We start from the raw sequence: 121,112 nt of genomic DNA, 5'->3' as shown, positions 1-121,112 counted from the left end.
ATGAATGAAAGAATGAATAATAAAATGCATACTATAATAGATAATGGAATATAGTAACAGATCAGCATGTACTCACATAGTAAAGTTTTGAATGACAGATTAATTTAGTCTTTACATTTGTCTCAAACACTGTGTCATCTGTATCTCATTTGTTTATAGCTATAAATGTAGAAATTGACAAAGCAGTATAAATGTGGATCTTCTTTGCTTATCAAAAGTCAGAGCTCTGAGTGGACGGTCATTGACTGCTTGACAGCACCATCAAGTGGTCACCAGAAGTTTAGAGCAGTTTGCTCTCTGACCCCACACTGTACACTGAATTGATTAAACATTGAAAGGTATTCACTGTCTGGCAAAAGGTTTAGATCGCTTTTATTGATTCAGTTGTTCTATTGCATTCTCTGTTTTAATTACAATTCAGCCAGTTACAATATATCAGAAATCATCTGATGCAAAACAGCAATGAAAAAGTTTTTATCTATGACAAATACAGTACCAGAAAGATCAATCCTAATGAGCACTAATTGACCAGAGACATCCATTAAGACTGGACTATCTTAACTTGGCCCATGTCTTTGGTCTACCTTTGGCCATGGTATGTCTTGATTTGTCCAGTAATAATATGATTTTTATTCATATTTGACAGCTTGGATACAGAACAGCCATATTTGTAGACTGGTTTTCTTTTTTTTTTTCTTTCCAAAAACACATTTTAAAACCTTCCCTCTGGCTGAAATATAGATATCCAATTAATATCGACAAAGACATAATTTCGATAATTTTAGATGTCTTTCTGCTCGCTGGGATTAAATTATTGATGTTCTTGCTTAGGTATTAAATGACTTCATCCTAGTAAAGCAGATGAAAACATCTTATTTTCGTCACTTTCTGTCACCTTGCCTTTATATGCAGCAGAGTATTTTAGCTAGTGGCAATGTGGAATTAAAATACAAAGAACACTCAAAACATATGCAGATCCTATGTTAATAACTAATCACTATGGCAAAAATGGAGGTATAATAAAAACATATATTTACTAATAGTGTTTTTAACTGTTGTTACAATAATTGAAATTGGGGTCACATTTAAAGGAGCACACCAGCAGTTTTCCAGCTTATCTCTACTATCCACTGTGTCTATAATGTATCAGCAGTTACCACTGATTAGAATTTCGACGTTTTCCAGAGGAACAGAAAACATGTTTATCTGTAATTCACTTATGATGGAAGTGTAGTCATAGTCATAGAGGATAGTCAATAAATGTTTACACATAAATGAAACACATTGTTGTAGAACACTTTCATTAATTCTTCCGCCAAATGTTTTTTTTGTAAATTAAGTTCCAAACTTGTAATATTTTCAAATATGGAACTGCTTGTGTAGAAGGAAAATTGAAGTCATGTTTTACTACTTAGTTAAAGCATAAGAACCAAAAATGACTTTTTAAATCTTTAAAACAGAGTGCACGTAACGTACCTCTACATTTAAATAACAAACAAAATACCCTATTAGCGTCCATATTTAAATAAAATAAATGATAGATTCAAATATATATGATGCATCTGTAGTGTTATACAGCATTTAATAGTTTCTTCCATGTGGATATGAGGTTATAAACAGATATATCAAACAGTGTGAATAGTAAAAACCTGTGATATTGGGTTATGTGATTATTACACCATGTGGTACAAAAAAAAAAGCAAGTATCAAAAATGCAATAAAATAAAATGTACATCAGTGTTTATGCATCATGCTCATGATACTGTTCTATGTCTTCATTGCTGAATGCTTGCTTTAGGATGAACAGGAATAAATAATGTTGCCAGTTATAATCTGCCTTTTTTTTTTTCCTATTGCATTCATCCTCATCCTTGCCAGTGTGATGAATGGATATACTTGAACCCCATTGTGCTGCTCTGCTTTTCCTTGCTGTTACAGTTTGGGGCATGCTATTTCTTTCATTCTCATATATAATTCCATGTTGGCCTTGATTCCTAAGATAAGAGGACGTGATCACTAGCGCATTCTCCACCCTAACAGTCCCCTGTGAAAATGTTCTTTTCTCCAGGGCTTCTCTTTTTGTAGCTCAATCTATCCAATGTCCTCAAAATGGTTTAGGTATATGTGTGTGTTCTGTATACATATATCCATCATCATATTCAGATACTATGTGCAGGACCAGTGTGGTGTATTTAAGCTGGAGAAGAACAGACAATAATTATCTGATGTTTATGTGGTTGTCCTTATCTGTAGCAGGTGAAAACAAGTCTGTCGCTTTGTGTCCTATCCTCGCTAGGACACAATCAGAGCCATGGATTTATGAGCATCCAGATCCCTCTTGGGGCTTAGCACCGTAAACATCTGGGATCAGGACACAGATTTAAGAACATGCACCACTTGCACTTGGTAATTTTGGTCAAGGAAGATTAGACATGACAATTTTTAATTTGTCTCTGAATCCATGTTATAAGATGATAATACCACCACCGTCTTTATATATATATATATATATATATATATATATATATATATATATATATATATATATATAAACAGGAGCACTGATATTTTTATGAGCAGCAAACAAATCAGGTTTTAAGCAATCAGAGAAAGAAGAATCATAAGAGATAAGGATCAGAGAAAGGTTGGGCACTTTACAAAATGAAACTGATGGAAATTATGAAACCTTATGCAGTTCTGTATATGTCTGGTGTTCAAATCCTCAGATCTGCAAGGATTTTACATGATATTTTTTAACATTTACAATACACTTTTTAAAAATTCAGAGCTGAATGATGTTCTTCATCCTACATGGTTTACTGTTTAACTAGAAAGAACATAACTGTGAAAAGTGTGTGATGGAGACATTGTCAAATCCTTTTGTTTTAGTGTGTATCACACCGTCCTGAGACAGCCGTGATAGCTTATCTTGTAACTAGAATATCTGATCCATGCAGAGAGCATTATTACGGGCTTGCAAACCTTTTCTACTTTGCCCTCAGTCTCATAAACATCTCTTATCCTATGAGAGCATGAACTGCCATCTGATGAGTTTTTCATAAGTCTGGACTTAATCAGACAGCAAACAGGAACACAAAAATGACAATATTAATCATATTTCAATAAAGATATGCACAGTAATCCTGATACTAGGCAGATCCCCTCCTCTCATCTTGTCTGTGAGAGCACACACTCACACAAAGTACAAAAAGTCCCATGTATGTATGCATAATGACTGATTAATGGTGACATTTTTACTGCTCCATAATTCCTAACAACTAGTAGAGGTAGAAATGTTTGTCTTTGTGTCCTTGTGTCCTGTATAGACAGAGCCATAGTATGTGTATAAAGCTGCACTGATGTCTGTTTTGGATTCAGTGACGATAGAGAAGGTCATTGAGTTGGCTGTTGAAATTTTTATATAATTTAGTATAACTTTCACTGAATAAAATGCTCTCACATTAGAAAAAAAATACAATGTTCAGAAGGTTACTTGCATGTCCACCACACAAAGTCAGTAAGAGTGTTCATATATATGGTTATAGTTATATTTGTAATGAACATCAGAATGGGGAACCAATGGTGTTTCACAACATGTCTTGGTTGGAGATAAATATCTGATACAGTGGAACTGTAACTGAAAGAACTTTATGCCAAGGCTATAATCCAGAAATGTGCTGTAAATGGATGGTGGCAAGTGGTAAAGGGTGGGGGTTTGAATGACTCATGGGCCCTATAAACATACACAGGCTTTACATTTGGCTCTCCAGCCAGGGAGAGTATTTTGATTGTGGGTGGCATGCTGGCAATTCTGCACTTCTGTCTAGATCACCTGCTCTACCGTTAGGATAGTCACCAGGGTTGTCGCTTGGGATAGTAAAAGAGACTGGATCAAAGGAGAAGAAGTCAAACTCAAGAGGTTCTGGTGTCTCAAACAGCATAGTTCCCAAAGCCATAACTCTGCACAGAACCTGGCTGACCTGTCACTGAAGATGGTGGCATAGTGGTACTCTGTGTTTACAAGGTGGATTCAAGCCCCTACTGGATTTAGTTTGGCACAAACTGCAAATCAGTCACTTCACCGCCTGTAGTCTGCTGGTATTCTGAACCAGAATTCTGCTGCATCTCCAATAACCATGATGAGTGAGACTCAAGCAATCTGTTGTACCTTTTCGTACCTTGTTTAGTCTCTGTGGTCTTGTTCACTGCTTTCTCCAAATTGAAGCAGTGCTACAGCTGCTGACCAAAAGACATCGGATGGCCTCCTTAACCCTTTCTCAATCATGATTTGAGACTGAAAACAGGGGCATCATTACAGGGGGAATAGTGGAACTGACTCTCCCTAGGTGGAGAAGGACTATAAAGGTTGGCATTTTTGATGATTTGGCAAATTTGTAAAACTCTGCTGAAAGGTTTACAGATGTGCTGGGTACCCCGTCCCCATCCTTCTAGTCAGTCAAAACAAAAAGAAAGGAGTACTTTGCTCATACACACAAAGGTTTTCTTGTTTTGTAGTTCTGTGCAAAAAATATTATGTTGTGTTAGTGTTTTGAAGGGAGTGAAATCTGTAATGCTCATCTGTAAATGAGTATTAGATTATTCTAAAGATAATTTACATGGCACTAAAACAAACAGTGTATTTAGCTACAATGAGCAGCACTCTTTCTAGCTATTACAAGGATAAAGCATAGAACAATGACTGAGGGCACAGAGAGGAGCATAAACTGGGCATTTCTGGCTTTTTCAAGGACTTCTCTTTGTTTAAAGGTGGGTACTGTTTAGTTCTCCCAGAAGGGTCATTATACAGAAAAGTAGGGCATCTGAAGGCCCTGGGGCAATCAGGCCTGAGAGTTTTCCAATGCTTCATCAGGAACAAGCAGAAGCTCACTGAATTCAACACAGACTCAATTAAAGAGAAGTGCATCACACATTGTGATCCATTCCTCTTAGCTAGTTAGTTGATCACACTGTACTGGCCAACATACCTGACGTCACAGGATGGCAAAGATGTTACTTGTAAAAGGAGACAGACTTACACCATTAACCATCCACCTGTAAGAATGCACTAACGTTGCTGTGAAATGCCAATCAAACATGTACAACACAGTGAAGTACTGCATTTGAAAAAGGGAGGACCACATGAGTTGTGGGGGTGGGGGTGGGGGGGGGGGGGGGTAGCATAACTCATAAGTTGTAAGTCATTAATTTTCTTTTTCATGTAGGTTACCACTGAAATCACTGCTATGCCTTTTTTTCTTTATCTTTCAGTTCATTTCCAGTCACCAGTGTGTGGCTTTCTGAACATGAGCCAGATGAGATTATTAAGATTCTTAACAATTGTGCGACAGTGCTCTAATATTTAAATGTGCTGTAAGTGGTTTACATTTCAGGGTCAGATGTGACATCAAAGGATTTAAATAGATAGATGTAACTAGCTTTGTTTTTTTCTTTTCCCCGCTGCCAAGAGCAAAGCATTATTCCTTTGAATTTAACATTGATGAGTAGATGACATATGTTCAAATTGGCTAATATGAACAGAATACTTTGTGGATGAGTATCTTGCTTGAAACGTCAATGACATTAATTATAATAATCACTTCCTAACAAGGGGATCAGTGAACAAGAAACCACTGAGTACAGATCAGATGTGTCAGTGCTGCTTGTGCTAACTGAATGACAGCTGGTGTTTGATGTCTTGTAACCTAAATTAGGGAAGGGCTGTATATCTGCATATTTAGTGGTTTCTGTACCCTGTGAAAATCCAGCCTTTAACAATCTTTTGCAAATGCAAATGCTTTCTTTCCATGGGTCTTTCCATGGGTCATGTGTGCTTCCAAACACCTGACTTGTCTATAAGGACATGAAGAGATAGCAATGTGACTTACTCACTTCTGTCCTGTGTGTTACATTTACATTTACATTTATTCACTTAGCAGACGCTTTTATCCAAAGCGACTTACAAATGAGAAAATACAAGCAAAGCGATATATGTCCTGTGTGTTGCAGTAATGACTGTTGTTAGTCCGTTGATCAAGTTCTTCCACACCAGTCTTGGTGATCCATGTCTTCATGAACCTTGCTTTGTGCACAGGGACATTGTTGTGCTGGAACAGGTTTGGGCCTCTTAGTTCCAGTGAAGGGAAATTGTAATGCTACAGCATACAAAGATATCCTACACAATTGTGTGCTTTCATCATTGTAGCAACAGTTTGGAGAAGGGTCACATAAGGGTGTGATGGTCAGTTGTTCAAAAACTTACAGTGGTGCTTAAAAGTTTGGGAATTTTCTATATAGCTGCATAAAATCATCACCTAAAACATAATCAGATTTTCACACATGTAAAGAGAACACTGAACAACAATGGTGTGCATAGCTATGGTTGCAAGGAGAAAACCACTGCTCTCCAAAGAGAATGACCACGGACAAGCCAGAAGGCTATTGGAAAAATGCTTTGTGGACAGTTGAGACCAAAATCGATTATTTTATTTAAATGAGAAGTGTTGTGTTTGGAGAAAAGAAAATATTGCAGTCCAGCATAAGAACCTAATGCCATCTGTGAAACATGCTGGTGGTAGTATCATGGTTTGGTCCTGTTTCTGGCCCAGGACAGCTTGCCATTGTTGATGAAACAATGAATTATGAATTATTCTAGCGAATTCTAAAGGAAATTGTCTGTCCATGATCTGAATCTGAAGAGAAAGTGGGTCATGCAGCAAGACAATGAAACTAAGCACACAACTTTGTTCTACCAAAGAATGGTTAAAGAAGAATAACGTTAATGTTTTGGAAAAGCCAAGTCAATGTCCTGACCTTAATCCAATAGAAATGTTGTGGACAGACCTGAAGCAAGCAGTTCATATGAGGAAAACCACCAACATCCCAGAGTTGAAGCTGTTCTGTATTGAGGAACGGGCTAAAATTCCTCCAAGCCGATGTGCAGGACTGATCAACAGTTACTGCAAATGTTTAGGTACAGTTATTGTTGTATAAAAGGGTCACACCAGATACTGAAAGCAAAAGTTCACATACTTTTGGCACTCACAGATATGTAATACTGGATCATTTTCCTCGATAAGCAAATGACCACGTATAATATTTTTGTCTCATTTGTTTAATTTAGTTCTCTTTGTCTACTTTTAGGACATCTGATGATGTTTTAGGTCATATTTGTGCAAACATATAGAAAAGGGTTCACAAACCTTCAAGCATCACTGTATATAGTGTATAGATCTGGGGTATTTTGTATTATGTATAAAATATTTTGATTTATGCTCATCCATCTTAAAGTAAAAGCGAAACATGCAAACTCAGCGATAGGATGCACTTTTTGTATCACAATCATTTAATTGTAAGACACACGTTGTTACACCATCATCAGTTACAGAGAAATGAGCATTATGAGCATTCTCTTAATAGTTGTAAACATAATGTATGCTAATTATCTTCACAGCAATCTACTCAAATCCTTTACCTCCTCACATTATTGAAAATACACACAGCAGGCTTGAATCTTAATTGGTCAATCAGTATTCATGCATGAAGCACATTTATTATATAAGCCTCAGGGTAAGTGGAGTAACCTCCCAGGCTAAGAAGCATGCTTGACCATGTCTTCATTAGATTGCTGGCATGCTTGTTCACTCCATTAAGCCTCCTTTGGTCAAAGGCAGGATTGGTACTAAAGCCTAAAAGGTCACCATCAGCTCAGACCTGGACCTGGACCATCTCTGAACGGAGTGGATACATGAAACAAATAAGCAGCCTAACTGAGTGCTACATTAAGGAGCTTTCAGTCTCCCCTGCTTATTCAATCCCAAACCTCATCAAAATGCATTTTCCAAGTCGCCACGCTCTGGCTGCCAACTCCACCTGTGGCGGAAATAATTATTCAAACAAAACGGCTCCAGCACTTAATATTTAATGCTGTGTAGACCAGCCAGCATGATTAATTTGAAGTGAACCCCCTCCAAGCGTTCACATTTACAAGGTATTGCATCACTGCTCATCTATTAAAACAGACTACAGAGCAGGAAAGCAAGAGGTTCTGTCTTTCTACTAGTGAAAAAGGAGATTATTAATAATATATTAATTAATTATAAATCCTCATATTTCCTGATAATAATAATTGCAAGTATTGTACACCAATAATGTTGAATGAAAGATTTTAGAATTTAGTTTTTAGCACATGATCTGCAATGCGTTAAATTAAAGTATAATAATACATAGAGATGATATTTAATAATGTAAAAATCACCACAACTATAACATAATGTTTTAGTGTGATGCTTACAGTAATGATCAATTTTATTACTACATTACAGTATTATGATTAATAAACTGTGTTCCTTCAAAATAAATCCAGAAATCTGCAGCCCAAACATCCTCTATACCCTCAGCTTTTTATCGTCTTTTATACAGTTCCAAACTTGTAAAAATGTAAAAACATACAACTCACATTGTTTTTATTTTTGTGTTAGCGATGTAGTTGTTTTCTGATTTCACAGTGCATACATTAAATATGTTTCCCATATGTTTTCATACTACACGGTTCCCACACATTAAATATTTCTTCTTCTTTTTTTTGTATATGGTTTGACCTTTTGTTCTTGTATACTTAATGCTTTCAGTGACTCCAGTTGATATGTTGTCATAGTGACAGGTTCCTCTTTACTTGTGGTTAAAGTTGTGAGCTTCAACCTCAATTGCTACTCCTCCAGCTGTGTTCTGGGCCCTCTGTGTGATTCTTGTGCAGTATATTGAGTATCTCAGAACATATAAATCTCATATTTACTTGGAATCCTATGCATTAGGAAATTACAATACATGGAATTCTGGATTTTTTGATAATAGAAAAAGTTTATTGTCTCCTTTAGGCATTATTGTATTTACATTTACAGCCTTATTCAGAGTGACTACGAATACTATCATGCTAGACCCTGTAATGGGCAGTTTAGTACAGCATTATTGCAAACAATGTACAATGTACAATATGTCCCTGTGATTTGTTCATCTTTCTGCTGCTTATTATGGTATAGTTATTGATATATTCCTGTATATTCACACTGGTACATTTGTATGCAAAGGTTTGGGCATCCCTGACCAAATTACATATTTTGTTGGTTATTTGGAGTGAAAAGAAGTAAACATAACTTCTGCAGAAAACTTAAAGTATTTCTGCCAAAATAAATATAAAGGATAATTTATATTTGAATAACAAAAAAATAAGTTTTTGTGGCATGTGCAAAAGAGCACCATATGAAGTCAGTATTTAGTACATTCCCATAATGTTACTTATAGGATTATGAAATTAGATGATGCTGAAGTTCATCACACCATAATGCCAGCTAACCTTTATATAAAGCCATTGATTGTAAACCTTAGTTTAGACACTTTTTCACTTTTTACCTCTAGCAAAAACTGTAAGCATGAACCTGTCTGAAAATGTCTGAATTTGAGTTTTCACTTGTCAGTGATGTGAATAATGAAATTGTTATTGAGTTGAGATCACTTAGTTCATTTCATGCTCAATGTCAATATCCCACTGTGTGTGTGCAGAAGTGTGTTTATGTAATGTGTATCACAAGGTCACCTTCTGCTTATGCAAATCATGCTTGTGCTTTTTTTTATATGAGTATAAAAAAATAGGCAACTATGCAACAGTGAGACTTGTGCATTAATTAAGCGATTTTTGCTAGACCCCACTGAAGCATCATGGTCAAGTTGCCCACCTGACAAAGAGATTTTCTTATTATTGCTGGGAAATATTCTGAGCATTAATTCAGACCTCTGTGGCAATCTGTGTGTTGACAGCTGACACTAAAGGCGAGGAGCTGCTGATGCTCTGCTTAGCAGGGAGATTAATCCGATGAGATTGTTTGTCAATGAAAGGGGCACAGGAATTTCGACTGAGACTTAGAGCTCCAGAAAATGTGTTGTTGTATGTTGGGATGAGATAGGTTTTCATTTTTCATTTTTTTTTAGATAAACATGTGCAGAATATTTAACATATACAAACCACTTTAAGCTTTACAGTTCTGCTGCTGTTGTTGTTGTTGTTGTTGTTGTTGTTGTTGAGCTTCCAAAATCTGAGCAGTGAACATTGACCTTCTCACACTCCTTTCTAACTTAATGTTCTTGTCTTTCTGTTTCACTGTCTTCACTCATATGTGTTATTGACGTGAATGCTCATCTGAGTTATTTACTGGTGGCTGCTATTAATGCAGGTTTTACACTGCAGAGACCTGTCCTCAGCTTTCCTCTAGTCAGTTCTCCTTCCTCCTCCATGCCTTGCACCTCTGACACTACCACTTAGGCCCTGGTGGGGGTCAGGGTTCATTCTGCCAGGTCGTGTAAGTTTGCGGTGTGGGGATGGCAATCAAGCATGAGACAACTTTTTACTTCCTGGGTGCCAGAGCCAACAAGCCTTTCTCGCCTCCTTTATTAATCCACTCAGCAATCTTAAAGTTAGACGTAAAAGTTTAATGAATTTTCTTTTGCCATGTCGCATTACTGTTGGCATCATTACGGCTTAGGTCAGCAAGGGATGAAAGATTGCACCACTGTTGTATTGATCCTTTTCATCCACCTCCAAGGACAGTGCTGATATGTCTGGTAATTTGTGTGAGTTTTTATGTATAATGTGCACTTGTGTGCCCTGATGTCTTTTTGATCAAAGTTGAAGCCAGTTCAGAATGCAGCAGTACTTAGCAGGTCCTATTTTGGCTGCCAGCATCATTCTGCATTGATTGTAAAGTCCTGATTAATATTGTATAGAGCCTGGTTTACTCAAGTATACAGTATAACCTGTATATCTCATGCACATCACTCAGCTGAGTGCAGTGTTCCAGAAAACATCAGGAATGCCTGGTTTTAAATGCAGATTACATTCTTATTTAACTTGATCTATATATACTTTTTGAGTGTTTTTGTTATCTTTTATTACCTTATTATCTTGTTAAATATAATATAATATATATATATATATATATATATATATATATATATATATATTTATATATATATATATATATATATATATATATATATATATATATATATATAATTCATTATTTTACTGGGATGGGCAGTATGTTGGTGTATTTATGTATTCTGACACTTTTGTTTTTGTTATTTAATATACCTGTGGATATATCCACTCCAAATTTACACACAAAATGTGTTTTGATGTCTTTTGACTACTTGTAAAGAGTATGCATTCATAGGCATATACCAAAATATGTTTATCAAGCAAAATGTACAGGGAACAAATTATTCAGACAGTACAATTTACCAACATTATTAATTTATTGCAAACCTGTTGTTGGCAGTTACAGCTTCAAGATGTCTACAGCAAGACTTATCCTATTACCTTTGTTGCAGCATTGTGGTTTAATTTTGGCCCATCAATCTAGCCAAATTTTCTTCAATTCCACAAGGTTAAAACGGTCCATCTAATGGACTAACTTGCTAATGGAATTCAAGTCAGGTGATTTATTGTATTGTAAGTCATTCTTGAGTTATTTTGATTCTAAGTTTGGGGTCCTTGTCTTGTTGAAACATCCATTTTCTCCCCAGATTCAGTTTCTTGGCAGATGAGATTAAATTCCCACAGAAGTGCTACTGTAAGGTGTCAGAACACACAGTGTTGTCGTACACAGGGCTGTTGTACCCACTACGTTGGACTATTCCACAATTTTACTGCGCATACGCGGAAATGATTCAGGAAGAAAGTAACCAACTTGTGCAAACGCTGGCGACATCAGGTGTAATGTACAGACAGAGCGAAAATGAAGTGAAGCAGTGGGGCTGAAAAAAGAGAAAGTGGGAGGAAAGTAAAAAGTTTTTTATCAAAGCCTGTGAAGTGTTAATTAACAGATTTTGCCTTTGGTATGAAGGCAAATTGTAGTTCTGCAGGAGCTGACTGCTCCAACACTACAGCCAAAGAACAGCGAGGCTGGGACAGGCAGCAGGGTCCATTCTCTCTTTCTCTCTCTCTCTCTCTCTCTCTCTCTCTCTGTCTCTCTCTGTCTCTCCCTATTTTGGGGGGTAAAATGATTAGATGTGGATTCATGTTAGTGTTAAAATATAAAGTTTCAGTCCGGATTCAGGAGTTGTACAGCTGAGAGGTGCAGTTCTCCTACACTGGACCCAGATAATGCCCCCTGACTAGCTACCATGCTGTCTTCATTGGTTTATATTATTTGTCACACTGTTCTTCTGTTTCTGTTTGCCTATTTTACAAACATGACTTGATATATGTTCAGTGCTACTTTAAATAAATATATTTAAATAGCATTTATGTTTCTCTATTGTGTTATAATTTTATTCTAGTAACTGGTGTTAAAAATTGGTCTAACCATCAATGAGTTGGTGTGCTATGATGGGGCGTGTTGTGGGCCGGGTGTGGTGGTCCGCTCTGGCCCAGAAAGTCCAGGGCTACTTTTTGATCCCAGTTCACCACTGATTATTGCTATTAATGCTAAATAAGGTATGCTGAAAATTTAAATATCGATGATAAAATGCTGAAATGAGCGCCCCATTCCTACATTTTACCTGGGGCCCCTAAATCACTAAATCCGCCCCTGGTTTTAATGTTAAATCTGATATTCAATTTAAATGAGCTTCTATTTAAATAAAATTATTATTATTATTATTATTATTATTATTATTATTATTATTATTTTATTATTATTATTAGTAGTAGTAGTAGTAGTAGTAGTAGTAGCAGTAGTAGTAGTATTGTTGTTGTTGTTCTTCTTCTTCTTGTACTTCCTTTTTATTATTATTATTATTGTTATTATTATTATTGTTGTTGTTGTTGTTGTTGTTGTTGTTGTTGTTCCAGGTCACACATGTCTTACTAAAATAAAATTGGAAAAGGAGAGGAAATGCACTGGTCTAGACGCGTAGATTAAATGATATAGAATATGACAATATCGCCCTCTGGTGCTGAAAATAAGACAACATCAACTCCGGGTAAAAACATAACATAAAACTAGTCCATCTGCAAAACAGTTTCCCTGTCTCTGTTGGATTGATAAATTAGTAACATGCAGGCCATAGCCCTGGTTTAGGCCTTCCATCCTAGCATTCCTTTCACTACTTTTAAGCCTTAGTTAAACACGTTTTCATGATTTTACAATTAGCCTCATTTTGCATTTAGGCTATTATTAACCTCTTTTCTTTTACTTCTGCAAGACCTAAGGCCTATTATCCAGTACGCACATGAAAGCTATGTACAGTGATAATTATACTCATGAGATGTGGAACCGTCCACAGTTCCTTAAGACTAATTCTGTGTGATTACATTAAATGATCATATATGATTAAGTATACTCATATGATTTGGAGAATGCTTAAAGGTTATTAGCTTCCTAAATGGATTTATTTGGAAGCCTTTCTGATAGAAACATAGTTGTAGAGATCTGTATAAAATCTTTAAGTGTTTCTTCAGAAGAACAAAAACACCCAATGGTACAGAAAGACAAGCACAGTTTTATCCTGAAGAAATATTATTTCTGGCATGGGCTTATATTATTATTATTATTATTATTATTATTATTATTATTATTATTATTATTATTATTATTATTATGTTTTACATTCAAAGTAATGACAACATCATATATTAGTGGCGATGGAACATGTGAAGACACTACAGCAGCAATCACCACCTCAGCAGCAGAGGGCAGTGTGTTTCCATAAGATGCCATTAGGTTTCTACCTGCTTACCCGTGGGTTATATAAACCATTACCAAACAAGTAATTACAAGTGCAAGTAATTGTGTCCCTTTCTACATTTACGTACTGCAAAACAATTCAAAATTTTAAAAGATTTTTTAAAATGACATTTCCACAACACATTCGAAAGCTATACTGCATTTCATTAGGAGTTATATCTCAATATTTAACCAGCCTCTCTATAATTAAATTCAGTATGTGTCTATATTAGTGCATTGATTTATTTATTGCTACACACTGTACAGTGTTGTGCAGAGTGCTTTACAGCATGGTCTGAGGTGGTGTCCTAGATGGGGGTGTCCATAGTACCTCCCTCGGCTGTTTTAATGAAAGGTTTCCTGACTGTGGCGAGGCCAGCAAGGCATTCTACAGCTCAGAATACCCAGCCTGTGACCCAACGCTGTGGCACTGAGCACAGGGAGGAACACCACACTGGCTCAGGAGATCAGTCGTTATCCAGAACAGTATGTGTCAATTTTAAACATGGAGAACAGACTGAAAGTGAACAAGCATGAATTTTAAACACTGTTTAGATTTTAGATGCACTGCCAAGTTGTCTAGCATAACAGTGACCATGATGTGTAGCATTCTTTCTTAAATTTTAAAACTAGTTATAAACATAGTTTATTATGAAGTTGGGCTGAAGAGCACCTCACTTGACCCTTGGGTCACAATATATGAAAAAAAAGAAAATGCCTAGCTAAAAAAAAAATCCCCACAGGGGAGACGCCTCTGACAATAATAACCCGGAGTGGCAAGTCGGGTTCTGTAGCAGGCAAGCAGAGCAAACCGACCCAAACCAGTCTGATGCACAGGGCAGTGGCCTGGGTGCTGCAGCAGATGGTAGCTGGGGTTAAATTCAGCTCTGGGTGTAACCGTACATAAACAAGCAGAGCAGACCTCAAACAGGGCTTCTGGATGCACCACTGCCTGCTGTTTGGGAAGATGACTTTGGGAATAAATTTATCTGATTTACAACCTGCTGCCCCTCCACATAAATCCTATAGCTGGAAACTGATGCCCTGCAGGTGTGTTCCCTAACAGTGGAAGATGGTGTGCACATGGAAGCATAGAAGAGGAAGCAGAAAGAGATGTATGGCTCTGTTGCTGTTGCATGGGTTAACATGCCCTATTCCCTAGCAATTGACACTCTTTGAAAGACAAAAGAAATGAGTTCAGTGTAGTATATGTATGTTGTTTCAGAATTGTCATGTTGAGGAGCATGCACCTGTGCACCTGTTCCACTAGCTCAGGGAAAGGCAAAGAACTAGTGTGTTCAAACATTAACATTAGCAGAAAGGGGTGTGTGATCCCTTCCTTTGTGGGATGTCCTCTATACCGAGTGGTCGCCTTGGAAACATTCTGTGGTCATCACAAAGAGACCAGTGTGTAGAGGCACAGACGTCTTGGCCCTCATAGTGATGTTCCCACTCCAAGCAATGATGTAATGTTTTGGAATGATCAGAGCATCTCAGTGAGAAGCGCAGCCTTTGTAATGCATGAGTGGTTGCTGTGGATGAAGTTTTGTGAGACAGTTTTCTTGTTTTGGACAGTGTGGTTTCAATATGGCTGTCTATGACCCATGCCAGGCATATGGCTTAGACATCTTTTTTTTTTTTTTTTTTTTAAGAAAAAAAGAAGAATCCCTCACACTCTCACAGTGTAATTTAAAACACCAAATTGATAGTTTGCAGCCAATCCCTGCATCCTCTATGATTTGTGTTCTGTCACTTTTTGTTCTGCTATGGAAATAATTATTTGTCTGTCCCCATTTCCCTTTACTCACCGACCTAATGAGGAGCAAATCCTTAGCCTGTATGAAGGGTTGAATCATGCAAAGTGGGACAGTCCCTGTGTCTGATGTAACACATTACATAATCCAAAAACCACAAATAAACATCCATACGGGATGCCAGTGTGGCCACTTGTAGTAAGAGAAACTGCCAATTTATGGCAATGGGAATTTTTACAAAATTGTAACGTGGAATAAAGTTTAAATAGCCTCTATTCCTGCCTCCCACAAACAGAGTCTGCACCAGGCAAATCTCACTTCACATAGGTTCTTTTCCGTGAGAGCAAGGATATGGATTTCAGACAGGTCAAGTCTCTCCTGTGGCCAGTAAAGCACTGGACCATTTCTTATGCAAATTAAGTTTTCTTGAATTTAAAAAAAATTTTTTTTTTTTTAATTGTTGATTTACTTTAATAAAGTAATCTAAATTATATAACATTTAGAGGTCAATGGAAGTCAAAAAAAAGTTTAAACAATTAAAAACAACAATAACAACAACGGTACATGAAGTTAACTTAAAAAAGAAAAGCAAGTGCTGTAATATTCAATAATTAAATAAACAATTATTTATAGTGGGGGGTACAGTGACTTAGTGGTCAACATGTTTGTCTTGCACCTCCGGGGCTAGGGTTCGATTCCAACCTCCACCCTGTGGAGTTTGCATCTTCTCCCTGTGCCCCAGAGATTTCCTCCAGGTACACTGGGTTTCCTCTCCCAGTCAAAAGACATGTGTTGTAGGCTGATATTTCGGTATTTCCAATCAAGTGTGTGAGTGTGTGTTTGTGATTGGGACCCGCTATGGGTTTGCACCCCATCCAGGGTGTTCCATGCTTCATAGCCCAAGTCCCCTGGGATAGGCTCCAGGCCCCCCAAGACCCTGTGAGGATAAGTGGTACAGAAAATTGATGGATAGATTGATGGATTATTTACTGTGTGATTACACTTTTAATTATACTTGTGTTTGACTATTTGTCCTAGTTTTAAGAAATAATAAACTCCTGAATTTAAGTGAATGAATAAGGAGTTTGTCCAATGAGAGGGACCATATTTATTTGTTTTTAAGACTTTGGACTTAATAGGTAGAAAAACTAGGTGAAGGTCTAATTAACAAAGTAAGAAATAGAATCAGTTCAAGAAATTAATCCAATGTCTGAAATAATGCCCTAATTTATTTAGCCTTTATGTCAAAGTGAATTGTGGATATTATGTAATCTCATGGGTACATAATTAGAGCTGACACTAAGCAGTGCAGTGGGTGGATTTCATTACTGAACTAGACATTCTCTAATATTAAAGCTCTAAAATCATAGTGCACTAAATGGTGACTGGGGTGCGGTTACTAAACCCTACGTTTGTATTAGGATCATTATTCACATTATTGGTTGAAATCATTAATAAAAGTCAGTGGGTGGCGCTGTTAGGCTTGACAATGTTGTTCTTTCTGTTTCATATGAATTTCTGGTTTAGTAAAGCATGGCACCGCTTTGCTTTTTGGATTATACGAGATCTATCTAAAGCACATGGACGCCTTGGACAAAGCCGCTTTGTGATAAGAGCAATTAGTTTCCAAGTGCTTCCGGTTTGCAGAATGACATGGGATATCTACGTCCTAAACCATATAGGTCTGTTGTCGCAGGAAATAGCACAAAGTATGTCAAAAGCCTCCATAGGAAAAGTTTCCGAGAGTCTCGGATTAGTCGGTAGGTGCTTGGATCCGTCTGTTCTATGCAGTTCCATAGTAGACTATATATAGGCGATATAAGGAGTAGCATTAGTAGTAAATTCTCTTGAAAGCAGCCTAGGTGCGTCTCTGAGTCACTAGATTACAGGAAATTTCAGAAAGTGCGTCGCAAAAACTCTATAATCCCCTCCTCTAAACCACCAAAACACTCCCCTTGATCATCAAGCCCCTCCCCTGGAACAACTGTAAGGCATTTATACACATGTGCGACGCTCGCCAAAGCGCGACACTCCCCACACCCAGGGCTCACTGAGCGTTGAAGTGAACAGAGCAGTGCGGCGAACTATCTGCTCTCTCATCTCTATCCACTATAAAAATCTCATAAGAAAAACAAAAACACAACACCAGCCGTGGATTTATTACTGCACACAAGGATCCCTCCCGGTCCGACACAGTTTTTTGAGCTTGAACTTGCTGAAGAAAATGTCGACTTCAGTACTATCTTCCATTTACGACTTCGACCTGTTGTACAGGGTAAGAAAATCGCTCCAAAAAAAAAGAAGAAAAAAAGGATAGTGTGTCCGTGTCAAAGTTGTTTTTTACAGTGCATATCTCAAGCCTCATGTTGACGCTGTAACTTGAGAGCTGTGTGTCGGTAACTAATTTTGGCAATAGTGTAAAGACTAATATATCACTGTAAAGAACTCCTGACTAAATGATTGTGTTGTCTTTCCAGCAGGAGAAAAGCCAAGGCTCTAATGCAATGCACCTGAACAACGTGTTGGATAGGAGAACCGTGGGGATCCCGCTCTCCACCTCCAATAAAAACAATAACAGGTTCAACGCGGGCGGCTACTTCCGGGCTAACTCCATCAGCCACATGGACTCCATCAGCGGTGGCAAGGAGAGCCCTACACCAGCATATATGAATAAGGAGAACAAGTTTCGCGACCGCGCCTTTAGCGAGACAGGGGAACGTGGTCAAGAGCTGCAGGAAATGCTCCAGCCCAAGCCCGGCTCTCAGATCAACTCCACCCGCTATAAAACCGAGCTGTGCAGGCCTTTCGAGGAAAACGGTTCCTGCAAGTACGGCGAGAAGTGCCAGTTTGCGCACGGCTATCACGAACTGCGCAATCTTTCCCGCCATCCCAAGTACAAGACCGAGCCATGCCGCACCTTTCACACCATAGGTTTCTGTCCATACGGCCCGCGCTGCCACTTCATCCACAACGTCGACGAGCGCAGAGCCGCGCCGAATACACAGCAGAGACTCCAGCGAGGCGAGTGCGCGCTCCCGACCGACAAGGAGTCCGCTCCGTTTTTCACGCACAAGGACAGACCCAGGTTGCACCACAGCCTGAGTTTCTCGGGTTTCTCAAGCTCTCACAGTGCCATGATCGAGAGCCCTACGTCTCGCACGCCGCCGCCGCCGCCCACCTCCTGCGCACTCTCGTTCTTCGAGGACTCACTGGCTCCGAGTCCACACTGCTTAAACGCCTTTGGGATCCCCGAACAGGACCTCAAAGCTTTCCTCGCCCCTTTAATCCCGCACGCCCAAAGTGCTTTCAGTGGGCAGGCCTCGTACGGGCCGCAAACGTCGCCTCCGTTCCCAGTGAGCTCGTTAGCGCCACTGCGCCTTATCTCCGACTCCCCGCCGGTGTTTGACTCCCCACCAAGCCCTCTGGACTCCCTCTCGGACCCGGAGAGCTTCGTCAGCGGCTCCCGCTGCTCGTCCGGCACGATCAGTGGCTCCGAGTCGCCCAGCTTGGATTCAAACAGACGCCTGCCAATTTTCAGCAGGCTGTCCATCTCAGACGACTGATTATTATTATTATTATTATTATTATTATTATTATTATTATTGATTCATTGTTGTTGTTTATTATTATTGTTATTATTATTTCATATTATTGTTATTAATATTTTTATTTTATAATAATAACTATAGTAATTATAATAATCATCACAGACGGTGTTTGTTAAGCAGGTCACCCCAAGCTTGAGGGTTTAAAAAAACAAAACAAAACAAAAAAACAACAAATAACCAAGAAGGTGCCTTATAATCAAGGGCTAATCAAGGGCTCTTGTTTTTGTCCGATAAAGTAGCTAAATCGGGAAAAACGTGTGATGTGCCTTGTTTTCACAGCGCCCCCATACGGCGTGTGTCAGTCAGTGCAGTTTTTTGCTGCTGGTGGAATGTCGCTGCATTTATTAAAGCGTTTTTAAGTGCTATCATTGCGCTTTGCTACATGCTATGAAATCTATTTAACTTATTTATTGTCATGTGAAAAGTATGGCCTCTGTGGATCAATTGAGTCCGTGTAGTATTTATCAAGTCCAAAGCAATACATTTATACTTCTTTTTAAATTATGATTATGATCTCCATTGTTAATCTGGAATCACTTTTTTTTTTTTTTCTCACAATAATATATTTTTGTTATATTTGGGGGGGGGGGGGTATATGTGTTGTAAATAAGTTAATAATTTATAAAAATGTATGCTATTTATTTCAATTTTGTTTACGACGTGTTATAAGAGTGGGAGCATCTAAAGAGGCCTCATTTCTGGGTTAGTTTGGGGTTGTTGTTGTTTTTTTTTTTTTTTTGGGGGGGGCAGAGGATCTCTGGGCATTTGATTTGTATAGGATGTATAGGAGTCTTTACAAGGTATAATGTTGAACTAGCCTTCACAATTCAAACCTTCACAAAACATAAGGGCGATACAGACAACCAAAAAAAAAAAAGAAAAAAAAAAACCTTTGTTTGCACATAGTTGCACTATTTCAGTCAAGTGCCAGGGAATGTAGCAGTCACTTATTATCTTGATGTTAACCTTCTAAAATGTGCCTATGGAGTAAATGATCTCACATACTGTAGATCAGTTTAACTAAGGATTATGTTTTAGTGCCTATGTCAAGCAAAATTCAGTTGAATGTAGTTTTTGTTTATGTAGATCAAGATTACATTGATTTAGACTATTTAAATGCTTTTATTCAGTTAAGATCATTTTTGTTTTGGATCATTTTGAATACACCATTCCTTATAACATGATTACAAAAATAAATACAGTTTGTATTTTTACTTCATATAGATGAACTAAACTTGCTGGTCGGGGAAGTACTTTGAAAATATGTTGTATAATGTAGTTAACTTGTGATGATCAGTTGGACTACTTGGATTGGAAGGTAAAAAACAATAAGTTTGAATGTAAAGACAGGTCAGTTTGATTCATGAGGGATTGTGTATGCAGAGGCATCAATTTGTACTTTGAAATATTTTACATTGATATCCTAATAAAGATACCTTTTAAATAAAAGGAGGAGAGTTGAATATTTCTTTACGAATACAAAAGGGATGTGTTTTAGTGTCAGGATGGAGCTCGTTCAAATTGAAAAGAGCTCTTATTGGCATGGGAATGATGTAAATGATTGACCAATCTCTATTCTCTATTCTCTGTCTCCCTACCCTCCCTCATGCCTTTCTTTGAGAAGAACACCTCCTACAAAGTCATAGAGTTTGGTACACTTTCAAAAGGTTGAGAGAGCTAGACTGATCTCCTGTGAATAGCAAGTAGTGTGTGTGTGTGTGTGTGTGTGTGTGTGTGTGTGTGTGTGTGAGTGAGTGTGCATGTGTGTGTGTGAGTGAGTGTGCATGTGTGTGTATGTGTGTGTTTACACTCCAAAGTATGTGATCCGTTTCTAAACCACACATGCAGAATCTTGCATATTGTAGTGGATTTCAAAGTTTCTTCTGCTTCCTTATGAAGATTAAGAAATAAATAAATAAAAAACTGTCAGGCTAATGATAAAGATAAATTAAGTTATCAGAGTCAATTTATCACACAGGAGAGCAATTAGAAAAACAGTCAAATGGGAGTTTGCTTAAAGATAAGGTGGTCAGCAAATATTAACATCCTTAGACCTTCAGACAAAGCTCTTGAACTTTGTGCAAGCATTGCGATGGAGCTTTGGCCAGTGTGAGCTGAATTTGTACAAATGTTTGCTGAAGCTTGTGTGAGATTATGTTCGAATGTCTGCAGGTGTGTGTGTGTGTGTGTGTGTGTGTGTGTGTGACTAAGTGCAGATGTGTATGTGAGGAAAAAGTGGCCGTCAGCCCTTAATGATCCTGGCATTACAATAGCAGGAAACATACTCTGTTCCCTGATTAGGGGCCCTTGGGAACAAAGCTGTTCTTCATTTTTCTTTCCATGGCTTCCACACAAGTGTTTCATCTAGCGTTGCTTTATTTTAGCTCTGCTTCAGTGAGAAGTAGAATATTCCTATTTGACATGCTGAAAATAAAGAATTCTTGAATCACTAGGATAAAACGTTTCTTAAGACTCATTGTCAGTCCTTGGTAGTGTGTGCAAATGCCCACAAAGGTAACAGTTTAAAGTTTTCTGAACAATACAGATCAAAGAACTTCTCTTAAAATAGATTTCTCGAAAGCGCTTTGGATAGAAAAATGTTCCTAAGTGTTCTACTTGGAACCCCCATGAAAGGGAAAGCCTCAGTTTTTATGTTTTTAATTGGTTTTAGTGTGATGCTGAAATATTTTTACTTGTAGGACATTAACATGAAGGGTTCCATAATAGTACGTTGTCCAACTGGGAATGTTGCGTAAGCAACATTGTTTGAACAGTCTGACACAAACTATTACATCATGTCATCATGCATTTTATTAGCATTACTTAAAACGTAACAGCCAAACTTACATAGAAACTTAATCGAATACATCATTGAACATTCTGATAACGTTCTTTGTAAACCCTTAACAAGGGGCATAAAAGATGTGATGGTCACTTATTAGTACCTTATTCAAGGTACAGAACCATAACGGTAGACGTTGCTGACACAGCCAGATAAAAAAAAAAAATCAGGTTAGTACTGGAGTTGCATTCCCACGCCTAGAGGATTGCGAAATGCATGCTTTCAGCTTATCTCTGAGTAGCCATATGTGACGGTTTATTAAGAATATAACTCGTGTTTTAAAGTGCATAATTTGACACGGATGGCAAACCATGATGGGTAGGATGATGTCAGCAGCTGTTATTTGACCATACAGTGTGGATTATTTGCATCAGGTGGATGCAATCACTATTCAAAATAAAGCTTACATAAAGTGGATCTAGATAAAACATGTGGCAAGCTTTCAGGACGTGAACATTATTTATGTGGGTAAAACATAGCATGGCAAGGTTATTTAGTGGAATGGTGGGTAAAGCATAACAGGGCATGAAAGATTTTCATGAAAATGAAGATTTGGGGTGTGAAATGAAGCTGCTACGAGTAATGCTACTTCATGCACTGTTAAGAAATTGAAATAGCACACCAGTACCTATACATTACTACAAACAAGATAAGAATTGGAGCAGCAGTTCAAGAAGCTGATAAATAGGCAGACTAAGAGTCACACAAGGCTTGAGCCAGTAATATGAGACACATCACCAAAAATTATTATTTAGTACCATGTTTTTCAAAGTGGGGTCCAGAGGTCAATAAAACACAGCCACAGGTCTGAAATTTTCTAGCTTTGTTACAGTTATGGAAACCACAACCCACCATTATCAAAGCTATGCCAATGAATAATGCCAAGTGGACTCTAATGAGAATCTTATTAAAATTAGTTCGATGAGTGGAAAGTTAATTTAAAAAAATGATGTACTATTACTGTTATTATTGTACACAATAATACCCATTTAAACAACATGTCTATTCTTTTATATTTGGTTTATAAAAATAAATCTGAACTGAGGGGGCCTGTGATTTTTGAAGGGGGGGGTGTCATAATACTATGCAATAAAATCATAACAATAAGATTTTAAGTATTATTTTTAAACAATATATTTAGTATGTTGTATCCAACACGTATTTAAAAAGAATAATGTGGTTAAGTGGTGTATCTTATGATGATATTAATAGCGAGAAAGCTATCCCTTTCTGAATTTGATATAAATTCTGTGCCTTAAAAACTGCCCCCACCTACAGCTTTTGTGTATCCTCCCTGAAGCATTATTCATGTTATTATTAAGTTATTATTCATGACATCTCTGACCATTATTTGCCAAATCTTCTTGATATATCTGTTATACCTCTGTCAGATGTCACACACTGCCTTTCGTCAGAAGAGACTGAAATGGTCATGGCAAAACACTGGATGATGCAAGCTCTGGTTCTTACATTTGTATATATAATTGGTGCCATGTAAACCTGTTTATTGAATTTCTTTCAAAATTGCAGGCCTTCTGAGCTACCTCCTAAAGGCTCAGATATTTACTCCAAATACCAAAACGTGGACTTCGAAGGCTTTAGGAAGGTGGGGGAGTGCATGGGAGAATTTACGAGAAATTGGGAGTGGTTGTACTTTTAATAAAAGGCCACATTTTCAGGAACAGGATGGCTGTACTGAAGGCTAGAGGACCATGCTTCGGTCTGGCTCGAGCTTATCTTTAGTAGTGGTGCACCTGTGACAAACAAACTCGCTAACTGTGAGTTTCCTGTTTTGTTGACAGAAGTGTGTGCATGGTGTGATCCCTGGTGCCTCCTTGCACAAGGCAAGGAAGTTCCACCCTCCTCCTTCTCTTCCTCTAGTGTTGGAGTCATAGAGCCCTGTGTGAATATTTCCTCCCTTAAAGAAAGCACTGTGGCCATAACCAATTCAATGCAAACTGCTTCTGTGGCAGCCATACAGTTTAGTGATTGTCTTATCTGAAAACAATCAGTACAGAACACAATATCGCACACTGAGTAATGTAAGACTGTTAAGAGTGCTTACTGTGTCCATATAGACATAAGGATAAAAGGTGAAATCATAAAGATTTGCTCAATAAAAAGGAGCTAATGTTAATGTTTAAAGAGTGATAAACTGTAACTTATGGAAGGGAGCTTCATTACGTAGACATACTCTCATCAAACACTTTTATAGGAACACTTGTACAGCTATTCATTCATGTTCAAACAACAGAATGGGGTAAAAATGTGATCTTAGCGACTCTGACCCTGGTACGGTTGTTGGTGCCAGACAGGTTGGATTGAATATTTTAGAAACTACTGATCTTCTGGGATTTTCGGTCTAGTCTAGAGTTTACACACAAAAGAAAAAACATCCAAAAACCATCCAGCAGTATTGCAGTGGAAACACCTTGTTGAGAATGAGAATAGCAAGACTTGGTCAAGCTGACAGAAAGCCTATGGTAACTCCAGTAACCACTTGTTACAACCATGGTGCACACATCTCAGAATGCATAACATGTCAAACCTTGAGGCAAATGGGCTACAACAGAAGAAGACCACATCAGGTTCCACTCCTATCAACCAATAACAGGAATCTGAGGCTACGGTGGTCACACTCCCTGAAACTGGAACGTTGAAGATTAGAAAAAGACCAGTTATTGATGTTTTCAGTTTCAGCGAGCCTGTGCTCACTGTAGCCACTTTTATGCATTGCGATGCTGCCACAGTTTTGGCTGATTAGATAGCATTCTGCGCCCAGATATTGCTCGGTAAACATGAGGAGTCAATGTTACTGTTTAAAGAGTGATAAAGTCTAACCTATGGAAGGGAACTGCATTATATAGATATATTTACAGGTACAAACATTAACAGTTAAGTGCAACGAATCTGCCACTTCATGAGGCACAACAATGAATGCAAGGGCCACTCCACGAGCAACATGCTTCACTTAGGTCTAAACAAAAGGAAAGGAGGTCCCATCTGGGATTTGATTTGACTACTATAGCACAGAACAATTGAACAACCTGTTTACTATAAAAGCCATGTTTTCGGCCTGCAGATGTGATTACTTAATCTATTTGGCTGGAGTGAAATATAGCTGAATGGAGGAAAATGTTCCCATGGTTGTTAGATGATTAGGTTAATTAATATGCAGCTGCACTTTGGCTGCAGAGACTTTCTTTTGAGTTTCTTTTTTCTGTGTGATGTCTCCAACTTGAATGCTAAATAGATCAAAAGGCATAATATGCAGCACAGCACACACACTGCTAGGAGCCTACATTGACGTCAATGTGAAGCCTGCACGAAACTGACCTTGAGCTTGAGGCTGATGAGAGAGAATGGCTACTCTGTTTCACCTGACTTGAAATGAGATGTTCACGACCAATCATTAACTTCCCTCTCATATAGGTCAAAGAAAGAACTACTTGAGACCAGTGTTTGCAGACAAACATAGGAGATCAGTGCCAATTTCATGTTCAAGTTCCCAATAAATAGATTTATTTATCAGTATTATGCTGCACAATTTTCTGTTGTATATCTACTGTACTTCTGAATTTTGTTCAAACTTGAAACTCCTGCATGTTTCATGACTGAGTATTAAATATACGACTGCAATGATGGTGTGTATCTCAATGTGTATGTGTGAGAGGGAGAGAGAGAATCTGGCAGAATGTGTGTAATCTATGACCATGTCAAGTTTAATGTTGTATAAGCATGAACCAGGAAACCTCCAATCAACTGCCTGAGGGCTTCACTTGAAAAATCTGTTGATACTTGTTTAATCCTATGTTGGGCTTTCAAGGCATAGTTGCCATGTCAGGTAATTGTCAGGTAATAATTTCACAAATTATATATATATATATACACTTATGTTTGCTGTTACCTGTAGGAAAACAGCTGGTTCTCTGCAGTGGCACCTGCATTGACTGATCCCTTCATTGATGCATGGTCTGTGTTTAGATGTCTATCAGACACGTTTCACCTGAAAAAACACTCTTTCATTCAATATTCTTACAGGTGCAAGATGTTTGAGGATTTTCTTGCACTTACTTCCAGTTTCAAATCCCCCCACAACATTTCAATGGGATTCAAATCCAGGTTTTGTCTAGACCATTCCATAACCCTCCATTTCCTCTTTTTCGCTTCAACTTTCAGACAGATGGCCTCACATCATCTTCAAGCACTTTTTGATATGATGCAGAATTCATAGTTGAATCAATGATTGCAAGCTGTCCAGTCCCTGAGACAGTGAAGCAACCCCAAACCATAACATTTCCAACACCATGCTTCACAGTGGTATGAGGTGCTTCTCCGATAAAGCTGTCTTTAGTCATCACCAATCATGTCTGCTGTTACTGTGGCCAAACAACTCTATCTTTGATTCGTCTGTCCAGAGCACATTATACCAAAAGGCCTGGTCTTTGCCTATATGCTCATTGGCAAACTGTAGTCTTGCAAAGGCTTTTTCCTGGCACGCTTCCCATGCAGGTCAGATTTGTGCAATCTCTTTCTGATTATAGAAGCATGCACTTTGACACCAACAGTTGCAAGACTTACTAGCAGATTCTGTGATGAAATTTTGGGGTTCTCGGAGACTTCTTTTTGCATCAGATGGTCTGCTCTTGGGCTGAATTTGCTGGGATGACCAGTGCTGGACAAATTGTCAGTCGTTTGAAATCTGCACCATTTGTAGATGATTTTCCTCACAGTGGAATGATTTATTTCAAATAATTTGGAGATATTTTTTATATCCCTTGCCAGACTCATAGGCATCCACAACCTTATTTCTGAAGGCCTTACAGATCTTGGCATGATGACACCACACACCTCAATCGCAAAGGGAACACCAGACATTAGATATGAGAGGGGTATAAATAAGACAGGTTCCACCTGCACTCCCTAAACAGGTTCTAATCTCTAACACCCAATCTTGAACACCTGATTCTTTTATAGATTTGAAGGTGTGATAAATGTAGGTGTGTACTTACTTTTTCCATGTGACTGTTTTTGTTAATTTAAATTAAATGAAAATTACTACAACATGTCAATTTTATGTGTCATTTGATAGAGTGTATCACCTTTACAAATATGCCCTGCTGCAAAGAGGATCAAATGTTTTCTTGGCCACGTATGTCAAAAAGCCAACATTTTCCATGGGGTGTACATATTTTTTAACATGGCAGTAATTGGAGGCTTAAAATAGGGACATCAACCCATTTGGAAAAGAAAATGCCATAACTACATATTAAAACCAGTAGAAAAGCAACTGTTAGAAAACTATAATTCTTCCAGTATATTTTCAGCAGTGACAAAAGCTTGAGGTTTGATGACTGCAAGGCTAATGGTGTTCAGTTTGGTTGGATTTCATTTAGTCACCCAGTTTTTGCCCAGTACCAGGTGTTGTAGTGTAGTAACACTCAGTAATATTCACTCTGTGTCTGAGAGACCAGTAAACAAATATAAGTCAGGGAGAGCTGAACTGTGCTCACAGACACACCAAAGCATATAAAACAATATCCTGCCTTATAGTATAGGACTTTGTCCTCCATGAACAGCAAGATGAAGCACATCCACTGCACTATATCCTAGACAAATTGTATATTAGTGATAAACCTACTTATGCTCTAGGTTATTTTGCCTTTCAAAAAACAATCATGAGCTATAAACCCTTGCGATGAATTTATGTATGCAATAATTCTGTAGGGAAGATCCTGCACTGGCTTATGCAGTATATGGAGCATGTATATTTCTTTCACTTGTACTTTTGGACAGGAAGAGCTTTGTGTTCAACCTTTTCTGCCCCTGATCCTGGATTTCTATCTCCAGGTATGCGTGGGAGGTTAAAGGTTCATGCTAATTGAGGTGTGTAATTTGGGGGTGGGGGGAATGGAGGGTTATAGTGGAACTGACAATCAAGGGTGCCTATTAGCATTTTTAAACAGGCCAGTACAGTACTGCAGAAACTAACCAAATGTAGAACTAAATGTACCCTGATTAACTAACAGTTTGTAATATAAGTGTGTAACATTTATTGGCACCCTTTTAGTCAATACTTTGTGCTACCTCCCTTTGCCAAGATAACAGTTCTGAGTTTTCTCCTATAATGCCTGATGAGGTTGGAGAATACACGGCAAGGGATCTGAGATCATTCCTCCATACAGAATCTCTCCAGATCCTTCAAATTTCAAGTTCCACACTGGTGGACTCTCCTCTTCAGTTCACCCCACAGGATTTCTATGGGTTTCAAGTCAGGAGATGGGGATGGCCATGGCAGGACCTTGATTTTGTGGTCAGTAAAGTATTTTTGTGTTGATTTTGATGTATGTTTTGGATCATTGTCCTGCTGGAAGATCCAACCACGGCCCATTTTAAGCTTTCTGGCAGAGGCAGTCAGGTTTTCATTTAATATCTGGTGATATTTAATAGAGTCCATGATGCCATGTAGTCTAACAAAATGTCCAGGTCCTCTTGCAGAAAAAGCAGTCCCAAAACATTAAAGAGCCATATTTAACCGTGGGCATGAGGTACTTTTCCATATAGCTACCTCTCTGTGAGCGTCAAAACCACCTCTGGAGTTTATTGCCAAAAAGCTCTATTTTGGTTTCATCTGACCATAGAACCCGATCCCATTTGAAGTTCCAGTAATGTCTGGCAAGCTGAAGACACTTGAGTTTGTTTTTGGATGAGAGTAGAGGCTTTTTTCTTGCAACCCTTCCAAACAACTTGTGGTGATGTATGTGACTTCGGATTGTAGTTTTGGAGACTTTCTGACCCCAAGATGCAACTAACTTTTGCAATTCTCTGACTCTGACTTGCAATTCTCAAAACTGTTATCCTTAGAGATTTTTTGGCCACTTGAACCATCCTCTTCACAGTGTGTTGAGACAATATAGACACACGTTCAATTCCAGGTTGATTCATAACATTTCCAGTTGACAGGAACTTCTTAATTGTTGCCCTGATGATGAGCATATAGCCACTTCCCAATTTGTGAGACTCAACAACCTTTTGCTGCACATCATAACTACATTCCTTGGTCTTACCCATTGTTATGAATGACGAAGGGAATTTGGCCTATATGTTACCTCATATTTATATCCCTGTGAAACAGGAAGTCATGGTTGAACAATTATTTGTTCCTAGTTTCCCGGGTGTACTGTAAATGTAAAATATCAATGGGAGCATACTTCAAATATAGTTTTCTCATATGAATTCATTGGGGTGCCAATAATTGTTGCACACATATATTTAACAAAGAAATATTTTTTTGATAAACCTGTGTTGTGTTTGCAATTGTTTGATATCCATGAGAGCAGAGTATTGTAGTGAATTTTTTTTAACAAAATATCAAAATATTAAACATTAAAGATCATTATTATTTTATATATATATATATATATATATATATATATATATATATATATATATATATATATATATATATATATATATATATTTTTTTTTTTTACCAAGGGTGTGAATATTAGTGTAGGACACTGCAAACAAACTGTTGGCAAGTGTGCTTAAAATAAAAAAATTTAAACAATCACCTGAACATGGAGAATACAGAGCCGGTGTTAAGTAAATATGATTAAATAAGTATATAAATCATTCATTCATCTTTGGTACACACTTTATTCTGGTCACAGTCATGGTGGATCTGAAACCTATCCTGGGAACACTGGGCATAACATAGGAATACACCCTGGATGGGAGGACAATCTATCGCAGAGCACCATGAGCACACATATTCACACCCAAGGGCAATTTAGCTTAACTAATCCACCTACCAGCACGTTTCTAGGAGGTGGGAGGAAAGCAGAGAACCCAGAGGAAACGTACATGTTCTTTCTTGCCAAAACAAATAGCACCAAGGGAGAAAACGCACCATGGCTTTATTCGATTGGACTAAATGCTGCATATGTGAAAACACTCTAAGTTACAGCCAGAATGACAAAATGTGGGATCACAGATTTGTTACAATACTGCTGAAAAGTGCTAAATGCAGATGGGGTTTTCAAGGAGTTTGGACTGGATATGGGAAAAGGGCGCACAAGAAAGCATGAACACCTTTGTACACACACACATTAGCCATTAGGGCTGGTGAACTGTAGTGAAGTAGAAAGTTTGCAAGGTAACATATCATTCACTTAATTCTTGTTGACAGTCAGCTCAGGATAATGTTCAACAATAAATAACAACAGGATATCCAAGACCTACAAATCATTAATGAGGAGTCAGACTGTATGTAGAGACTGGAGAAAGAGGAGTGTGTGATGATTCAGGAAAAAGAACAGATATCTTCAGGGCCTTCTGGGCTTTATCAGTTAATCAGAAAACCACACAGTTTTTGCGTGTAAGGCATGTGCTCACATCATCTCATGATATGTGTGTGGGTGGTTGAGTTTGGGGGGGGGGGGGGGTCAATGGGGGGAGGGGAGGGTTGTATTTATATCTTGGCAGGGCCCAAATGTACAAATAAAAACAGCAGGTTTTATTTAAAAGAGACCCTAAACGTTTCTATTTGGTTGCTGAGGTTAAGGTTTCAGCTACATTTAGGTGTAGGCATAACATAAATTTTTCGTTCTTTATCCTGCTAAGGGTCGCAGTGGTTCCAAATCCAATTCAGGTAACACTGGGCGCAAGGTGGGAGAATTCACCCTGGCTGGGATACTAGCCCAAATTGTGCAATGGAAGGTCCACACAAGGACAGTAAAACAAATGTATATGTGTGTTTTCGGTTACGTATCATGAGCCACAAACCACATGCCTGATTCAGAAATAGATTTCTCACTTTCGCATGTTCACATTGTATAACGTGCTGTTGTTTTCATATGAGCATATTCTACCCTGTGTGGTGAGTAAAATAAAACTGGTTTTACAATTGCATGTTGTGTGTCAGTCTTTCGTAAATGATGGCCAGCAGGACCCTTTACAATTTGTTATTCCCCTGTATGATAGGCTTCATGATTAGTTGATGCTTTGGCACGGGCATAGAGGAGTGAGTGCAAAATTACATTTTGCCATGCAGCAGTGCTCCAGAACTGAGACTGGAAAAGTACTGACATGCATATGCTGAAGGAGGCAAGGCGTCCATCCATGTTTATTCCATTCATCTGCTAGATAGTCATGCTAGAGAGAGAATGTTTTTTATATGCTTGACTCACAATGGAAAGTAAATCAACAGTGCATACTTTCCTATTCCATTATTACACAAGCGAGACTAAGGACAAGTGCATATTCATGTACATAAAAATACTAGTTTGCTTTGACGTGTGTCTTCTCGCTCCACTGACTTGTTTTTTACTTGTTCTGACAGCCTCTCCCAATCCCCCACAGCAGATAACAGCGTAGGAGCTGACTGACATGCTTCTGCAGGAGCATCATCACAGGGCCATAAAATGTTCAAATGCCATGGAAAAATTTCCGCTTTCACACGCACGCTCAGGCTAAAGCTGAGAAGGATTAGTGTAAATTACTGATGCCTTCTCTCACGTGAACTGTGGAAATACCCTCATGCACAAGTGTGAAGTATAAGTTCAGACAAGATGGCTTTCTAAGATGAGATCTCTTATTGTATATCCTTATCACTGCTACCACTGCTAACCTTTCGAATTAATGATTGACTGCATGATACTATGAACCTCTGAAGTTCAACAGCAAGAAAATTGCAGCTGTTACTCTGTGAAATTTGCCATGATCTTAGTCAGCTCTGACACAATGACTCAAGTCTAGTGGCTAGCAGATGTGTAAATATTTGATTATTTACTTCAAGGAATCGACCATGTTTAGTCTAGTTATATGTAAAAACATAACTCAAACCCAATTCCTCTCTCATAGCTGCACTGAACATGAGACCTTCTGCTGGATTCTTAGGTTCTCCTGGCCATCAAGCTACAAACGTCTAGACAAAAGTAGCATGATTATCTGTCCGACATAAACTGACAAATGGATTTTGATTTAGCTGTAAGTTGCACACATAGTTGTTCAAAAAGATGACCTTAAAAAAGGATTTGGGGATTTTGGAAGGATGTTTGTACTCCTTTACAGGAAAAAATGGGCTCTTCAATGGTTCTTTGGATGGTTAATTGGTTTTACTTGGAATATTTTCTGAAAGGAAACCCCTCTTATTTTTTTCCATAGATTTTCCATAGAGCAAACTAGAGAACCAGATGAATAAACTGAAGAACCATTTAGAATGTTTTTTTTTTCTACTTTTTTCTGTTTATTATTATTGACTGATGCTAATCAAACACCAAATATCTAAAATTGGTTTGTGTCTCTTTCTGACTTCTGCATCATTATATGCCAAGAACTGTTGATTAATATTGTACTATAAAGAGAGAAGAAATTTTAAAAGAATAAAATACCCTTTACCTATGTAATAACTTTATAATCATTAAGCAGAACTGGACCTTAAAGAAGACCATCAACCACCAGTTATGTTTCTCCTATATCCTCACAAAAAACAGGTTCCTCAAAGGGTATGTGGATGGTTCAGGATTCTAGTTTTCACCAGGGGTTCTGCTTGGAATCTTTCCAGATATTGAAACAGTTGCTGTATTCCACGTAGGACTTTTATTGGTTCCCCCAGATGGGAGAACCTAACAACCCTTTGTTGTGTGTTGAACGGAAGAACATTCACATCCAAAAGGTGTTGAGGCGAGAGATCACAGACAGTTCTCTTTTTAAAAAATAAAAATTGTATTCTGTTTATACATGTGGCATGGTACTGGAAAGGGATCCAGCAGTTAGACACAACTCACAGTTCTCAAAAAAAAAAATCTAACAAGCAGATCCTGGTCATCTACCACCAGTAATCAATAAAAGCTTTGTTGATTTGTTGTTGAATTAACTCAGGTGTAATAGAGCATGGCAAAACACTACGCTAAAGTCTGACTTCTCTGTTTGTGCATTTGTCTACAGTTGTCTACATGTATACCTGATCTGTGCAGACATTACTGGGAAAATTACATTTGCATCTATTCAATATGCAGATGCTTTAATCTAAACTGATTTAAAACAGAGAAGATACAAAATTTGCTTAATGGTCTCTGGTGGAGCTTCGATTTGAACTCACAATTTTCTGAAAACTAGTACAAAGCCTTAAGGACTGAACTATCACTGCCCACATATCTGACCTTTGACAATTATCTGTCTTTGAATCTTGCTTTAATGATCCATAGAAAAACATAGGTTCTTATGACAGGAGTTTGACGGGAGTGCAAAAGAGAACCAATAAGAAATACTTTATAGATTGATGTATGGCTCATTAAAGTGACATAGAGAACTATGACTAGAATCGCATACATTATCCAGCAACAAACCTTGGCCTGCATTATGGCCTACAGCATTAGCACTGCTGAATTAAAGGAAATATAAACCCCAAGTGTATCTGTGTGGTGGATTTACAAAAATATTTGTATTTGTCAAACCTCGAGGCAGGTTGGTGGATGCTGTGGCTGGCTCGAAGCTGATGGAGTGGAAAAGTAACGGTCTTCTCCCAGGAGGGTTTTGCTCATCTGGGCACGCTCTGTAGAGCTCTCACACTGAGCTGCCATTACTCAGCGGGCAAGCGCTATTTCAGCTAGCACAGCCACAAGGGATTGCAGTGCAAGCAGAGCATACCTGCACATCTCACCAACCCCCCGACTACACAGAGAGACTTTAGAGAAATTCCAGCACAAGTAAATATCAGAGTCAGTATCATCACTCTATTAATCAACATAGAGTCTTACAGCAAAGACGTAAAAGCTTACACAGCAGGTTATTTAACTTTCCTTCAGAGTGCAAGGATTGGGCTTTGGTACATATTCAGCAATGTAGGTCAGTTTATTTACACCTGTGAGCATTCCCAGGAATAGAGTTACTGAGATATTTTCTGGCCCTGACATTAGCTCTCAGAATCTAAACTGACGCAACACCATTTGTCAAAGTTTCATGCATCTGGGGATTGTTTTATATTATGTGTGACAGGAAACTCTGCATGAATTTAGAATGAAGTGCTTAGTTCACTCCCTTCAATTCTAGAAATCCCTCAGCAGTGTTTTATCTGTGGAACGTTGAACATGTGTGATTGTCGGACTGGGAACTGTGTCAAACTCCAGCCTCGGCCACACTGTCAGCACGTGAATGAATAAATGTGCCACGTACAGACCTTAGAACCCAATGAGGCAAGATACACTGAAAACAAAGACACTCAGACAGAAACGCAAAAGTTAGTCATTACAAAATTATTTATCCCCGCACCAAATATGTAAGATGTAATAAAAGATCATTTGACAAAAGTCTGATGCCTTTGTCAAGTATGTAATGACAATGTTCCATTTTCAGAAAATGTGCCTTTCGTGTACCAGACAGACTAAAGAACAGTCTACTGTATGGAGCTTTTTTGATACAGGGGAGTGATGGAGGGGAGTGCCACTCTCACAAAGTCCAATAGAGACATCTGCAATCTGTCGCCTCTAGCATACTTGCCCCATCGACCTTCTTTTCAAACCAGAACCTCTGCCAACAAGGGAATTTAAAAAAAAAACCCTAACCATGAATTCCCAGTGCTTGGCAGTCACCACATTCACAGTCTCCTTGTGTCTTTTGTACTTAGTCTCCAAAAGATTTCTTTTTTTCCCCTTTTCTCCCTAAGGCATAGAGGCTTTCCCTCTCTTTTTCTCGCATTCAAGGCCCTGGAGGAGTCACAGGCGCTCTAATGAACAGCATGACAAAAAACGGCATTTACATCTCCAGTGAATGTGGCCCCATCAAAATTAAATTCAGGATCCAGTCCATTCTTGCAGATGAGCTCCACATGCTGTATAAAAGACTGGAGGAATTTTTTTCATTCCATAGCATACAGAAGTCATTTGAGATGCTATATTGTTCTGTAACACAGGCATTTTAATCCCTTTAGTTAATTTTTTAAAAAAATGTAATATTCAAAGTGATAGTAGTAGTATTTGTACCATTTAAATGTTAATTCCTAACAGATTAGGAGGCCCCTGGTCCAGATCAGCATAAGAACACAGCCCCTATCTTAAGCATTCAGTCAGAAGGAAGACCTCTCTTGTGCCTCTGACCGGACCAAGCACACCAGCGGTCAGACGCAACAGTAATGTGCCAGTTGGCTGCTCCAGCCCTTGGAACTGAAACCTCATGGGATTGCCTAAAATTGCCCTCCCTGGCTGTCATGGTGACAGACATGCGAGTATTTACAGCTCTGTTTTCTCTTGCCTCTTGTTGCTCCTCCTGCTGCTCCTCACAACACACAAGGCTACATGGGAGGGGTGCTTAAACTTTTGTGGAGGTTTTTTTTTTTTTGTGGTTGGTATTCTGGGTTTATTTTCCCTCATTGGGCCTGTCTGTGTTGTGAATCCCATTCAGTGCTTTATGGAGACTGACCAGGCAGGAGGTTTGTGCGTTGTTTTGTTTGGGTCTTTATAAGGTCCATCTGGACAGGTCTGTTGCCCAGTAAAGCATCAAAAGCAGCCTGATATTTATACAGATACTTCCTTTAAAAACCTAGACATCCTTAATCATATTTGATACCTGTAAGCTGTGTATCATGTAAATCATCACCCTAATACTAGTTTCCTCAGAATCAGCATACTTGAATGTGTAATCTGTGTTGTGGTTTTAGTGCCTGCCCTGTCAATGCTTCAAAATGTCATACTTCACACTTTTCAGTTTGCATGCATGGGTAATGGTCTGCTTAGACAATAGGGTCCTCTTTGTGTGATTTTGTTCTTGTCTAATACGAGACAACAGATTTGACATTTTACATCTACTTTAGCATTTACTTCATTATTAACTTCATAACATCATTGGCCAGTACCTTGACCAGGCAATGTTTTACAGTCTTCAGTTGTCCAGTTTCTGTGAGCCTGTGCAAACTTTACTTGTTCATGGCTGAAAGAAGTGGAACCCGATGTGGTCTCTTTTACTGTTATAGCCCAATCACCTCAACGTTCATAATGTGAGAAACTTTTCTGCTCACCACATTTCTAAAGTGGGATTATTTGAATTACTTTGGTGTTCCTGTCAGCTCAAACCTGTCTAGTCATCCTCCTTTGACCTCTCTCATCAAAAAGGTGTTTCTGACCACAGAACTGCTTCTCACTGGATGTTTTTGCTTTTTTGCAGCCCTTATGACAACAATCATGCCATGGACAAAGTCACTGAGATCACATTCCCTAAACGAGCCACCCCCAACCAACACTTACTGAACATTAACTGAAACCCTTGACCTGTATCTGCATAATTTTATGCATTGTAGTGCTGCCACATAACTGGTTGATTGGATGATTTCACTAATGTGCAGATGTGCAAGTATTCTTAATAAAGTAGATGGTGTGTGTAACTGATTGAGTAAAAAGTGGTAGCACGGTACACAGTCAGTTGGGAGGCTGGATTATCTGTATATCTAACAAGCTAGATTGCTAGGAATTTCTAACTCACAATATACTAAACTTGTGTGTATGTGCTTGATTGACTACCTTTAAATGTATATAAGGAAGTTGAATTGTATTTCCAAATCTTGTGAAACCAACCACAGGAAAATATTACATCATGGCAAAAATTGATAACTCTATCAAACTCAAGGAAACTGCAACTTTCTAGTGTGATTGTGGCTTTACAAAACATTAACAAAGAACTATGAAGTTCATCAGAAGCTGGAAACCTCTTATTCGAGTATTATTCACTAGTGTATATAGCAGTATTCCAGTTTTTATGCTGAGAAAATCATTCAGAAGAACTCAATTATGAAACTAAAATACAAGAAATATCCAGTCTACCCATACATAGTAAGGCATTAGCAATGAGTGACTAATTTCAGAAGGCCTGTATCTAAGATTAGTTACAGTCTCAACTGTGTGTAACTGTATAACTGAATTAACCAGGGCTTGATTGTAGAGTTTGAGTTGGTGTCATGCAAAACAACAACAAGCCAGAGTGGCCTAGCACAGCTGAGATCGTTAGGAATTGGGCTGCCACCCTGTACGTATGCAGATCAGCTTCACAGCTGATTGTGGAGCAGCAGGCATGCCCATGCGTGTCTGAAACAGGCAGATTCACTCCTAACAGCTGAGACATGCCTCCCATCCTCTCTCCAAAATAACCTGGGTGGTACTACTCCCTTCAGGGTTAACAGAATGACAGTGGTGAAGGTGATTGTGTGTAGTTGGTTTACTCATAAGTAATGAGTGACCTCTTAAATCAAACTGTCAGAATCAGTGGTTCCTAGAAAGGGGTGTGTGTGAGTGTGTGTGTGTGTGTGTGTGTGTGTGTGTGTGTGTGTGTGTGTGTGTGTGTGTGTGTGTGTGTGTGTGTGTGTACACTTTAGTAAATATCTACATAAGTGTGTGGTGGAATTCACACAAACTTGTATCCAGAGCAGCTGTGACAAAACAAAACACACACACACATGCGCGCACACACACAAACAATAGTTTGGTCTAGGTTAGTCAGGACAGCCTCTCATGAAGCCATTCCAGTCGTCTAACCAACCATGTGGCAAGTGCAAGGTCAAGACCTGTACTGTGAAACCCTAGAACTCTACCCAATGACTGGTTAGAGGCACTGAAGTGAAAATGGTGCCATTATTACAGGCATGATATAAACGGAACACACAGACACAAAAATACCCACAATAAAAGGACCTTTACAATATTATCTTGAAGAAGAAATAAATAAATGAATATAGTCCACGATTAAGACCCATTTTCCTTTTTGTCTCCCAAGACAGAGATTAAGGTGCACTCTGGGAATAATGATCCACAGGAATGCAGTGCTAACCCCTGCATATGCTATTCACTCCTCCACTGAAGCTCCAGAGCCTCTTTTGATGTTCAGTTTAATGCAGACTAACAGCTGCATGCCTCTCATGAAAGCCCTTTGCTTTCTTTCTGGGAGAAGAGAAAAAGAGATTCTGATAGGAAGCCTGGCAGTAGCAGGATGAATAAAGCAATCCCTGAATTGCTCCTTCAATCATTTGATAGGGAGAAAGGTTGGCAGTCTTACATGGATTAGGCACACACGAATACGTGTAAGAAATCGATTTACTTTCTAGTTCTTTGTACACACTTACATTGTGTGGATGTAGAAAGCACAACTTTCTTGTTTTTAAGGTCTTACACCTCAGATTAAATTTTATATATATATATATATATATATATATATATATATATATATATATATATATATATATATATATATATATATATATATATATATAATACAATGTGTGTGTCTGTGTGTGTGTGTGTGTGTGTGTGTGTGTGTGTGTGTGTGTGCAAAGAAGGCTGTGAAAAATTGTCTTTAATGTTTAACCTTTTGAAATTTTGTTCAAAAATTCACAAACATAGTCTGCTGTCATGGATATCAAATAATTGTAAACACAACACAGGTTTAAAAAAGAAAATGTTTGTTAAATATAGGTGTGCCACAATTATTGGCACCCCTATGAATTCATATGAGGAAAAATATATTTTGGTGTGTGCAAAATGTCCCCACAAGAATAGGAATATCTGAGAGTTTTGACCTTGTGGGGACAATATAACTGCTTTTTTTTCCACAAAAAACTGCAGCTTATTTAAACAAAAATCTAAATTAGGCTAAATGTTTCCTTTTGGTTATTGATGTAACCAAAGGTTACAGGATAGGGTTAGACTTAGGTGCAGGCATAGCATTAATTGGTTACAGTAATAATTATAATTATGTCAGTAGAAGGTCCTCACAAGAATAGTAAAACAAACGTGTGTACGTGTGTGTGTGTGTGTGTATGTGTGTGTGTCTTTCAGGAAATCTTTCAGGAAAGAGGATCTGTGTCATGATGTCACTGTTAGTGCTATGTTGATGTGTTTCAGTTCTTTTTTTTTTCCACTCTTATTGCCCTGTTCACTCCGCCCATCATCCAGCCTGCAGCTCTCCCCTGAGCCTGTTACATAACTAAGTGACGGCCCCTTGCCCCTTTCCTCCCATCTACACACACCCACAGAGAGAGAGAGAGAGAGAGAGAGAGAGAGAGAGAGAGAGAGAGAGAGAGAGAGAGAGAGAGAGAGAGAGTACTGTGAAATATTTCTTCTGGATAATTCAGCGGGAGATTAAGCAAGCTTTGGGTCAGAACCTTCTCCTGACTGGATTCTCTGTGTGGGTCTTTATAAGAGGTCTGGATTTTATCCTCCACTCCCCCTGTATCCTGCACTGACAGCAAGCACACAACTCCAAGCCTGTAAACCTCTTCCACTCTGCCTCCATTTTTGGCTTTGCTAGTTAGACACACAACAGAGCAAAAGGCCATGTCTCAGAGAGAAAAGCAGAAAGAAGAGAATAGCGTTTAAAAGGGAAAGCTGTAAACGGTTAACATTTTAATGCAGACACTGAGCATTACTGTAAGTCGGAGGAAAGAATAATGGCAAATCCAGATGGCTAACCTTTGTCATCATGCATCACTTTGTTCCGTGTTATTTTTTTTGTTTGTTTGTTTGCCTAGGTAGTTGCTTTTTAAGCAATACTCAGTTCATAACTTAGTTCATAAAGCAGAGACAGGCTCTTCTTTCTGTGTTTATATGCCTAATTAAAGTTTCAAAAGGCTTAGTAATTATTTCTTGTCACAAAAGAGCGCTGTTCTTCCCTAGCCCCAATGTTTGACATTTTAAACTGCTGATTTTTTTTTCTACTTCATTCCACTGTACCATCTCTCCAGTGGCTGCTGGATCTCCAGAGTGATATGTGCGTCATCAGCAGGTTAATAAATCCCATTCTGAAATAATATTTATGAGAAAAGGAGTTTATATGGCCTGTGGCAACAGAGACAGAGTGGGGAGTTGGAGGGAGGACAGGTCAAAGAGACGATCTTCTTCAGGTGGAACACATCTGGAAGGAAGATTCTTCAACTCTCAATGCTGGCCTCCACACAATGTACACTAGACAGAATGTGTACACTGAACTTCCAGGACCTGGAAAGGAAAACCACGAATGTAATCCAGGCCAGACATACATATCCATCCTCGCCTTTGAACTGCAGGAGTTTAATAGGATTTCACATTAGTGTATCCAACTATAACTTATACACAAGTAACAAAATATCATATCTAATTAGGCTTTCACTAACAGAAGTCATACTGTACTATAGCAACAATTCTAAGGGATTGTAATATATGAAAGGAAATGTCTAAACTGAAACGTCAACAATTGTGGTCATTCTTTTTTGCAACTTCCCAGATGTCTCTCTGTAGATCAATCCATACCAAAAATAACTCTGAATTTACAAAAGCAGAGAAGGAAACAGATCGCTACAGATGGTACACGTTATCACAGTTTACAATAGCCAATTACCCCACACAACTTCACTCCAAACAAGTCAGGAGTGATTTTTCATGGAAGGGATTATGACTAACATACTCAGTATGCGCTTTATTTATGAACCCATGGGAGCCATCTTAGAGAAAGTATTTTCCAGCTTGAGTTTTGCCAGCTGTGTGGCACAGGCACTGGAAAGCCTCAGACTGCTGGTAGTCTTATAATAATCTGAGATCAGTCTCATGACTTCTCTCATAATGATAATGGTCAGGGTTTGGGTGCATGTTCTAGATTAACATGAAAGGGCATCTTTTAGCCAGGGAAAGCACCAGGCATGTCTCCCAGCTCATATCCAAACCAAAGAGGAGCTGTTTTAAGAGATTCATTCTCTTGCCTTGCCTTTGAAATTTTCTGCCAGAGCTTTTGGGCACAGATTCTCTTTTCTCATTGTGTTTGATTTTGAATTTTGACAACCGATTCCAGCAGCCTGCCAACCAGACACACAGCTCTGTGCATGAGCAGGACTAGGCAGGGTAGGGTCATCAGATGGACAGCTCAAGGTCAGGTGTGACAAAGCGAGGAATCTGAGCCAAGGGGGCCAAGTGAGGGCTTTACTGAGAGCAGTCATTAGACTGTCAGGGCTAAACCTCCCCCAATATGACAAACGATGTAAGAGTTGCTGGAGTCTGCCATTAGTCCAAATGATTTGACGTGCATTTTTGACCTGGTCATGATAACACAACTTCAAACTTCACTGCTTTAGTACAGGAACTATTCGAATTTTAAGGGGAACAAAAGTGAACAACTATAAAACTTTGTCAGTAACACAAAATAGTAAAAGGGTCAAACACTTCAACATATTCTGGCACTTAATTCTGGTATTGCTCTCAACACATTGTGGCTTTTCAATGAGCCAACTAAGGATAGAGTGCCGGGAACTGTATTATAACTCATAAAGAGTTTGGAAGCACCAGCTATTTAGTTTCCTGTAAACCTTTTACATAAATCAAAGACTTGTGCACAAATATCATAGATTGTAGTCAGCCTGATTCCTTGGCACACCATTCAAGTCATCTTTCCCTACTCTTAAACATATTATCGGGTATTTGTCAATCCTTATATAATATAAATATTACATGTTGTGTTCTATTTTCTAAATTCTAAAAAAATATTTGTAGCAAGTGGAAGTTCATGAATGGCTAACATCTAGCTTGTTTACATAGCCTGCAATCACCCTGTAGTCAGAACAGAAAGCCATAAAAGCCATGTTAGGTTAGTCCTGGTGGTGCTGACCTGTTTCTGCTGAAGAGGAGGACATGCCTGTCTGAACCCCTTGTCCACTCCACTCGGACCCTTTTATTGTCCATCTTGTGTCCTGGGTACGTTTGTTTACACTCACCAAGGCTTTCCTAGACAACACCCCTATGCATACTTGTGTAAAAGACCTCTCAGAAAAGTGAATTAATCTAAAAACAACAATAATAACAACAACAACAACAAAACAGTTGTTTTAAAAAAAAAAAGAATAATAAGTTGCAGAAATAATTTACCGCATTGGATGCAACACTAATCTTGATCATGAGTCATGACAGTCTACTTTAATTCACTAGAAACCCATGAAAGCAGGGGAACACAGTCTAATCTGGACTAACATATTCTCTGTGTAAAATTTTACTCACTTCTGTTTTGGGAAGATACATAAAACAACAACATGGATAAATTGTGATTAAGATATATGTATGTAATCATTTACGTATTTATTTGTTTGTTCATCCTGATGAGCATGAACCATGGAAATTCTGGAGTCTATCCCAGGAACACTTGGTTGTGAGGTGGAATACGCCCTGGGTGGGATACCAATCTATCTCAGGGAACCATGCGCACATACATGCACACCTAGGGGCAATTTAGGGTAGCCAATCCACCTACTGGTATATGTTTTAGCAGGAAACAGAAAAACCTAGAACAAACATGCAAACACATGAACAACATGATCAGAATCTCCACACAGACAGTAACAGGATCGAACCAGGGACACTGGAGCTGTGAGGTGGCAACGCTACCCACTGAACTGCCATATCTATCTATCTATCTATCTATTTATTTATTTATTTATTTATTTATTTATGTGAGATCAGAATAAATATTGGAAATGGGAACAGAAATGGGGTGCCAAGGCTTACTTTAAGACTGACAACTTACTACCCTGTGACACCCTGAACACCCATGACCTTCTATATCAATGTAGTGAAAGAAAACATGGCTTTTTACATGCGCTGATATCCTTTTTACTGTATGGTCCATGGAGATCACACAGTTGACTCTAAATTTCATCCTTTTTGGAGGTAGAAAGTTGTGCTCTTTCTCCAGCATGGCTCCAGGAGATAAAAAGCCTGCTGCAACTCTGAGACTTTCTCCTCATCATTGTGGAGACTCAAACAAATATCCCTACGTCCGTAAAGAGACACACAGATTCTAGACCACAGACAACCTCACACACACACACACACGTGCACACAGAAACACACACAGCTGAAGCATCAATACACAAAGAGGGCCTAAGAGATGGAGCAGTGCGGCTCCCACAAAGCCCTCCAAACAGAGCTGTGATTCATCCTCTTATCGGCTTCCAGGGGCCCATGAATGGGTTGCTTCAGAGGAGCGGGGATTCTGGGTAATCTGACTCGCTGCAGTTTATCTCTGGGGTTGGGGGGAGTACGGACTCAGGAGACTCAGGCTTTGGATGAAGGGGTCAGGAGAAGGATCCTGGCTCTTTGGGGAAGGTGGCCTTGCTGGAGCTTGACAGATGCAGATGAAACTGTGTGATGTAACCCTGCTGGGCTGCAGATGTTTAAAGGCACAGGAAGCAGCTCAGAGATGGGGGATATGGACTCTTCCCATACCACCCCTTGCCCCACCAGGTGGACAAACCTAGATCCCTGCTGAGGACCCAGGTTCAACACAGCCTGATCACTTCCTCTCTCAGGAATTGTGGCTCTGCACCCAGGGGTAATATAGGAAACTGGCCACAACAAAACAGCCTAGTTAAGTCAACAACATCCTTCTCTCTCATGGGCTTCTTCTGCTTGCTTCAAGCTTCCACTTTTGCTCGTGCCTTCCAAAAAAGCCAGTACCTATCTCTGTCTCTAAACCTGTTGAGTGATGCAGAAAACAGAGTTCAAGATGAGATGGGTGGTGAAGGATGGAAAGTCGGGATCTGAGGAGAAATCTTTCTGCCGCTCTAAAGGTGACAAGGACTGGGGCTGTTGGAGGGACTTTGTTGATAAAAACTCAGGAAAGAAGCAGGAATCCTACTGATAATCATTAGATTAGCAATGATGAGTGAAAAGGGTGCTCTGCTTCATTTCTTTGTCATCTGTATGGCTTTTTAAATACTTTTACCCAACCTAGACACACGTCCTCGTGAAACAAACCAACACAATGGTCTAGTTCTGGTCTTCAACATCAGATTCACTGTCCATAATAGATGTTTTTATTCATAAGCGCTGCTCTGAGGCTTTTTGATCCATGATCCCTGACCCTGCTAGGATCTCTGCCCACTCTTAGAAAGAAGACTCGGGGAGCTCGAGAGTGAGAATTCAGGCTTCGGAGAAGAAAGAATCAGCTTTGCTTTAGCTGTTATGCAATTCAGACTCTTTTTGACATGCTGCATTCCAGTGAAAAACATGAAAGACTGTCACGTTGAACATCAGCTCCTGCAATGTACTTTTCCTACATGTCTTTCACAGCAGATTCTCCTTCAAGCTCCAATGGACTCCATCTTGAATGTACTAAAGCAATAGTTAGACAGAAAATGAAATTTACACAATTTCCTCCTTCAGCCAAGACACGCTGGCAAAGGTTGTAGAAGTATGCAAAATTCCTTATTCAGTGAAAAAGTGTAAATACACATCAAAACAAATATTCTGGTAAAAACTAAATACAGCTTCAAAATCTTTACTTTAATTAAGGGACAGTTAAGGTACAAAAGTACACACTCATGCTTATTCATAGCATGAAAGTAAAACTACAGGAAAGAATTACAAACCAGAAACAATTCTGTGCCTCAGTTTACACATGGATGTGATTACTGGCAGTACATGAACATGCCTTTCATATAGAACAATGTCTAATGCTAACTGACAACAGCTATATCCCTAATCTCTAAAATGTTAGCTAGCATTCTAATAGCTCTGACAATGAACGTTAGTCTGCAGGCAAATTGAGAACGGTCACATTTTAGATAACTGCTCAAGTACATAAAAATGCAGCTAACATTTAGATAGATTACACTGTCACATCTCTTACAGTTTATATTTGTTAGGAATGTTAATCAACTGCTCAAAGTGGTATGATGCTAAAATCAGGCACCTTATAACTCACACAAATAAGTATCTTATAGAGAAATATAATTAATAGAAAGGAGAAATCTTTCTTTTGAAATGTAGTGAGTAAAATGAAAAGTAAAAAAAAAAAAAACTTCAAGTAGAGCTACTTGAAAACAGATGCGTAAAATAAAAGTCCTTTGTGTACCTTAGCTACCAAATAAGGGTAACTTATAATTACCAGTTTAGCATCATGAAAATTGCTTGCCTAAGTCATAACAAAGCTGAAGCTGTGTCAAATTGTTCAGTAATCATATTATAATATAGCTTCAATTTGGTTTGTAAACCACATTATCTTTAATACAGACTTGGTCTATGCATTTATAATGCTGTTTGTGTACAAATTATATTACATAGCCAGGCAGTGGTGTTTGAAAGTAAGAGTGAGTGAGTGAGTGCATGGTGATTTTGTTTCCATGATATGTGCATGAAGCTGGCAGATATAAGCATTCTTACTTGTTAGCTATATTAACCATGTAGCTCCACTGCAAATCTAAAGAATTTCAGGCATCAAACATTTTGGCTGATCGACCACATTTGTCGTAAGTCTAAAACTATGCAAATTTAATTTTATTCCCAAACTGTTCCTTTAAGAATGTGCACCTTATTTTCAATTAGTTATTTGATACACCACCACAGAGCAGTCAGATCTCATTCTGTGCCATGTGTTTTGTAACTTTATAGTGTCTCAAAATTTGAGTTGGTTTAGCTTTTGTTAAAAGTAAAATTTCAGTCGCTATAATAAAAATGCTTCTATAATACTAGAAAGGTAAGATAATGGCCAATGCGTTCCCACTGCTTGGTTAAATAGCCCCCGTTGTCCTATTCCTAATCGATCTGCATCAGTCAAAATGATGGAACGGACCAACATTCACGGGTTTCTGCAGTAAGTCACTTTTAAAGTCAGGAATGTGTGGGTCAAAATGATTTCCAGATGTGGTGAGGTTTTATTTTAAGTGAAACTGGCACTGCTCATAAATTAGGTTTGCTTTACAGGGGTTGTAATGGGTATAGGCTATTGCTTTGATTTGATCCAGTCAGTGCAGACAATATGTTCTCTCAGTGCACATCACTCTGCAGTCCCATTACCAAGCAGTTCTATAGAATCCAGGGCCTTTTCAAAGTAGAAGGCCTCAGTGAAGCCCTCTCAACTTTCCACCCTCAGCATGTGGAGCACCAAACTCTGACATGCACCTTATGATCAAGGGTGTTGCTTTGAAGGAAAGAAAATCACAACAGTTTTTCTTTCATTATTTTCCTTTGATAAATAACCTAATGTTGCTTTTTGTCATTTAAGGCAGGCTTGTGATCTGCGTTGATGGCTCACATATATATACACAGCCATAAAGAAGATATTTGGTCAGTGTTCTCCACCAATGATAAAGTCAAATCAATTGCAAAACCAGCTAGTTAGGGAAATTGTAGAATTATTGCAACCCTACTGAAGCAAAACCAATTAGCCTGATGCTCAGCAGTGAACTGTTGCACAGCAGTGACAGTGGTACGGTAGGTAATGGCATAAGATGACATGGGATATCAAAGGAGATTAGATTTGGAGATTTGGTTTAAAGAAAGAATTGTTTTGAGAAAAGTGTTCAACTTAAGTGAGCAGAATGTTAACTTTGAAATTGTCAATAATAAAAGCTAAAAATAAAATAAAATAATCATTGATTTTTGCACCAGTAAAGGTTAACTTTATGATATGCTTAAGCTAGTAATAAAATAATAAAGCTGACTATTTTCAAAACAGCAAAACAAATTTATTAATGAACAATGCATCATGCTTTTATATATATATTTTTTGTTTCGTTACATTTGATGTTGTGGAACATGCACGAAACATCCACAAGTTATAGCAGATATACCATAGTTGTTCCCTTACCAGCCCCTCTTTTCCTCTCTCCAGAAATGAATAAGACAAAATATATCTTGTCATGTTAGTGAGACACTGGAATGTCCATTGTGCTTAAGACAATTGCATTGTGCAATGATAGAAAACCTACTTACGAAGTGCCAACACTGGGCACTCCTACCATAAATAATAACTACATATCTCCTTATAGAAGACTTCACCATATTGATGAATATGCATTTTTCTTCATTAAATAACAATGTTTTTAATCCATTTATTTGCCCTAGATTATGAAGTTTCTATGAATGGGTTGTTGTAGAAACAGTACAGTATTATAACAAGTGCATTAATGTAAACCTATCATATGAATTATAGCTTGCATTACTTTCTGGGTCGATGTTTTAGAAAACAAATCATCACTTTCTGACTAATCATAGTTGAGAATTCAACAATGCTGTGGTATAATATTGAATAATAGTAGCTTTGATATATTTCTACAGTATGTCCATTATTTGGGTTATGACAGCTTCGTGTAGCAACAGATTTACCATAATTAGTGATTTATCTTATAACCGCTAGATAACCAGATTATGAGAAATTAGAGGTCATGTAGCCGTCTCCCTCCCCATTCCCAAACAAAACCTACAGTAGTGTAATCTACAACTGTGACAGTGTTAACAAACTTCAGGAATGAGTTACTGAAGGAGTGTCTGAGGATTTTTCAAAGGAGTGTGAGTAATTCTGAACCCTGTGTCCTGATACTGGTCACCTAACAATAAAATTGAGAACACAGCTGGATTGACAGGGGTAATGTATACATACCTGGACTCTGAAACATTGATTCACTATTTTAATATGTGCATGTTGTGTGTGAACAAATGAGTGCGAGAACAGGAGGAATGGAGAATAACTACAACACAGGTCTGAATTAACTATGGGAGAGGCTGACCTAAATATTTCAAAATGAGATAACTGACGTATATCCCTGATGAAATCTGGAAGTTCTACATTTATATAACTTTGCTATGAAAGATAAACATAATAAAGGCAACAATTAAATATAATTCATGTAGACAAATCTTCCAATTAGTGTTCATAACTCGGTCTCAGTGTTGAAGTCTTGGCTGAAAACACATTTGTTTAGTCAAGCCTTTTGTTAATAATTTAGGGGTGGGGGGTGCTCTCATATCTATTACCTTCTGGCTCTTCCATTTAGTTATGCTGTCATAATATGGCATAGTCTTGCCAGAGTCCTTGCTTGCACTCTGTACACAACCACACAACCCGACAACTGTCATTAACCATTATGTGACTATGTGACAAGGAGGATACCTAATATACCTAATAATAATAATAAGAGTTTTTTTTCCCTCTCTCTCTCTCTCTCTCTCTCTCTCTCTCTCTCTCTCTCTCTCTCTCTCTCTCTCTCTTTTGCTCTCGCTCTCAATCTCTCTCTCTATATATACACATGCTACTCTTGAGATACCAGTGATCCTTTTACTCTTCAGATTTGCCTGATCCATCCTGATGCCCTACTTCTGGTTGGAGTTCTCATCCATTGGAAATCTCTGTTGTTGAGCATAGCTCCATATGGACAGTCTAAAGATACATGAGATTATTGTGGATAGTACCACTTAGAAACCTTGAAGATGGCTTTGGACTGTAATTGATATGAACAGTTTTGCTATGATGGCTCAGGACTGCAATTGCCACAAACAAGTTTTGCACTAAGGTCTCCATCAGCGAAAAGTTGATAACTTCAACAAAATAGACTTCATGTTAAAACAATAAGGAATTTCCTTGTTACACAACTTTTTGACTACATGGTTATTAGAAGGATATTATTTATAATCGCACTATCCGGTGTCACCCAGATGAGGATGGGTTCCCTTTTGAGCCCAGTTTCTTCCTCATATCATCTCAGGGAGTTTTTCTTTGCTTGCCACTGTCGCTTCTGGCTCGCTCTTTAGGGCTAAATTTATGCATTTAAAATGTATATACGGAATTTATATATTTCTGTAAAGTTGCTTTGTGACAATCTCCATTAAAAACACTATACAAATAAAAATTTAATTGAATTGAGACTTGTATGTATAATTATATAAAGTATTCTAGCTATAGATGTTAAAGTTCCCGGAGGCCTTAAAGCATGAATGGCTGGATTATGGCTAATTAGCCAGCTGATTATGGTATTTGGGTCATTGTGTCATAAATAGACGCTTCAGATTTGCACCTACTACATCTGACATGCAATTTATAGGAACTTATACTTTCAACTTAACATTAATTGGGAAAAGAAGGTTTCTAGGCTCTGGTATACAGTATTTTGTTGGCTTTATTAAACAAAGCCATTATCTATTTTACAAGCAGTTCACTAGCTAGTTGCGTATGTAAAAACACTACATATAGTAAATCTACAGTACTTGTCATGTAAATGTACATTAGCAAAGAGCAATATTAGTAAAAAGCAAAGTTAATTAATGAACTTACCCTTGAAGGAGTCCCCAATGTGGTGGGGGGAAATCTCTTCTTCAGACTGTCAGTTTGCAGTTCAGATCTACAGACTAGCATTTTCACAACTTAGCTTCTTGCCATTTTGTACTAATGTATAATGCTACAGTGATATCAGTACTTGGGGTAGCTGGAGTGAGGAATGAGGTTGGGATTGAAAAGGCACATGGGAGTGTTTTCAATTTGCATGTTCATAGATGCTTGTATTTTTAATGAGTATAAAATTGTACAGATGTCTCAAGGCCACTGAACAACTATTCAGCATGCAAATATTATTCAATATTATTATTTGATATTATTCAATCATGCTGGTACAGTATCATTAACTGTTTCATTGTTTTCCACAATTTTCACAAACACTACTTGAGTGATAGCACCCCCTGTGGAGAAACATCAGGTGTTAAACACATAAAACACAGGTACTTGAGATGCATTGAAAATGCCAAGTGAAAGATGGAGAAATAGTATTGTTCTTTATTTAATGTATCTCACTTGTCATTTAATTACCTGCGTCATAGTGGTTTTTAATTTTGTCACTACTCATAACCAGACAGAGTTTCCTGAGACAGTTGGGCTTATCATTACCTTGATCTTAGATTAGAGAAGCATACCAAAAGAGTATGCTGTGTTTTATATCATTTTCTTTTATTTTGAATGTACTACTGGGTTAAATTTTAATGTACTATATCATGTCACTGTAGTGTGTAGCCTATCGATAAGGGCAGCTGTTAATATCTGTGATAATAGTTAGAGAAATGTGAGATATTTCCTTTTCTCTGTGTCTCACTTTTTTCCAGTCTCAGGTGAGGCTATGATTCTGTTCTGGCAGGCAGTGTGCTGTATTTGGCAGGCTTGGATGGCTGTCCAGCTCCCAGCGCTCAGATAACACATGGCTCCGGAAAGTTCCACAGCCGGGCGCCTGCTTTGTTGGGGTTATAATGATCGAGGAGCTGATGGGCCAAAAACACAGAAGCCCCCAGTGAGAGAAGGCCACAGTGAGATGGAGACTGTGTAGAGGCCCTAAGGCTGCCCTCTCACTCTCACCTTACCCAAGCCAGAGTGTCCCTGCTCTCATACACTGATCTGATGGCTGAGCACAACCATGAAGAGGTATGCAACAACAAAGCAGCCATGGCCAAGCAAAATGAAATGGTTCACAAAGATGTAGAGATTGTCTGGGGATTTTTTTTCTGTTTAATCAACACTATCTTCAGTGGCATGTGTTCCTGGTATTTTGTGCCAGCTTCTGAAAAGAAATCTCCATTGTTCACATTTCTCAAACGAGCTCCTAATGATCATTATGAAAGCGTAATTAACAGCCTGCCATGCGGTTTAGCATGGTAATGACAGAAGTTTTGTTTTTTTAATGATCAAATTTTAATGACCAGTGAGCGCCCCCTAGTGGACGTGAACCAAGACCAAGACTTTCACATGGTCTGTATAAATAAGCACAAGTTACTCATTGTGCGTGAATAATTCATATATTGCATATGTTAAGTGGTAGTCTTTTATTAATCTTACATCACTCCAAAAATAAATAATCCTTCCAAATGGGATGCCATTTTATTTGAAGTGAAAAGAATGCTTTCACTGTAGAACTCCTTAAATATTTGGAAAACATACTTTGCCCTAGACTTGGCTTAAGCTTTCCTCCTCTCATTTCTTGTTTAAATATTTATCTGTCAGTGTGCAAGTGTGCAAGTGTGATCAGTTCTGCAAATTAATTTCAATACACTCCTAAAGCCTGACTCTCAATCCCGTGAAAGAAACAGCTCAATGTGTACCTCTCTGCCTTTCCTTCTCATGACTAACAATGAGAGAAGCTATATCACATGACTAGGACTCATGCTCTGACTAACCACTTCAAATCCGTACTCAGCTCCAAGGCTGTCATGAAACTGGAAAATAGATATGGTACGGATTGAATGATCCAGATGATGAGGAAACAGTCAGCACTGGAGTTGAAGAGTGCACTCAGAAAGGGTCTGTATACACTGCCACCCAGGGTTCAGCTGGAGATTGAATCAGGCTGGACACAGCTTGCAAACGATTCTGCAAAAACAAACTTTAGTGGGCCCATGTTTGCTCAAGCCCATGCAGCTCCATCTCTGCCTCACCCCACTGACCTGCTTCCTACAGTTCAAATGCACTTATTTAGCTGCTTCTATTTCTAAAAGCAGTTGTGTATTTTCATGAGGAGTGTCATTAGAAAAGGATTATTTACTTTCTAGAGTAGGGTATATGTGTGTGTGTGTGTTATTGATCAGAAGCAGGTTTCACTTGTTAGGAAATCATGTTAAGTTGAAGCGAGCCATATGTGTGTGTGCAGTCTAGTCACTTTTATGAAGGCTTGAACACACTTTCAAATGTACCGCACCATTCCACTGGGTTATAGAAGAACTACAAATCCAACAGATAGAAACGGCAATGAAGCTTGTTTTAAAAAGGGTTGATATATGTGGAGAAAAAAATCATATGCTTTTCTCAGTGATAACTGATCTGTCTGGGCTACTGCCAAACTATGCAGTGTATATAAAGACGTTCTGTAGATCACACTATCAGTACAGGCCCAGAAAGCAAGTAAAGAAGGAGTTCATTTCAGTCTAAATTTGGGGTCGGGCCAAACCATGCGAAATAAATACAACTTTCAATTAGTCCATCTGCATAACATGAGAAACTCTTAACAGAGCTGTCCAAAGGCTGTCCAAAGAACAGCGTTCATAACATGGTAACTTAATTAAAATGTTTGGAAATGGAATCCAATATTCAATATCCGACATTAAGATTTTGAACATACTCTCACAGTAACAGCTTACTTTTTGTCCAAACTGTGAGCATCCCAACAAGGCATTTAATCCCTGCAGTGAGAAATAAACATCATGAGAAGTAATGGTTATTATGATTTGTGCATGCTGATCCAAGATATCGCTTATTATATCAAAAGTCTTTACTTGGGTATTAAATCGAACAATTCATGTTTTCATCACCCTTACAATTTGGGTAAATATTTGGGATTTGGGTAAATAAAGAATAAAATGAGTTGGTGCATGCTGTTATAGGAAAATAATCAACAACAGGGTGGTGTGATCAGACATGAAAAGATGTGAGTTAGTGTTACTGCTGATTATTTTCCAGTAATAGAATGTCCTGAAGTGTTTTATTCATTGTATATAGTAGCACAGCAATTTGCCTATATGAACAGTTTTTTATTTATGTATTTATTAAAGAATGACAAATCAGACTTTTTATCTAAACAAGCTAGTTCCTGTTATTACTTCCATTATAACAGCTGTAAACAGCCATTCCTTCACTAGCCTCTCTTTTTTCTCTATCTTGACATTAGTAAATCAAAAAATGCAGCTTGGCATGTTACAGAGAAACTGCAAAGCCTTTATCTCGGAAGTTACAAAGCGTTGCCATGCCATCCAAAAATACCATGCCATCTCCACACAGAAATCTACTGCCAGAGCTGAGCTGTTAGAGAAAATGATTCTTCTGACCAATCAGCATCCAACAGCAGTATGCTATAAAACATCATTCACAAATAGACTATTTGATGAGTCTTTAAGGGTACACGAAATTAGTTTTTATGTATTTAGAGAGAGAGAATTCTAAAACTGCTTGCAACCGAACAATGGACCTCAGTTTTACAGCTACATTGCGTGAGTGAAGCTGAATAGTTGAATATAATTTTGTTTAGAGATCTGTGTCTAATTTCTGACAGTAATTTGTGTTGTTATGTACATCCCTACAGAAATGCAGTTTGCGGTAAACAGACTGAGCTCCTGTTACTCCCCATGCTCTCCAGCTGCATTCTCCACACATCCGTATTACATCACTCCAGTCCCCCACTACTCCACTCTTCTTGGACTCCTTTCTGTTTTTCTCTTCTCTTTCTTTCCTGAAATGCTCCTTGTGTTTTTGATCAGTAACATTTTGGTGTCCATATGCCTTTGAACCAAAATATCCTTGAGAAATAACAGGCTGTTAATGTTAGTCAGAAGAGGAGACAGTCACCCCTATGATATTCATTTGTGTGTTACTGCTTGTAGCCTAAATCATGTCTGTGAACTAGGGACAAAAAGCTTTTTCTTTTCTTTCTTTTTTTTGTTTGACTGCATTAAATAATTTTTTTTTAAAAACAAAACAAAACAAAAAAAAAATCAGTTAAATCAAAGGCATATAATTACTTTATTTTCCAATTTCCTTCTTCAGATTCCAACATAATAAATACTCATGCATCAGCGAGAGCCCAATGTGTTTTATATCATGTGACTGGAAAATGTAAATAATTCAGAATACATGTCTAACAATTTCCTCGATTTTAAATTCTATCGACAGAACTCAAAGACTGAAGACTGCCAAACTATGATGGGACACAAGCTTTATAATTACAGCCACTCAATTAGTCACTCAATCTTCAAAGGTCCACTAATGTATTCCAATGTATTTCCAAAAAAACTGTAATGGAAAAACATAACTGGAGCCACAGAGACAAACAATTTATACAACAGAGGCGATTGTTTGGATTATTTGAACATGGGGATGCAATTTGTTTAGAGAATAGATATTAGGAATACCCACAACTAACTGAGGGATCACATATAGCAGACATCTCGACAGTTAGAGGAAGTTGTTACTTCTTCTGTAGGTTTGTGGCATAACTGATTATGAGTTCAAATGACAGAACATGAGAAAAATAACATTAAATAATTTTTATTGATCATCATCTCTGGCACCTGTCATCCCAGATTTGATGAATGTAAATTGTGATGAATGGCACAAATGTCATTTCAGCCCCCAAGTTCTAAGCATGATGGGAAAATGACATGGAACATTAAAAACAAATGGTCACACACAAATTTGCCTACAGGAGCTTGTAATTCTACCTTCTTGTCTCTTCCTTAACAAGACGGATTTGAACTTATGTGGTGAGAATGTTAGTATTTTTGGTCAGTGATGCTTAATAACAGTGGTAGCCTATGACCTGTTCTTGTAAAGCATTTTTATAGTGAGCTGACTCAAGATTAGTCAAAAGTAAATGTGCAATTATGCATTTCAGGGCGTGGTTCTATAGTCACACAGTACTCAGGAATACTTCCAAAAGTTGCACAATGTGAAACGTTCTCAGTGCCATAAAAGGAACAAAATGTGCTCAGTCAGGATTCACTCCACTTCCTGAACTGGCGACAACAGTCCATGTGACTTCCAGTCATCCCGCCACGATTAAAACTTTTTCCTTCACACAAACCAGAACTCCGTGTGTCCCCTGAGAAGGAGCTGATTGGTCCTCTGAGAGGGACGAGGGAAGCTTGCGATTAATTTATCCAAGTGAAGATATAAATGACATGTGTGAGCATGTATGAGCTCTATAGCCTCAGGCTGATATGGGCTCTTACTGCTCATCTGAAAGTGGAAAGGCAGGACGGGGCAGGAAGAGCTCTCAGAGCAAGAAATGAGAGCAATGATACATACCAGAAGAGAAAGACAAAAGCGGTTTGTGCTGATTCATCACATGTTCCAGGACAGCACTCTGGATCATTGTCTATTATTTCCTGTTATTGCACATGAGGAATGTCATTTATTTGTTTTATTTATTAATATGGTGTCTAAGGAGATGCTTTATAAACAGCACTATGTAATTTCTAGCCAAAATGACAGTGGAATTTCCGATGGCTCATCATTTTATGTAGAATGGAAAAGTCAAAAAAGACAAGAGTTTACCAGCCTTTATTTATAATGACTGTCTGAGCAGTGATGAAGTAGCAGTTAGGAAGAACAGTCAGAAATCACTTCACATGACAGCTCTACCTTTGGTACCACATCAACTTTAAGTAGCAAGGAATTTAAACAAAACAAAACAACAACAAACAAACAAAAAAACATAGCACTACCACACCCGTAAGATATTTACAACATGGTCCCATTTAAACAATTCTTGATTGTGGTTTTAAATAACAGTGGCATATTTTTTTTTTCTGCTTGGGTTACATGCATCCCAGCAGCCTTCCTGTGATTTTTCTCTTCACTGAGAATAATTAATCTCAACTGAATGTGATGTAGAGAACAGACATTATGTTGTTTTCTTTTCTGTCTGGAAATGTCATTAAGGCAGTTGTAAAACACACCATTCCACGTTCATCTGCATGTTCTTATAGGGTTCTGCCAGCCATACAAATAAGCCTATAGCTGTTTCACAGTGGAAACTCAGGGTTGTTAAAATATGGGTATGGACATATGGTGCTCATGAAACCGGTACAGGAGTTGGTCCATTTACTTCCTCAGAGTGTAACTACACCTTATGGACTTGGTTTGCAATGAATGGCAATCCAAGCTTTAACAGCATATGTGTAAACGTATGTGTTATGGTTACACACTTCTGAAAGGGGATAGTAGTAATGCGGAAAAAGTACGAATGCAACCTAATCTCATGAGATAATTAAACACATTTTAAATGACGGAGGTGGATTTTGTTCTATTTTATATGATAGATACTACATGGCCAAATGTATGTGCACACCTGACCATCATAATCATGTGTGCTTGTTGAAAATGCCATTCCAAATTTATTCCCCCCCACTCTCCACTCTTTTGGGAAGGCTTTCAAAAGTGCATTAGTGAAGTCAAGTATTGATTTCAGGAGAGGAGGCCTGGTGTGCAGTGTTCCAGTTCATCCCAAAGGTGTTCAGTGGGGTTGAGGTCAGGGCTCTGTGCAGGCCACTTTTACATTCCAACCTTGGCAAACCATGTCTTCATCGAGCTTGCTTTGTGCACAGGGGCACTGTCATGCTGGAACAGGTTTGGGCCTCTTAGTTCCAGTGAAGGAAGCTACAGCATACCAAGACATCCTATATAATTGTGTGCTTCCAACTTTGTGTCAACAGTTTGAGAAAGATCCATACATGGGTGTGATGATCAAGTGTATGCAAACTTTTAGCCATGTAGTGTATATTATATTATAATCCATACTGTACTAATGCTTACCCTACTCCTAATCCATCCCTAACTTTAGATAAAACTCTAACATTAGCCCAACCATAACTGCAATTAACTCTTACCTAAACCCTGCCAGAATTCTAATCCTAGATCTATAGTATTGATTTACACATACTTCTGCATTTCTTTAGTGGTAAATGAGCACTTACATGTGCAGATGTCCTCATAAATCTCTGCTAACATATTTGCAAGTACCTAAAGAGTGGGTTCCAGACGCTTTTGTAAAAACATAGCCAAGGGGTCCATGATTTTTTATTTTGTTATAATCATGGAAATCACCACTATTATCAAAGTTGTTGTATTAATTGTTGAGTTCTTAAAATTATTACATCGTTTGAATGAATTGAGTGGGTTTAAATCTATATCTCAATAAATCAAAACCAAGTAGCGTATAAAAATGGACATAGTGTGTTCTGTCAGTGGAAAATTCGGGAATAAAAAGCTCTATGGCACCAATAAAGACAAAGTACTGTAGTACTGTACACATTTAAATAAATCTAATAGTCGAATTGTTTATAAGAGTATGATGTTCTTTAGTGTGGGGGGGGCTGCGGAATTAATTTAACAGATAAAGATGACCTTGTCTGCGGAAAAAAATGTCAGCACTCACTAGGTTACAGTGCTGCATGTACCAAACAAGAATAAACAGAGAATGAAAAAAAGAAAGTCTTGCTGTTTACTGTAGTAGAGAAAATATATATCAGAAATAAAGTGTTAGACGTGATAAATATTTTTACACTGATTTTTAGAGCCACTTGTGGTATATTTCCGTGAAATGGGTCTTGCATTGATTTGCTTTACTAAATCTAAGCCTACTTTAATCCTTATTCCTACCATAAATTATATAACATTTTATACAGACTGAGTCTTGAGTCTTGAGAATTGTTACAAATTGGCAAGTGTGAGACCGTGTAGGATGAACAGTCGTACACAAAGTGTAGTGCAAATCTTATGCTGTAAGTAGCGTAATTATGTAGATAAACATTTGGTTAAAGTTTGGTTCAGCTCAACAGAGCCCCTTTTTCTCGCTGCAGCTTTCCTGATACATTCAGGGCATTGAGGTAATTCCAGCAACTTCTTTCCACTTGGTAGTGATTAAAAAAATGTTTGACATCTATCACAACGTGTCTTGTGATGTAATTAGTAGATGTAAAAGTGAGGGTGTTTCAAATTAAACTGAGAAAGGTTGAGAAGGGAAATGTATAAACTTCCAGCTGAACATAAACACTTCAGAACATGTTTGACACCTCAAGGTCCTGTTTAAAAAGGCTTTAATTTTAAAATTTGGTTGTGATTCTGTGTAACATCTTATGCGATATTACAACATAGAGACAAAATCATAACAATATTTTCTTTATGTTTTAAGGCGGACATTGAACACCGTTGTTTGATCTTCATCAAAGATGTATTATATATCAAAAGTGCTTTGAGCTTTAAGAGTTAGATTCTAGCATAGAGCAGTTTTTGAGCAGTTTAAAAGCTTTAGCTAAAATATAGTGCCATGTCCTCTTGTGGAGAAGTTAATAGGTAGCCAGAGGCCTGTGCACACCTGAACATGATCAGAGCGCAGAGGGAAGGAAGTCTCCCTTTGGGGAATATCAGCACATGCCGACACACCCATTCTTATGAGCCCTGTGTTTACACATCTGTGCACCGTCTCGCCTCTGTTTCTCTCACAATCTCTGGCCTTTGTCGTCACAGAAAAGGAGGCAAATACGGGATGCTTGTTTAATCTTCTCCTGGAGTTTAGAAGAGAGAAAAAAGGAGGGCAAAAAAACTTTTCATGCCTATTCTAAGACAAGATTCTCCCAGGTCATGCCAAAGTCAATATTTATGGAGCTCGGTTGATGAAAAGAAGATGTAGGGGGTGGAGTCAACTGGATGGCTTCTGACCCTCTTTCAGATAGTCCTAATATATTAAGAGAGTGCAAGACAATCAAAAAGCAAACTCACTTATCAGCCTTGCCTTTAGGCCAAGACTAAGTATGTATCATGATCTGTCTCTGTCCAGAATGTATCAAACTTATACAACGAATGCCTTCAAATGAAAAATTGAAGGGAAGTGACAAAGGAAAGGATTAGAACATGCCGTGACAACGCTGTCCAAGTGGTCTGCTTATAGCATTTATTTTACCTCCTCCCCCTTTCCACTTCGATTCCCAAGTACTACTCTGTCTGTACTTCCCTATAAAAATAAACCACAACCATGGGAATCTTGAATTGTTCATCCAAGCTATCTTCACTGAAGCAACATCACTCATGCTTTTGGAGCATGCAACCCAAAATCCTTGCATCACTGTACATATTTTCAGCTTTTAAAAGGGAAACTGGCGGAGCCATATAAAGCTCAGTTTTTTATAAAGTGCACAAGGCCATTATAAGCGGAACCTCACTCCTTCCTCATTTCAAATTGTGTGTGTGTAGCTTATGAAAGAACTATGTCCCATCTATTATGGAAAAAAAAGAAGACAGAGAATAAAAAAAGAGTATGTGATCTGCAAATTTGTGGTTGCTTATATGACCAACATTTAGTCAGATCTTAAAATGTGCACTCTGGACATTTCACCCTTCTGCCTGTTGCTCAGAGCCTCTAAAATTAGCCATAATTGCAGTCTGAAAAGGGAGAAAAAAGAGAAATGACATCCAGTCATGGCCACAGCCTCGCAGCTATTCATCCTCCCAGCATTTGGAGGGCTAAGAACGGCCTGCCCTCCGCTGGAGTTACGGGGCCCACGGCTCAGGCAGGGCCGATGTGAATCCACTCTCTCTGACCACAGATACCACAGTCTTTAGAAACTTTTGTTATCTCTGTCTGGCCCCATCCAGTTTGATCCAGAGAGCTGCAAGGTTCGTCCATCATCTGACATGGGACACAACAGGAGTATATTATCCTCAGGCCTCTGCAAAAGAATCCCTGTAGGTTTCCGCTTCCTGAAACTTGACAACCGGTAAAATGAGATGTGCAAGGACCTTTACTTTCACGTAGTTAAAAATGTTCAAGTCATCTCTGCCTGCATTTAATGGAAGGAAAAAATGTACGCTGAATGAGTGTGCCGAAAGGTTCCTGTGTGGAAATACAGGTCTGTGATTACACTTTAATAAGCACGAAACAGGCTGTGTCACAGGAGATAACAATGCTGATTGAGATGAGGGCCTGCAAAGATGACAGTCAGCTGGATAGAATCACTGTGAAATGTTAAATCCAGCATTAAGCACCACAAAGCTGCACTGCATGTGAGAATACTCTCCTTGCTACCCCACTGGGAGAGAAGTGCAGAGCAGAGATGACGCTACTCTCCAACTGTGTGCGTGACGCGGATCCCTAGAGTCTCCAGTCATGTACACACAATTACACTCCCTCCTGACATTTTGGAGCTCATATGATTTTATCATTCTCTCTACAGTTTGAGGTCATTTCCAGAGCCTGGCCTATAAACTAATTCTATTTGAATCCATGTGCATCCAATCAGCAACGACTGCACATTTCCAGGAAAATATGCAGTTTTGATTAAAAGACTGTATGTCCCTTTTTCCCATTTTGAAATGCTGAAACATTCCTTAGGGATAGTCTGGGGGTTGTTTGGAGAGAGAGAGAAGAGAGAGAGGAGAGAGAAAGAGAAAGAGAGAGAGAGAGAGAGAGAGAGAGAGAGAGAGAGAGAGAGAGAGAGAGAGAGAGAGAGAGAGAAGATGAGTGGTAGAGTTGTGATTATAATTACAATGATTATAATACCATGTCAGTCCTGCCACACAGAAGAAGTCAAATGTACAGCTGTTTAATCCACTCAGCATCACATTTCACTTTGCTGCACGCTGAACGATTAGATTACTGATATTCCTCTTTATATGGTGCTATGAACAATGAATTTAGTGCTTCCAAATGAAATCTTTATGGACGTCATGGTGTCAGTTGCCTGAGGCAGATTTAGGTCAAGGCTGTTTTGAGAAATCTAGCTCTCTGTGAAGGGCTGAATGTGACTATAGACTGGGGGGAAAAAATTACTCCAGTGGTGGGTCCAGACTCACATGTACCTCTTGTAACTACAAACTTTTACTATTCGTTTTGCAGTAGTAGCTGAATATGTCATAGGAATTAGGAAGGTTTAAAAGGAGGAACTGAAGATTAAGCTAGAATTTAGGGGTTAGAATGTTAAGCCCATTAGAAATAGACATAATTCATGAATCTATTCAATGTTGTTTCTGTACGAATTCACATGTTGTTGAAGCAGGGCTCCACTGATTAAAACATATAGGGCAAAAAAAAAAATCTCTTTGCAGACTTCTGACGTTAGGTTAATTAAAAACACTGCAATGTTTTAATCACACATTCCGTAGGGTTTATCGTCCAATTTATTCATGACTCATTCCACAAACTAAATCCAGATGCCCCTTCTGGGCACGAGCAGTAGATACCCTAATAGCCAGATCAACAGCTAGGAAAGCCCTTAAAAAAGGTGATCATTAAAGTGTAAGGAAGTAACAAATTCACTTTATCACAGATACACAAAGTAGCACACTAAAATCAATGAGAGCTCAAGTCATGGTGAAGGGTAGATGGACTTGTACTGAATGAAGAATCAATGGGAAGGAGGGGGAACAGAATGCCTCAGGCACCAATCGGCTCAGCAGCTGTAAGAGATTTACCCAAAGAAATAAAGAAAGGAAAAGATTGCGCTGCGGTTCCAACAGTTCTGCTGTGAGTTAGAAAGCGCACAACAGTATTAATATTGAATGAATGTGGTTTAATACTCTTTAATAAAAGGTGAATCTGGAAAAAACAACTCAACCATGCTAAGACACGTTAAACCTAAAGTGATATGCTTAAGACTATAAAATAACATGGTCTTTTGCTTCGTTTCTCTGTCAGTAAAAGAACAAGATTAGTGCCTTAGTAACTGATGACAACTGGATGCCTGTGTATCTGAGCTGGTGATGACGGCTGCTTTAAGGCAGAATGAGGCTGGAGTTGACTAGATCTTTCTGCACATGTAACTGTGACACAGCAATAAAACCTATAATGTCTTATTATGAAAAAGGTGCAAAAGAGCACAAGTGACCCTGACAAGAATTCACAATGACATCGGTAAAGTAAAACAGACGGATGAAAGTCAGAATCAAATCACTGGTGAACAGTTTAGGAGACGAGGGCAAGAAATTTACTTGTAAACCACCAAAGTACAAAAACTTTGGCCTCAGATCCCAGGCAAAGATTTAATACAATCAAGTCTCTACAGAGCACAGATGCTACCTCAAAGCCCTACAGCAAGCCTCCAGGTCCCAGCATGCTGTTAAACAGAGAGCAAGAGAGATGCTCGGAGGAAACGGTTGGCTCTGCTCCTGTCTGCACTTGCACACCAGATGCGCTGTGCCTCAGCTCTGGAATGTGTTTGTGAGAGCAGTTTAACCACCGACCCGCCCAACCATTACCACAGAAATCTGATCCTGTCAATCCACTCCACCTCCTCCTCACTGTGTTTGTCTCTAGGTTTATGTGTGTGTGTGTGTGTGTGTGTGTGTGTGTGTGTGTGTGCGTGTGCGTGTGTGTGTGTGTGTGTGTGTGTGTGTGCGTGTGTGTGTGTGTGTGTGTCTTGCTTACTCATTTTGCTTCCTCTTCCTCCTTCTTTCTCCTTTTTCTTCCCTTTCCTAACTTCCCTCATTTTGATTTTGTCCTGAACATCTCTCAAAAAATGTTACTTGACCTCAAACACTATATTTTAATGGTGCCCATGGATCGTGTCATGGCAATAAAAATAAAACTTGATAGAGCTTAATGGAATTTCTCAAAAGATTACAAAAAGAAGTAAGCTTAAGAAAAAGGCTGAGAATGAAGCCAAACTAATTCTGTCTTCTTGCTGTTTCTGTTGTGAATTCTGTGATCCTAAATATGTCAGTCTGTTAGTTTTCTTAAAAACGTTTAAAATTTAAATACTGTTCGAAAACCTGGCCAAATGAAGATGATACCTGTCTCCCCTCGTGGACTGTTTATAGATTCTATTCTGATCAGTTACTAAGGCAAACAAAACAAAAAAGGACAAATTTGAGTGAAGGAAGTTGATGTGGTTGGATTACATTTGATTTCATACAAATACATACAGAGTTGTAAGAAAAAGGGAAAACTGTTTTATTTGTAACGAATCGAGTCTTGGGGTGGATGCAAGTGCAGTTTAGGGTTTTATTAAGAACATGTCATCCAGAGTGCAAGGCAAAGAACATAAACAAAGACAGGCAAAGATCAGGCGATCAGAAAACACGCCTAAAGCAGGCAAAGCAAAGGACAAAATGAGAAACTAGAACAAGATTTTAAAAAATGGAAACGATTACACAGGACAAGCCTTGTTACGGTGAAAACACTCACTCCTTCGCGCATGAACAAAGACACATGAGGGGTTTAAATACCAAACATAATAAATAGGAAAACACAGAACAGCTGAGGACAATAATAACACACGAGGGACACATCCAATAATATCATGGGGTGGAGACAGGGCATACAGATTTATGTTATAAACAATAATCCAACTATTCAAGTATTAGGCACATTAGTATTATTTAAAAGTGTACAGTAATATTTTAGCTATTTATTGTCTTTTTATTGGTGAACTTTCCACACACAGAAAGCATTTACATTAAACTTATCGTTAGATATAAGTTAAGATTAATTACAGGACTGCTAGTTTTTGAGTTAATGAGATTTGGATTAAGCCTATTGAATTCAAGTGACCAGTCTAACGGGCTAACATAGCAACTATATGAATTGAATAATAAATAAAATAAGTTTGATAATGGTGAGTTGTGTTTGTTCCACTCCATAGCAAAATTTAAAAATCATGGCTCCCCCTTGCTATGCTTCACGAACCCCTGAGGATCCTCAGACCCCACTAATGAAAATATTTATGAGCAAAGGTTTCTTTTGCTAATTATACGCTTAAATCAGCAATTTCAGCAATGTCTTTCCTGTCCTTAAAGAGGAAACCTCCTGAATTATTTTTCATAATTTCTTACATTTCTCAACACCTTTTCCCCTTTATAATTCACAACATACCAAGGAGTAATATTCCTGCAAATAAAGATTTGTCTTATTCTACAGACCTTTGAATTAGATGCAAACTAAGTCTGTTGTTCTTTATTTGTTGAACAGAAAGCACCATGCATTTTACCTCAGTTCCAACATTTCACTTGATCTCACCGTTATCTGTCTGAAAGCTCTTTAAAGTCCATCCAAGAAGAACTGTCACCCATCCAACTCTTCCAGCCTCACATCTTTTGGCTCTTCTCACTCACATTATGTGCTGACTGATGCCACAATTTTATTAGGATGGTAGGAATCAAAACAGCGCAGGAATGTTAGCAAAGGAACAGAAACAACTATACATGTAAGATAATGTTCATAAACTGAGTAACCAACATCTAACACTCACAAGAGTGCTTACAATTCAGCAGAGAATGCGGGAAACAAAATTCAAACAGGACATGTCATGGAAGAAAATATGTTACACTCTGGCTAATGCATTCTCAGTAGGAAAATCAAAAGAGAACAGCAGAAGAAGGTTGGAAAGACATTAATAGTTGTATGTGCTTTCCTGCCAAGTGGGTCTAAAGTATTGTGAATTAAAGTCCCAAGATTCAAGTTTAAGCTTTGTTAAGGTTCCCTAAATTACTTACACACTACACTGTGGTGGAATAAAGATGCTTGAGTAGTTATTTTCATTGCACTTAAATTTAATTCGAACATCTCCAGTCTGTTTATAATGATAAATCAGTGTATACTGACTCAATCTTAATTCTGTCCAATGTCTCTATAACTGAGCTTCATTTTAGGTGAAACCTTTAACGTTTGGTCTCAGGCCACAGCTCAACAAGGTTATAGAAAAGCAGCAAAACAGGATAATATTACAGCCCCTGAGGGTGAACTAAAATGATCTTCAACAGAACACTTGCTCTTAAGTATTTCTCTTGTATTTGGGGTGGCTTGCAATTTTAAAACAGATATTAACCTGTGCCCTATCAGTCAAACCAGATACTCTGGAGCTTGTCAGGGAGTGTGGGAGAATTTAAAGGATAGCAGAGGAAAACTGCTTTACCAAATGATCTGTACCTTATTTGACTACCTCTGGTTTAGCTGGGTTTAGTCCAATGCTACTGTTGTGATGTTATTTAAAAAAAGAACATTAACTGTGGACATATCATTATTGTAAAGACCAGTCCATATCTGGTGTTCCATAAATGTCCCAATTGGGATTAGCAAAATCTACAACTGAATAATAAACATTTCTTCTTTCATTTTAGTAAATATCACTTTCAAATTTGGTTAAGAAGATTTAACTTTTATTAGTACAGTTTTATCAGTGTGCGATCTTTTTTTTACGCATGAATGTTGTAACTCTGAGAACTGAAATGGAGATTTCTCACACTTAACAACACACTGATTTCTCAGTCCCTCCAAAAAGCAATGTACTGTATTAGTGTGGTGCCCTGATGTGCATGTGTCGACAAGTCTGTGTATGTGTTTCTGTGTGCAGGGGAATAAATACTTCTTTTTATATATATATATATATATAAATGGTTCCTTGAATGTGTCTGGATGCTCTCCAACTAGGTCTGATCATCAAAACCATCAATTATAGTTTTAATAAGCCTAATCACAGTGGGATGCAGAAGTTCTACCTAAATGACAGCACGTTAAAGTCCAAATTACTGTCAGTAAATCAAATTAATGGAAGGCGAAGTTTAGATTACTACGAAGTTTACTGACTAGATTTTTACAGTTGTGAGAAATATAACATCAAGGATATAAGGCCACAGGTCCTTGATGTTAGGTTAATGGGGTTAAGTTAGGTTAAGTCAAAACATCTAAATAAGCTATGCGGGTTCTAATCTAAATGACTGAAAACTATTTTGATATCCAATAAGTTGCCAGTAAAGGCTGTGATATTAAATGGGAGACTTAAAAGCTAATATCTACCAGTAGCTTGACAATAAAACTCTTAGGGTTGAGTAATTTTTATACCATGAAGTTACATGGATGGCACAATAAGAATGATATGGGCCAAGCTATTATACACACACACACACACACACACACACACACACACAGACGCGCATGCATACGTGCACACACACTTAAAAGCAGCTGTATTTGTGATTTCTAATTTTTTTGTGTTTAGATTCTGTAATGCTCTACTGGTTCATGCCGTGTTTACTCCGAATAATAAACAGTGTTAACATACAAGTTTGTAACCCTTTTGATTACAAAGTGCTAAAATTACATTTTTGTCATCTGTCCTTCTGCATCGTGTACTTTGGGGATAAAAGTATGACACTGTTTTTCACACTTCTTCTGAAATCACTGCTGATGACATGTTACTGATACATCAGTGACATGGGATGAAAAATATCAGCCCAAATGGTGATTAATCTAGGGTGCATTTCACTCCGTGTAAATAAACCGACATGACTGTCAATGATAGGCTGCACCATGTACGGTCTGGGCTAGAAAGAAATCAGCCCCCACGTCCACTTCATACAGTTCTGTGGTTGTTCTTATGACCATTAATTCCACAAAAGTCCAAAATAATCCACCCTCAAGCATTTGATGTGGAGGGCAAAAATGAAAGCTTATATTAATTTCTTTTCATTTTTAAGCACTTCAAGATCTTTTTTTTTTTTAACCAGACCCCCCTGGGTGCCACTGTATAAGTACTTGGTATCCACACTCATTTGCAGTGTCTTTGGGTAAATAAATAAATAAATAAATAAAACATTCATTGGATGGTTAATTGTTTTACTCCTTTACTTCTTTTCCACAGGTTCTACTTTCTCTGAAAGGACGAGGGTCAAATTGACAGTCTCTACTCTAGTAAGAAGGGTTCATTGCCAAAATAATATCTGATTAGCAGTGGTCTTACGTTGGACCCTTTCCATTGTTGCATAATTAGTGTAGATAAATTGTACAGAACAACAAATGGCCTACACACCACTGGAACTGCATACCAAGGTGAACTATATTGTAAGCACCTGATAAAATGGCCAGTGTGTGTAGATAAAAGGTATACGCACTTTATAAACGGACACTGAGTGTGTTTTTAGTGATTTCTTTTTCAAAGTACCTTCTGGTCTTGTTGATTGTATGAAAAACAGAACAATTTTAACTTTGGAAAAGTACTTTCTTGTAATCAAAGTCCACAACTGGCATAATTTGCTTATAAATAATTATTTCACAAGTGTAAAATAAACTGCAGCGTAAACGAAAACGTGCTGGTTAGAATTATCATTATTTACAACTGACTCATAAACTCTTGCCGCTTGGCCTCAGAATGGTTTCCGGCACGTCTATTGAGGCGAATGTAAATGCAATGCTGCCCCCAAGCGGCTACATTCGGCATAACACCAATGTGAACTAATGAGCATGTGCTTTTAAAGACTCAGTATTCACATAACCGGGTGTTTTATACAGTAGTTTCTGTCCTGGGCCACTGATTTTAAAATAATAATAATAATCATAATTTTTTTTAAAGAACCTAGCCATGACAATACATCTATTTCAGCCTGTTAATTATTTAATTCGTCCAAAGCAGACTCGCGAATGAATAAAAATCAATATATTTAACACAAGTCCAACATGTCGATACTACAGTTTAGGAACTGCTTTTCTACTTTCAGCATTTCATGAGGATCTCTCACGGCGGCTTCAGGTCCGTTCCGATAAACTGCCTGCAAAACACTGCTCCAGGTGAGGCTCGAACTCACAACCTCGGCATCGCTCTGCTTCGTACTGTCTTATAAGTACCGCGCGCTAACCGATTGCGCCACTGGAGCTCGGATACAGCTGCTCAGGAACACAGCTTACAAAGGTAACAACACGCCGTCCATAGGTTCCCTACACAGTTACATATATTAACCGTTTTAAAAGACTTGGTTTGTTCGACGGATCACCATTGTCGCGTTCGGGTTCAATTAAACAAACAAACAAACAAAAAGCAAGATGGTTTCTGTTCGCCTGCTAGCATCATTTACTAGTAAACCTAGTAAAAAATAATAACCGCCCACCATGTTTTCCCTACTCTGCTGTTTTCATTTGCACGACTGGTCGTTAAACTGCAACCTAGCAGTCCAGCTGTGTTTCGGGCTACATGTGTAAAATTATATGACAATATTTGAGCATACAGCCCTAAAATATGTATATCGTTTTAGTAAATATATTTTCATTTAGCTTTCGTAGCGACTCAATAAACTTGACTGATGTCCCTCCAGATTAAAAATTATTATTATTTTTTTTAAAATTAAGCCTTTATACTCAATACTATGATTTGCTGTGTTCGTTTTGTTGCTTGTTTGTTTTAAAGATCCCGTGGTGTTGTAGTTAAATTGTAAGCACTGTTACCGCTAAGTGTCTAAAAGCCGCGCCAGTAAATTTTACCGTGCCGTGAGATTACCGTGGTTTCACGAAGAGCAGCTGATTTACTTTTGCAGGCAGATTTGAGCGATGTAGAACAAATTAAAATGAAAATATCCCTGCTGAAAAATCCAGCCCCCAGCTGCCAAAAACACATACTGCTCTGGTGAGTTATTTCCAGCTTCCTTATTACAAATAATACAGGTTTGAGATTTTTCAGCCACCACTGAAACGGTCTCCTGTACAATAGGCCCAATGGTATGACGTTGGCTGCTGCTGTCATAAGCTCCAACAGTCTCTTGTAGAGACTGGAGGGGATGCCGAGATCCAACTTTATCTTACTCATTGTTGATAGGATTGACGGCCCAGATCCGAGAGTCTCTGAAACCCACCTCACTCCAGCAGAAAAAGAGAGAGTTGCGAGCAGAGCTGCCTAATTGTAAGGCGTTCATAATGTGCACAGTCAGACCTCTCGAGGGTTGCTCTGGCATGCTCCATCCCTAGAAACTTCACACAGAAAGTGTGTCCGTCACCTGATCACGGCAGGCCTATAAATAGGTATTGTGTATTATAAATAATACACAAGCTTCAGATACTGGTCATGCGCGAGGGCGCTTCCCACAGCGTGGAGCTCACACAATGTTGAGTTCCATTTGAAAGAGAAACATGCTTTGCCTTTTTTCTGATTCTGCTGTATTATGTAGCGCTGCAGACCAACTGAATAAATGATGTAGCTATAATTGTGTGGGTGTGTTTGTATGTGTGTACTGAAAAGTACGCACATTATAAAGTTATGTGTGTGAACAGCTTGAAATAAATAAATTCTATTGTACTGGAAATAACAAATCCCACCCCATGTATATGAGTCAAAGAAGGTTAGTGAGCTTTCAAGAGTTTTGCATTATGTAAAGAAACCACTGTTTAAAGGGTTAAAATTATGAAAATGAATGAAAGTTTGGTAATTATGATCAGAACTGATGCTGGTAAAAAATCAAAGTCAGAGAAAATATATGAATATATAATATTTCTATGACAGTTTTTTTTTTTTTACATGGACATTTTTGTCCTTTATGGACCTGAGTGTTTTGTTTTGGGGTTTTTAAATCTGACACTGCATAAAAAAATATGAATGCTTCAAAATTAATGTCGTTAATCATTTACATATCAAAGACTGCAATAATCAAAGAAAAGAATAATCAAAGAACAATAATCAAAGAAAATCTGCTTATCATTTAGTATATGGCAAATAATTACTATTTTTCTATTTTTTTATTATTAAAAAAAAACATCTGTGGCATTAAGTAAACAAACCAGCATTTAAAGGGTTACAATTCTCAGAATTAATGACTGTTTGGTAATTATGATTAGAACTGATCCTGGATAAAAAATAAAAAATAAAAAATGGACATCAGTGAAAGTAGAAAAAAATATTATAATAACCATATAATATTTTTATGACAGTTTTTTGTCATGGACATTTTTGTCCTTTATGGACCTATGTGTAACTTTTTTTAAGTGACACACAAGGGTTAACATCAAGAGTATTGGATTTAGGCCTACACTCTGCAGTGTTTATATGGAGATAAATAAACACTCTGGGTGTTAATTCAACACTAGGGATTTTACTGTTTATTAATTAAATAAAAGCAGCAAAGCATTTTGAAACTTAACACGTACAATCGTATAAATATATAATATATCATATAGTTTACTTTACAGTACAACACAGACTAGTGTTCACTCTGTAAATAAACTCCTTGTATGGAGATTAGAATATTGCCACAAAGCGGATTTCATAATATAGTGTTCTTCCTAATTTTTAACAGTAGGTGGGATTAACAGGAAATGACACTCTCAGTCATTTAGAAGAAGTGAAGTCTGAATTTGTACAAGAGATTAGTTATACTACTGCTGAACTGCTTGTTGGTGAGTTTCACTGTATTTTCTGTATTTGAAGACGAAGTTAGTCAAGTTATAATTAGATAAACATTATCTGAATACTTTCTTGATTTATTGTCATGTTCAGATCTGTGTAGACTAAAGGCTAAAATTTAACATCAAAAATACTGATACCTGAATTAACCTTATTCATCAAATTTGTGTACTATTCATCAATTTGAGGGTTTCTAAGAAAGTTATTACATAATTTCATATCAACACTAAAACTAGTGGCAGCTCACCCATAGGGGCAGAAAGAACAGAGCCCCACCATTTATATCAGCCATTCAACTAATATTAGTTCACATATTAACATGTGTTAATTTTCATAAAGTCATCATTCACAACTCCATACATGTAAAATTCTGTTGAAATACTAATTAACTCTTTTGAGTGACTGTTAATTTCTTTGTCTGATACCAATCAGAACCAAAATCTGAAAGCTGCTCTGGCTGATTTCCTCTCATCTGAGCCGAGGAAGAAGTCACACCAACACCATTGTCCAGTGAAACCTTCTTAGCTTAATGATATAGATAGCATAGTGTGTGTGTGTGTGTGATGATACTTTACTACAACGTAAAGTAGTGAGTGTACAGCTTGTGTAACAGTGTAAATTTGCTGTCCCCTCAAAATAACTCAACACACAGCCATTAATGTCTAAACCACTGGCAACAAAAGTGAGTACACCCCTATGTGAAAATGTCCAAATTGCGCCAGTTTAGACATTAATGGCTGTGTTTTGAGTTATTTTGAGGGGACAGCAAATTTACACTGTTACACAAGCTGTACACTCACTACTTTACATTGTAGGAAAGTGTCATTTCTTCAGTGTTGTCACATTAAAAGATGTAATCAAATATTTACAAAAATGTGACACACACAGATAAATATTGATAAAGAATGATTGGAACAGGGCGTAGGTTCAATTGATATTGGACTAAATACGTCTCTTCTACCTGAGGCAAAGAAGAAGAAGAACCGAGATAGAGTGAGGTCAAAAGGCAGGGTGATTAGGAATGCTCAAAACAACACATTTCAAGAACAGAAATCAATTCTGTTCCAGTACATCCTGCCACAAACCAGAGGCCTTCAGAATTGAGACACAGAGATCATGCCTGAAACTTATCAGTGACCAAGCTACTTGACAGACATTAACCGATGTTCTGTTGATTTGCTCTCCTTCCTGCCCCATTTAGCTTCTATAAAGGGTGTGTCTCAATCAGTTCAGTAGTTCAGTAGTCAGGGCACTGATCAGGGAGTCAGTCATTTTAAGGGCTGTCTCAATCCAAAATCCTTCCGGTGCACTGGAAAACATTCGCTTGGTAAAAAATCCCACAATGCACGGGAAATACCAGGGTGTATCGATGCTCACTATGTTCCCTTACTGGAAATGACAGCATATTTTTGGAAGCTTCTCATCTAGAAAAAAAATAGGGGACGAACTTTCAGCCAACTTCGTCTACAAATTTAATTGGCCTGTTATTGTTGTTTTAGCTCTCAAATTATTACTTACGTTAGTGATTTTTAACTTTGATGTTCCATATACAGGTTGCTTAAGTCAATGACTTTTAAGTGTTTAATAATTTTTTAAAATCCACTAGCTAGCCTACATTCCTGCTTGAAGTACCATCACAGAAACTCATATGATTAAGCTAACAAATTTATATGACATATAAAATGTAAATTTTTCAAGTTATACATTTTTGGTGACATTTTACAATGCAAGTATATAGTCATGTGGCTGGAAATTGAGTTATCAGTGTCCCAATGTATAGTGAGCCAGGGTTCTTACCAGTGCCCGAACTCATGTACACGATATACTGATTCATGACCTAGGAAGCTGATCAAGACATACCCAAAATTATTATTAAACCTAGTGGTCAAAAATAGGAAATTCAACAAGTGCTAGCAGAGGCTTACTGGGACAGGAAAAGTACTGCCCATGCTTGGTTTCCTTAAGTTTCCTTAAGCATGTAATTATAATAGCATGGTACAAATTATATTTCCTGCAGATGTCTAATCTGTTATTTGTTACACTAAGCAACAAAGTTATAAAAGCACTGACCACTAATGATAACCACAATATTTATAGTAATGTATCATGACATTAATATATTTTGTTATGGATATCATATTGTCATACAACCCAGCTATTCCATATTGGTTTGGTTACTTCCCACAGCACACTAGGATTTACGATAATAATGTCGACAGAATATATGCTTATATACTTTTTTGCCTATTTATTATATCTTTTGTAATTGTAAGATTCAGGTTCATTACAAACATTATTGCTAATCTGTTAATATTTCCTACACTTACAAAACAGGTCAGGAACCAGACCCAGAGCTTCGTGGGTGGTGTCGAGTCGGAATGCTGTACAACATGACCAACAACAGCACTTGCATGGAAGCTCAGAGCCTTGTTGCTTCTGCATTAACCCCCATGTTGATCTTGGACTTAATTTTGGGCGTGCCAGGAAACATCCTAGCATTATGGCTCCTTGGCTTTAAGGCTCCCTGGAATTCGGCCAATATTTGCCTCCTCAACTTGGCGTTTGCTGATGTCCTGCTGCTTGTTGCCCTTCCCTTTCGCATTGACAGTGTGCTCCGTGGGGGCTGGATTTTTGGGGATCCCTTTTGCCGCATCAACTTCTTCATGCTGTCAGTCAACCAGTCAGCAAGCATTGCTTTCATGACTGTTTTAGTAGTGGATCGCTTCTACAAGATAGTTCGGCCGCACCATCCTGTTTGCCACATGAAAATTCAGAGTACAGTAATGGTGGCCTGTGGAATCTGGGTAATTGTGGTGACTCTTCGCCTTCCTCTGCTCTTGACCCGACTACTGAGATCATCTGGAAACTCATCTGTGTTACTTTGCCAAAATATTGACATATGGACAGACACTGGAGCAGGCATGAGGGTTCATAATTCACTTCATATGATTGAGTTTGCTATAGCTTTCCTGTTAGTGGCCATTTCTTCTGTGCGCATCTGTTACCACATACATGGTAACAAGAGGCTCAGAGAGCATCGAAGAGTGAAAAGGACCATTTACGTACTTTTGACTGTTGTGATCATGTTCAGCTTTTGCTTCCTACCCAATTACATCACAGGCTTTGTGGCTTTCTTCCTCACAGATGTCTCGTCTTGCTCCTCATACATAGTTGTGGGTCAGATGTTTAATGTTTCTTTGTGCCTTGTGTTTTTAAACAGTGCCCTGGACCCGATTCTGTACATTTTATCAAACGCATTCTACCGAGACATTCTAAAAGGAGCATCTAACTCCACAGGGCTCACCAAGCATCGACTAAGTGTTAAGGAAACCAGAACTCCTCAACGATTTTGAGAAAAACACTGTTACCAAGGAACATTCCTACCCACAGGACTTCATATCACTTTATCACCAGGACAGTCTCTTTAAGCCCATTTTGCATTGAAACCAAGGTGACACATGCAGCAAGCTGCAGACACTTTGAAACGTTTTCCAATTTTCACTGGGCTTGACTGACCTAAGTCATGCTTTTCCACTCTATAAGAATATAGTTTGTTAGCCCAATAAGGTAGCGCTTTTACAAAGTTATGACCATAACATACAGCCAAGGCCGCTGTAATAGGTCTACATGTTGTTATAAAATCTATGTTCTGAGCTAGACTACAAAATACAGCTTGAAAGCTGTATTTGTGAAAGGTTACTACATATAGATAATTAGTGATAATTAAAATCATTGTTCTAGCATAGCATTTGTTATCTTTTGAAGACAGAGACAGCACTACCTTGGGCATTGTACACTGCTTGGATTTAACACTCCCCTGCACACCAGGGGAAGGATAAGCGGTATAGAAAATGGATGGATGGATGGATGGATGCACACCAGGTTTAATCAGATTTTACCTTTAACCTTTTTGCCACTGAGCTTTTAGTGCAACCATTGAGATACACCTTTTATTTCACTTCATATTTCAGGGCAAGAAGTGATTCCCTTTGCATGTTGGTTAAATTACAACTGGTGCCACCAATGCAAAAAAAAAAGTGCAGTTACCACATGTGGTGTAACAGAATTGTGTGAAAAAATAAGTAAACCCCATGGAAATTGTTGGCTTTTTAAAAAAAAATTATATTTGGACAAGAAAATGTAACTTTTATGGCATTTGATAGTGTATTAATAGGCACTGTTTCAAAGAGGATCAAATTTTCCTTGTCCAAATATGTAAAAATAAATAAATAAATAAATTTCCATGTGGTGTACTTATTTTTTCACGATTGCATATTTCACTGTCTAATTTACTGTGGTTTTATTTGTATTCTTTATTTATCTATGTTGATATTATTTAGTAAAGATGTCATAAGATGCTCACCTGAAATTATTCATGTGTAAATATCTTTTTTGTAGTTTTTTTGTGTTTTGAATATAAGCTGAATATGTTTTGTGTGAACACGACTCTTTCTACTGTAATACTATAATTTCCCTCAGGATCGAAAGTTTCTATGTATATACTTATAGACTAAATGTTAAGGATTTACATTCTCATATTTCTATTGCATCCAAGCTTAAACAAAATAATTGACTTTATGCTTTCAGTTAGTCAGTGTAAAATATTTATACAACCAGTTATGATACCTAAAAGACAGTGTGACTGTAATGATGCTAACAAAGAAGAAGAAGAAGAAATGAAGAAAGACACTGTTATCACATTGAGATATTTGGATTTGAAAGGCTGAAAGCCTTTAAAAACTAACTAGAAATTAGTGCAATTATATACAATATTTTTTCAAATTTTATTCTGCATGTTTCACTTAACACATGACATACAAGTAAACACAACACAATATATGAAGCATTAAAAAAAGTAAGTTGCTGATCATTATGACTGTCACATGCAGTATAAACAGCCTGAATTTGCATTATGGTAACTCCCATTATGCATTATTTTGTTTATTTTTTTTGTCAGATCTGAAACGTCAGATTTGTATGGAGATATGAAGGAAAAATAACCAAATAACCATCTGTGGACAAATTGCTCAATTCAAGTTCTTTTTAAAGTTCTCAACACCTTTTTTTTTCTTTCATTCTTTCTGAAAGGGCACTCAAAACTTTATGGACTTAGATCAAAAGAACAGTCATTTTTCTGGCATATGGAAAATGTCATATACTCAGTGTGCCTCATAATTTTAGCAAAATGTCAGATCATCCTTGCCAATCAGTGCTCCTGAATCAGTATAGTAGTCATCAAGAGTAACATGAACCTCAATCAGAAACACATTACACTGTCTGAAATACAAAACAAGATCATAATGAAGTGTATCAAATTGGTGGCTTCTCCAACAGATAAGACTGGAGGATAAAGCTGCACCTCGTATCCAGGTCCCATGCTATTTACATAATTCTGCCTTCCAGTAATGTCCAACACGTCAAACCTTTACTTCTGTTCAAACATAGTTTAAAACAGCTCAAGAACCTGTAGTCATAATACTCACAGAAGGTAAGAGAAACAAAGGACAGCAATGTAGTGCTAAATGAAATTACAAACAAAATAGCACACAAATACTTTAGAGTAAGAGTCTTTCAAGAGTCTTCAGCATGAGAAAGAAAGGCTTTGTACATTATAATGTCATTTCATCTGACCGCTGACTTACAGGACCGTGACGACTCGATCCATACATCCACAAAGTATTAGATTAACAAAGACGGTCAGTTGAGAATTTAGAGAAGCTTAACTGAGACTTAGAGTTACTGTAAGTGCTTGTTTATATGGCATAGTGCATGGTGTTAGTTAACAATGAATGCACTGAATTTTCTGTACTCCCAGAGAGAGAGCGGAGCTGCGGTGTGTGGCCTCTGTGTTGTGTGATTAGGGGCAGGAGTCAAACAGAAAGAGAAGAAGCAGGCAGGTGAAACGGCACAGATGAGGGTCAGTCGTGGATCACAATGGGACCTCGCATCCGTAGACTAGGGTGAGGGGGCGCGAGGATGGGTCCCTGCGCTGGCCCTTGGGGGACCCTGCGCAAATTAATCTGCTCACATGGCTGCCTACAGGCTCTTCTTAACTGGGAACGAGTGAGCAGTCTCCGGGCTTTCCTGTGACCACAACACAAGAGAACATGATGACTGTTCACTCCTGCAACATTATTGGGTCCAAGGCTGTGGTTGAAGACTGAGGTATAAAAATGATGCTACAGCAAAAGCAATAGTATTTCAGACAATACAGAGAAATATGGAGCCTCTGAGTTGACATGGTGTTTTTTTTTAATGGTGCGTGACCACAAATGAATATATTGCAGCCACAAGTTAATAGTTTGAAGTGTTTCAGCATCATAAATTGTGGCCATGAATTGTGTAATTGAGCCCATGAGTTAATCTGTCATATTTAATATGTGTCCTCCAGTTAATTATTTATATAACAAAAATAAACCTATTCGCATTGAGAATTCATGGGCTAATTGTATATACAGGTCACAAGTGACCAGTAACTCCAATATGTCTTTTATACATCATTCCAAGATTGACGTAAAGTGTAATATTATCAGATTAGGTTCCTGTGGCCACACTGGTCTAATTCAATCGATTTCCCTCTCTCATTCATTTTAAAATACAATAGTTACCCAGAGCTAAGTCGTGACCATGAAATAGATCTCCTTGTGATTGTAATTCGTATCCACATCTTAATAAAAAAAACACCATGTCACCTCAGCGTTTCCATAGAGAAAGCATTATTACACATTTCCTCTTTCATATAGGAACCTAGAAGACATGCAGGAAGGATCTGGTTACATAACAGATCAACAATTCGCAATCTTAAAACACCATCGTTATCATAATTCCATTTTCCAATCGCAAACAATAGTTTGATGTAGCGGCTGTTGAAAGCTATATAATCTATTGTTTCGCTTTTGAGGAAAACATATGATTTGTTGCTGACTAATGGAGTAACTAAATATTCCTGAACACTAGTGGCGGCTCAGTAGAAAAACATATAAATCTTTCTTAGTGGAACTGGCATGCTGTTATTGTATTACTGCAAGCTAATGTTGCCATTGTGTTATCATGACGTGGGGCATTTGTGTTTGTCTAAACCACAGAAAACATCATTACCAACTGGATGCTAATTCTCTCCCTTGAGAGAAAGACCGCTCTATTCCAGAGGAAACAGGGACTGTAACATATGCACATGCACACACCATACACACATATACACTATCCTGCAGTTCCAGGAACATGATAATAGTAGATAGATAAAATGTATACAAATACACAAAAACTGTTGGGTTTTTTTTTTTCTCCAATCATTGTGAAACAGGTTATATTATATACTCTGACACTGTCATGGTTTAGTAATGGAATTAATGTGACTTTCCCCCTCAGGTAAACAGAAGACTGTGTACCAGTTAATTTGTGAGAATAATGCTGCTCTGAAAGCACTGCCTTCCTAAGTGATCAAGAGCATTAAGCTTTGTAATACGAGTCGGCGAGGACTGATTATATGAATATAATGAGATATAACATTGAGAGTATAATTGCGATAATCAGGGTAATATCAGGGACGTACCCCCAGGGTCCCATGAGGTTTATCGGCACGTTTGCCTCTGATTGTGTCTAATGAAGAAACCATGATCTGGGCTTCTAACCACAAATCCATGAGAAACATATAAGATGAGCTAAGTGGGTTAGTGAGCACTTGAATTAATGCAAATGCATGCATGTGCATTTGTAATTTTAAACAGCCGTCCTGTGGAACAAAAAAAAATATCTAGATGTCACTATTGTGTTCTGAAGACAGTCGATTTCAACCATGGAGTGGCTACATGTGGAAAGATCAGGAAAAATACCTACTCACAAAAACACAAGACCTAAACATCTTCAATAACACACACTTTGTTTCCTTTGAACATGTTCTACATGCAAGAAACATTGCAAGAGCGATACCACAAGCTTCATTTCCTGATCACTGTATGATGATGTAAAACATGAGTGCCAGGCCCAGCCTCAGAGCGACCCTCATTTGTCTCAGCCTCTCTGAAGCCAGTTACAGGCTAATCTTTCAGAGCAAGGGCTCTAAATTTAGCCTGGCATCCGTTCCAGCGAACACAGACATGCCGGTCATGGCTCATCCAGACAGGGCCCTAATGGAGAAGCATTTTCCTCCAGCTTCCTCCCTATTCCAAACTGAACTTGGGACCACATCATAAAAAAGTACTATCAATATGGTAGCATGACACAACTTTTTGAGCCACTCTGCTTAAAGTAATTAATAAATAGGGAACTCAATCCAAAGTTAACCTCAGTAACAGCAGACACTACGCAGGAAAGGTAACCAATCCGTCTCGTCTATGCTGAGTCCATTCAAAGTGTAATCATCTAAAAATGTCTAGCATAATTGTTTGTATTGCACATACATGTAATCTAATGCAGCCCCAGTCTCTGTGTGTGTGTATGTGTGTGTTTGTGCATGTGTTGGTGTGGATGCAGTAATGGGCCAAGGTCTTACCATGAGCAGATGTCTAACAGCTACAGCACTGAAATGAGACAAGCCTCCAGTCAATCATTGGAAGTCACAAACACACTGTGACCCACGATGTATTTGGGCATAAAATAGTCTTCCTGCTCCTCTAGTGCATCCCCCTCCCCCCAAAACAGACTTTCCAACTCAGGATTCATTTTGCTGCCTTATTCATTTCTAGGTTTGTTCCCAAATAAAAAAAAAAAGTATAATTTCAGACCTTTTTAATAATCACCCAGAAGCTGAGCACACATCTAGGCAGATAGAGTACTCTAGATCAAATTATTGCAGACTGAGAAATGATCATTAGGATTCAGAAGAGACATTTGTTGCTGCAGAACATATTTGGTATGAAATGAGCTACTTAATTCTGGAGACGTTTATACCTCGGTGTCTGTTGACTAAGAATTAATGAATGAACAACAAGTACAACTGATCTACATGTTAAAGATTTGACACCAAAGTTGGAATACTGGGGAAGGGTGGATTTTTCTTTTTAAGACGTTTGTGTGCAATGTTTATTGGGGGGGGGGGGGGGGGGGGGGAGTGGGTATTTTTCTTGGTATGAACTTATGCTCACATGCAGGTTACCTGTGGAGTCCTTCCTGTTGAGACATTACAGATAAATGAGCATTGTATTCGTCCCAGGCTACCACCACAATCCCACTAGTCAAATAAAGCCAACAACCATATCTGCATTGTTATTGATTTCCAGTTTGACCAACTTGAAGTTAAACCTTCTTGGTTCTGAGTGTGACCAATCCTATAATTACACATGTGCAGCTCCTGCCATTTGGATTTGTCACTGGTTATTAACTGACGGCTGCATCACTATGTGGGAAAATAAATGAGAGATTTCATGCCAAGTCAATCAATAATCCCCAAAGGTGCTAATCAAAGAGCAAACTGAGCATTCTGCCACTCTTTGACATGATGTGTGTTACACTTCTTTTATTTTTTTTCTAAAAGGGTGTCATGTTCTGAGGTAAGCCTCTGGATATACTAGCTGATATCAGTGGTTTATTATTTTACAGCAAAAAAAAATATTATGTAACTTATAGCTCAGTATCCACATCAAAAGGCACACAAAGAGAAGACAATGTTTCACATTGGTTAGGCGTACCTGGTTTCTCGTGAAACAAGGAAAAAGCTGTCATCTGGCGCATCGATCCAGTTGGGCCGCCTCTTGCGCATTATCATGTTGCTGGCTCGTAAGCTGGGGTTGCCGCTGCTCCGTCCATTGTGCTGCTGAGAGACAGGGAAGTGTTAGAGGTGAAAGATGAGCACGATGGTGTGCAAACATGAAGGTAACGACAAAAAATGAAGAAGTATCTGTTAATTGAAACTCAAGGCAGCAACTATGTCAAAGTACCCAATTAACTGTATACACACTGTCTACCAATCTGCACTGCAAGTAAAAACATGGATCTGCTTTTGTTTTATTACTGTTTAACCACTATTAGTGCCACAGACAAATCAAAAGGGTACAGAATAATGTTTAAATAAGGACAAATATCAATCAGGTGTCCCAGAATGGTCTTTTAAACTCTCTTTATTCAAGTTAGGTGCACTTGAAGCGTAAGCCAATGATTAAAAACGAAACTAACGGTGCTGGCATTTAGATTGTTTATGTTTACTCATACCAATTCATGATTTAAATTATCTAATTTTACAGTGCTAAAAAGTAGCTTGAATTGTTTAACCAAAATTCAACAATTGATATTGTGGCAATGCAGTAACTAGTAAACTGCGAACCCGGCGTAAATGTTCGATTTCAAGGTGTGGATGAAAAATAGGATTAGCTATGAATAAGCAGTGTCTATAGCTGCAGGATTAGGAACAAACACAGAGGACAGAAATATAACTAAAAACATTTTAAATTAAACCATTTGAATATGTAAACCAGGAAGTAATGACTGGTAAAATGTGCTGACATGCCGACCTGCAGTAATGAACAATCGAGGCTGTTAAACTGTAATGCTGGAGAAAGATGTGGCCACTGGCTTCACAACTGATATATTTGTATGGTGAGGTAAAGATCTTCCCCTTTCATGGTTCCTTGTTTCAACTGTATATTGTACTGTTAAGCAGGATCTTCTTGTCTTTGATATTCATCCAACAACACTCCCAACACAAGTGAGAATAGTACAGTAAGGTTTACTCACCAGAATGGGACCCACGATGTGACTCTGATTTTCTGTAATAAAAGCAAACATAAATGTGTGTGTTTATATTAAATATACATGGTTATATTGAACAGATAATACTGAAATGTTTGTGCATATGAGTTTGGCATCAGCACCTTGTCCTGGTGCGTTTGCTCTTCTCTCAGGGTCCATCCTGCTGCTATGGTGGTAACTGCGTTTTCCCAGCATGCCGAGTGGACCGTGGCTTGGCAGGGAGGAAAGAAGCCGGCGTGGTGGTTGGACCTGCAGGCCAGGTGTACGATGAGAGCGCTGGACATGGGGCGCTGGACGCGACTCTGAAACAACACAGCACAATCCCAGTCAGTGTTGCTCCCATCTTCCCTGCCAGAAAATCAAGCCAGCAGCAATAAAGCCCTGGTGTGACTCACCAAGGTACTGCAGGACACTGGTTAGCGTGCTCCTCTGGGAAGGTTTGGGCTTGGTGGATCGCCCTGCCGTGCCTTCTGCCACTCGAATCATGTCTACACATCAAACGGCAGCATTGGACACACAGAGAACAGGACGAAGTCAATATGTCGCAGCAAGCAAGAGAGAGACTCGTCATGTCGCTGTGAATCACCACCCTCTTTGATAGACACTTTGCACGATGAACCAGGCAAAGGGAAATTCAAAGGCAAATCAGTTGTGCTGCAGTCGTTTCTTCTGGCAAAAGCCATATTTTTGTTCTCCCTGAACTCTACCACATGGATCTGACCATAATACTCTCATTAAATTCCCTGTCTAAACAACTTCAGCTCACTATAAAATTCATTAAAATCTTCAGGAATGCTGGTTCAAGATTTCTGAGACAAGCAATTCTGCTGCCTTGGCAAACGAAGGCCTGTCTTTAAGATGCTCTGAAATGTACTCGTGCCATTCCCTCTCTAACAATGCCTCTAACTGGATCACACGTCACTGAGCTGACTGCAGAGGTAAGAACTGCATTGAGCAAAGAAAAGGCAATCTCATCAGAGATCTTTCAGCGCTGGAGAGAACCTTGCTGATGTACATGCTGATGTACTCATTAACCAATTGAATAATGCTATACTATCTTTGAAGCTGGTAATTTCCCGTCAGGCTTTAGCAGCTTTCTCCCTTATTTGTCCAAACTGTCCTTTTAGATTCAAGTGATTCTTGTACACTACATTTAATGGATATTATGTGATACCCGAGTGGGTACTGATGTTAAACGCTTACATGCATTCACTTTAGAGCTAAAGCACCACTTAACCCTTAAACAAAAAGAACTCTGGCAAAACTCATATATTAGCAGGACTGTTATATTTTCACAGGCAGCATGCTGATTGGTATGCAAAAGAATACAAATAGCCAACGTATGTGCTTGGCTAGAGGAAATCAAATATGAAGGAAAATGGGTGTATGTACATTCGCATTCACACGCCATAAAAAAGAAAGACAAAACACGCTTGATGAGGGCATGGACAGAGCAGAATGACAGGAGCTAATGGATCAGAGCTCATGCTGTCAGTGGAAGTGAACTTCATACAACTGCCGCTCCACTCAGAATATCAAGTGTGAGTGTGGCACAGTGATGGACAGTTACACAAGACACATGAAACTACAAGGACTCAGAAAGAATGGTTTCAGCCATGGTTTTATTTTTGTTTGTTTTTTTGATTGCCCACAGGACATTTACACCAGGAAAACAAAGATATGATAGAAAGGAAGGAAACAAATCAAAGAGCATGCCCCGAGGGTCACCATGCCTTATAGCACAGAGATGCCACAGGATCTTCTTATGGGTGCGACATAAACACACTTCTAGGGTGGGTGGAGAAAAGAGTGGAATGAAAGCACAGAATGAAAGAAAGTGGTAGGAGCAACTTAAGCTGAGGCGAGATGCAGAGGAGAGATGAGGGATTATGGATTTAAATGATAGGCTGTACATATTGTAAAAACTGAATGGATAAAAGGTGGCTGTCAGGACTTCAGTATTCCCACAGAAACAACAACAAAAAAAATGGATGTCAGCACATCATCCTGCTAACTTGGAACATATTTTCAAAAGCTGGTTTTATGAAATGATGGATTTCAATATCAGCAACTGATTGTGCATATGAAATGAATAGATAAATCAGTATTATGCACAGTCTAATTAACCAAGTAAATGTTTATTTAGTTACAGGCCAACATTTACATAGCAATTTGCTTCCTTGACTATTTGACACTCCCCCAGTGGAAGTGCATTATAAAACTGCTATTAATAATTGCTCCTCAATGTTCTTTTCAACATCACGTAAAAAAAAAAAAAATATTTCAGGTTTCAGAAATTTACCAGAGGCCCAAATGCCCATCAAGTCTTGTCTGAAATCTAATGAACTATATTGACAAGTCACTGCCAGGAGCTTCAATGTCCAAATCAATGTTCACCACCACCATCATAAACCTGTTCCTTGCTTTTATTTGCTCATCTAAGGAACTATAAATAAAGCAGCAGAAGTCTACAATTGTTCCTAAAGCCAAATATTCCAAACCATTTCCACACAGTGAAGCTCACTTTGCTAAAGACTCCGATTTTCAAAAAACATATTTTGATCTAAAAGATAGTTTTGCATTTTAGCTTTCTCTGAATTACGTTTTCCAACCACACAAGTTGTAGTCACACAATTTTCACTTTTCAGCCAAACCACTGAAGTAATGACATGATTTAAGATCCAATTACAAAGGCGTATAAGGCTTCAACAGCTTGTCAATGGCTTCTTCTTTACGTGAGTCGTTTGCTACATAAAAGTCATTTGAGCAGCCCAGCTTTTATACTGTATGGTTTCTCATTTCTCGAGGATGAATGATTTTAGTGTTGATTATTTCTCCAACCACTACAAACTCATTTCTTAGGGCTATTGCTTGAGCTGTCCCATCATCCACAGATGATGCAAAGAACAGCCATACAAATGAGATGCTGTTCTAGTGAACAATATATTTTTTTAGATTAAATGGCACCTGAAGAAAATGATCCCGATAAGCCACAATCGTTCCCTGACCATCATTTAACTACATCAAATCATTTCAGGCTGGAATTAGGTGACTTTACAGCCCTATAAGGTTAACATTTCATGACTAAGAATGCAGTTTTCATATACTTCCTTGTCATAAGTATTGAGTAAAAAAAAAAAAAAAAAAAAAAAAAAAAAAAAAAAAAAAACATTGTTGGTTTTAGCTAATTGGTAAGTTGTAGAAATGTTTTTTAATCTAACTTACCAACTGTCACATTGCAACAATAGACTTCTCATAATTGATCTTTGGACGTTTCAATATTATGAAGTAATCTAAAAGATTATTCAGTTTGATAGTCAATGCATTAAATTATATTTTGTCTAGTGCATGCATACAGATTTTTTTTTTTTTAACTTTCTTTCCTGAACTGTCCAAGCTGTTTCTCCTACACTGCATTCCTTAAGGTGCTTAAGCCCCCTAAACATGTATAAAAAAAAATAAATTAAAAAAAGGGATACACAAGGGCATATTACTCTAACTATCCTTTCACTGTTTCATAAAACTCTGTTCAATAGACCACAGAGACTATACATTCACAAGTTAACTTGTGGATGGATATTAATTACAAACCCCCAGTGACAGCCTGAATCTGTTACAGATGCAGGACAAGGCACAGGTACTACATTCAGCACTATTTTATATAGGCTTTTAAATTTCTTATGCCTTACGTACATCTTGAGGTACAGCACAGATATCATGCAGAAAAACATGACCAACAAAAACAAGTGCTGCATATGACATCAAGAATGAAATGGAGCAAGCAACAGTAAAATGAACTGTGGCAGGGGAGGACAGGTTCACAGTGAGCATTAAGTAGTAAACATCATAAGGGGTGTGCAAAATACAGTTTCTTGTAGGCAAAATAGACTTAAAGGACTATCTGTAAATGCAACATTAATTAATACAAGTCTCACATTATATGCACTTGCAAGTACAACTACAAGCTAGAGTAAAGGCAATAATAATTGGGATCTACTTGACTTTCTCATGTGATCAAACCCTTTTTCACAGACATTCCAAATATATTTTTACTCTATTTTAAGAAATGACAACAGCAAGCCAAAATCTAAAGAAACAAATGTAACAAATGAAAAGATGATTGCAACCCAAAATGATGGAGGACAGGCTTTCTTTATTGGAAACGAGGTGGGGGAATACAAAAAACAAAATAATATAATAATATAATAACAACAAAAAACAGTAAAAGACAGAAATGAAGGGGAGGAATGACTGCGAGATGTTGAGAGGTGGTTGTGGGGAAGAGGGCAAAGAGGGTGCAGTGATGAGTGTGTGTGTGAGTGTGTGTGTTTGTTGTGTGTGTGTCTGTGTGTGTGTGTGTAAAGGGGCAAGATAGAGAAAGACTGAAGTTAGGAATTTAAAGAGCTCTTACACTCCGCCTTTATGGCGCCACAGTTAATGGGCACAAAGGGGCGGCGCGCAGCCCGGCGCAGCCTGATGAGGTCACGGCACATGTGACGCGCCAGCTTGGTGAGGCGCGTGGCCTGTAGCAGAAAGGCCTGCTTAGTCTTCATGGAGGATTTGGGACTTCCGCTGTTTCTCACGGGAACCATGTGGGAAGTCTGACGCAGGCTGTGGCCACGTGAACGCATCTCCTACAGACAGACGAGAGAAAGACGGAGACGATGAAGGGAAAGGTAAGCAGGCCAGAAACATGAAGGAAAGAGGACAACAGGAAAATCGATGCAGACAGATAAGGGGTCGAGGGAGAGACAAACAGATGAAAAGATGGAATAAGCAGCACTTTGCTTATTACACTGACCGGATGTGATCATTTTTGCACCATTATCTAAATCATCTTTTTATATGTCTTATGTCAATAATGCTAGTCACAGAGGAGTGATTAAGCTTCAGTCTGCTAATTACACTATTTTCAGTCATTAGGTACACTACCTAAAATTTAGACACACTCATTCTGTATATTTTCCCCCACATTTTAGAATAATAAAGTCATAAAAACTCTGAATAACACAAATGGAACTATGGGGATTACATCGTGATAAAAAAAATCCCGAAATAAATTAAAATAATTTAATATTCTAGCATCTTCAAAGTAGACACTGTTTTGTCTAGAATTTCCAGAAATGTATTCTTGGCGTTTTCTCAACCGATTTCTTGAGGAATATCCCTGAGATGCTTTTTAAACAGTATTTCAGGAATATTTCACTCCATGTCGTCCATTAAAAAAAAAAAAATTTTTTGTAAATAAAATGTTTGTTTTTTTTAATGAAAGAAATGAATATGTTGTCACGATTATATTTTTTGTCTACAACACCGATTTCAATCATTTAATCATACATCTTCAGATCAAAAGGTTTTTAAGATCATGAGAAACATGTTAATCGGGTGTCCACAAACTTTTGACCGGTCGTGTATATTTTCGGTTTATATTTTGTCTTGCACTACCACTTACACAGAACCATATTTTCACTCTATTCCATGTTAGCAGTGTTTATTTCTTTTTTTTTATTTTAGTCTTTTAAATCTTTTAATCATAAAACAAATTTCCAAAAAGTAGACACAAGAAAATGCACATTAATGTTTCCACCAACTATGGTCATGCAGAACTAGAAATAAAAAGCAATTATGGAGAAAAGATTATAATACCCAAAGCACACAGCTGTTTCTCAAAGTCTCAAATGACTTTTCCATTCAAGGTTTTTTTTTTTTTTTTTAATCTTTTGGGACAACCAAGTTTGCACTGTTTTCCAAACCTGATGCCAACTGCACCAATACTTTCATATTTTGATGAGGTATAAAAGCACTTTTCAATCCTGTGCGTGGTCCATATAACCCATCTCTAGTTGCCTTCTGAGAGATCATCAGGTCACCTCCATCATCTATTCCTGACTCCTAAAACCCGCATGCCCTAATCCTTGACTCTAACAGGTGCTTACATTTGAAGCAGGGCTTGGAGGTGTTTTCTCTTCTGTTCCCTCAGCTCGGCTTGGCATCTTCAGGCCACCGTATTTTTTCCAGTACATCCAGCAGGAGACACAGAGGCGACACTGCATGTTCGGAGGCCCCCACGAGTACCACTGAGGAGACTGCATGGCTAGGGAGGCAAAGGAGATGGTCACCACAGTCTCACGCTGTCAATGCCTGGCAAAATTTATGATTTAATTTTTGTAAAAAGGAGATCATTAAAGACTGTGGTACAAGAAGAGTCATTTCATACTACATACTCAATTTCAATTCATATTCAATGACCAAACCTTATAACAAACTTCAGAAGAATTTATAAGAAATCATTTTTTAGATTTTAGGCAAGTGAAAACTGAAGGGAAAAAAAAAGACCCACTAAATTCACCCACAGACATGTGAACAGCAACTGTGAAGAGCTGCTCTAAAGATCTTCTAAAGCTCCAAGTGCTATTAACTACATCTTGAAACATGTGAAGGACACATTTGTCATTCTATTGAAGATTTATCACTAACAGTCACTAAAGTTCTCGGTTTTTTAAGGGCACGACATGTTTTAAGTGAAATGTGGGGACTCTACTGATTGTAATTGAAGAAGGAAAAAAAAAAAAAACTCATAATATATTCACCAAAACAGCTTTCGCATGCACGCCCCCCGCTGGCTGCATGGTACCCGCCCGGTCCTGCCGCGCCATTCATGGTGGTCATCTTGCCATTGCTGACAGAGATTTGATTAGGATTTGGCTTATTACTGCAGAATAATAAAAAAAACAACAACATACATTTCACATTCTGATGAGTGAATAAATGTTGTCGTTTTTAAGAGAATAGAAAGCAAGAGGAATCAGAAGGCAAGGAGGAACTCACTATGTGGGGATATAGACTTGCTTCAATTTGCTCTCTGCTTCAGCTGCCTTCAGTCGCTTCTGAATCGACAGATAAATGATTTAGCACCATGTCTACGGTATATAATGTATGCAGTCAATATTACAATAGTAACATCATATTCTTTCGGTGCTTTTGTTTACCTGCTGCACATATCTGTCTGTAGTTTTCCACATGTAGTAATACTCAATAATGCTAGTCAGGGACTTCCATGGGAGCTGAAACACAGCAGGAAGACGGTACAAAGCAAAAAGTAAGAAATGGCATGAGAACTACCATGATAGTGATGCGCACACATGCACGCACACACACACTTCATAAGAGTCCTTTGTCTGTCCTGATGAACTGTGTGCCTGCTCTCACTTTAGCACTGCAAATCGACAAACTAGAACAACCTCAAAATACCTCCATATTTCGATGCTTATTCTGAGACATGGAATGTCTGGCTTTGCATGCAGATGCACATATTTATTCATGAGCACCTGCCTTTGGCAGATGCCTGGAGGATGAATGCTAAAAACACTTCAATATCCTAATGTATATCCTTGCTTGCACTTTAACAAGGCAAGAAGAAGATGACAACGTAGAAGTTTCATTTGAGAGCCGGTGGTACGACTGCACACAGGATGCTGAAGCATGTTATGTGGCATTTCTGTTCTTTTTTTCCCCTACTTGTATGTTTCAGGGGAAATGGCACCTGCCTTCACTGGTCAGATTTGCCCACAAAACAAACTCTTACCTGTCCTCTAACAAGCTGGACTATAATGCAGCATCTTTAACAATGTGAAAGCCTAGAAAATTCTACCCATACATCAGTCATCTTGTAGCCTGCCTCTCCAACTCGAGATAGAGAGTGCCTGATGTGGCAGAGTGCATGTTGAGAGGAAAGCCCTCATCAGCCTGCAAGCTTGATTAGGGACAAAACCCCTGCAGCTTCAAAATATCATCCCTGCTGTGTACCCACAAATATAGGCTTGGTCTGGCTAGGCGTGTACAGACATTTCATTTTCATACCTAAAAAAAATATGATATGCCATTAGTCATATTTAATAAGGTGTCATTTTCTAAAGATAACCATTCCTCTATTGGGGCAGAGTGCCATTTGCCTGCCATTTTGTTCAACTCTCGTTTTATGAACGGAATGGCCCTCATAGAGAATGAGAAGTAATGCTGCCTCCAAATATGCCAAAAATAATACAATGCATCCTGAGTATCACAGTACACTGCATGCATGCCTGATTATTGGTACATGCTCAATCTCTAATGACCTTTATCCAGGGATTGTCAAGCAAAAACAACAGGACAGAGGCCAGGTCTCTAGCATCCAAAGGCCATCTCATGCATATCCAACCAAAGGCCAACAGAGCTCTGTGGCAGCAGCATCTCAGTGGGATTTTTCTTGTGAAAAATCACTCATGATTCTGTTTCAGGTATTGAACCATGAGTGTCTGAATAACCATTTACACTTGAGTTATCATCTGGTGCCTTGCTTCTCCAAGTGCAGTTCAAGCCAAGGGCAGCTCTCCATTTAGATACCAAGTTTCTACTGGAAAGAAAGTAATTTCCCAGAGAGCTAAAACATTACAATCTATACTGATCAAAGCCTGACAGAACCACTCACACCCGACCCTGAGACTTGGGCACACTCCAGATTTTCTATCTGGTTTAACCTGATTGTAAAAGTTTAGGCCTGTTTCACTTTGAGCTCTAACTTCTACAGAGGGACAAGTTAACCAACATTCTGTCCCACACTTAACCACAACGGTCTGTGGTCTGGAAATCACGACTCACATTATCAACATTATTAGATTTTGGGGTCCAAGCACCAACGTCAACTCCGACCTGTGTTCTCTATCAGTGAAAAATTCAGGAAGAGAAAGTTCTATGGCACCAAAAAAGTAATATTGAAACAATCTAAATAACGTTCACAAAATAAACCCATACTAAGGGGGATTGTTGGAATTGATTTTTATACTTAACAGGGCCCCTGGCTACAAAAGGTTTGACACACAGCTTTTGCGTTCTCTTTAGAAGAGGTGTATTGCTTTCCTATAACATCTCTGTGTGACCATCTATGATCTTTATGATTTGGACTCACAAAGTCTTGCCGGATGTCGTTGAAATCTTTGCCGTATTTCTCCAACGCTTCTTCAAACAGATTGGCCTCTGAAGAGCTCCACTCCTCCATTTCGTCCCTGCAGAGCACAGGGCCTCCCTGTGGCACCAGAACACTCAGTGCACTTGAAAGGTCATAGCCATGCCGGTGCAGCGTGTCCATGGCATGGAACTGCACACGGTCAGCACAGGGGGACAAGAAAAAGAGCCACACACAGAAAGAAAATGAATGAGGCGAAAAAGAGAGAAGGAGAGCTATAAAACCAAGTGCTGCTGATGGTACCAGTGTGATGTCCCGCGAAGCCGCTGCAGCACTCATGTGTAAACTGGGCTGCCTGACAGAGCTGCTGCAGTCCAGAGCCCGAGCAAAGGTACCCACCGCCCTGTGCAAACAATAACAGCACTACTTTCATGAGTGGGAACCTCCAAACAGTACACCAATCAGAGACAATATAATTACAGTTATTATTATAAACGGCAGCATCTCAGTTTATAAACATACCATTCTATTTCAGGGCACACAGCTCTATATAATTAACCTTGAAACTTTTTTGAAGGAAGGCAGAACAATGACATGGACATATTTACTATGACTGTATGTTACAATTATTTTTAAAAGAACACATTTTAACTACAGTTGTTTGGCATACAATACAACCAGCATTTCTTAGTGTTCATTCTTTAAGCAAAAGGATTTATTTTCATATTGAGCCAGAACACATACCGAGCCACCACTAGGAACTGGTCTATCTGCTTATTGGTCAGCGGGCATTCTGGGTCCCACATCTTCACCTCCAGCTTGGACTGGTCCCTGTCATCTGCTTCCCCTGGTTAAAAGAGGACAGTTTCTTTTATGCAAATCAACAAATCATAAGCTATGAAGGTTTGTACTTTTTCCAGAATCAAACCTCTCAAAGAGCATAGTAATAGCTTCCAATGACCAAATATTTACCCATTTTCATTCCAAACACTTCAGCAGTTCATGCCAGAAAAAATTAATTTGTGTCCTGAAGTGATTTATTAATCAAACTTCCCACAGTCAGAGTGTTGATAGACTCTCAGCCTTGGCTTAACTCTAAGGCCTTTGTTTACCAAGTCTCTTAAAGGTGATAAAAATGGAGAAGAGATCCTCAATCCCCCCTAAGGAGAAGATGAGTAAGAATGGATATGACAATGTAGTACTGTTGCTGCAATAATTTTTCGATATCGTGACTACTACAATATTAGCCAACTGCAATTACTGATTTCCCTTATTCCCTTTTTAAAAATTAACTGCTGGTAGATTATAGCATGCTTTATTAACCCCAGTACTATAGTAACCCATACTATTCCTGTATCGTGACCAGTCCTGAATCATGATTACTTTCTATTCTAATTAGATCAGTGGTTACACAACACCTCATGCAGCTAGCCGAGTCTAATAAACCTGATTATCAGAGTCAATGACATTTTAAATGATCTGAAACAGCACCACTGCAAATTTAACAAATAAAATGTTGATACTTTTAGGTTTTCCTTCAGTTACTCTTAATTACCAGCTTTTTGCCACTTTTCATTACGGTTTACAAATCGTCACCCGCAAGAGACAAATGGCCACTGGGCACCACTAGAGTTCTGCAATCCACAAGCAATGCCCAATCCGACCAACAAATAAATAGGTCCATCACTCTGACTGCTACTATATTATGCACAAATGTAGTCCATATCCCAGCATCCCAAGAGTTTCAAAGCCAAGCAGCTATCAGAACAAGTGAATAATAGAGCTGTGGTTATGGGGTCACAAATACATTTTGGGAAAAGTTGGTGTGTATCAAATACAAGCGGGTCACATTCTCCTAGCAATAAAATAATCACCTTTGCAATACTAACAGAACACAGAACAGCAATAATTAGTGTGTTGGATGATGTTCTCTCCCTTATGGCGCTTTTCGACTGCACGGTACGGCTCGACTCGCTTTTGGGGGGTTTTCCACTTTGGATAGTACCTGGTATTTTTTTTAGTACCACCTCGGTCAAAGTTCTGAGCGAGCTGAGCCGATACTAACTGTGAGTAGAGGGAGTAGGGAATTCTCCTTAACAAGTGGTTCTGTATTGTGCCTGAATAATGTGTCATTTAATACATATTTTGTGTATGGTAATATTCTATTAATTGAAAATTATGTATCGTTTATCTCATTACAGATAAAATTACAACAGAGGTTTCTGTCTTAGATCTTACACCTCGCTTGTAAATACCTGATTTCCAAACAGGAATTTATCGAAGTCGCTCCTTGTCGAGCACTACGTAGGTTCTAGAACGCCGTTATATTACATCTTTAAAGGGTCCATGTTCAGTGAACAGGAAAGGCATTTGAAAAAGGGCCTGACCGTGTATTTGTACAGGGCTTCGATAATACAAAATTATTCCTCCATGAAGGTGAGTGGAAGATGGCACCTGCGTTCAGGCGGCACTAAACTGCAGTGGAAAAGCAAGCTCAAGATACGTAAACCGAGCCGAGTTGTACCATGCAGTGGAAAAATCCTTTTACTGAGGGTTTCTGTGGTTGTTTTGATTATTCTTGGCACATTACACATTACCAAACAATATAATGCAAGCCAGTCTTTAACTATTTACATCAAGAGTTCACCAATGCCCTATAATAAATTTCAATATTAGGAATAAGAGGCCACCCACTTCCACCTACCTGGTACCATCTGTTACATAAGTATTAAGGACACCAAATTAATGTTAAAATATTTTAATAAATGTTTGCTATGCAGTTGTTTTCTCTCAGCAGGGATAATGTGTACAACACATTTGGCCTTCAAAATAGTGTTCCACATAGACATCCGAGGCACTGTTCATTTGAATGCAAATGTACCAAGAGAACAGGAAGAAAAGTGTTAAGATCTTTGCAACTGGGGATATAGCTGGGGAAACAGTATAAGTGGCGAAGTAACTGACAGTAAAGCAATTTCACACTTGACTGATTGTAACTGCTGATATAGACATCTATCCTGTTCCTTTTGTGATGCACCAGCAGTCACTATTCCTGATACTCTGCAAACACTAAGCACCATACTCAACCTCTCCCAGTGTCGAGAGAAAAAGTTCTACTATCCAACCTCACTCAATTTTGTAAACAGAGGCTGGTGGTTAACCAGACTGAAGCTTTTTCATTCATTACATGTTACATTTATGGCATTTGGCAGACGCCCTTATCCAGAGCGACTTACATTTATCTCATTTATACAACTGAGCAATTGAGGTTTAAGGGCCTTGCTCAAGGGCCCAACAGTGGTAGCTTAGCAGTGCTGGAGCTTGAACTTCTGACCTTCTGATCAGTAAACCAGAGCCTTTAACCACTGAGCCACCACTACCCCATTAATTTATTTAATCCAAAATAAAATGAAGTAAAAGATCATGGCAAAGATATTGACGAAAGTGGTGGCTCAGTGGTCTGGGTTACTGATCAGAAGGTCAGGAGTTCAAGCTCCAGCACCACCAAGCGGCCACAGTTGAGCCCTTGAGCAAAGCCCTTAAATATCTCTGCTTCAGGGGTTCCGTATCATAGCTGACCCTGCACTCTGACCTCAATGTCTTAAGTTGGGATATGCAGAGTAAAGAATTTCACTGTACTGTTCCGTGTGTGTGTGTCTGTGTGAGACAATTATAAGCTTTCTTCTTCAAAAATAAGCAAAAAAAGTAAACAATAATAAAATCACAAGAGAGATTTGTTATAGTGTATGAGACAGTATTGTGATCACCTTCCTGGAGCATATCAGGGACGTCAGCCTGAAAGCGGGGGCCCACACGGATCTCCCCTTTGTCTGCCAGTAGGGTCTTCTGTGTTGGGTCATACACCAGGGAGTAAAAAAAAGCATCCTGTCAAAGAGAGAAAGAAAAAGAGACAGACATGAGAAATTAAAAACTAAAAACACACACACTCTGAAGTGCCCTGCAAAATGAGACATCTCTGAATTCAATTATTTGTATAGCGCTTTTTACAACAGACCTTAATTTTATTACTTGTTTCCCTGTACTGAGGAAATAACAAGCCATGCCACTTACTCTAAACTGGCGTCAAAGTCAATTTTAAGAACAACTGTTCATGTGAAACATTTTTCAGAATGCTTTAACACATTCTTCAGTATAAATGTTTTCCTAAATTAAGCTCTAAGACTATCAACATTGATCCTTTCAGAGATAGGACAATCTTTCAAGATGGAAAAATGTCTGGTTTGTTTGTTTCTAGTGCTGACCATGCATAAATACCATAAAATCCTTGGAAAGTTGTAAGTAACTAAAAAATAAATAAATGTATGTTTTCTCGTTCTCACTCTCAGACAACCACACACACACAATCAATTCCTAATGTAATGTAATGTTTTAAAGACATCTTGCAAAGGGGGGGCCTCGGTCAAATTTTAATGCCATTTGGGGGGTCTTGCGGTGGAAAAGTTTGGGAACCCCTGTCTTAGAATAACTCTGATCATGCATAAATCCCCCCCAAAAATGTTGAAATTCTTTTTTGTGGTACTCATTAGGGATGTTACGACACCAAAAATCTAGTAATCGGTACCGATGCCACCAAAAGTACACGATACTCGATACCACAGTGTGTTTTAAAAATAAAATTAAAAAAAATTTAATTAAAAACTCTCCTGGAGGACATCCTCCTCTGGCTGATAGAGAAAGAGAGGGAGTGAGAGAGAGAGAGAGAGAGAGGGAGAGAGAGGGGGGGGGGGGGGGTATTTTAGTTATCAAACACTGTCTGACAATGAGTGGAGGTGCACTCCACACACACACGCATGCACACAGACAAACGCACGCACGCACACACACACACACACCCCTTATAATCTGAATGCAAGCATTAGTTTAAATTCACTGATATGGTGACAGGATAGAAAGATTTATTAAAAGCATGAACATTTGAATAATTATTAGTGACAGTAGCTACATATAGCTGACAGGACACGGGCTGAATGGCGATACATGGTGGCCCATTAGGAGGTAGTTTATAACAATGCAATGTGTTAGCGTCGTTAACAAATAACAGGCTATCACTAACATTACACGGAGCATAACGTTAGCTGGTTTCATGGCAACAATGCCAGCTGCCTCAAACATCCATAATATAGGACCGTCTTTCAGGTGCTTCGCCAAATTCCAGGTGTTTTCTCGCTTTGTTTGAAATGAATGATAGCATCGGTTGCACACCGAAAACCGATACTAGCTTTCCTCTCAACGAGTTGGGGCAGAGATAAACTTGTTAAGCTAAGCTAAACTTTTTAAGAATGTTTAGCTTAGACATTCAACGTTTTAAGAATGTTGGTACTGAAGTATCGGTTCTCGTGACATCCCTAGTACTCATACATAGAATATATAAACTGTGGTTAGCTTGAAAAAAAAAATGTTTATGTTTATAATTTGGGCCACTTTTCACAACGCCATAAAAAATGCACTTGGGTACCTCTTTGTCCAGATAGGAGAGTACTGATTCAGTCTCATTCAGGAGGGCCACGCTGCACTTCCCCCTGGAAAAACAAGCAGACACAAAGCAGCTTTCAGAATCAGACACGCGCGCACACACACACAGACACGCGCACACACACACACCAAGCTCTGCACACAGATCTTGGCACAGCAGGGGGAGGAGGAAGTGACATGAGGTGCAAGATTGCAAAAAAAAAAAAAGTGTGAATGAAAAGAAAGTGAGAAAAGAGTCAGAATGTGAAGTGAGGTGGGAAAAGGTGACGGGGTGGGGGGGGGGGATCATCTATGGTAGGAGGACGGAGGTTGAAAAGGATCATGCATTTGTCAAACAGCACAGAAGCAATTACATAAGCTTTCATTCTTCTCCTTAAACTGGGTGAATGTGTAATAGGGAGACACGCCAAAACCGGTTCAAAGTGGGAACCCATTTTAAATTAGTAGACCAGGGAGTACAGATAACAGCAGCCATTATGTGATCTGTGACTGGAAGTGGCACACGAGTTAATACTGAATCTGTCATCTCTCTCTCTCAGGTCACTCATATGAAACACAGGGTGAAGAGAACAAAAGAAATTACAGGTGCGGTTGTACATTAGTCATTAGTGGATGACAAGACCTTTGCTTGTCAGACCTGAATGCTATTCCTACAGTTCGCCTTCTCTCATAGTCTGATTTACGTTGTCGGTGATATACAAAGGTCTCTAAACTAATCACATTATTACAAATAGGTAATAATATAGAAAAAGCAAGAGCTTGCGAAATAGTTTTTTAATCTGGAAACGTCTTATACATTGCCAGGTTAGGATTAAGAGTATAGTTAGTATTGACAATTTAACTTATTTTAAACAGTCAGTGAAATATTATATAGACAACAATAGTTAAATTTTATTGATGCTGAGTAATTAATATCTTGGCATGATAAAACTACACTGATTCCATTGTTGATGTATTTCAGATTTTTCCTAATATTAAGCTAATACCATACCAACCTGATAACAATATCAATCATGTGTATGTGAGACTGAGCATTTATACCCATATATGTATAACATATGTATAACATCTTTGTTTTAACAACCACTGGAGAACCATGACACCTTGACTTTCCAAACAAAACAGTTAAATAAAATAAATAAATGGAGCACAGAATAAAGGGTCATTTCCTTTTCTTTTTAGAGAAATAGCCATTTTAGAGCACACAGCAAGCGTCAGCTAACTTTTAATGAAAATTTAGGTGTAACTTCATGCTGTTAATGAATTTATCACAAGAGTCTCAGAAGGATCAGGTGCTAGACAGTGTGACCCTTCTTTTGCAGATTTTTATCAAGGGTTTCATAATAAAATACATGCAAATATATCTCAAGTGTCAAACTTAAACAATAACATTGCATCCAGTACTTCCTGTCTTCCATTGGCTGGAGAAGCTGGGGCCGTGTCCCCACCCCTTTCTGAAAGAGTATCCCGTGGGCAGTGGTGGCTCAGTGGTTAAAGGCTTTGGGTTACTGCTCAGAAGGTCAGGAGTTCAAGCCCCAGCACTGCCAAGCTACTACTGTTGAGCCCTTGGGCAAGGCCCTTAAACCTCAATTGCTCAGATGTATAACTTAATGTAATAAATGTAAGTCACTCTGGATAAGGGCATCTGCCAAATGCTGTAAATGAAATGTAAATGTGGCCCCTTCAAAATCTCACACATTCAATCTTGACAGGAACTGACTTTACCAAAAAAATTAAAAATAAAATTTACGGTTTAACTATTAGCTGATTCATGCTATTAGTTTCTTAGGGTGGTGTAATATGATAAAACTCTCATGAAGAGGTATAAATGAACAGTTTATATCAGGCTCCTTTTCATCAGACACAGTGATATGATCACATTATTATATCACACTTTTTTTTTAATTACAGATAACTACAATCATAATATTGTAGTATAAGGTAATATAAAGTGTGAGTTTTATACTGGTTGTACTGTAGCTCTCGTTGTACTGGCCAAGTTAATGCTTTCTGTAGGACTACGCACTTTAACCTCCCAACCTTCCAGTAAAGACACAATGTAGGTTATATGAACCACAGCAACTCATTTCTAAAAGAATTTTAAAGCATCCATCGTTCTGTAATCGTTAGAAATATGGATTTAAACATGAGTTAAATTGAAGAGTTTCAGTAAATGAATCACTTGTTACAGCTGGATACAGACGAATAAAAAATGCTTCAGAAACGCTTTAAGCGCAAATTAACTTAGTTTGTAATTGATCTCAAGGTTTCATTTTTCGCACCATCGACATTCTTCTCCACAGGACAGAACAAGGTTACGCCCGTGCCGCCTTCTACACCTTCGTCTCTTTTTTTGCTTTCCGTTTCCTATAAAGTCTGGTTAAATTCACGTGACACTACACCCGAATGTAAAGACAGACCTCTATGTGAGCGTCCACACATCAAGCCTTGACGCTGCACAAACCTGGCCTATGTTGCAGTAACCACTCTATGTATTCTCTATGCTGACTATGCATATAGTTTCTTGAAGAAAAAAGCTGTGTGTGTGTTTACCTGATGTGTGTGGCAGGGAGTGATTCATACTGGCGAGACAGAAAAAGTTCTCTGTGTCGGAGCTGGTGTTTCTGCTTCTCACTAAGCTCTGGCTCTGTAGGCATCTCCTTCTCTTCCTCCAAGTCTTCTGCTCACACACACACACGCACGCACGCACGCACACACACGCACGCATGCACACACACGCACGCACACACAGAGCATTAGAACTAGAAATGCTGCTGTTACAAAAAGAGACATTCATATAAATTATCAGAAATGCAATGCAGCGAACACACACACTTTCTCCCTCTATCTCTCTCAAAATAAACCACTGCACTAGATACTGCAGAAGTCTAACCAAAGCGTAATTTAAAACAAACGCCTGAATAACCAACATTCATGCAAAATTGAAAATTTAAGACAGTGAGTTATGAGGTTTATAAAACCTCAGAAATTCTACCACATTAACAGAAAAGTCAAACAGATGCTCATTCATCAGTTCAAGCTATCTATCTGGCAAGTCAAATGATCTGGAAAATTATTTAGAGTACTAAGAAATTGTTCATTACTGTTGTAATATAAACCATCAGATGGTGAAATGGAAGACAAGACGCTTGCGATGATAGCACTGCATTAGGACATGAATCAAACTGACTGGCAGAAAAAGCACCACAAACGGTATCGGCATCAGCATTTCAGCCTTGGTCAATTTCACTATTGTTTCAGATACATTACTGCCAGCACCATTTCTCAACACTGGACGTGAGCTCTTCCGGGATGGACAAACGTAGCCCAGTTAACCTTCTCCAATAAGGCTGCACAACATGCACAAAGCTAACATACTGCAATTATTCTACTACACCAGGCAATCTGTGATGTGTCGCTGTTCAAGTATGGCATAATTTGGACCATGTTTATCACACCAAGTCCATGATTTATCAAAGCACCCACAGAAACTATATCAGGATCCTCCGCGATCAAACAAAGTGCTCACAGAACATTAATACGGTTTGTTAACATACTCATGTCCATATGGCATGATTCTTCAATATAGTACTGCAAGACCCTTAATGATTAACATCATCATTAACATCATCATCATCAAATGATACATCATGCAGCCCTGTGCTCCAGCAAAACATCTTAATTAAGCATTATTGAAGATAGCAAACCCTCAAACTGGCTTGTCGATATCAATGAGTTTAACATTCCTAAGCCACGCTGGATTAGGAAAGCCCAACATGGCTGTGTGGAATTTGCAACACTCTAAAGATCACAGGACCCCTGCTGACATGCAGGGATATGACACACATACTGGCTTGTCATCAAAAGGTACACACGGACACGGAGACACACACACACAAAGATGTGCATGGATGGATTTTTGTTTTTAGTAAAACATGGCCTCATTAAAACACATTTTCAACCGCCAACACAAAACACCACTCAGTCTGTCACAACCTCACTCACTCGCATGCTTGTCTGCCAGCTGGATGAGGCTCTGTGAGATGTCCCTTCTCCTGTAGAAACACACCACCTTTGCCTCCACATTGCCGCTCGCCGTCTGAAAGCAGTGACAAGCATGATCAATGGTGGCTCAGGGTTTCACACTTGAACCACACCTGCTTAATGAAGATAGGGACAAGGGGAAACAAAAGCTTGTAAAACCGAGCAGTGCAGTGCTGATGAGAGCACAAGTTACAGAAACAGACTCTGGGTGTCTATTTGTTAAAGTTGTCATGCTGTCGGCTTATTCAGCAAGTTTCACTGAATGAACCATTGGGACACTCTCAACTCAACATAAGTACAGTAAAACCAATGCACTTTTCCTTGATTAGGATAGCACTATTTTTAAACCAAAAGCACCTTTGGTCGTTTTTGCAGTCTGATAGCAGTTTGTGGAAAATCAGGTCATTACACAAAGACTGGTGTAGTATATACCTGGATCCTCACACTTTTGATTTCCCGTGAGAGAAACAGCCAGGGAGATCAAACAGCACAGTCACTTCTTGTTTTGTTTTATCATTGCACTTGTTCACTTACGAGAAAGACCCCTGTCTTTATGGGAAAGACCCACTGGCACCCTCTTCTATCCACTGGATAATCAGTCCTATCTAACAAAAATAAGATGGATGGTGATATTTAAATTTAAACGCATGCAGGATTGTTCAAGCCAAACAGCAGACTGTACATTTAATCTGCTGGACAAGTGAATTCTTAGTTTCTCAAAAGATTAAAAGTCACATGAAAATTGAATGGACTGACTGGAGTCACCATAGATTTTTTATTATGATAACCATATATAAAAATCTGTGGTAGAACTGTGAGCATATTTTATCAGCCACCCAATTGGCATTTTGAGCCATTCCTTTACATTTCCTAATAAATAAAAAAAACAACAACAAACAAACAAACAAACAAACAAATTACTCCATTCTCACTGTTGCAATTTTAATGTACACTGCGTAATTTATTAAAATAATAATAAATTATAGTAGGGTTAAAGAGAGCACTATGTATTTTTTTTTCCATGTCGTACAAATTGGGCATTGTTGTAATGCCATTTATTGAAATATACTGAGAGAAAAAACAAATTGAGAAGAATAATTAGATAGCAGACAACCAGCTACAGATGGCACAGGTGTGCATGACTTTAACCTTTTTCGTTACCATGGGAACAATACATTTAACACCTGTCACCAAATATTACGTTACGCCCGCATCAGAAACAAACATGAACAGAGATTGGAAGAAATAGATATATTTCTTATCGGGATCTAATATGAAACCTTGCCAACACAATCAGTTTGAATCTAACCATTTTTAAATTGTGTCTTTGCACACACCTAAACACATTAACTCACCCGAGCAAACAAATCTGTCGAGATACTTATGAGGGACTCAGCATGTCTTTGATTCCCATTTTAAACATGGCATGAAGATTGTGGATCAGAAAAGAATAAAGGGCAGGAATATATGAGTCATGGAGGTTGTTTGATTTTTGCTGCTTGGTGAGTGTAAAGCAAAGCAGGACTTTCTTTGCCTCTCTTTTATAAACCTGTTCTAATCTATACTATATGTTTTATTCTAACACATCCATAGCTAAATGCATTTAGGTTCACAGTGCCCATTATCAAAGGGAACTGAAATTGTTGTGAGCTTCTCTGCAGGAGCCCAGCGTGACTCGATTACTCAAGCACCTGAATCATTTTTGAAGACTGTTTAAATACTTCATGTTGTTCAATATTACCTATTATTCCCTACCACTGACTACCATTTTAGGCTTCCCCTGTAGTTTCTTTACCACAAACATCCCACAGTGGAGCCTCACACCTCAGAACTGTACCTTGTTCAGCTCCTCTATTCTCCGGATCAGATAAGGGTTGCTTGAAGAATTCTCAAAAAAGACATAATCTGCAACAAGAAACATGGCATTTCATTCTTGGGTGGTTTGCCTATTAATTCAAAAACAAAGAATGATCAAATTAGCTGGTACTTAAGAGGAGAAAGGCTGCAGGAAAATGTTGTTATGCAGACTACAACACATTTCCTGTCAAACTCGGGTGACATGCTTAACCATAATAACAAATTGCAAAATTGGATTTTTATGCAAAAATTATTATTGAACGCTAAAAGCCACAGGGATCACAACAGCATGTTACGATCAAAATGATTGTACCTGACATGCTCAAATAGCACTACTAAACCTTTAAGCCCTATTTCATTTATCATTTGGAATGGTTGCACAAAGAAAGACAAACTTATAAATGTTTTTGTTTTTTTGCATGTTAAGCATGTTACAATCTAAATAATAATTTTACATGATATTAAAATTTATTCAAAAACTAGTTGCTATTAATTTTCCTGTTGTCTTTATACACTACATAGCCAAAAGTTTGTGGACACTTGACCACTCACACCCATATGTGCTTGTTGAAAATCCCATTCCAGATTTAGTCCCCTATTTGCTGATAATGTCTACTCCTCTGGGAAGGCCTTCCACTAGATTTTTGAGCGTGGCTGTGGGGATTGGCTCATTCAGCCACAAGAGGAGGTCGGACACGGAAGTTGGCCGAGGAGGTCTGGGATGCAGTCCGTGTTTCAAATCTTCCCAAAAGGTGTTTAGTTGGGTTGAGGTCAGGACTCTCTGAGTTCGTCCATACCAACCTTGACAAACCGTGTCACCATGGACCTTGGTTTGTGCACATGGGAATTGTCATGCTGGAACAGGTTCAGGCTCCTTTACTTCCAGTGAAGGGAAATGGTAACGCTACAGCACACAAAGTCATCCTATACAATTGTGTGCTTCCAACTTTGTGGCAATAGTTTGAACACAGTTGTGACAGCAAGGCATCCACAAACTTTTGGCCATGCAGTGTAAACATGAGCATGGATGTCTGAAGAACCTTACTAGACTTTTAACAAATCACATTTCCCCCAATCTGTAAACAAACCAGCAATCTCCTATTGTACAGATATGCAAAACATATCAGATAGTGGTGTATTTAAAGACAAGTCGAGTCTGTCTGGTGTTCACGTCTACAGCTGTGCCAGACATCACCTCACGTATTCTCATCATAACATGCCTGGACTGGACCAGAATATTTACTGATGAGACTCCCAAAAGTACATCCCTAAAGTAGCCTACATGTTGATTTTAAAAGATGTTAACCCAAACTATTAAGACATAACCAAAAGGTTATTCCTGTAGCACTTGACACGGTTGCACTCAGGACTACAAAGACAACGTGTGAATAAAATCCTTTTAATAAATGCATTATTAGTGTACATTTTCAAGGAGCGTGCTGCCTGTATGTAAGTGTTAGTGATTAGTGTCATCTGTATGTAGGACTGTAAGGGCCCTGGTGTTAAAAAGCCCAGATATACCGGTCTCATTCCGATACACTGGGACAAACCCAAAGCACTGGAACTGTCTAATTGTTTGTAATTTACGTCGTGAAACAGATTAAATCGCAAACATTAACGCAATCAAAGTTCACCTACTTGTATTCCACAAACATGACGATTGTCTTTAGGTGTTAAATATTTGCCACGATTTAACGGCGCCATGAAACAATGTCGGATTCACCGGCACGCCACGGCTAATCACTACCGAGGCTGGCTAATTGCATTAAACAATGAGGGGGGGGAAATAGCAAGACGAGGTTTAAGTCGATAAATGAGTTTGTATTGGAGAAAGACAAAAGTTATTAACGTTATCCTCGAGGCTGTTTAGGTTAATTTCACTCGCAGTGAATAAAACCGACATGGCTATTCGGTGGTTAATGTTGGCGATAAAACTGAGCTATAAAATGCTAGTTAGCTAGCACGCCGTGAGGACTTATAACTAATGAAAATATGCAAAATGGTCAAAATTACGAAGAAATATATCTGTGTGGAAACCCTCACTGTCCATCCCTCGAGGAAAAAAAAACCCTTACATGCTGAAACGTGGGTTTCCGACGAACGCGTTTAATTTGGCCCATTTCTGCGCCTTTAATAGCGTTAGCTAGCTAGATTAGCTGATGATGTGTTTATGATAGCTAGCCACGACTAAAACTAGCATTCTTTTGCTAGTGCGGCTAAAAGGCCTCATAGACATCCCAAAATTAATTTGGAAGAAATTCAATTACTGGTCGATTTCAAGCTCTTCGTTTGCACGTCCGGTGTTTTGAAAAGTTCTTCGCATACTGGTTAAAGTAAGAAATACAACTCAGAAGTCTTTCGGCTATCATTAAATCAGAAATACGGGTTGTAATAGCCTACCTCCGACCCGGTACATGTTGGCCGCCATTTCTGCCCTCCCGGAGTGGTAAAAAAACAAACCATAAACTAAAAAAAGATAATAAATAAGTAAATAAAAAAATATGTAATAATTATAAGTTATTAAAATGTTGCAGAATGTTTTAGAAAGGGGATAAAGCACGAAATGAGCTTGAAATTTCTCTCAATCGCTGGGGTTTCTTTTTTTTTCCTTTTTTTTCTTTTTTTTTGGTGGAGAGCCCCTCTCTCTCGACACACACTCTCACCGAAACACACACAATACAGTAAATCAAGGGCGAAGGGGAGTAGTGTACAGGGGAAGTGAACAAAGGGAGAGAACAAAACTTTACTCGGAATACTGGAGATACAGGTGAAGCTGGTTTTGTCCACTTGGCTGATGTGTGTGTTTCTCTGTATAATCCTATACATTTCTCAGGTAAGCCTACCATAAAGGTGAACTTTGTAATGATACAGTTACCCCAGGTGCTCTGTCAGCCCCTACCCTGTTGAACATCTTTATAAAAAAAAATAATAAATAATAAAAAAATAAAAATAAAAAAAAACCACCATATCACTTTTTCCATTTACAGTTGTTTTCCTCATCATCTGTCACTTTGTCAGTGTTTCTGATTACAGCACTCCTTCTGGCTGGATAGTTTTGGTTGGACTGTTTCTCCATATAGCAGAAAATGTCACAGTTTGGAACAAAAAAGTCAAAAGTTATTTGTTGTTTATTTAAGGCTCAGCTGGATAATTAAACTCTAACTTCCAAATAGGGTCCTACGTGGAGGTCTTTCGAGTGATTGACTTCTATTGCACCTAATACATTCAGCACCAGGCATACAACCATCATATAGTCACTGCTATGCTGAGAATGATCCACCACCCAAATAATATCTGGTCACTGTTAGTCCTGTGGTGGAGTCTTTTATATTTAGATTTATCGCATTTGCTGGGTGCTTTTTTTTTTTTAATCCAAGGCAGTTTACAGTTGAGTCAACTGTACAGTTGAGGGTTTAAGGGTTTTGCCCAAGGGCCCAACAGTGACAGCTTGGCGATGCTCGGATTTGAACTCACAACCTTCTTATTAGTAATCCCAATACCTTAACTACTGAGACACTACTGCACCTTTTTCATTGATCATCAGCATAGAGATGAGCTGACAAGATGTCCACAGATGTGTAGGTGTTCCTAATAAACTGGCAACTATAAATAGGGATTTTTTAAAATCTCTTTTAACTGAACTTTTTTTTTGCTTTTGAATGAATATGAGTGTACTTATATTCAGGAGAAAAGTTCTAAAGGGTTCTTTGGCTAGTTAAGGGTTCTTAGCTCCACAACGTATCATTTGTTGAAGGATGAAGTATGATTCTACATGCATAAAAACCTATGAGAGGTTTCCCCTTAAGGGTTCTACGTTTACAGCCCTTTTTCTGAAAGTGTCAGCTCGGTGAGGAACAAATTTTTACTAGTTTGTGGTGCACAAAAGGTACACAGTGCTGAATCAGTACTAGAATGAAATCTTCTGTTCATTAATTTCCTGCTGGACTTAGATATATAAACACAGTGTATGTTATTTCAGCCCTGGGCTTTTCTTTTTTCTTTTTTTTCTTTTTTTTTTGATAAACTACAGAATAAACTTTTGGTAGAAAACGACAAACAAGACCAAGCATGTTCAGTGGGATTAAATACGTCACTGCCAGTATTAGAAAAGCACCTGATTGATTTGTCACGCTTGAACTGCTGGAAAGGTCCCTTCCCCCTGGTGCGTAAAATGTGCGTAACGGGAACCGAGAGCCGCTGAAGGAGTGACGAGAGGGAGAGAGGGAGAGAGAGAGAGAGAGCGAGCGCGAGCTAGAGCTAGCTGGAGTTGGGATGGGAAAAACAACGCTGAGCACATGAACGGAGCACACATCTACTTCACCTAAAAATCCCGACACTCCACGCAAAAGCTGTGCAACTCGTTGGGTTTTTTTTCTGCAACAGTCCTGCCAAAAGTGCATGCTGCATCGCAATGATTCCTCAAAAGATCACGTTTTTACGCGGCTTCTGCTTTTTACCTGAATGAGAAAGGTGAGATCCATCTGTAGCCACGCCGAGATGAAGTTTGGCAAGAATATATGCATCTTAAACGTCGGCGGCACCAAATACGCGTTCACCCGAGAGGTGATTAAGGATTTCCCACTCCGGAGAGTGAGCCGGTTGCACAGCTGCTCGTCGGAGAAGGAGGTGCTGGAGGTGTGCGATGACTACGACCGCGAGCGGAACGAGTTCTTCTTTGATCGCCACTCCGAGGCGTTCGTGTTCATCATGCTGTATGTGCGCTCGGGCAAGCTGCGCTTCGTGCCGAGGATGTGCGAGCTCTCCTTCTACAACGAGATGATCTACTGGGGGCTGGAGAGCTCGCACCTGGAGTTCTGCTGCCAGCGGCGCCTGGAGGACCGCATGTCCGACACGTACACATACTTCTCGGAGGAGGACGGGAGAGCCGAGGAGGACTCGCGAGTGGGCGACGAAGAGTCTGATATGAGGGGATCGTGCTCGGAGCGCGCAAACCCGGGCTGGCTCGAGCGCATGCGGAGGACCTTCGAGGAGCCCGCGTCCTCCGTGGCTGCGCAGATCCTCGCCTCGGTCTCCGTGATTTTTGTCATCATTTCCATGGTCATCCTGTGTGCCAGCACCCTGCCCGACTGGGACACAGCCAAAAACAACACAGTGGAGGAGCACAGGTAAAACAAAGGGCGCGGGCTCGGGGCGAAAGTGAAGTGAAGTGTGCAGTAGTGGTAAAAGTGCAAATCCTTATCAAGAGCAGTGCTGAAGGAAAGCTTTCACTCTCTTACTCAGACGCGTACTGGTCTTGTGAGATATTTCTTAATGTTTTGTCTCTGTGTCCATGTTTGTGCCCAAACTGTGACATTTTCTGTTTTACGGTCACATTTTCATTTCGTTTGTCTTTTTTTTAAGCAGTATAAAACACATTTTCCACATGTTACCATTATGTTAAATTATGTTATGTATAGGCTACAGTACTTTACTGCATATTGCTTGATCATAGACTATGGCATATTACAATAACCCTTAAATATAGGCCTAACATTTATATATATAATCCTGGCTCAATAATCCTAAAAGCTAAACAAATGTAAAAAGATTTTATCCTGCATTTTACACGCACACACACGCACACACACACACACACACACACACACACACACACACACACACACGTTTTTTAAACTTATTTTAAGGCGTGCTTAATGTACTCTTTTGCACAGATTATTTATTTATTTATTTATTTAAGTTTCACAAACATACTGTACAATTTACAATTTAGACCTCAACCTGGTAGGCGAAATAGGCTGCAAGTTTGGCTGAGACCGGTCCTAAATTGGAGAGGAATCCTTATTATTCAATAGGCGGCGCTAAAAAAATCTTACATGAGGAACCGTGATTGCAATAGAGCAAAATCACACAGGTATTTAACGCGAAATTTCTCCCTATATATACATATACTGCACTACAAAGGGTGTGAAAACAGCATATAGTGTACTATAAAGGGAGTAGTGATCTACTGTTCAAAAAAGATGACTGTAGCTAGACATGTGGCTGGGGAAAATATGGAAAATATCAGAGATATTATAACACAGTGATATAAATGTCATATGCATTGGATGCAAAAAAAAAAAAATGTAACTGTTCTTTGTTTAGTTTCTTGGATTCAGTTGAGCATTTCCATATCAAGAAAAAAAGACCAAACCCACTTCTTCTTCAAATGTAAAATCAAATACAGATTTTTATTGAGATATGCCTTGCATTTATGCAGTAATTCATAATAGGCTATAACATAATCAGTGCCAGTCTCCAGAGCTTTTCTCAGTGTTCCGTTTCTGTTCTGTATCTTCCTCGTTTCAGCATGATTATCAGAAGATCTCTTCCAGCATCACTAATTGATCTGGGAAAGCACAAAGTGACAGAGTGACTAATGAAATACTGAATCCATAAATCAAAACAACATAAATCGTTGCGCACATGAGATGCTTGATCATTTTTGTTTACACCAGGCTAGAACACTTTTACTCTGAGAGTTTGATTTGTATTTTGTTTAGTAATTTATTGATCATCCAGCATTGCACTGAAAGTTTGGTCTAAATCCAATTCCCGCTTTGATATTATACACATAATTAGTCTCTCTCTCTCTCTCTCTCTCTCTCTCTCTCTCTCTCTCTCTCTCTCTCTCTCTCACTCTCTCTCTCTCTCTCTCTCTCTCTCTCTCTCTCTCACAGTCCCCAATTGCACAGTAGCTGACTTCAGCTAGTTTATTTTTCTTTGCATCCAATAAAAATTGTAAGAAAATAAAAAGCTCAGATGGTGCATTTTATGTCTTTGTATTTATGACACCAAGCGTAACGAGCTGTGTAAAAACATCCCTATTTCAACTGAGTTGACAGATTGTCCAAGAAGGAAATAAGCCATGTTACTCTCTATCACTGACTAATGTTTCTCCCACATTGTTTCCAGCCTGTATGTTCACTGGCATTTGTCTCTTTTCTAATGATGTGTTTGGACAATTTATGTGTCCTCATGCTTGTATCCTGTGCATTCTTGATTCCATGTCCTCCAGTATCACGAGGTCAGATATGTGTCAATATGTGTTTATGAGGCGGTTACAGGGGATAAATTTAAAAGTGTTGAGGTTTGTAATGCATGTGAATATGAATGATGCCAAAAATGCCAGAGATGGTGTGATGAATGGTGGCCATCATGTTTGCATGTGAGTATGAACAGCAATCATGAACAGCAATCATACTGATCCTAATATATTCAATACAATTCAATCTGTACCATTGCTAGTCACTTTAAACTGGCAAATTGAATGTAGTGTACTTTTACAATCATTTTAACATATGACCTGGGTTTGAAAGGCACGGTACTTTTATCTTATTTCATAGGTAAAATACCTGTCTTTAAGGATACCGCCCCAGTGACAAGGTTTTTTTTTAAACTAGGATCATTGTTTCTCTTAGTTTCACAAAAATTTAGAGGAAGAAATGAATATATCCTGTGTTTACTCAAATCTGTTAAAGTGTTTATGGTTCTTTGATACTCTGGCATTTGTGAGCAGAAAGAAAAGTGCTTTAGTTAAATGTATCATTACTACACTCCCTTTTTCACACCAAAGCTTGATGTTGATGTGTCTTTACTACAGCATGCCACCGTGCTGCCAGTGTTTTGTCAATAGGCATGTGGCATCACTGGGGCATGGAAATATCAGAGACATTAAATCATAAGACATAATTTAATATAGACATTATATTATATATTTTTTCATTTGTATGTGAGTCCAATAGACACGTAAAATCATTCAATTTGAAAGTCTGTAATTTATAGCAACAATAAAATTATATTACAATATGGCATAATAATTCAGCAGAATTGGGAACCTGTGACTGTAGCTTCTAAGACTGTAATATACAATGGTGCGTGAAAGCTTGTGAAACCTTTAGAATTTTCTATATATCTGCATAAATATGATGTAAAATATCATCAGAGTTTCACACAAGCCCTAAAAGTAGACATAGAGAACCCAATTAAACAAATGAGACAAAAATATTATACTTGGTCATTTATTTATTGAGGAAAATGATCCAATATTACTTATCTGTGAATGGCAGAAGTATGTGAACTTCTAGGATTAGCAGTTAATTTGAAAGTGAAATTAGAGTCAGGTGTTTTTAATCAATGGCATGACAATCAGGTGTGAGTGAGTACACTTTTTTTAAGTAAAGAACAGGGATTTATCATAGTCTGATCTTCACAACACATGTTTGTGGAAGTGTATCATGGCATGAACAAAGGAGATTTCTGAGGACCTCAGAAAAAGAGTTGTTGATGCTCATCAGGCTGGAAAAGTTCACAAAATCATCTCTAAAGAGTTTGGACTACACCCATCCACGGTCAGACAGATAGTGTACAAATGGAGGAAATTCAGAACTACTGTTACCTTCCCCAGGAGTGGTTGACCAACAAAGATCAGTCCAAGAGCAAAAGGTGTAATAGTCTGCGAGGTCACAAAGGAACCCAGGGTAACTTCTAAGCATCTAAAGGCCTCTGTCACATTGACTAATGTTAATGTTCATGAGTCCACGATCAGGAGAACCCTGATCAATAATGGTGTACATGGCAGGGTTGCAAGGAGAAAGCCACTGCTTTCCAAAAAGAACTTTGCTGCCTGTCTGCAGTTTGCTAAAGATCACATTGACAAGCCAGAAGGCTATTGGAAAAATGTTTTGTGGGTGGATGAGACCAAAAGAGAATTTTTGGTTTAAATGAGAAGCGTTATGTTTGGAAAAAGGAAAACACTGCATAACAACCTTACGCCGTCTGTGAAACATGGTGATGGTAATGTCATGGTTTGGGGCATCTGGGTATGGACGACTAATTCTAAAGGAAAATGTCAGGACATCTGTCTGTGAACTGAACCTCAAGGGAAAGTGGGTCATGCAGCAAGACAATGATCCTAAGCACACAAGTCGTTCTACTAAAGAATGATTAAAGAAGAATAAAGGTAATGTTTTTTATTGGCCACGTCAAAGTCCTGATCTTAATCCAATAGAAATGTTGTGGAAAGACCTGAAGCAAACAGTTCATGTGAGGAAATTCACCAACATCCCAGAGTTGAAGCTGTTCTGCACTGAGTAATGGACTAAAATTCCTCCAAGCCGATGTGCAGGACTGATCAACAGTTATCAGAAATGCTTAGTTGCACTTACTGCTGCATAACAGGGTCACACCAGATACTGAAAGCAAAGGTTCAGATACTTTTGCCACTCACAGATATGTAATATTGGATAATTTTCCTCAATAAATAAATGACCACGTATAATATTTTTGTTTCATTTGTTTAATTGGCTTCTCTTTATCTACTTTTACGATGTGTGTGACGGTCTGATGATGTTTTAGGCCATATTTATGCAGAAATATAGAAAATTCTATCTAAATTCACAAACTTTCAAGCACCACTGTAATCTTTGAGCATCAAGCTTTCCATATGTGTAGTTAGTCTAACTAACATCTGCATGAAGACATTTAAAATTATGATCCTCAGAGTGCATGCTTGCATTTTAAATGCTGTAAATTAGACATAAGTTTAAATCAGGAGCAGACAGAAGTGCCATTAGCATGAATTGTAACCATTGCTGTTTGCTCACTTTTTCTCTGTCCTCTCTCTCCACCAGGATCATTGAAGCAGTATGCATTGGCTGGTTCACTGCCGAGTGCATAGTGCGTTTCATTGTCTCACGGGACAAATGTGAGTTTGTACGGCGGCCTCTGAACATCATCGACCTCCTGGCCATAACACCTTACTATGTATCAGTGGCCATGACAGCCCTGACTGGGGAAAACCCGCAGCTTCAAAGAGCAGGGGTCACACTTCGTGTGCTGAGGATGATGCGCATCTTCTGGCTAATTAAGCTGGCACGCCACTTCCTTGGTCTGCAGACGCTGGGGCTGACGCTGCGCCGCTGCTACCGCGAGATGGTCATGCTGCTGGTGTTTGTGTGTGTTGCCATGGCCATCTTCAGCGCTCTGGCTCAGCTTCTGGAGCACGGTCTAGACCTGGAAAGCAGCAATGAGGACTACGCCAGCATCCCGGCAGCCTGCTGGTGGGTTATTATCTCCATGACCACCGTAGGCTATGGAGACATGTATCCCATCACGATGCCGGGCCGCGTGCTGGGTGGTGTGTGTGTCGTGAGTGGCATTGTGCTCCTGGCTCTCCCAATTACCTTTATCTACCACAGCTTTGTGCAGTGCTACCACGAGCTCAAATTCCGCTCAGCACGCTGCGTGCGAAGTCTCTCAGCTGAGTTTCTCAACTGACATTGGTTTCTCTGGGACATAGTGGTCCACAGCCCAGCTCTGTTACCCCTCATCTGATCTTTCTGTGCCTTTCTGTTTAAAGCCTTTAACAGCTTCATGAATTGTAAGCTAAACGATAGCGATATGATCACGTCTACAGAGAAAATGACTACTAATGACTACTGAAATGCAGCATCTCTACATTTTGACAAGTTTAAATGATACCTCAGACAACTGTGATTCATATTTTGATTGTAAGTGACAGGAGAAAAATACTGTACAAAGAGCCCCAATCTGGATAGCACACAATAATCATAAGAACCCAAAGGAACTACATTAGCCAGTGTTCGCATTATAACCCCATCTCTGTGAAAACCAATGAAACTGACCCAAAGAGACAGAAGTTCCTGTGTTTGGTGATATTTAAAAATGACAGCTGTGGCAACATCCAACACCAGATGGCATGGCCGCCTATGAGGGGCATCTGGCAAGCCTTCTCGGGTCTTGACAGTTCTCCAGACCTTTTCCTCAAAAGCCCTGGTCTGGCTTTACATACAGAAACACTTAGTTCCCATGGAGAAATTTCTCCAGCCTGTTAGATCATTAAGTCAAATCAATTTGTATTTGAATGCGCTGCAGATATGAAGAAAGGAAGGACAGAGAGATTCCATAAAGGAAAACAAATGTTTATAGCGACTGAAGGGATGTTGTGGAAAGATAAGAGGAAAAACATGCAGCAAGGTGTAGTCCTAGTGGATAGCATTATTAATTCCCGTCAGTGTTGCAGCCACATGATGAAGATCAGATCCTTAACTTCAAGAAACAAACATCAGATGTTAAGCTACACAAGGATAAAGCCACCACCTGCCCATATCTCAATCGAAGAAGATGACTGTCTGGACCGAGAGGTGTTAACCAAATTGATTAGCAAACACCTCACCCACACACTCAGCAGTCGGAGAGCTGTCACTCTCCTCCTCCTTCACCATACACATAGCAAGCACAAAAGCTACCCTATCTCCATCACTGGCTCCTGTCTATTCTGTGGTTAGGGGTATATTGTAAGCAATTAAGCAGTTCATTCACCTGTAGATTTGTTTGCTTTATAATATCAAATGTTATGTTGGGGAAAAATCTAAGAAGGAATGGCACTTCATTAATGACGCATGCAGTGGTTTGTCTAACAATAATGCTCATACCTACACAGGAAACCTTTATGAATCTTTGCATAGCTTTGTAGATGTAAAAATCTGAAACAGAAAGAAAGGAAAGAAAAGCTGGTCTTGCACAGGTAGTTAAAATTACCCAGTGAGCACCATCTGACCCAATACATTCATGCACTCTAAAAAAAACTCTGGGTTAAAAACAACCCAACTTGGGTAATTTTTATCCCGACGGCTGGGTAAACATAGGACAGAACACATTGTGGTTAAACTAACCCATGATGTCGGGCTGTTAATTTTACCCAGCAAATGGGTTGTTTTTCAACCCAAAGGATAATTTCATTTTTACAAAAATGCTAGGTTAATTTTATTTGATATATGGGTTAATAATTTCAGGGTTATTTTACCCTTTGAAAATGTGAAATATACCACATTATAAACGAATATGTCAACATGGTATCTCCTTTATTTATACACAAGAAGGTGTTCAGAAATGTATTGCTGTATGTATTAAAGTGGTGATTATATATAGACTTTGAAGCAAATAAGTTATATATTTAAGACGAAAACATCAGATTTTGTTTAAAACATGTTTAAAACATCCAAAAAACTGAGTATCCAACTTACGATCCAGTGGGCATTACAAACAAGTAAGCCAACATGAACAAAGATAGCGGTGCATTTAGTGTAATATAAACTGGACTGTTATTGCATACTGTTATACAGTAATGGTTTTATGGATAAGTATATTGAACCTTCACTCAATCATGTGTTAATTTTTAACACACCTGCGTGTCTAGTTAAGGACAACACATTTTGTGTTGCTTTTTAACACAATCAGTGTGTTAGTACATTTCCACACAGAGATGTGTTAAAAAATAACACAAATAACACAGATGTGCGGTTTATACTTTTACCCCTAAAATGTAATTTGTTTGTATACTAAAATTCTACTAAAATGTTCACAAAATAAACAAATAATTGCAAGAAATTCAGGTGACATTTGTTAAAATCATTTAAACATTTGATAGATGTAAGAATTTGAGTTGATGCATCCTCTTACAAATCTCCCGGCCATCTGGGAAGACGAGTCCCACTCCCTTCCGTTTGAAAAGCTGTAAAAGAGCAAAAAGAGTGTTGATTAGTTGTTAGCTACAAAATATGGACAAATACCTTTGGGCTTTAACTGAGAAATTGCATTACCGAATCCCAAATTGTTTAATTCTGGAAATGTGGCCTCCAATCTCCTAATGAACAAAATGGCGCTGTAGACTCACCAGGGAAATCTAGCTAACTTGCGAATATTTACTTTTCTGCCTTTATCACCTCACCACCAATTGTTCTGCACAACCTAATTAATTTATCCAACATTACAGAGATAGTGGAAAGCATTACAACCAAAACCCTCTCTTTTTGTCACGTTAACCTTGTGAGGAACTTTTGGCCTCGACATTACTGAGCTAGCTAAGTTCTGTTAGCCACTGACTGCCTGTACCTATTAACGAGCATTAACATTCACCGAATACATGAAGAAACACAACTCTAACCATAAGCGGAATTTGACATTAGTGCTAGGGTGGGGGCAAAATATTTTCAACTGACGTCACACATAAGCGCACACAACTGAGGCACACTGGCAGCAAGTTAAACTGTTAAAAGTTACATTTAAGAAGAGAGTACTAGCATCTAACATCTCACGTCACAACGTGGAATATCACATGACATGAGTGCTTAAAATGAATTTTATACAAAACCAAACAGAATAGAATTCAGATTTATTTCTTACATTTATTTTATTGCATTACTTAAAATATTTATATATAATACATACAAGAAATATTTTTATTGGACATATTTTAGACTCAATGTAGTCACATATTTCAGCTGCGCAGACTCCGCCTATGGCCCTAACCCATCCTCCTAATGCTAATTACTACAGCAGAAAAAAACAACCCAGCAGTTTTTAGAGTGTGGACACTGGACCATCCTGGCCATAAGAAGACGGTGTTATAAGTTAAGTTTATTTTGTTCCCTTTGTACCCCCTTTTATTAAAGATTTATGTCTTTTAAAGTTGAGTGCAAAAGTTTGCATATATTGTGACAGAATGGACAAGCATAAGATATATATTTTTTTAATTTTCACAGAAGTTTAACAAAACAGAACAAAACAAAAATGTTAAGACAGTAGATTAAATAAAGATCAAAAGTGCCACCCTTGTAAGCCAACCCTTTACCTCTTCAGCTGTCTCTAACCTCTTTTATTTTCTTTGTTTTATTAAAAAAATTTCAAGTCTGTGAGGAAATTGAAATGGGTTAGCTGTGTGCAAAATGGTGGAATTATTTTATTTGTTTTTGTTTACCAACAGGCAGGTTGTTCAATAATAAAAGCGTACGATGTGCTGTGTTTAACCATTCACTAACAATTCATTTCTATAATGTATACATGTATATTGAGAATATTGTATACATATTTGAGCAGACAAGTTATTTTCCTTTCAAAATGTGTAAAGACCTATTTTTATACTCTACTGATGGTCAGATCTGCAAATATGTCAGTTAATAAACAGTAAATATCTTTAAGTACATTTTTAGATAGTTATGATTATGTGCAGTATAATGTGGACATGAACCAGACTTCAGACTGTATGCTAATTTTGTAAGAATTACAAATCCAAACATTTCTGCAGATCAAAGTTAAATATCAGTTTTATACTCTAGAGTTCATCCACAATACTCTGGTTTTTGTGGTTATATTCTGTTTTTTCTCTCTGCCATAGGATCTTCTTGTTAGCAATATTTGCAGACTTTCCTTTGGGAACCTTATGGAATACAAACTTTTGCAATCAATTATATACTTTTCCACTTGTACAGAGGGTATAATACAAACATTTACTCTGGCAAATGTTGCTTTTTCAAGTCTTTTTAAACATCTTTGTGCTCATTGGGTAATTATTCTCACCACATTTCACCTATTGAAGCATTCTGCTTTGTAACTGTGAAACTATGAATATTGCAAAAGTGTCATAAAATAATTTATGCAGCTATTTGTTGTAGATTCTGAAAGATAAACCTGAAATTGTATGTTTGTTGTGTGAAAAATGTACCTGCCATTGACAAAGGAAACATTTGTACATATGTTTTATATTTAGCATACATTTTTGGCAGGCTTTATTGTAGAAAAAATTGGACATTTAGAAAATAAAGTGATGCATTTGCATATTGGCTGGATATATGTCAGTTCTTCCACTTTCCACATTACATTTTGACCTTGAACACTGGATGTATTTCATTACACTCTCTCTCTCTCTACATATACATATACATATATATATATATATATATATATATATATATATATATATATATATATATATATATATATATATTTAAAACACACAATCGTGTGTGAATGTGTATGTGATTGTGCCCTGCAATGGATTGGCACCCTGTCCAGGGTGTCCGCCTTGCGCCCGATGCTCCCTGGGATAGGCTCCAGATTTCCTCGTGACCCTGAAGGAAGGATAAGCGGTATGGAAGATGGATGGATGGGTGGATGGATATTTACACACACACACACACAAACAAACAAACAGAATGTTTTGGACAAAAGTCCTTTGTCAGCTGTGCTTCTGATGCCATAGTCTACAGACATTTTAAAATTTCGAAGGAAAAAAATCAGAAGGTTTTAGAATTTTTAAATATTTAAAACAAAGAAATTAAATGTCCAATATCTTGAATATTTCATACTGGAGATTCTGCACTATTTCTAGGTCTCGTTTTAAATGAAAGCAGTGTGTGAGAGTGACCATGTTAACCGCTTTGTCCAAAAGGTCAGCTTTTCCTCATGCCTAATCTCCTCTATTGAAGCACGTGTTCAACATCCACACTCAGATGTATTTGATCTAAAAAGGATCTTAAAGCTTTGCACCAACTTGTGGAGTCCATGCCAGCTCAAGTGCACACTGTCATTAAAGTCACTGTCATGTAGAAGAAGACTCTACTTTTCACTCAAATTGTTGTCAGTATTGTAACTTGTAATGAAAACTGTTGTATTACATTAGAAAAGACTGCGAAACACAAGCAGTTTCAAACATTCTTAACATTCAACCAATGTGTGTGACGTCATATTTGTTGGACCACCTCTGGGGAGCGGAAGGAGAAAACGCCGGTCGGTCGCGTGCGACATACTAAGGTCGCGTTCATCCAGCCACTAAAATGTATTACAAATTCAGCGATTTCACTCAGAGGCTGACGGGGTCTGTGTCATCTACGGCGTACAGTCCTCAGGTAAGTTGTACAAACTATTATCCGGAAGAAAGGAAACATTTTGCTGGACTAAAAGAATCTTTGTGCTGGCTAACTGGAGCAGCGCGAGCTAGCTGGGAAAGCTAACAGTGTCGTGACCTGGGATGTGTCATTGGATCTGTCATGTTTTGTTGTGATTTTTTTAATTGTGATTTTTAAACTCGGTCAGTGCAGTTTAGCACAGATGTTTAATGAGCAGCCTGTCATGAATCTGTCGTAAATCTGTCGTGAATTTGCACAGTACTCAGTTTTGGGAGAGTGGAGAGTACACTCAGAATTAAAGGGCACTAAACTGTGCCTTTCCTTGTCGCTGGGGTGCTACCTTCATTCTGTGTCTCTATATAATTGCAGTTATCTTTCACCTGGAAGATTCAAGGTATATCATTGGGACCTCAAAGCTTTAAAGATATACTAGATGCACCATTCTAGGTAGAAGATGAATAATAAAAGTATAGAAAGTGTATGCTTGGATATACACTTCAGCGACAAGGAATGGTAGGGGTTTTTTCCTGAGTGTAGGGATGTACTGAGCTGACTTTTTACATTTATGATATAGTACTGATATCAGAACTCTCAGCATCGTCTCTTACGTGATGCTGATTTGATCCTGACATGCCCACTGTGACCCAGCTGACTTTTAGCATCATGACATAAATTGTGTCCTGCATTCTCGTGTCAGTCACACCACAAATGTGTCAATTTGATGCAGTTAGGCCAGTATTGACCCTAATACTGACGCACTCTATGGGATTACTACTAGCACCCCTACTGGAGATAATTGAAATGTTTCAGCAGAAACCAGGTTTTTACAATTAATAGCAAAATATGAATTATATTACGCAAATCTGTGTCTCGTATAATAACTACTTGCGACCATACCACTCTTACAAAGCTTGATCTCGTCTGATCATGGAAGCAAAGCAGAGTTGGGCCTGGTTAGTACTTGGATGGGAGCCTGCCTGGGAATAACAGGTGCTGTAAGCTCTGGGCAGTGGTGGCTTAGTGGTTAAGGCTCTAAGACTCTTGGGCTCTTGAGTAGGGCTCTTGAGTAAGGCCCTTAACTCTCTGCTCCAGGAGCACCATATCATGACTGACCTTGTGCTCTGACCCCAAGTCCCTGGCATGCTGGGGTATGTGGGGAAAAAAAAAAAAAATCACTGTGCTGTAATGTATATGTGATCAATAAAGACTCATTATCATTACTTGTTTGGCTAAGCACCGGTCCAATCGCCTGTTACTGGATACTTTAAGCTACTCTATTTATACATAAGTCTGTAATGATGTTTGGGTTTTTGTTATGGATTATATGTCAGAAAGAACATAGGATTTTTAACAAATCATGTAATGAAAGGCCTCATCATGTATTAGACCAGTGATATTTCCATCCTTATTGTTATATACACATCATTCAATTGTGTTAAGGCTACATTTTGTGTTTTTGTCTGCAACCTTTTCCATAGTCTCTAATAACAGGTCTCAAGTGTCTAGATTGATCGTAAATGCATGATGCAGTGCAGTGATGATCAGACTTGAAATTACCCCTAAAAGACCAAATTAAATTAAACTTGGACATATTGATCTATTTGCCAGAGCATTTACAAACACCATCTAGTTGAGTGGTTTTGACAGCAATAACACAACTGACTTAAACTGACTTGAACTGAATGTAATCTGATTCCAGGGTTTAAGGTCAAATGTACCCTCTGAAGCCTCTACATTGATCTTTGCTACCCCAACCAAAGTGATTTCTGAGTCTGGACCTTCTCTAGAGTACATGGGTACCAACAGGGTTCCAGACCTCCAGAGGATATTTCAGGTATGCACATTAAGGAAATGTTAGAATATTACTGGAGTGATGTATGTTCTGTAAATGATGGGGTTATTCTCTGTCTTTCAGTCTTCAGATGGTGTCCCGGTGCACCTTAAGCGTGGTGTTCCCGACCGGCTCCTGTACAGGACCACCATGGCTTTGACTGTTGGAGGTGCTCTCTACTGTTTGGTGGCACTTTACATAGCTGCACAGCCTAAGAATAAGTAAAGGCTACCCAGCGTGTGCATGTCCTCACATTGGCATTTGTGAACTTTAAAAGAGACTGTAATGTGTTCCTGGATATATTTATCATCATGTGACAAATGGCAGTTATGTGTGATGATTATATGAAGGACTCTATTTCTGACCTCATTTACCTGCTCTGCTGATCAGTGTTCTGGTTAATACAAATGTTTAGCTTCTCTAACAGCAATAAGTGTGTTGATGAATAACGGGAAGTTTTTAGTATTCTTTTACACACATTTGAAAGTGAAGGTTCTTCCTGTAGTGGAGGATGTGAAGGTTTCTCTGCATTTAAATTCCATTCACCCACAGTGGTCACGTACAGCCCAGACTAAATCTAAGTTGCGGTTACATGGAGGTGTCGGTGATTGAGTCTGTATTGAGAATGAGAATTTCTGAAACATCTGACAGATGAAAAAATGGTTGGAAACTCCAGTGTATCTCGCAGCTCTGTTGATTGCTGCTGCATTTTAATACAACCGGTCTCACCTCTGTGAATCACTTCAATATAAATAAGATTGTATGTGCAGCAAATGCAAGAGAGGTGAGTCAGGTATAGCAAAGCACTTTCTAGTGAACTGAAATGATGTTCATGTTGGCGTAACGTGCCTTTCAATAATAATGTCCTTGTTAACTGAAAATGTTCTTGTTATTTAAAATAATATTCTTATAAACTTTATTATGGATCACTGAAAATGATCTATTGTTTTTTTCCCCCTTGAGCTTCCAAATGTGCCTCTCCACTTGTTCACATGGCAACAAGAGTTTGAAACACAGTTGTAAAAGTATTCAGTGACAAACAAAAGACTTTTGAATGTGCCTCTCTCCTTTTTTTTTTTTTTTTTTTTCTTTTTTTTTTTTTTGTCACCAAAGCGATCAGGAACTTTGTATATACTACTCATGACAACACGGGTGCATTGTTCCTCTGGATCTTATTTTCATAAATTTCTTTGCAGTCAGTGGGAATAATACATGATGAAGCCGACAGCTTGCGTGACTGTTGGTTAAAGTTTGATAGGCTGTCACAATACAAAGCAGTGCAAGGCAGTCTATGACAATGAGACACGATAATTCATTTGCTGTGGCTTGACGTCTGTGGTAATGAAAGACCATTTATTCCCAGCCCTAGACAGAGTCATCAGCAGCTCAAATGATCCATCACACTAGACTTAAAAGCTACATTCCAAACCACAAATTGTATGCAGATACACACAAAGAAAGCATGACAAAGACTGAACTGGTGTAGTGATTCAATCAGACTACATCCAGAATAGGCACGTGGATGGCTAAATGTGAATCAATAAACACTTTTGAGGTCGCAGTAATGAGCTGGAGATGAAGACTTTTATTCCTTGCCGATCGATGGTAATCTTCCTCGGTTTGAGATTGAGATGTAAGAGAAATCTTGTAACTATGGAAACGTAAGGACTCTTTCCAGGTGCATCCTGATTTCCCAGAAATGTATTAATTCTAATTCAACGAATGACTTTGCCAATGATATTGACATCCAAGTCAATTTGTCAGCAGGCGCAACTGGTAAAGAGTGTATTAGGTTGTTTGAAACCCAGACATCTCACTCTATCCCTGTTTATCTCTTTCTCTCCTACCTGTCTATTGTGGATATCTATTATCTATTATATCTATCTATTGTGGATAAACATTATGTGCAAAAAATATTCCCAAATGCCCCTCTCACCTAATTTATCGTTTGCACACCACACTGACCTGGGATTCCACATCCAAAACAACAACAACAACAAAAAAAAAACAAGAATGAACCAGCGGGTGAGGAAAGAGCAGACATTGCGGGGGTGCAAGGAGCTGGAGTCGGATTGGTGTGAGACCCCCCAGCCTGTGGATCTGACTGGTGGAAGGAGAGCCATCGCTCTTCTCCATCTGCAGCCCTGCTGCTCTCTTGGCTCAGACAATCTTGTTCTCACACTGCTCTGAGGAATATGTGCTTGCGTGTGTTTTCCAGAACAATTTGTCATTTAATTTCCCCCATTCTCTCACGTTATTTCTGGACATTTCCAAATGTAGGAACCAGAACATGGATACTGAATCAGGTAGGGTTTTTTTTAGAGGATACACTGTCAGTGTAAACGGTAAAGCTCAGGGAGGTTTGTCTTCGTGAAGACGTGTCACGGTTTTGGCTTAAAAACATTCAATTCATTTTTTATGCAATGAAATAAATGAATCATTATCACCACAAAATAAGGAACTGATAAATAGCATCACTTCATGTCATGATGTACTCAATACAGTGTACAATCACACACAATGAGTTTTGATTGTGATTGTTTAATGTTTCATCTATCAGGCTCCTTTCCATGCTCCTTTCATCACAATGTACATCATTTATCTATCTGTTTTGTGTACATAATGCCTTCAACGTAATGTACTGTCTTTCTCATGGGCTGAACACATGGGTACTGAAAAGTAGTGAAAAATTAATGATTATTTAAGAGTTTTTTTCATTTCATTTTTAATTATTTCATAACATTTGTTGTAATCGTGTATGCTGTTCAGGATTAAACATTTTTTAAAAGAGTTCAGAGTCCTGTTTTCTTTGGCATTATAACAGTTATATCTGTGTCAATTTGGCATTATCTTTCAGTTATCGATTTGTGAACTGTAAAATGTACAACATAATTTATAAATAAAGAAAACGCATAATAAAATATAGTTTTATGAAAACGCATAATAAAATATAGTTCAGTCAAGGCTAAAATTATTGCGAAGTATGGACAAAATGTATTGATTCATCTTCAGTAATTGCTATATACTGGTTGGGATTATCCGGATTATCCGGAACCATCTGGAAACTTTCACAGGAATACTGGGTGTGAAGTGGGATTGCACCCGGGATGCATAGCAGGCAGTCTAACGGAATACATGTAATGGCGTTGCGTAATCAGGATAGAAAAAAACTGGTAAATGTAAACTGTTACAGTTACATCACAAAAATCAAAGTAATCAGATTACAGGCACATTTAGTAAAAATAGGAAT

At 38.5% G+C, this 121,112-nt stretch overlaps 5 protein-coding genes, 1 non-coding gene and 1 pseudogene across 12 annotated transcripts; 5 read left to right on the top strand and 2 right to left on the bottom strand.

The window, feature by feature from the left end:
* Positions 1 to 17,473: 17,473 nt before the first annotated feature.
* zfp36l2 (zinc finger protein 36, C3H type-like 2) lies at positions 17,474 to 20,529 on the top strand. 2 transcript variants are annotated; one of them, XM_017484359.3, is made up of 2 exons: positions 17,474 to 17,747; positions 17,950 to 20,529. In XM_017484359.3, the coding sequence occupies exons 1-2, from the start codon at positions 17,697 to 17,699 to the stop codon at positions 19,033 to 19,035; spliced, it is 1,137 nt and encodes a 378-aa protein (XP_017339848.1). In that variant the 5' UTR covers positions 17,474 to 17,696; the 3' UTR covers positions 19,036 to 20,529. The 2 variants fall into 2 exon arrangements, with proteins under 2 accessions (XP_017339848.1, XP_017339849.1); XM_017484360.3 differs by having other exon boundaries at positions 17,476 to 17,747; positions 17,953 to 20,529.
* Positions 20,530 to 66,129: 45,600 nt separating this feature from the next.
* On the top strand, positions 66,130 to 74,024 carry hcar1-4 (hydroxycarboxylic acid receptor 1-4). 3 transcript variants are annotated; one of them, XM_017483712.3, is made up of 2 exons: positions 66,130 to 66,831; positions 71,641 to 74,024. In XM_017483712.3, exon 2 carries the CDS (start codon positions 71,685 to 71,687, stop codon positions 72,657 to 72,659), a length of 975 nt encoding a protein of 324 aa, XP_017339201.1. In that variant the 5' UTR covers positions 66,130 to 66,831; positions 71,641 to 71,684; the 3' UTR covers positions 72,660 to 74,024. The 3 variants fall into 3 exon arrangements, with proteins under 3 accessions (XP_017339201.1, XP_017339202.1, XP_047015661.1); XM_017483713.3 differs by lacking the exon at positions 66,130 to 66,831 and adding an exon at positions 66,886 to 67,539; XM_047159705.2 differs by lacking the exon at positions 66,130 to 66,831 and adding an exon at positions 68,678 to 69,299.
* On the bottom strand, positions 66,703 to 66,796 carry trnai-uau (transfer RNA isoleucine (anticodon UAU)). Its single transcript has 2 exons — positions 66,759 to 66,796; positions 66,703 to 66,738 (listed from the first exon to the last, which is right to left on the bottom strand). It is a non-coding gene; the product is annotated as a tRNA-Ile (tRNA).
* A 61-nt stretch (positions 74,025 to 74,085) lies between the features above and the next one.
* Positions 74,086 to 103,023, bottom strand: mta3 (metastasis associated 1 family, member 3). 4 transcript variants are annotated; one of them, XM_017483717.3, is made up of 20 exons: positions 102,725 to 103,022; positions 100,305 to 100,372; positions 98,429 to 98,522; positions 96,977 to 97,103; positions 94,407 to 94,470; positions 92,698 to 92,815; positions 89,675 to 89,777; positions 89,234 to 89,333; positions 88,934 to 89,122; positions 86,979 to 87,053; positions 86,818 to 86,876; positions 86,580 to 86,701; positions 85,926 to 86,083; positions 84,401 to 84,623; positions 80,385 to 80,477; positions 80,112 to 80,291; positions 79,975 to 80,006; positions 78,933 to 79,057; positions 77,798 to 77,825; positions 74,086 to 75,390 (listed from the first exon to the last, which is right to left on the bottom strand). In XM_017483717.3, the coding sequence occupies exons 1-20, from the start codon at positions 102,750 to 102,752 to the stop codon at positions 75,343 to 75,345; spliced, it is 2,034 nt and encodes a 677-aa protein (XP_017339206.2). In that variant the 5' UTR covers positions 102,753 to 103,022; the 3' UTR covers positions 74,086 to 75,342. The 4 variants fall into 4 exon arrangements, with proteins under 4 accessions (XP_017339206.2, XP_047015659.2, XP_017339203.2 ...); XM_047159703.2 differs by having other exon boundaries at positions 78,933 to 79,054; XM_017483714.3 differs by lacking the exon at positions 77,798 to 77,825 and having other exon boundaries at positions 102,725 to 103,023.
* Positions 103,024 to 104,545: 1,522 nt separating this feature from the next.
* kcng3 (potassium voltage-gated channel, subfamily G, member 3) lies at positions 104,546 to 114,961 on the top strand. Its single transcript, XM_017483718.3, has 2 exons — positions 104,546 to 105,450; positions 109,957 to 114,961. Exons 1-2 carry the CDS (start codon positions 104,786 to 104,788, stop codon positions 110,600 to 110,602), a joined length of 1,311 nt encoding a protein of 436 aa, XP_017339207.2. The 5' UTR covers positions 104,546 to 104,785; the 3' UTR covers positions 110,603 to 114,961.
* Positions 114,962 to 115,525: 564 nt separating this feature from the next.
* On the top strand, positions 115,526 to 118,798 carry LOC108273985 (cytochrome c oxidase subunit 7A-related protein, mitochondrial). Its single transcript, XM_017483719.3, has 3 exons — positions 115,526 to 116,031; positions 117,731 to 117,865; positions 117,947 to 118,798. The coding sequence occupies exons 1-3, from the start codon at positions 115,960 to 115,962 to the stop codon at positions 118,085 to 118,087; spliced, it is 348 nt and encodes a 115-aa protein (XP_017339208.1). The 5' UTR covers positions 115,526 to 115,959; the 3' UTR covers positions 118,088 to 118,798.
* LOC124628847 (uncharacterized) lies at positions 116,915 to 117,033 on the top strand (annotated as a pseudogene).
* Positions 118,799 to 121,112: the final 2,314 nt, after the last annotated feature.

Source organism: Ictalurus punctatus, chromosome 13, assembly GCF_001660625.3.
Source record: "Ictalurus punctatus breed USDA103 chromosome 13, Coco_2.0, whole genome shotgun sequence".
In the NCBI taxonomy this organism is placed as follows: domain Eukaryota; kingdom Metazoa; phylum Chordata; class Actinopteri; order Siluriformes; family Ictaluridae; genus Ictalurus; species Ictalurus punctatus.
This window is presented reverse-complemented; position numbering and strand designations above follow the sequence as displayed.

Bases quoted from the DNA above. Each gene is read 5' to 3' on its own strand.
- hcar1-4 (XM_017483712.3), top strand. From the start codon at position 71,685: ATGCTGTACAACATGACCAACAACAGCACTTGCATGGAAGCTCAGAGC.
- mta3 (XM_017483714.3), bottom strand. From the start codon at position 102,752: ATGGCGGCCAACATGTACCGGGTCGGAG. The intron at 89,123-89,233 runs GTACCATCAGCA...GACCGTGTGCAG, and splicing joins CTTCGCGGGACATCACACTG to TTCCATGCCATGGACACGCT. The intron at 86,877-86,978 runs GTAAACAAAAGC...CTGTCGATTCAG, and splicing joins CAGACAGATATGTGCAGCAG to AAGCGACTGAAGGCAGCTGA.
- LOC108273985 (XM_017483719.3), top strand. From the start codon at position 115,960: ATGTATTACAAATTCAGCGATTTCACTCAGAGGCTGACGGGGTCTGTG. The intron at 116,032-117,730 runs GTAAGTTGTACA...ATCTGATTCCAG, and splicing joins CTACGGCGTACAGTCCTCAG to GGTTTAAGGTCAAATGTACC. The intron at 117,866-117,946 runs GTATGCACATTA...TCTGTCTTTCAG, and splicing joins ACCTCCAGAGGATATTTCAG to TCTTCAGATGGTGTCCCGGT.
- kcng3 (XM_017483718.3), top strand. From the start codon at position 104,786: ATGAGAAAGGTGAGATCCATCTGTAGCCACGCCGAGATGAAGTTTGGC. The intron at 105,451-109,956 runs GTAAAACAAAGG...TCTCTCCACCAG, and splicing joins AACACAGTGGAGGAGCACAG to GATCATTGAAGCAGTATGCA.
- zfp36l2 (XM_017484359.3), top strand. From the start codon at position 17,697: ATGTCGACTTCAGTACTATCTTCCATTTACGACTTCGACCTGTTGTAC. The intron at 17,748-17,949 runs GTAAGAAAATCG...TTGTCTTTCCAG, and splicing joins ACTTCGACCTGTTGTACAGG to CAGGAGAAAAGCCAAGGCTC.